A 132,546-nucleotide genomic window follows, 5' to 3' on the forward strand; every position below is an offset into this window, starting at 1 on the left:
TGCATGGTAATTAAAAACAGCAACTTTAAAGGGGGGGAGCTGCAGTCGTGCAAAGATGAGAAGTAAAGAAGCTGTAAGACATGTGTTGAGTGTGAGAACTTTTTCATTTCCTAGGGAAGAAGTGATGCAGGGTAACTGTTTTCAACTAGCTTTTAAAGCTGTGGATTTGAGGCTGCAATCCTAAACACTCATATAAGGGAGTAAGTCCCATTAATTCCCAATGGGGCTTACTTCAGAATATGCATGCTTAGCCTTGCACTGTTAATAACAAAGTACTTTACTAATAAATTGGGTCTCCAATTGATTGGCAGGTTTAATTGATTTCCTTGTGATGAGAAGAAGAGCTGGAGGCAAGGGATCGTGGATGGTGTGGCCCTTTTAGCCATATTCTTTAAAGTGCCATGGAAGGTTGCTGCTAAAACATCTCCAAATGGGAAAACACAGGGGCTTCTTTCAGCTACAGTTGTGCTGCAGGGAAGCTGACAAATCCAGAAAGCAGAAGTTGTAGATGTACAGGGATTAAAGTTGAGGAGTCTGTTTAACAGTTTTACTAACTATAGAAGTGGTGGTATCATTGGAAATGATCCCCTGGCTTTATTATTGTTTGTCCTCATGAACCTATAGGTTAAAAGGAGGGGACCCTTTGGCAATTAATCCAGACCATGCGTTTATGGAAACAACTATTGATTGCTGCCTTGCTGTTAAAATTCATCTAGTGACCTAGCATGTACTTCCTTTTTTCCCCCACCTATGTGGTCCTGGCCTTTACTGTTTCCAGTGTCCAGGTGATCTGCCTTATAAATCTGGCATGAGGAGATTCTGACAAAGACCTATGTGCTGAAAACACTGTAGTTTTGAAACAAAACCCTTACGCAAACTCATGCAAGCAGGTACTTTGGACATGCTCAGCAGAGCTGGAGCCCCAAAGAGCCTTGGTTAAGATGCTCAAGAGTTTGCATGGAGGGCAGTTGTTCTGCTTTAGCTCTTATTCCTAGGAGCAAAGCCCTGTCTGTGGTCTGGGCATGTTTTAAAAATTATAAATCCTGAGTCTCCACAGGAACTCTTAGCAGTTCAATCATAACTGCTTTGTGTTAAATTATCCTGTGTAGGCCCTCATACTTTAAAAGTCTTACTGGGTAAGACCAACGTCCCCATAAACCAGTATTTATTGCAAGAATCTCAGCAACCAGCAGATGTCAAAAATGGCCATTGTATGCTTGGATCTGCTCTGAACTGATCCCAGGCAAGCCCAGACTCATTTTGGAAGCTCAGCAGGGTTGGTCTTTGTTAGTAATTTGATGAGAGACCTCCAATGAAGACTAGAGGTACAGAGGCAGGCAATGGCAACCCATGTCTGTTAGTCTCTTTCCATGAAAACACCACCAGGGGTCACCATAAATCAGATATGACTTGACAGCACTCTCTACTACCACCATACTGTGATCTACCTTTAGTGCCCCTGTACCATAGACCCTCGCCTCACTTGCTTAAGACTTGTATATTTGTCCAGGAATTGCACATTCCTGATGCCCTCTTGGAGATATTCTTCTGTTCAAGAAAAAAGAGGCTGAATATGCATTGTGGAACAGAGGAAGTCCACCAGTGTGGGGGTGAGAGACAGTAGGGACAATACAAGCAGTAAGCAATCTCCTTGGTAGGGCAAGAGGGTGACATAGCATTGTTACTTCCAGTCAGCAGGAGGACTCAAGTTTATCTCTAATCAACTACGCTACACTGGGCAAGAGTTATTGTTAACTATCTTTCTTCAATGGCTGTTTTTCCTTCTGCAAAAGAAACAAACTGAAATAGGCATGTCTGTAGCCACCAGTAAAAGTTTACCCATGTTAATATTGCACATGCACTGCATTCTGTTTAAATGCTCTTACTGTGCGTGCTGCTCCGTTGGCAATTAAAGTTGGCATGCCAGCAATTAGTGGTTCAAGTGTGCATACTATTGGTGTGGTAATGCTACACTTGAACAGGCCAGCTTATGTGGTTAAGTGCAATTCAATGTGTGCATGGAATGTTCTCGTGGGCCAACGCAGGTGGTTGGGCCCTCTCTTTCTCAGGCCACATTTTGATACAACTGTGTAAAGATAAGCTCCTCTGATATTATTGGCAATCAAGCTATGCCCTGGTGTTGCCCTTGTATGTCTGGCTATGTAAGGAGTTTTCTCTCTGTGAGTGTTTTTAAAATAAGTTTGGGAAGGAAACTGAGGGTATTTCTGTGTCTTGTCTTATGATCCTGTTGCTGCTGCTTTCCTCCCCTCCCCCCCCTGCAGCCAGCCCCTTAAAACCGCATGCCTGAGGGATCTTCCCTTCCCTGCATGGACCATGTCAGAAATTGCAGATTATGCTCTCTGTGAGAAGTTTGAGGCCAATGTGTTTGCCAAGAGTCGTTGCCAGAACTGCTTTCGAGCAGTTGGCACTCATCAGCATGGTAACCAGGTGAGCTTATAATTTGATTCTGGGGTGAGGGGCATGAATGCTTGATCACTGGCTGTCTTGTTTGGGGCTGGGGAGTGTTCCTCCTGGAAGTGCAGAAAGTAGACATTTTAAAACTGATGATAACAAAGGGTCAGGTTTCCTAAGGCTCAGGATTTAAATGACCAATCCTAAACTCTCAACATGACGGCAGGGTGTAGCAGAAGCTGAGGAACTTAGTGATATTGCTAGGGGGTGGGGCTCAAAAGACTAGACTACGAGGAAGACTACTACGCTGTTGTAAGGTCAAGTTGAATTGGAGAACAACCAAGAAATGATTCTGCTGCCAAGGATCAACTTATATTAGTTAAAGCTGTGCACAGCTAAGACTGTGGTAATGAGAAATGCTGTCACAGTTCCTAGATTTTTAAATCTACAAAGACCATCAATAGTAACCTAGACTCCCAGTTGATCTAGTATTGCCACAGAAGTACTAAATCTGTAAAGGTGACAGCCAGTGTGGTTTCTTGGGAGAGAGTTTGACTTGGGTCTAGAATAAACCAAGATAACATTCCAATTCTGCCAGAGACTCGCAAGGTGAATTAGGCAGGCAGCTACCTTCTACCCCATAATCCCTTGTGCCGCATTGTGGCTATTTAGTGGGCTTCGTCATCCCACTGGTGGCTCCAAAACACCCCATTTCCAAAGAGTGTACTCACTAATCATCTTTCCTCTTCTGCACAAGTTATTCTGTTAGCCTCTATTCTGATTGGCTTCTACTTATTTGCACTCAACAGTAGGAGCTTAGAATTTTACTGTTTTTTACTTTTGAGAGTAGCCAGAGGTAGGGAACATTGGCAGGTGCAGTTTTCTCATGTTTGAGAACTGTCCTGTGACTTGCTGTACCTGCTAAAAGTTTCCTCCACAGCTGCCCAAAAACTTTCTGCCGCAGACCATTCTTGGAGCAACTGGTCTGGCTCCCCTAGTTCCTTTCTGTTTGGTGGCATCCTGTCAGGGAAATGTTTTTGTAATGTGAGTATTTTTGAAATTAAGCAGTGTCTTCTCATGCTGGTCTATAAAAATACATTCTTTCGAACAAGGCACTTGAGTGCTGTTTGCAACTGTGAGCTCTGAAAGAGCCACAGGGTCTGCTAGATAATGTATTAATGAGATATTAAGTGTTCTGGTGGGAAACACAAAAGACTGCAAATGAGGCCTAAATATCTGTTATGAAGGATGGTTGTCACCTTCCTAATGGGCAGAGGCTCTGTCTCTTGAATAGCTGCATGACAGGTGGCAATTCAACAAGTGGAGCTTTTTCTATGATGTAATGACATCAGTGTCAATAGTGCTCTCAAGTCCCTACCCCAGAAAACACAAAATCTAAATTTCAGCAAGTGGGGGTGGGGAGCAACTAGGGATAGTTGCTTTGTAGAAGAAAAGCGTTTTTTCCCCCTTGAAAACTTTTTCCCCAATAGAAAAATGAAAAGTTTTGGGGAGGAGTGGTTAAAAAAAAAAGCTCTGATGAAATATTCTTTCTTCTGGAATGACTGAAATACTTTTTCAGAGAAAGTGTTACTCAATATGTCGTACAAAGATTTTTATATAAGGCAATCTACAGTGATAGATAATTCATTTGTTTATAGTAGACCTATACAACATATTTTTCAAGGATATATTCATTACTTACATGTAACTCATTTTGTCCATAATTAATATATGATAACATGGATGATGAAGATGATACTGTATTGAAGAGTTTGGTGTTTTCAATGTTTATTTTGATATCCAAATATACTGCTAGTTCCAGTGAGAATGTTTCTGTCCAGATAATACTTTTTAAAAAAATTTAAAATGTTGCTTTCGGTGTTCTTCTGGATTGTTTTATCTCTCAGATGGCTAAAACTAAGGTATATGTGCTAAGATACCATAGGGTACAGAAGTATGCAATGCCCTCTGTATCATCCTCCTCTGGATAGATTATTTCCATTTGCTTGTAGAAAATGGAAACATTTATATTTCTATATTCCATAAATATGCAAACAGTACAATTTTATATGATATATTATAAATGGCACATTTTTACATTAAAGCATAAAATATTTCCCCCAACATTTCTGTTTTCCGTGGCTTCAGAATTTCTAAAAATGTTACTTCTCTAGAGAAAAAACTAATGATAATGCTAGAAGACATGAGAGAACTAAGAATGAAATATGTATTGACTGAAGAAGCCATAGAGGGGAAAGTTAGGCATGAGCATGCGCCATGTGCCCTAAGCTTCGCCCTGCCTGTGATTTACACCTGATTCCTCCTTATTTTCACAGGTCTTCCTTTCCTGCTTTTTTAATGGCTATTTTGCAGAGCATAAAGGCCTGTGGAAGTTGTAGTATCTGTACTCTGGCCAGCTCTGTTAGCGAGAGCTCACTTCCTCATAGGGTTGCAGCTCTGGGCTGGGAAATTCCTGGAGTTTGGGGGGTGGAGCCTAGGGATGGTAGAGTTTGGAGGGAGCACCTCAGCGTGGTATAGTGCCATAGAGTCCACCCTCTCCAGGTGAACTGATCTTTGTAGCCTGGAGATCAGTTGTAAGTCCAGGAGATCTCCAGCCACCACTTGGAGCTTGGCAAACCTACTTTAAAAGGGGATCATTAAACTGATGCATAGAAGATAGGGCTATCAGTGGCTAAAGAGAACTTCCACATTCAAAGGTAGTAAATACCACTGTCAGAAGGCAAATCAGTGGAAGGCCTTGCTCTCTATCCCCTATGATTGGCCCCCCAGAGTAACCGTTTGGCCACTGTGTGAGAAAGGATGTTGGCCTAGATGGGCCATTGATTTGATCCAGCACAGCTCTTGTTGCGCTCTGACTCAGGAAAGCGTATGCTAGAACATATTTTGTTAGGCTTTGAGATGCCACTAGACTTCTGTTTGATTTTGCTGCAAAGAAGCTAACATGGCTATTCCTCTGGGATTATCCGTGTACTAGATATCTATGACCCACAGAAACACATTGTCCAGTGTATTGTCATTAGCAAAGTGTTACTGTCCAGACCTGCTGCTTTAGATACAAGCAGGGCTTTTTTTCAGCAGGACTGCGGTGGAATGGAGTTCCAGCACCTCTTGAAAATGGTCGCATGGCTGGTGGCCCCTCCCCCTGATCTCCAGACAGAGGGGAGTTTAGATTGCCCTCTGCGCAGCGGCGCAGAGGGCAATCTAAATTCCCCTCTGTCTGGAGATCAGGGGGCAGGGCCACCGGCCATGTGACCATTTTCGCCAAGGGCGATTTAACTTTAAAAAACTCCCCCTTGTTCTCCTTGATGACCCCAAAGTGTCATCATTGTGCAATCCTGAGTTCCATCACTGAGTTCCACCACCTCTTTTCCCAGAAAAAAAGCCCTGGATACAAGGCTCTTGGGACTCTTACAATTTCAGTTGGAAGATATAAGACCGAAAGGATGGGGTGAGAGGCTTTGAATACATTCTCAGGGTGGGATTGAGGCTACATCCAGAAGACAATCTAGGTCTGTTTTTTAAATGGTTTTGGTTCACAAGGAACCCTGGGAATGTTGCCAAGTATGAGAGAACTAAGAATAAGTTAAAAACATCTCTCACTTTTACTGAAGAACTACAGTTCCCAGAATTCCTGTGAGTGAGGGGCAAATAGCACAGTTAAATCTATTCATTTGTACATGCTCAGTGAGTAGACATGTATGCACTGTTTTACACAGTGCTCTTAACTTCTATTACCCTGACTTTATGTGCTGTCTAAGATGCAGAAGCCCTGAGCATTGCAACACCAGCTGCATGTTTCTTTAGCATGAGAAGGCTTTAAATATAGTGGGATTAAAAGGCTAGAATGAGTCACCTGTCTGGCTTCTGGTCCACCCTTTAGTCTGGGCAGGTGTAAAACTCCATCCCTCCCTATGGGGTGCCAGCTGGTGTCCTGTTCACAAAAGGTTTCGTGTTGTTCATTGTTTGCTGGGCTTGATCAGCCCAGGATTATGAAATAGTAATGAGGTTCCCTCTTTCCCTGGTCCTGGCCCTCTAGAGTTTCCTCCTGGCTCACCTGCATTCTGCTCAGAACCGTTCCCTCTGAGTGAATTGCAGCCTGGGCAAGACAATGGAAGGGAAGTGGTGTTGACAGCCAGCCTGCTAGGGACCCTCCCTTTGGTGATCCTTGCCTGCTAAGGTAATTGGGGCGAAGGCGGGGGATGTATCTAGCATGCTAGGGCAGTGCTGGAGGGCTTAAAGTGACAGGCAGGTTTGCAAGTCAACTCTGGATCTGAACAGGAGAAAGAATCTGCTCTGTTGCCCGTGAAGTCTTGCTAACCCACCTCCATGCCTCTTTTTCTCCTGGAAAAGCAATGGTGCACAGGCAGTGAACAATGCTGTCATAGTCTGTGCTTTCGCTGGTCTGTGCTTTGATCAGATGCCCCCACAGAGCTTTCTCATGCTGCCTGTAGGGCTGAGTGGGTGGGAGGTGACCACTCAAAGCACAGGACTGGAAGGGGGTGGCCATCTAGCTCAACCTCCTTTCTGTCAGGTTGTCCCAGGCTGTTCAGATGATCAAGTGCCACAGTCAGACAGCAGAAACAAGGTACGCCATGCCAGAGGGGCTGGGAGAGAAAGGATTCTTACAGGACAAGGCCACAGTTCCATGAGCTGGGGCTTGCCATTTGGCAGAGGAGGCACGATCTCCTTCCAGTGTGTGTTGGAACTGGGCTGAGCTGGACAGTCCCCATCTCTTCCTTGCCAAAGAAGCAATGCTGCCTTCTGTTAACTCTCATCTTCTCCTTGTAGGCACCAGAGGAACAAGTAGTAAACATCTCTAGTTGTGGGAATGGTACCAACAAATCCCGCAATGGTGACCAGTGGGACCCCTTGTGCATCTTAGCGCCCCAGTGTGAACTCTATGTTTGTGTGGGCTCTGAGGAAAGGGCTGAGAGGTAAGTTCTGTGGTGGTGAGTTGGGCCGGTATTTCTGAAAGCGTCAGATCTTGCTCCACAAAGTAAAGCCGAGAGACTGAGAACAAAGCCTAGCATTGTTACGTTGGGGCATAAGATACGGGTGACATTTGGTCTGAATTGCCATGATGCACAAGCTTTAAACTCCTTAGATGGGTTTAGACAAGCCACTACCTCTTGGCCTTGGGGTGGCCACTGTCCCTATAGACTACCATACAGACCTATTGTATGATCCAACACAAATGCAAAGTCCTAGTATTTCTGGAGGCTGCTTTTAGTAAAGGGGGCTGTGCTAGAATGAAGTTTAGTTGTCTCTGGATAGATTGTAAAAGGTAGATTCTTACAAATGGCTGAGGTGGTCCTTTGCCTATTATGTAGCCTCTTGGTGTGTATGTGTGTGGGGGGGTGGTATACAGGAAGCCCTGCTTATATCTTCCTTATAGCTGTAGTCAGACATCCTGTCTTTTCCCCAATGCTGCTGTTGCTATTATTTTTTTACATTTGTATACTACCACTTCTCCCAAAAGTTCAAGGTTGTAGACATGGTTTCACCACATTATTCTCACAACAACCACAGGCTAAACTAGACATGACAGTGGCCATGGATCTGGCCCATGGATGCTGCTGGAGAAACAATGGCCACACCAGTAGGCAAAAAAAAAGAGAAGAAGAGGAACCGGGTGCAAAGTGTAAGGATTTATTGAAGGTTTTTGGATCCCTGCACAAAAAGCATAGGGATCTAAAAAACTTCAATGAATCCTTTCACCTTGCACCTGGCTCCTCTTCTCTTTTTTCTGCCATGGATGCTGCCACTATTTTAAATTAATTTTAAAATGCCACAAGACTGAGGCATTCTTGTTCACCTCGCTCTCTCTCGTGCACACACATGCACATGCTTTTTCAAGTACCAGAGACTGATCCCGCTTTGTGGGGGTTTGAACTCAGGTTTCCAAAATCCAATACTCATTCTACTAGACCACAACTAGCTCTCCTGGGAATGGATTATATTTGAGTTGCAGCAGCTGCTGGGCTTTATGAACTTCTTCACTGCCTCTGGCTGAGGCAAAAGTAATATGGCCTTCCTTGGCTCTTATTGTTGGCAACCTTTATGCAGTCTTCTGGATATGTTTGAACCTTTCTACAATCTATTGGCTTGGCCTTTGTGTCCCAAAACACTGGATTCCTCTCCCCTTTTTGCCATTTCTTATAGGTGTCAAGAAAGCTTGGAATACACCCAGCTCAGCAGCAGAGCTGAATCTGAGGAGAAATCAGAACAAATCGCTACTTATCCTGACAGTAGCTCTGGCACCAACATTAATGCAGACACCAATGCCACACTCAGCAAGGTAAGATGGACATAAGGAGGATAGGTGGGTGTGTTTCTTTCTGAGCAGTCACATTCTCCCACGCCTTTGCTTCGTCCTTCTTGTTCTAAGTTTATTTAGGACTTGCTGAATAGCAAGCATGTGACAGAAAGAAGGGACGTAGAGCTATGACCTCCGAGAGATCAAGACCAGGACAAAGAAATCAAGAAAGCAGTTGGGAACAGAAAGGACATGCTGAACCCCAGTTGGTGCAGCATAATGAGCAAACCAAGGGCTGGAACCAGGGAAGAATCCTCTCCGCTACCTGGTAACCTCCCTCACTATTCTGCTGCTCCTTTGAGTGTGCTTGCCAAAAGCGGCACTCTGTGTGCATGTACTAGCAGCACAGCTCTTTCAAAAAGTAGCACAAAAATGGCAGCTTTTATGGAGCTCATAGCTCTGTGGCCCACTTGAAGGTAGATGGCTACAGAGACACCTCTGCATTCCAGATCCCAAAATAAAAGGCAGGATGTGTATTATATATCTGCCATAAAGGATTAGGTGCCCACACTGGGGATTCAGTGTTTGGGCCTTATTTACTCTCTCTGACATGCAAGCTTCACTTCCCATCAGACAGATCCCGCTGCAAATTCCATGCACCAAGAGCTTATGGAGCAGCCTTTTTTATATTTAGTACATTGATATATTTAGTAGATTTTTATTCTGCCCGTCCTCCAGTGAGCTCAGGTCTCCTGGTTCTTCTGTCTTTCATTGTATCTTCCCAACAACAGCTCCACGATTTAAGCTAGGCTCGGAGAGAGTCACCCAATGAGCTTTCATGGCAAAGTGAGGATGTGGACTTGGATCTCCCAGATTCTAATCCAACGCTCTCACCACATTGGCTGTCGGTATTACCACTCCTCTTTGGGCTCTTTGGGTGACACAGTATACCCTTGTTCTCTTCACATAGGACTGGGAGATGACTAGGCTTCTTAATAGCATTCTGGGATCCGACAAACAAAACACGATGTACTATGCAGGCAAGAAGCAAGAGGCACGATCCGAAAATGTGCAAGCGGATAGACCTAGAAGGAGTGAGGCCACAACCTCCAGATCTTGTGGGAAAACAGAGTCTCGGAGTTGTCAGAAAGCAGGTAGACTTCAACTCCCCCGATCTTCCTGTACATAATGGTTTCTAGTTTTCTGTGGGGTGTAATATGTCATGTGCTATAATAAGGACCCAAATCCCAGACGAAATACCTGCGCATATATTTGCATAATCAATTCTTCTCCTATAGTTTTAAGTTTTCAAGGATCTAGTAGTTTTTTTGGGAGCAAGTTAAGAGAAGGCAGTAAAGGAGGGGAGCACGTGGAGAATGGAGTTAAGTGCCCCGGACTGATTTGGGCAAGGCAAAAGTGGCTGCCTGTGTGACTTTGCTCTTGCAGAGCATATAGTGTAAACAGAGATGCTACCTGTGTAAAGCAGCTAGGAACACATGCTTAGCTAGCACAGCCACAACACTCACCTGGACTACCAACCTCTGGTGTGCTTAATAAGCACAAGGAAGTTTTCTGAATTAGGGTGACAGCTCAGTTTATGCAAGATGGTGTGGGAGTGCTCTTACCTGCCAGTATCATGTTTAAATTAAACCCAGGGGATGATGAGTGAGAGAAGCCCTGAAGGAGAAAGAGATGATTGTAGTGGATGTTGAAGCCCCTTCCTCTGTCCTGGGATGGCCTCCCTGACCCCCTTCCGAGTCTTTAAAATCTGCTATATGTGTCAGTAGACATGATGGCAAGAAACATGTTCATTTTACAAGATTCCAGGGATATCAGAACTGATTCCAGCCACAGCACAGTGGCTTCATGGAGGTACAGAATAGCCACAAACCTTGGCTTAGGTAGAGGGCCTGTATCTATAGCAGGGATTCCCATTGTGTGACCTATGGGTACCACGGTGTCTATCAGTGTGTTTCACGGCACCCATTTGCTTCTTCCCCAAAGTAAACAGCCAATCCTGCCTTTCCTACACCACATTGGAGTAGAAGTTACTTCAAAGGAATCTGGGAGCACTGCAGTCTGAACTAGGTTAGGTACCTCTGATCTCAAGGTTCTGTCCTTTCACTCATGCACAAATAGTTCAAACTTGTTTCTTACCCTACCCTGCAGGTGGATTTAAGTTTGCCCATCTGAAGTGCCAAGATAATCTGCTGTATTGATTGCAAACAAGCCAGTATCCATTGGTAGTCACAAAACTGCACCAGTTTGGTGAATAGTAGGCCTGAATGGCTTTAAACAGTTATGTGGGTTTCCTTGCTAGTCTGAAGGCTCCTGTGCTTGGACTAGTGATTCTGAGCTTCTCATATGAATATGTTGGTTATTCATACATTGTTTATTTACCAAAGGTTCTAAAAATCATTTACAGCTAATCAGAGTAAATTAAAGTGATGGTTGGTTGGCATGATATAGCATTGTGGCTACAAAAGTGAGCTATGCATTGGAAAGTTTGATTCCCCCCCGCTCTGCAATGAATGCCTAAGGCCACCTAATGCGAGTCTTGAACTTAGTTCCCCTTCTGTAATATGATGATAATACTGATAATCATTTCCTAGTCTATAGTTATTGTAAGGATTACAATATGCTAGTGCATGTGAAATGTTCTGAATGCATGGGAGCATTATACAAATGCTTATCTTCATCCTTATCATCCTGAGTACTGTTCATGCTCTTCCTCCCCTTCTCCTGATTCTTGGGAAGGATTAATGGAATATTTCTTGTCCATCCAGAACCCAAGGTCATGAGTCAAGACCATGGAGACAAATGGAGAAAGCCTCAAGCAGAGAGTGGCTATTTCTCTCTGGAGCGTCGGAAATCTGAACCAAGCTGTATGTCTTCATCTCCTCGTGCTGGCCGCAGTCCTTTGCCCGTCCACGGTAATACCTCCAGGGCTGATGGGTACCCCGCTTCCTCCATCAGCTCTGCAGATTCCAACTTAAGTTGCCGCATGAGTGGCAGAAGCGAGAGCCAACATGGACTTATGAGGCAGGAGTATACAGTGCTGGCTGACCTGCCCAAGCCAAAGCGCCTCAGCCACCGGGAAGCCTTTGAAAAAGAGCGCAGCAGCTCCCGCACTCGTAGCCCTGGCCGGGCAGAGGTGGAGCGGATCTTTGGACATGAGCGCAGGTGAGGTGAGGTGAGAGATGGGATGGGGAAGGATGTATGTACAAGCTTTGTCTTGTCATGTTCTGGTATAAAACTTGTGCTAAGCAAGTTATAGCCTAGATCCCTAATGAGGCACGTGGCATATGTGAACAACTGTCTCCCTAAAACCATGGGGGGGAGTGTCTAAAGGAAAAATTGGAGATTAAAAAAACTGGTAACTCACTTTGTTGAAAAAGGAGAATTGTAATAATAACATAATAACGATCGATTTATATACCGCCCTTCAGGACAATTTAACACCCACTCAGTGGGTGTGTTATTTACAAAGTGTGTTATTATTGTCTCACAACAATGACACTGTGAGGTGGATGGGGCTGAGAGAGCTGTGACTGACCCAAGGTGACCCAGCTGGCTTCAAGTGGAGGAGTGGGGAATCAAACCCGGTACTCCAGATTAGAGTCCTGCTAATCTCTCACATATTTCCCATGCTCTGGAGATGGCTAAAAAGGTGGTCGGATAGATCATTGTGCCACTGTGTTTATTTTTATATATATATATATATATATATATATATGTATTTTAACTATGGTATTGAAATGTTTTATGGTTTTAAATCGTATAAATTGCGAAATGTAATTTAGTTGTAATCTGCCCTGAGCCTGCTGGTGTGGGGAGGGCAGAATATAAATTCAATATAAATAAATAAATACTACACCAAACTAACCTGAAACAGCCCAGTAAACACAGGAAAACGTTACGAGATCGGAAAGCACTTCCACATAGGAAATAACCTGCAATCCAGTTGCAGTTACGCCTTCACTTTTTAAAAGCTGAATGTAAATGCAAAGGAGAAATCACTACTGGCCACAGCTTCATAGCATATGAAACATGAAGAAGAAAAGGTACACGTGTGGTCCTTTCAATCTTCCTATAGGCAGTGTACACAGTACTGACTTATGCAGCTCAGTAAAGGTGTAAAACCCATAACAGGGTCACGAGAACTAGCAAGTTCTCTGTTTATGGGGGGACTCATTGACATTTAGCTGTAACAGCACTCTATAACTGTCCTTTTTGTTTGGCCACTAGGAAGTCGGAGACTCTGGGAGCATTCCAAGCTCTGGAGGAGGGACTCCTGGATCGACTGGATAGTAAGACTTTGAAACTGGCCAAGGAAGGGCGGCTAGGCAGGAGGAAATCCAGCCCCACTTTGCACAGAGAAGTGAGTAACCAGGTTAGGGTCTGGGGTTGCAACTGAACAGGTCTCTGCCCAACTGGATTTATCTCTCAATATTGTTTTTCCAGATTTGGCTCTGTGCATATCATAGTCTACCTTAAAAAGCTAAAGCTTTGTCTCTCTCTCTCATTAATTTTTGCTGCATGTTCAAAAGCACGCTTCTTGCAACTTTTCCTTGGCAACACTAAGTCCACACAATACCTATAACTGTGTCTGTTTAAATCCTGTTTAATGCAATTAAATGTATTGTTTAATTTACAAAATTAGAATTTTTCAGTATTTATGCTACAATCAATCTGTTAAGTAATTGAAGTGCTACGAATCTCCTTTTTATTTATAAGGAAGAAAAGTAACTGCAATACCCACTCAATACATTTTGCTATGTATGATCCCTTGCAATGGGTTAATTTATTTATTTTCTTTGTATGTAGTCTGCCTTTCTCACTAAGACTCAAGATTATGCAATGAAAAATGCAAATAAGGACAATATGATACAAACAGTGCAATGAAACTGGATTGCAAAGAGCAATAAACTCCACATAGCATAGAATACACAATGAACGATATAGTTTGTTTGTTTATGTATGTCATTTATAGTCCACCTTTCTCACTGAGACTCAAGGCAGATTACACAGTATGAGATTAGTACAATCGGTATCAAGTACATTTCAATACAGTATCAAGAACATTTCCATAAACAATGCCTTAGGGTAAATAGATACAAGTTTAAAAGACATAGTATTAGCAAGAATACAGAGTAGAAAAAATACTGAAGCAGCACATAATCGATTCTAGGACTAACATTAGACAACATGGAGCACTGGTGGTACATAGGAGTACATATTTAAAGCAGCAGATAATATGTAAGGCAACATAGTGGTGAAGTCTATGGTCCCTAACTCATTAGCGAAGCATCTGAGACCCCATCCCTGCAATACAGCCCTCCCATTTGAGTAAAAAGCTTTTTTGAATAGTTTGAATATAGTTAACTTGCTAAAATTTCACTGACATTACTACAGCTCTATTCCCCTTACAGAAGTGCCTTCCTGAATAATTCCATTCTACACATCCTGCAGAATTATAAAAGCCTGGGGGACTTCCTGACCTTTTCAGGCAGGCCATGTTTAATGTTAAAGAAAAAAAATATATTGCAGGAAACAAGATTTTGTGCGACAGGGATTTGTGCTGTGCTGTTTAACAACAAAATACCATGAATTACCCCTGCTCTTGGGTATTGCCAACCAGGGTATTGTAATACCAGATATTGTAGGAGTAAGGGACAGGCAGGGTTGTGAGGGAATTTGAGGGCGAAAGGCATGAGGAAAATGTAGTGCCCGTAAGGGGTCGGTGTCACAGGATCAAATAAGATAAGTGCTTTCTGAGGAAGTTTAAACTAGTCCCAAGGTAAGATACTAAATATGGCCCTTGACGCTGGCTAAACATGACCTCTTTCTCCCCCTCCACCACAGGTGAATAAGAGAGTCCCGTGGGAGCAGGAACAACCCAGCAGAAAGAGAGGAGAATCCTTGCACACGGGGAGACCGGAACAACGTCCTGCGAGAAGCAGTGGAAGCCCAATTGGATCCTCACGATCAGGGAGTCCAATTCAGCGACTGGAGAAAGAAAACAGGAGCAAAGGGGGTTCTGTGCACTCCACAGTGCCACCTCAGCACGTGAGGGGAGAGAGGAGGAAGCAGGAGGAGCCAGTTCACCCACCGAGAGCTGGTAGAGAGAGGGCACCTCTTCATACTGTGACTCATGGGAAACAGGCAGATAACAGTAGAAAGAGCTGTCTGGAGACACTACATCAACACGCTAGTTCGGGAAAGGCCACAGAGAGCAAATGGAAAAACTGCCTGGGTGCCTTACACACTTCTAGCCACACACAGAGCTTGGGCAAGGGTCAAGCAAGCCAACGGGGGCAACTGGAGAGGTACAAAGAGAGTGACCGCAGGGCCCGAGGCAAACCTTTGCTCCCCGTAGATACAGCTGAGCAACCGAGGAAGGATGTAAAGGATAGTAGAGAAGCTGTGCGTGATCTCAGCCCTGGGAGAGGAATGGCAGCTCTGGGGAAAGATGTATCCACTCTTAGCCCTAGAAGACAGGCGGGGGGTAGCTGGGGAGTGCAAGGAGAGACCAGGCACACTCTCAGTCTAGGGAGTTCCATGGGTGCCAGTTTGAAAAGCAGTGGGGAGGCTGGGAGTAGGGCTACTCTTGAAAGATGTGCGAGGGGCAACCAAAGAGAGACTGTACGCTCCCTCAGTCCGACAGGAACTGGCTTCAAAAGTCACAGGGAGGTTGGGTATAGCACAAGTCCACAGAGATACACAGGGGACAGCCAAAGAGAGACCAGGCGCTCCCTCAGTCCAGAAAGATCTACAGGAACTAGCGTCAAAAGTCACGGGGAGGTCGGGCGTAGTGCAAGTCCTCACAGATACACAGGGGACAACCAAAGAGAGACCAGGCGTTCCCTCAGTCCAGAGAGATCTACAGGAACTAGCGTCAAAAGTCACAGGGAGGTTGGGCGTAGCGTAAGTCCACAGAGATATACAGGTGGAAGCCAAAGAGAGACTAGGCGCTCCCTCAGTCCAGAGAGATCAATGGAGACTAGCTTCAAAAGTCATGGGGAGGTCGGGCGTAGTGCAAGTCCTCACAGATACACAGGGGACAACCAAAGAGAGACCAGGCGCTCCCTCAGTCCAGAGAGATCTACAGGAACTAGCGTCAAAAGTCATAGGGAGGTTGGGTGTATCTTAAGTCCTCAGAGATATACAAGTGGAAGCCAAAGAGAGACCAGCCGATCCCTCAGTCCAGAAAGATCTATAGGAACTGGATTCAAAAGTCATGGAGAAATTGGGCGTAGTGCAAGTCCTCACAGATACACAGGGGACAACCAAAGAGAGACCAGGCGCTCCCTCAGTCCAGAAAGATCTATGGGGACTAGTGTCAAAAGTCATAGGGAGCTTGAGTGTAGCATAAGTCCTCAGAGATACACAGGTGGAAGCCAAAGAGAGAGTGGGCGCTCCTTCAGCCCAGAGAGGACTATAGGAACCAGCTTGAAAAGCTATGGGGAAGTTGGGAGTATGGTTTGTCCTGGGAGATGTACAGGTGGAAATCAAAGAGAGAGTGGGCATTCCTTCAGCCCAGGGAAATACACAGAAACTAGGAACATCTCTGAGGAGGTCAGGCGGTCTCCTAGTCCTGGGAGGCCAGTAGAGAGTAATTGTTCAAGCCCAGTACAATCAAGGTGCTGTGGTATTCTTCAGCAGCACCCAGAGAACACCTGGAAAAGCCAAAAGGAGGTCCTTGCCAGGAAACCTAGGGTCAGTGCAGATACTGACTGGTCCAGCAAAGGAGAGCAGTCAGACTCTTGGACTCCTAGAAAGGAGAATGCCTGGGACAGTTGTAGAAAATCTTTATGCCCTGCAAGTCCACCTATTGCTGAGGAGATGAGGACTGACCAAGGAGAGCTTTCTCCCCCCGTGAATCCATTTTGGACGTCAGAAAATAACCAGAAGAGCCTAGAAGGGCCCTTGTGCCATGTGCATCCAATGAAACTCATGGAAAAGGAGCAGATAAGCAGCAGGGAACATCTGCATTTTGCAAAGCTCGGGCAGCAGCTGCTGGAGATGAACGGGAAAACCCAAGCAAGTTCAGCAGGATGGATGGAGAACGAATGGGTGAATCAGGAAAGGTGTCAGAGTCCCATGAGGCCAGAGAAGCAAGTGGAGCATGACGGGAGCAATGAGGAGAAGCTCTTGCACCAGGTAAATAAGCCTAAGAAGCTTATTTATTACTTGCTCCCTCTTTCTTACTGTGCATTATTCTGGTATCCTTCCCTAGTTCTACAGATGAAGATGTTTTTTCTCGGTGCCCTGTGGTTCTGAGTGGTCCCAAAATATAGCCATGATTGGGTATACCAGGTACCATTTTTCTGCCCTTAGAATAAATGTGGATATAATTGTTTCATCACACTACTTAATGTTCCATTCAGGAAGCAAAATTGCTAGGGTACTTCCATATGATCTAGAAAGCTGAAATTCTGTATATTTGTAGACAAAATTGCTGATTCTGAAAGTGGGGACCTTCTACATCTAATGGCTGCTTCGTTTTTAGCTTATGATAAAGGCCAGCAAACCACTTACAAGTTGAGATGTCGATCTGTGATTGGGCGGTACTGTGGCAGGGGCTGGCCAAAGGCCATGTCAAGAAACTGACTATGCCCAGTCTGTTTCTTGGTCTTTTCAAACATTAGTTCAGTCTTCTCTGCTTAGTTAGAAGCCTTTGCTCTGGAAAAGTGCTGTCAGGATGGCACTTGAAGTTTCCAGATAAATATGGGTGAGGTGGAGTGAGCCACAGGCGCAGATCACAGAGCTTCAAGGGTAGAACATGGAGTGTGAGTGCAAAACTCCCTTCTATTTCACTAATGCAGAGCATTCTGGGAGTGGAGTGATTTGCTGTTAATAGTGAGGACATGCCAGCTGCAGAGACATGTTGTTATGAGTTGAGCAACGCATTGATTGGTCAAGCCAGTCTGGCCATACTGCGGGTAGGTGAGCTTAAAGCTCAAGCCTTTGTTCTACATCCTTGCCAGGGATCACATCTTCCTTTGGGATGGCTGCTGTAGCCATATATGCCATTCTTTGCCCTGAGCCTGATTGGGTGGACAGGTGTCAGCTTGGAACTCTCATTCTTTGGATTTTGGACTTTGAAGTTCTGCCTGGACTATTGTGCTCTAGTTGAATAAGGTTACATCTGGTTTAGGACTGAAAGCCTGTACGGTATTATTAGGTTAGGTACTTAGTTTATTATTTTCTTCACTCATTTGCTCACTTCTATTGTATTTTCTTGTACTTCTTTTAGTAAATATTATTAATCATATTCTTGCAATGTTATTTGGCTTTCAGCGCTTCAATCTGAATCCAGCATTTTGGCCAGTTTGCCGTAGTGACCCAAGTAAATTGTTTTTTTGGAACTCAGTCTGCAAAGTGGTCTTCCTTGCAGGCCTGACTTCTTTTTGCTTAAGACCTGGTAAGACTTGAGATTTGTCTCTCGGTCTCAAGTTGAGGGTTAGCCAGAGAGACTGGTGTTGGGACGGCTACTCTGGGAGTGAGGATTCACTCTCCATTTTCGCATATTTTGACTTTTGACCCCTAGAAGAAATTTCCTTGTAGGACAGAGAGGTTTTGATAGGCCACTTCCCAGCAGGAGGCCCATTGCTGACCCCAAAGGCTTCCTGGCCCTGGTGATGCTTCTCCTTGCCATTGCTGCTTGCTCCATTTGTCCTGCTCAAGAAGTGAGTGGAAACTGGAATCCAGAGGCAGCAGGCTACCGTTCAACACTCCATATGCATCTGTTAACTGTTATAAACATGTCACATGAAAACAGATGATCCTTGTGACAGCCGTTATCTAGCCTTGAGCAGAATTGGATATGGAGACGGGTACTGAAAGCATCACCCAGAAATTTAAGCTTCTGTTTGCAGAATGCAATCCTTGAATATGCTATTAAATGTACGTACAAGTATGTAATGCAAAATCTAGTAGAACAGTGCCCTGACCAGGATGGCCCAGGGTAGCCTGATCTCATCAGATCTCGGAAGCTAAGCAGGATTGACTCTGGTTAGTACTTGGACGGGAAACCACAAAGGAAGACGAGGGTCGCTGTACAAAGGAAAACCACCTCTGAACGTCACTTGCCTTGAAACCCCTACAGGGTCTCCATGAGTCAGTTGTGACTTGATGGCACTTTCCATCAGGACCAATGGAGTAGTAGGCAAGGAAGGAAAGAATGAGCAGGCCAACACAATAATGAAGGCAGGAGCTTGGAACCATAGTAAGTGATGGGGAGTTATGAAAGGCGTGGAATGTCCAGGCTGGCAGTTGCCCCTTACTGCTATCATATACTCAAATACTGGAACTGCTTAGCATTGCTACTTAACAAACAAGAAGGTGTTGATGAAAGCAAACGGTGATATTCTCTTGCTCAGAGACATGCCGAAGATCATGAGCAGAAACTACCTGTGCACTCTGATGGGTGGGTCTACCAGGTGACTCTTAAAGAAATAAGCAATTTGAACCATGTCTTAGAAATAAGCAGTTTGAACATGGCTTTTCTTTGTGCCTCTTTCCTTGTAGCCCCAGCTGGATGAAGGACCACTTCTGAAAACTGTTTGCTCCTCACAAGGCCACGACCCTTCTTTGGACACTAATCAAAAACACCAGGTACTGTAGGACCCATGGAAAATATTATGACTGAGCAGCTGGAGATGGCTGGCGTGGAAAGGGCTGCTGTTAATAATTGTGTGGTGGGGAAAGGTTGGCAAATAGGGCTTTGTGGTTGCTTTAGTCATTACTACTAGTCTGTTCTCTGTTACACATAGCCTTTGTGCATGGATGTCTTAGCATGGTATGTCTTTGTTGATTTGCTGCGCATATTTTATATCCCACGTTTCCTGAAAGTATTATTTAAAAACAATAATATTAAATCAAACCTATTTAAGATGACAAGTAACTAAATCAATAATAGAAGGTTAACAGCAGGCCAGCTGCTAAGAACTTACCAATAAAAAAACACTCTTTGCCTGGCATTGAAGTGTTAGCAGAGGATCAGGTGGACCTAAATGTAGGAGGAGTTGCAAAGACATGGTGCTACCACTATAAAGGCCCAGCTGCCTTTCTTCAGAAGCTGAGGTGGTCCAGAAAAAGACATCCAAGAACTATTGAAGTGATTCATTGGGTTCATACAGGAGTGAAAGGTTCTTCAGATACTTTGTGCAGGGACTGTTTGGGGCGAGGTAATAGGAAACTTTACTATTTTGCATTTTTTTCTGGTATGTGTAGTTTTGAGATAGCATTGCAGTAAAAAAAAAAAAGGGAAGGTTGGGGGTCTATTTTTGTTAAAGGGAAATATTGTTTAGTGCTCAAGTTAGGAAGTGGCTGAAAGCCAGCTGACATTTTTGGTTCTTGCCTCAGTAGGTGCTGCCGCAGCACATACCTTCTGTGCTGTGCCCCCAGCCCGCCTGCACATTGTCTAAGCAAGCCTGTACTTGGAATGCAGCAGCGAGAGAACGACATCCGTCTACCTGGCTGCCTTGAGCAAAACAGAGCACCTGCCTCACTTCTCTTGCAGGAACGAGCTTTACTGCTGAGCATGCAACATGCCTTTATCATGACACCGGCAGGGTAAATAGCCTGAGGATTCAATTTCCCCCCTCTGCTATTGAATGGGGATTAGTGGCCCCAAGCCACCAAGCAAAAAATTGGACTCGTATACAAAATATTTAGTGATAATCTTAGATCTGTATGAGTATCTTGAGCCATCTTTGCAAATATCACTGCCCAGATATTTATGGGTATTCTGTGATCCCGTGTAATGAAGGCCTTCATTCGTGGTTTACTCCAGTTGGTATTACTTTGCAGGCTCCTCCTTTTTTGATTTGGCTTTTCTGTGATCCCAGTGGAAATGACCTCTATCTGGATTTTTGAAAGCAGTATGCTCGGCAGCATCCCTGCTCCTGTCATTCTGGATTGCTCAAGGCAAGGTGGTAGTTGGATTGACCTATCTGGGTATTGGGCTAAATATTCTATCCCATGAATGCATAAGGGAAGACATAGCCTTCTATATATAACAATATTTCTTCAAGGAAGTCTCTTGTGCATCCTGTATGCGCGTCACCTCATGTGCTATGATCTAACTTGAGCATAAACAAACTGCTGCATCTGTACCAAAGCAACTTCACCGCAAGAAGTTTTAAAAGTGTGAAGCACCCCTTGGTGATCACACGATCCCCCAGTACTCAATTGCATGTGTTCCCCCAGTACATCATTGCCTTTACCTAGCTGATTCTCTGTCCTCTGTAAAATAATTCTATAACAAACATTTTCAGTTTAATCAATGGTATCTTGGAATTTCCATGTGTTTATCTAAGGCAAATTAACTCGTACGCATTCTACATCAGTTCTTGTTTTGGTTATGTAACACCGCCCCCCCCCCATTGACAACAAAGCACATTGTCTGAACTTGAAATTATTTGATGTGTTTATGCACAGATCCTTCTGCTAATAGCTCCTGATTTTTAATTAGGGAAGTTTCGGCAATCTGCAAACAGACAAGAGGGGGAAACTGTCCTAGTCTGAAAGGGATCCATGTAACCTAAACTTAGCGGAGGGGAGGGGGGAGTAGCCTGCTAAAACAGAGGTACTGCTGAGCAGCAAGAGGAGCCACTGCCTCCCATCTGCCGAAGAGCTTAAATGAATATGGTGTAGATGACAGTTTGCCTATACTGACTTCTGTACATAGGGGCATTGCTGATGTAAGAGTTCTCTTCTTCCAAACAAGCTGCTAAAAGTCATTGAAATCAAGTGACCTGTTTGCTTACCAAGCAAGGCCAAGGGTCAGGTGGAATCCCTGGACACATTAATGGGAAGTTGGGAATGCTCTGGATTGAGCCCACTTGCTGATAGTTGGAAAGTGCTGCTCTTCTTAGAAAACCATTTTTAATAATTTCTTGGAACTACTGAAATATGAATTGTTTGCATATATAGGGGAAATGCTGCTGGGGAAAGCAGTTTTGCTTCTGCAAGAGATCTTTCATCCGGAAGCAGGCAAGAGATATGGGACTGGCCTGGGTCGTGCAATGAAATTTAAAAGTGGTTCAGGCTGTTTCTGTATTGTGTGTAGGGCTATTGAACTACAGAGTATGTTTGCGGAGGGATGGCTTGGTTAGAATTCTACAGAAACCACATAAAGGGGCCAAACCAGGCAAGATGCTTGGAATTCTGTGTGTGGAACTTCTAGGTTTGTATCTTTATAGTAGCTGGAACATGGGATTCCCGCTCCCCCCACCCCCCGACACACACACACACGCATGCATTTGGGTTAACTACAGCACAGGGGGACAGGGTTAAGCCTCCCACTGTTGTTTTCCTCACCTCAAAGATTCCCACTGGAATTTTCCCCATTAGACTAAATGTACGGATCCTGACACAGTTCAAACATCCCACTGTGGTTGTATTTATGCTACATTATTTTTTATGAAGTTTTAATACAGATTTATCTGTTATAGCTTTCCCACCCCCAGTTCCCGGGAACAGTAGCTTTGTGAATGCTGAGAATTTTCTGTTGAGGTTGGAGGGAGAGAGACACGAGAAATGCACACAGGCTAAACTTCTGGTAAAACCTGAAACCAGCCAGTTCATTTTTAGAGTAGCAGTTCCAATAAGGGCAGCATTTGGGGTAAAACAAAGTAAATGAAGTAAATAAAATATATGCTTATTTGTTTTACAAAATATCCTGTCTTTCTGCCCTCATAAGCACCACCAATGTGGCTAACAAATTAGCACATAGATTTTAAAACATGATTTTATCCCCCCCCCAAAAAACACAATTAAAACAATTTAAACCAGTGATAAAATACATACAAAGACATAAAAACAACTAAAACATGTTGGTGATTTGTAATAGGATTTCCCATTATATAGCTTTATAGCCTGCGTAGCCTGGAATAGCAGCCATAGGGGAGGAGGGGAAAAGTTGAATAGGAGCTCAGCCACAGGAAAGGGGTAGGCATCGACTGTTTGCCCGGAGGGGCTGAGTTTCAATCTGGGAAAGACTTGGCTGCAAACCCCTTCCTGCCACTTTTTAAAGGCTGAACTACACCTAGAATCTTGTCATGAAGAACACTGATACAAGTCTTAGGTCGGTTCTCTGTTTAGATGACCTCATCTCTGAACAAAGGCAGGAATGAGTTTCCAGGCTGGAATTCAAGCCGCTGATAAACTTACCCTAAAGGGAAGTGAAGAAGTGTGTGAACATGTGTAATTCTAGTGTGAGATAAAGAATTTTCAAACTCTTTTGAAACTGAAACTCTTTTTGCTGGGCCAAAGCTGGTGACTTGGAGCCCCCAGTGGAGACTAATTGGGTGACTTGTGGCTTTTTAACTTTAGCTCCATGTATTCTGTTAGCTTGTACTAATGTGGCTGGATGTGTTTGAATGTTCTCGCTATGTTTGTAAAGATTTAAACTTTAAATGTTTTGTTTGATCACATAATGAGAACCTTTTGGAGCAAGCTTTTTGAAAAGAAAGGTAGAAACTTATAAATATATGGATGATGATCACTGTGAAAGTACAGGGTTTAATGCCATGGGTGAAAAATCACAGTTGTATGGAAGTTCTGACTTCTGGGCTTAAGTTGCTGTTCACAGTGCAACTATTTATATGCATCTTGTGTTTATGAACCTGATCCCATTGTGAGCCCACTGTAAAGATTCTTTTCTCAAAAGATGTATACGAATAATTAATTAGGGCCTTCCCATATACTAGAGTATTTTAGGCAAGTCAGTTTCTCTCTTCTTCTACCATCTTATTTGCAGTACAATATTGGTCTACCCTACAGGGCTATTGTAAGGATTACAAGAAAATAATTCACATGACGTGCTTTGAATACTTTGTGTTGTATAAATACTAACACTTTGTTTATGTTAAAGCATGGCATGGCAATGAGGCTTTTGAAAAAGAACCTGCTTCCCATCTTGTGTGTGTGTGTGGGGGGGGGTTCTTATCTCTAACATAGTTGCCGCTGGCTTGTCGTCTTCAAGTTGCAAGAGTAAGGAAGTTCCATGTGCTGATGCATCAGTGCCGATGCTCCAGGGAAGCAGCAGCTGTTGCAAGGGTGGGGACTTTTCCAAATAGACCTCTCCCCTCAAGGATGAAACTGGTCCTAAGGTTACTGAAATGTCAACTTAATGAATATATTGAATGATGTCATGTAATGCCGTGAATAGTCAAACCACATTATGTTTGTTGATAGTTGGTTTGCGTTTTACTCTCTTGTGCAATCAGAAAAGCAGTAGGAATCATAAAGGGGATGGGATGCCTTCAGGTGTAGGACAGTGCAGCTAGGGGACTGAAATTCAACCTTCCAGTCAAACATAATTGGAGACAAGGATGCCTCGACTCATTTGGCACAGTGTGCTTCGGTATCTAGGAATGAAGAGTCCATATTATTATCCTGTGGGGTTTTTTTTATAGATACGTAAATTTGATGGCAATGCTCCCCCTCTCTCTCTCTCTGATGTGTAACTGGGCGGTGGTCAAGATTCAGGATACAGAATAATCCTCTTCTCCTAGAGCTTTGCAGCCAATAGCAGAAATACTGCATGGAGATATAAATGCAACAAATCAAAGATGCAAGCCATAGAAGAGTCTGAAGACACCTGAAGTAGTTCCATTCTCCAGAGCAAAGCCCATCTGGGGCTGGATAGCAAATTGCCTGGGATGGAAGCCCCAAAGTGACCCATATTGTGAACTGTGTTGGATAAAGGGTGGAATATAGAGTGGCGTTATACATTCTGTTGGGGGAAAAAACCTAGCAATTCTTTTCCACCCTTGTGTGATAAGAATGACAGAAATAGGAGCATCAGAAAAAGTAGTCAATACTGCTGCTTGTAGTTGGTGAATTTACAATTCCTTTCTAGTTTTATGGCACACTCAGAATTCTCCAGTGCAATGGCAGCATGATGTTTCTATAAGAAGAGAGTAAGAGTGCATGCACTGAGATTTTGTGTTTATTGGCCAGGTAGATTACTGTCATATATCTTTATGTGAAAACAGAGTAATGGGATAGACCCTGTTAAACAATGATGTGTGTCTGAATAGTCTGCTTTTATAGATTTTTTTCCTGCTTTTTAATTGCTGTTTCAGAGACTTTATGGGTTCCTGTGGGGCCATGTCCTCTGAACAAGAGACAATGGAAAAGCAGTGTTTGTTTTACCTTGAGTATGAACAACGTATGCCCTTAACTTAGGACGCTCTCTTAAGAGAGAACTGTTCTAAGGAGATTCTTCCTGCTATACCTTCATGAACTGTTGCTGCATAAAAACAGCTTTATAATTTTATGTCTTGTCCAAAGAAAGAAATGCTTATGGCTGCTTACTACTTAGCAACCACATCCACAATATGATCCTGAAATCATGTTTAGAGGATAGGTATAAATATTGAAATAAATACCTGTAAGTAAATCCCATTGATGTTGATGGCACCAAGCATACATATGAGTTATGGGACTGGGATTAAGCTACTTGCCCTACAAGCATAGACGGGATTCTTGTGATGCCCTAAAGACTGACAAGTTTTTATTGTTGTATAAGTGTCTATAAACTAGCCAGGGTTGCCAACCTCTAGATGGTCACAGCCAAGTACGTGTATAAATATGAATTTTTTCAGGACTTGTAAAATGACTTGTGCTTGTAATCCTGGAGTAAGATTACAAGCACACCTTATTTTACAAGTCCCAGAGGAACAGAACAGGGATAATAGAAGTAGCCATTGGATTTGTTTGACATTCTATGTGATATTCATATTTATTCTGTATCTATTCTGTATTTATTCATTGTACTTGAAAATTGATATATTTTGGGCATAGTGCAGTTAAGACTCACTGTCTGAGCTCTTTGCAAAGCAGTAACTGAAGATTTTCTATATTGGTTTTACTGGGTTGATTGCACCCCATGGGAGACCCACTGGCCTTTTTTGGTTGTGAGTACATACCCGTGGCAGCCTCTAGCAGTATTTTGGTAACCTCTAGGTGGTGGCTGGAGATCTCCCAGAGTTACAACTGATCTCCAAGCTAAAGAGATCAATTCTCCTGGAGAAAATGGCTGCTTTGGAAGGCGGACTTTGTGGCATTGTACCCTGCTGAGGACCCTCCCCTTACTAAACCCTCCCTTCTTCAGGCTCCACCCCCACCCCTTCTCCAGGAATGTCCCACCCCGCAGCCGGCAACTCTAAGAACTCAATTTCTCCTGAATCCGGCTGAGATCTTGCTAAATGCTCTCCCTTCCTGCAGTTCACCCCAACCCCACTGATTCCTTCTGCATTATCAGTAAGTCCCAAGGACTCCTTTCCCGCTTCTGTAAATTGCAACCAGATGTATTTCCCCCTCCACCCCCGCCATCCTCTCTGATTTAAGAGGAAAGTAGGGGAGCAAGCCGAATGAACTGGGGATGGGGAAGCGCAAGGGTAGTGTCAAGGCAGCCTGTATCCAAATCTTGCCATCTTGCGGTGTTAGATAAACTGGCTGTGAGCAGCACCTTCCTTTCTCCATGAGCGGTAGGAGCTGGCGGTGCTGCCTGGCGCGCTGGATGCTCCGGAGAGGGGCCAGCGAGCGCCTCCCGTTCCTCGTGCCCCCCTTTGGTGGGGGTCACCGTCTCCCCTTCCTCATTGGGTCTCGTCGATACCCTTTTTTTTGCATGGGGCAGCCAGACTACTCCGCCCCCCTCCTCTTCTCCTACTGCTCCATTGGTTGTTTCTAACTCGGGCCCTGCAACAGTTCTCATTCCGTGGCTTCCCATTGGCCCAGAAAGATCCTCCCAGGAAGTTTTTAAAAAAAGAAAAGAAGGGGAAAAAGTTTCTTTCTGGGCGAGCAGAAGAGGTCGGAAGTGCGAGGAGGGGAGAGGAGAGGGTGGAGAAATGGACCTGGGCGCCGTCGCTGCTGGTTTCGGTTGGGGCTCTTTTTAGACAACGCACAGGAAGACTTTTTAGCGACTCGACCCAATTTTACAGCATGACGGTGAGTTTTAAAAATACTCTTCCGCAGAGCAGCTTTGCCTTCTCCAACCGTAGTTTTGCCGAACTTTCCCTTAAGGACCGGAGGGGTGTGCCCAGGTAGAGGTTGCGGTGCCCCGGGCAGCCGCCCCTCGGTTGCAAGCTTCGGGTCACCGCCGGTGGTCTGGCGCACCGTGTGGGCGCAGGATGCGGAGCAAGCCTCTGCTTTCCCTTACGATCCCGCCTGATAAGGCTCGCGGGGCGGCTCTGGATCCGATCCTCCTAGCTGGCATGTCTCTTCTGGCCTAGTGTTTCCTCGACGTGACCGTCTGGGGCTGGCGCGTTCCGGGCGCAACTGCTTCGCTGGGTTGGTGTTGCCGTGTTTTTTTCCTCGAAGGCATCGTTTTAGACCGCGGTCTGTTGGGATAGATGGTTCCGGCTGTGGAGTCGAAACAGAATTCTAGATCAGACGTCTGGTGAAAGAGTTCTGTGTGAGCTTGAAAGTTGGCGCGTATCTGTCTCAACAAAACGTGGAAGATATCCACGTTACTTTCATTTCACGTGGGTAGCTGTGTTGGTCTGCAGAAGAAGAGCAAGATTCGTGTCCAGTGGCACCTTAGAGACCAACTAGATTTCCGGGGTATGAGCTTTCGAGAGTCATCTAAGGAAGGGAGTTTTGACTCTTGAAAGCTCATACCTTGGAACTCTAGCAGTCCTTATGGTTTTATTGAACCAGGATCTTGCTCTTCAACTGCAGACCAACACAGCTACCCACCTAAAACTAGATTTCCAGAGTATGAGCTTTCAAGAGTCATCTAAGGAAGGGAGTTTTGACGTTTAAAAGCTCATACCTTGGAAATTACTTTCCTCGATATCACTTTCCTGCCATTGGTTCTGTCACTGGGCTACAGGAATATTTGCTTGGCTCTGTCAGAGCAGTTTTCCGGCTTGGCCATGGAAGGTGCTTAAAAAGTCAGCTTTCCCGCAACTGCAGCCCTTCTAAGAGCCCCTCTTCCACCCCCTCCGGCCTCTTGGGAGTGGGTGTGCTGTAGGCATTGAGTGGATCTGCTCTCTGTCTTGTTTTTGGAGATGAATGTTACGCTGACAGTAAATCTCATTAAGACCTACATTTTCTCTCTTAATGCGATAGTTTTAATAGGTTAAAAGAATCCAAATGTTTATGGGCCTGGCTCCTGGATTTACCTCCCTAATTTCTCTTCCTGCCGATTCTTCTCCAGTTCTGTCTTTATCTCATTGCTCTTCATAGACAAGAACAAATTCCAGGAGAGGTTAGGCGTGTTTAGTCTGTCGCAACAAAACCAAAAAAAAAAGGGGGGGGGGTCTGTGTCACTAAAACCTAAAATGAACCTATGTATTGCAGCATACACGATTAGGGCTGGAGCCCATGTTTGAGAACAAGACTGAGTTTTGCCCAGCTGCAGTCCTTCCTCCAGCCCCCTTTCTCCTTCTGGCCCAGGGGAGTGGGTGTGCTGTTAGATGAGAACAGCATGGAGGCATTATGCAACGATTTCAAAATGGAATATTTGCTGTATGGTGGGACCAGTAGTGTCTGTTCAGATTATCTGTGTGAGGATGGTGGGGTGGGGAAGATAACTTCTCATGTGGCAGATAAGCAATTGTGCATGGAGGCAGTTTCTTGGGGAGGGGGACTGATGGTGGGATGCCCAGATAGCTGGGAGGGGATGCTTTGGAAATGTGAGATAGAGGGCTCCCTTTGGGCCATGTTGGAAGGTAGTTTCTTTTGACTATGGAGTGGATCTGCTTGGCTGTACAGGCCAGTAGCTCTGTAATGTGGCCTGTCGGGTACACATCAAGTCCATTCTGTTTCTGCAGTTCCAGGCAAGAAGCAAAAACAGGAGGTTTTGTTTTGCTGTGTGCAGAACGCAAGCTGCTTGCTGTAGAAGGAGAGGCAAAAATGAATGGAACTCTTTCCTGGCTTGGTGGCTGCCGGTGCCTGTAATATAGACAGGCTTAGCAGAATAAGTCTGAAGGGAGATGTCACTTCTTGCTGGGCCAGGAGCGTTGCCTGGTGTAATGTAGAGCTCGTGTTGACTGCATTAACTGTACAAGCTAGAGCAAAGTACAGAGCTCCAAGTGATGCACAGCCATATTAGGTGAATGCAGTGACCCTGAGCTCTTTCGGGAGCTCTCGTCCAGCGCTTCCTACAGCCTCACAACATCCTGCAGCCCTTCCTATCCTTCCTGGAGACACCACTCCTTTTCCTCTGGAACTCAGACCAAGTATGATTGCTAATTGAGACGGAGAGGAAGAAACTTGACATGTGAGATCTCTTGTCTCAAAGAGATGGGATTGTATTGAATCCTTTCTTTGCACATCAGTGCCATGAATTAGAACCAAGTCTGCCCCTTCCTCTTTATGTTTGTTTTGCATTTTCGTTGCTTTTGTTGGGTGGTGCTGGTGGATGACTTTGGCTGATAGCCAAATTTTGCCTGGGAGTGTAGAAAGGGAGCTGTTTAATCTCTAGGAGTGTTGGATTCCATCTCATCAGATACGCAAGACTGGAGTAGGTGATGTTTTTTTGTCAGTGCAGTCTTGCTCTGTATCTGTGGGTGCCTGTTCACAACCACTTCATGAAGACGTGGTTATACTGTTAACATTCTCCTTACTACCTCTTCCACGTTCAGAAAGCTGGAATTTCCCTCATACTCCGTACTTTTCTAGGTAGAGGAATGAAGACTATATTCCATGACACTGTTGCCTTGAACAAAGGCTATTTGGCCTTAAGTTCTTAAATTGAAACTCAGTGTGTGGCATAGTGATTAGTAGTATGTTGTTAGACTGGGCCGACCCAAGTTCAAATCCCAACTTAGCTATGAAGCTGGGCAACCTTGGGCCAGTCATTGTCGTAAACTACCTCACAGGGTTACTGTGAGGATAAAATGGAGGGACGTGCACCATCAGGAGCTGCTTGATGGGAACATAAGAGCTTGCTAGATCAGACCAGAGGCCCATCTTCTCCTGCATACTGTTTCACACGGCAGCCTACCAGTTGCCCTGGAGGGCAAAACAAACAAGGCACAGAGGCCGAGGCCCTCCCCTGATTTTTCCTCGTCGCACTGGCATTCAGAAATAGGCTGCCTCTGAAAAATGAGGTTCCTTTTAGTCATCATGGCTAGCAGCCATTGATGGATCTCCTCTATGAATCTGTCTAACTCCCTTCTAAAGCCATCTACACATCTGGCCATCACTACATCCACTGGCAGTGAATCCCACAATTTAATTACTCATTGAGTAAAGAAGCATTTCCTTTTGTCTTTCCTGAATCTATTTCCCAACAATTGCATTGGGTGCCACCAAGTTTGCAGTATTACTGAGATGGAGAAAAAGATCCTTCTATCCACTTCCTTGAATGCATAATTTTATAAACCTCTATCAAATCTCCCCTTGGCCATCTTTTTTCTAGACTAAAAAGGTTCAGTATCTCCAGCCTTTTCTCATACATAGGAAAGGCTCTCCAACCCCCTAATCATCTTGGTTGCCCTCCTTTGTACTTTTCCAGCTTTGCAATATCCTTCGTGTGAGATACGGCAAACTAGAACTGCACACAAGATTCCAAATATGGCTGCTTTATACAATGGCATTACAGTATTTGCCGCTTCCGTCTAGAAGAGCAGTCTATACGCTCTGTTGTTATTTTCAGCCCCGTTCCTAATAATTTGTAGTGTGGAATTTGCCTTTTTCACTGCTGCTGCACACCGAATCAACACTTTCATTGAGCTTTTCATTACAGCCCCATGATCTTGTTCAATCTCAGTCTCAGCCAGTTTCGACTGATCAGCATATGTTCCAATGTGCATCACTTTATCCATATTGAACATCATTTACCACTCACCCAATTTAGAGAGATCCTTCTGTAGTTCTTGATCATCTACCTCGGTTTTCACGATCCTGAACAATTTGGTATCATCTGCAACCAGCTACTACAATGTTATCCCTCAATTCCAAATATTTATGAACAAATTAAATAATACTCTTCCCAATACTGATCCACCACTTATTTCCCTTCATTGAGAGAGCTATCAATTTATTCCTGTTCTCTGCTTCCTGCCATTTAACCAACTTTTAATCCACAAGAGGACCTTTCCTCTTATCCCATGACTGCTAAGCTTAGTCAGGAGTCTTTGCTGAGGCATCTTATCTAAAAGTCTTTTGGAAGTCCAAGTATATGATGTCTACTGAATCACCCTTATCCACAATCCTTGTTAACCCACTCAAAGAACTCCAAGAGGTTGGCAAGGCAGAGCTTCCCTTTGCAGAAGCCATGCGGATTTTCTTTCAGGAGACTTTGTTCCTTGATGTGCTTATAATTCTCTCATGTCTGGCTGGGCCAGGCGAGGTGCCTGGTGTAATATAGAGCATGTGTTGCCCATGTTAGCTGTAACTGCTACAGCTAGCTATACCTGTCTGCAGAACAGAGCTGCCAAGTGATGCACAACCATCGTTACAGATGTGGCGTGATCATGAGAGCAGGCCTTCTATACTAAACATATTCTCTAATGTCTTCCCAAAAATATAAGTACTTGGCAGCTGGTAACCTATGGTGGTACAGATACTTCTGAAGTTCATATGCCTCACTGCCTCTTTTTCCTTTGCTTTATCAGATGGGAAAGCGGGTGAAGGGGTAGGATGGTACTTGAGCAAGATACATTTATAATCTGCCTCTCTCACTGAGATGCAAGATGGATTACATATACTAGCAAAGGAATGTTTTGGTTGCTCCCTCCCCCTCCCCCCCTAATTGCCTCTTCCCTCTCTTGCTCTTCTGTGTTTGACCAGTCTCTGTATCAGGCATCTGACGAAGAGAACTTGATTCTCGAAAGCTTATGCTAAAATAAAATTGGTTAGTCTTAAAGGTGCTACTGGACTCTTTTTGATTTTACAACTAAAACAATGTAGTAAGAACAGTATAAGGAGCGCTGTGGTGCAGAGTGGTAAGCTGCAGTACTGCAACCCAAGCTCTGCTCATGACCTGAGTTCGATCCCGGCAGAAGCCGGGTTCAGGTAGCCAGCTCAAGGTTGACTCAGCCTTCCATCCTTCCGAGGACAGTAAAATGAGTACCCAGTTTCCTGGGGGTAAAGTGTAGATGACTGGGGAAGGCAAGGGCAAACCACCCCGTAACAAAAAGTCTGCCAAGAAAACGTTGTGATGCGATGTCCCTGGGTCAGTAATGACTCAGTGCTTGCACAGGGGACTACCTTTACCTTTAAGAACAGTATAATATACCCAACCAACAATTACTCCAAAGCAGCAATGAATTTATGTTGTCAATAACTGCAAACCTATATGTGCTTTGGAGTGATAGCCCCAGGCTTTATTGGATCTGTCTTCGTGTAAACGTGCATAAAAGACTATGAGTATCCATAATAATTGTAGAGCGAAATTAGCTATCCTGAATACATTTTATTTCTATCAAATACTATCTCAGTAAATAATATAGCCTTGGAAATTGTAATGACTTTCTCTGACCAAAGCTACTGTTTGAAAGCTCCAAAGCTTTTTCTGAACTTTTGCTTGAGTTTCATGGACTTTAGAAAATGGAAGCTTTGTATGAAGTGAAACCAGCATTGTTAGCTTGAATGAACATACACGCACACATGTGCAGCTAACTTTTTCAGCATCACAGTCTAAGAATGGTGCTGGTTTAATAATCCAGATAAATCTGGAATTTTGCGGGCTTTTTCTTTTTCAACAGTGTAAATGGTTTGTGTAAAAATATTCCTTAAAAAATAGAAAAAAATATTTGGTTCATTCTGATGAAAGAAAAAAAATTAAACTGAAAAAAAAATCCATAAAGATTTCTAATTTTTGAATGAAAACAAATGATGGAGATGATTGAGGGTGGGAATTGTGTCCCCTGCCCTTCATGCCTCCTCCCTCTCCTGATCTTCATATATCTACTACGCAAGAGTTCAATTTTCTGAGGTAGACTGTCCCAAGTGTTCACTGCTAGAAGCTTACAAATGCCATACTTTCTGGCTTTTCCTAGTAATCAAGATGTCTTGATCTAGGAGTTCATCAAATTTCAGCTTTCTAGGTAGGTCTGAAGTAACTATTTTGTGATATGTTTCATTTCCCTACCCCCATCACCCTTGAAGGGTTTTTTTTTTTTTAGACTGTGTTAGAATTTCAGGGTTACTTATTCCTGGGGCACCAAATTTCATTTCACCCTAATCATTTTGACCCTATGAGTTATTCTCTGGATAGCTTCTTCAAAGAATTGCTAGGAGGTTTTCACCTGAAGCCAGACTCATTTCCCTCATAGTTTTATACAGCTCATTTTATTGTTTGTTTTCTGCTGTATGCCCCCCCCCCCCGACATAGTTTGGTTTTGATGCTGATTTGATTTCCTCAGGTGGCTCTTGATCACACAAAGACGATGGGTGTCTTTCTTTGCTTGAGTCATAGAGATGGCCTCGACAGATAGATGTTCACAGTGTGTGTTGACAGTGTTGGAAGACGGCAGAGTAGTTGCATAGGCTTCAGGTTTTGGGACTTCTGACTGAGAGCCCCATACCCAAAGGAAACATGGGAGCAGCCGTTCACTTTAGAGAGAGAAGCTCTCCTAGGTCTTCAAGGCAGTTGTGCTTTGATAATGCTGATCAAAACAGACCACTAGGTTAACTTAAAATTTCAGTTAGGAAACAGCATGTTATATTTGGTTTCTCTTTGTAACCAATATTGCTCCATTCTTACCTCAGCACTGTCTGCCCCATAACCTTTTAATAAAGTACGTATTTGTTTTTCCATAAACGGGATGCTAAGTACTGTTTGTTTTGGGGGTGGGGGGCGAATGTACAACTGAGAGGAGCTGGCCAGTGGTGCTGTAGAGTTCGTGAATCCTAAGCATTTTTGACTGGGATCAGCATTTTCACACCCTGATAAGTTTGATGGGGCTTCTTTTGTGCAAGTTTCTGGGCTATGGAGAGTTCAGGGCACCAAGGAACCTGTTGCAGATACCAATGAGCTTTTAAGGCCAATGTTTTGGCTGGAAGCAGTTCACTTTTGCTGAAAATGCAAAGTAGTTTGTCTCTCCTGGTGCGTGCATGCCTTTAGCCATCAGTACCTTTTAAGGGTAACTTTTTTTCTGACATCATCACTTGTCAGGTACTTGATCGTGAATGGTAGCTATATAACATTTTATTTTGCAAAGTCTTTCAGTATCCTTGGTATTCACCTTAACAACAGTCTTGTAAAATGGGTTATTATTTCCTACCTGGGGCAGCTGTATGTGTGCATGTGTGTACTGATTCTTGTGCAGGACTGGGCAATGGGGTCATAGTATGCGTGAGGGCTTGAGCATGGGTCCTCCATATCATGTCTGACTTGCAGGTGTCCAGTCTTTAACTACTTGGGTGAAAGGAAAGACTCCTATGCTTGCTTAAGCTTTTGCGTTCTGAAGCTTTGCTGATTCTATATTAAAAAAAAAAGTATTGATTTGCATTTGAAAGTTCTGTCTTCTTCAGTTTTTCCAACTTCGGGAGAGTAAGGCATTTGCTTTCTATTATTCTTGTTGAATTTGGTGCTTTAAAGTACCTGCATTTTGATCCTTACAACAGCCCTATAAAGTAGGCATTAAAAATTTGTATCCCACCTTTCCAAAGTGAGTTTCAATACATTTAAAACAATAGCAGGGTATATAATATAGAAAATACTATATAAAAATAGCAACCAGGTGAAAATCACCAAGGTAAGAGATTTTTTTTAAAAAAGAGAGCCAGCAGTAAAACCAGGTTTAATTTGCCAGTAGTGTTAGCTGTGGTTATAAAATGAAGGTGTGCTCAGAGAACCATTTGCAATACGTAGTGAAAGGCCAAAAGGTATAGGGCCAGGCTGACTTCCCTTGAGAGGGCATTCCAGGGTCACAGTACTGCTACTGAAAACTTCCTTCCTTACATAGTCACCATATTTCTCTCTGTTGCTGTGTTCCTTGACCAGTGTAGGATTGTGTGTCTTTTTCTCCACCCTTCCATTCCCAGCTTTGTCCATGTTTCGCCTGTTCTGTTTTTTAAGAAATTTTTCAGAACCAGCCACTTTATGTGCTAGAGTTGACGAGAGCCAACTGTGGTGAGCTACGCAGTCACTTTTTTGCCTACAGGAAGTATCTGTCCTCCCACCGGGACAGTACAGTGAATAAAAGGCAACTTTACACACTTACAGATAAGTTAGGTCCAGCAGTAGGCTTATATTAATAATGTTCGCTCTCTTTGTTCCTCCTCTGCCCTTTTGTGCCATCCCAAGCAATTCCTTTCCTTCTTTGGAGTTTACATTCTTCACATACTTGCAGACTATTATCCTGTCCCCCCCTGTAGTTCTGATTTTGCCAGGCTAAGCACATTTAGTTCCCATTAATGTCTTCTTGCAATGCAACCCCTCCAGTTTTCCCATTGGCATTGTGGGTTTTTTCCCCTGTATCAAGCAGTGTGGTGCCCCTATGATGAAATGTAACACTTAGTGATTAAATTGGAGTTGAGTTGTCCATCCTTCAAAACTAATGAAATATTAAGATTAAAATGGCCTTTCTTCTGACCTGTATCCGCTTGTTATTAACTCACAAGTCTTTAATGTGGTGTTCCCTCGTGATGCTTTGGAGCACCTCATCGTCCTAAGTTCATGGGCGGGGAACACAGCCTCAGTTGTGGCTTTCCCTGGATTCCCTGTGCTCTGCATTTCAGAAGGTACTGCCTAAAGTAATAGGGCATCTCCTGCTTCAGCTGAACTACAAGTTTGCATAAATTGAAGAAAGCTCAGGACTCCTGTAATTTTGTGGTGCTCTGGCTTTGTTCTTGCCAGTTGAGTAGAAAGCCACTCCTCATCGAGGTTCATGAAAATATGGTGTTTGTGCTCATTCTTTTCCTAAATTTATGTGCAGGTTGCTGGCCCAACAGATCATCTTGGTGGCCCTTTTGAATGCAGAAAGGCAGAGTATAAATTTTGTAAAATAAGTACATGACAGGCTAGGGCAACTTCAGCCCACTATGCGCCTTTAAGGTGTCTGAAGGATGGAGGCAAACTAGCAAAGAACCACTGGCAAATTGATGCTGTCCTATTATCCTATCCCCGGCATTCCAGGAGAGAACTCCCCTGTATGTAGTCCAGTAATATAATAAACCTTTATGAGTTAATGACTCTTGTGGCCTTAGTTACAAGGATCCCTTAAGTCTTCTTATGTGTTGCTTTGAAGAACACTGCTCTAGTTTGACATCTTCTCGACAGCTCTCACCTTGTTTGTGAATCTGTGAGGAAGATCTGTGGCTAGGATTGCCAACTCTGGATTGGAAAACTTCTGGAGATTTTAGAGGTGGATCTTGGAAGAGGATGTGGTTTACAGAGGGAGGGGACCACAGCAGGTATAATGCCATAGAATCTACCATCCAAAGCAGCCATTTTCTCCAGGGGAACTGATCTGTGTGGCCTAGATATCAGTTGTAATTCCAGGAGGTATCTAGCTACCACCTGAAGGTAGGCAACCCTACTCAGACCTTATGTCTGTCAAGGTCAGTATTGTGTGCTATGACTGTCAGCAGTTCTCCAGGGTCTCACACAGAGATCTTTCACATCACCGGCTGCTTGATCCTATTAACTGGAAGCAATGGGGATTGAACCTGGAACCTTCAGCATGTGAAGCAGCTGAACTATCACTGAAACATAGCTCCACCCCGTTGTTGGATTTCAGGAGGGCTGTTAATGCTGGGTTTCCCCCCTCTACATTTCCCTTGTGTTTCTATAGAAATTCTTCCTATAGTTTTTGGAACCCCTTTAAAATTATCTTCCAGCATAATGTATTTTTAGTATCCCTCCTGAACAGAGATGGAAAAATAACTCAATCCATACAATTTTAAGTCTTGAATTTCCCCCCTGCTGTGTGTGGTGTTGTATGGAAGACCAGATCTTCATTGTGTGTGTCTTGCTGTTCTTCATCATTTAGTGTTCCTTGCAGATGTGTAATTTTATGCTTCCTCTTCCCACTTAGAAAAAAGTGCACTATGCTTCTTATTAGATAATTTTCCTTCTCATCATCACTTTGAAGTTTATCATGACTTTCTTCCATGATATCTTGCTTCTAATCTGCATGGCAGCCTGGTCTATTTGGATTTAAAATGCCATGGAAACAGTACAGCATTTTGTCTGCATGATATAAATACATTACACACACCACATTCCTTTGGCCTGTTCTGAAATCTGGGTGTAACTGGCTAAAGTTATCCGTTACGCTCTCTTGCTCTTTATTGCTCATAATTCCATGGCCCTCTACGTACCTAGGGATTTTCTTGAAAACCCTTCCAGATTTTTTCTGGGAAGTGGATATTAGAAGTTTCTAGAAAATGGGGATGATGCTCAGGCACTTCTGATGTGCTTAAATATTTTTGCTTAACCATATACTGTTTGGGTCATTATGAAAGAGCTTGTGCTCAAAAGAAAGCAAGTAGTAACATAAATCTAAAAAGTTTGATTTGAAGCCATTTAGAGATGTTCTGGACTTGGTGGCTTGTTTGTGGAGTATTCTCATTGGTTTAATTTATAATCGCTTAAGAGGAGCATGGGGTTTAAATGATAATTATGGGGATACATACTTACTAGCAAGTCTCATTAGCTGTAAATTCTTGTCTGATGTCCCTGTTCTTCCATCACTATGACTGCTGATGTGTGGGAACCCACTGCTTTTATCCTGACAACTTTTCAAAAGAGCTATTCTGAAAATAGGCACCGAATCCCTAAATTAAATTCTGACTGTGTGTCTTCAAAGAGTTTACAGCAGAATGTTCAGCATTCATGCTGCAGCAAATATTCCCCAGTCTCAAATGTTCCATTCTTGAGCAAGGTGAATGAAAGGGTGGTGACTGGACAACTTCAAGCTTTCCTGGATGAGGCAAATTGTTTAGCTCCTTTCTAGTTTGGTTTTGGGCCTTGTTATAGGACTGAAATAGCCTTGGTTGCTCTCGTGGATGACCTGTGTAGGGAGATGGGTGGGGAAGTGTGGATCTGTTGATTCTCCCGGACCTCTCAGTGGCTTTCAGTATCGTTGATCACAGTATTTTCAGGACCAGCTTTCTGGGCTGGATTTGGGAGGCACCGTTATGCGGTGGTTCCAATCCTTTCTAGAGGGTAGGTTTCAGAAGATGGTGTTGGGGGGCTGCTGTACAGCCTCTTGGCCTGTGGGGCCCCACAAGGTTCTATCCTGTCCCCCATGCTTTTTAGCATCTACATGAAACCTCTGGGTGGGGATATCCGGAGATTTGGGCTGGGTTGTCACCAATGTGCAGATGACACTCGGCTCTGTCTCAAGCTTCCAGCTGATCCCAAGGAGGCTTTGGAAACCCTGAACTTGCACCTGGAGGCAGTTTTGTGGCGGATACAGGCTAATAGACTGGAGCTTAGTCCTGATAAGACAGAAATGCTACTGGTGAGTGGAAGGTCTGACCTAGGAGTTAAGGTGTCACCTGTTCTGGATGGAGTTGCACTCCTCTTAAAGGAACAGGTTCATCGTTTGAGGGTGCTTTTGGGCCCAGGCCTACTGCTGGATAAGCAGATTGCAGCTGTGGCCAGGAATGCCTTTTTAAATCAGTTTCGACTTGTTAGCCAGCTGTGGCCTTCCCTGGGTAGGAAAGTTCTGGCCACTGGTTACGTCTAGATTGAATTACAGCCATGTGCTCTATAATAATAAGTAATAATATTTAGATGGTATGTAGGTCAATTTAGCCTAATTGTTAGGATGTACTTCTTGGCTTTTGGTTATGTTGAATTCTTGTCTTGGCTTAGTGGATTGAGGCCTAATTTGGCCATTTGCCTTCTGTTTGTAAGTTTATAGCATACCATCTCTTTCTGAAGATTGAGATGAAGGTTGGGGGGTTGGTATGGTGTTCAGATTGGAACACCTGCTTAACACCAGATTGGAACACCTGCTTAACACCAGATTGGAACACCTGCTTAACACCAGATTGGAACACCTGCTTAACCTGTTTTTGAGAGGGCCCCAATACAGCAAGACCTCAAATACTAAGCCTAGTTTTAATTCCTTCTGTGTCTTGGCAGGCAGATATTTCTTTCACCACTTTGGTCTATTTAATGCACCTCAGAGCAGTGCTATCTATGAAATACCGTGCCACAAAGACAAAAATTACACCAATATACTACAGTCTTCCCCCTTCCCAATATTTCTCCCCCCCCCCCTGTGGTGGGCTTCATAGGGTTTTCACCTCAATTTTAATGGCAGCTTGTTCTGCAACTTCCCCCCACCCCTGCCTCATTCTCTGCCTGTTCTTGGGTTGTGAGATTTCATTGCCTTTGCAATAGAAGCAACAAGTGCTGGCATAGATATGTTTGCATGGACGGGGGGAGAGATGGTTTGAAGAGAGAAAGAAAATGAAGGAAAACAGACAGTAGGTATGCAGCTTGTTGCATGATCCTAATCGTTGACTTATCTTTCCATTTTCTCCCCCCTCCCTGCCTTTCTCCCAACATTTGGCAGCGCTGGAGGTGAGGAGAGAGAGGAAGCCTGGGTCACCTAGCTCTAGTTTCCATGTGGGTTTTCTTTTCCCCCCTTCCTGTTGACATCCAGTCCCTGCAATCGGACACCCCAGCCAAGTAGCTCTGCGATAGGCTAGGACTTGCAGCTGCAACAACAGGTGGCCCTTCCCTTTAACCAATCAGGTAGTACTGTTTGGGGCGGGCCAGGACTTCTGTTCTGCAGTTTGTTGTAACCTTGGGTGTAACCCAAGAACTGAGCCCTTGAACTGGAGTTGAAAGCAAGGGAAAGTTTCACATAGCTGGGCTGCGTGGGAGCTGGGTTTACGGAATTACCTGGCACCTGGTGGGTGCTTTTTCAGAAGGCCAGGGGAAGACTGAACATTCATCCAGGTGTGGAGCAGCTCCTATTCCTATCCTGTTCTTGGCTGGAGTATGTGGCACTTGACCCCGTTGGACAGATTTCTCATGAATGGACATCTTGATGCAGACAGCTCACCGGTACAGAGATTGTTTTGTTTGTTATTTTCTATTTCTCTCCACCATTGTGTTGGGGGAGAGAGACATTGGAATTGGAACAGCACTGGTCCAGTATAACTCTGACATGGAAGCCAGTCCCTCCCCTAACTGATCTCTTTAGATGTTTCAGGGTGATTGGTTCTTCTGGAAAATAAGGTTGCCTCTCTGCTACAATCCAGTAGGAGGTGAACTTCCTTCCGGACAGCCAGGAATTTTAAGACTCCATCTGCAGATCAGCCAACTGTGGCTACCTCGTGCCCAGTCCATATGAAAAGCTGATATTTTTTTTAGCAACAAGTACACCTTTCCTGTTCTGGGAATGGACTTGACCATGAAGAGTTTCTGATAATGGCTGGGAGGGAAGGTGAAGTGCAGGGGAAAGAAGGAAAATAGTTCTAGGATGGGGAATAGAAGCAGTGTTGTTAGCAGTCTGAAGTGTTGGTGAAAGAAGTATGGAGCACCCGAGAGAGAAGAGAGAGAGGAGGAGGAGGAGAAGATGGCAGAAAAGGTATTGAGAGCGAGTGTACATTTATGAAGGGAAGCATTTAGAAAATGCTTTTTCTGATCTTTTTTGTCCATTGCTTTCTCTGTATCGCTTTTAACATCTGCAACTATTTCATTGCTTTCTATTTTCTTTGATGGCTGGAGGGTGGAAGATTCAACGGTGCCTTACTTCTTGTGAAGCAATAGGGATGTCTTTCTACATCAGCTGTTCTGTGGTTTTCATTTCTGAACCGGGAGGCAAAACTGGTTGGGGTGCAGCAGTCAAGTGAATGTGTGTGGCATTACCCCTTTGGGAGATTTAGAATGGTATCCACCTGGTTCATGTTCACACACAAGTGCTTTGCCATTTTGGGTTAGAGGAAGCCAAGGTGTGTGGGACTCCTTGAGCTTTCAAGAAGATTGCTTGCAGTCCCATAGCTGTGAGCAAGTAGTTTTCTTTACTTATCTCTGTATGGGCATGAAACCTAACACCTGTTTTGCTTGTTTCCTGTAATGTGGAGTGAAAAATGGATAAATATACCTTTTAAGAAGTGTAATAGGTAGTACTGGGTTATCACCTTTCCTAAATGCTGGGAGGAAAAGGGAGATGAATCTTCAGTACTGTTTTAAGTGCTGCTCTCCCTCTCTGGATGTTTCCTGACATCTCTGATAAATATGTAACTTGTCCATAGTTTTTCTGCTTGTGTATAAGAACTGTCAGGCCCTTTCCTCCCGCCAACCAAACCAGGAAACTGTCAAAATGACCGCTACAAATACTTGATGCAAGATATGAGATCTTGAATCTAGAGAGAGGGTTAGAAGGTTGAATCTGTGCCTGTGTTTAAATCTCTTCTGGTACTGATTCACCAAGTGGCCTTGAGCAGGTCACTTATCTCTCAGCACCATCTGTGGAAAGGGGAATAGGGCTGTTGTGAAGACAGGCCTCAATACAACAAGCTGCCGAGGGGGGTGGGGTGTATTAAAATGGCACACCAAAAGGCACACATGCTGGACTAGAGTTGATTGGCTTCTAGCCTGCCCAAAACATCAAAGGAGATTCTGTTTCTTCTCCTTGCCCCCAGTAGGTTTTCTTTGTTTTTAAAGTCCTTGTTTTTCTGACTAGGTTGGTTGGGTAGAAGCACTGACTATTTTGGCCTGTTTTTAATGGCCTCATGGTTCAATAAAATCCTGGTTCTAAAAACCAATAACACCAAAAATAGCTATCAAAGCAACATTATTTAACAGTAAGCAGAAGGCATTCTGTCAACTGGGAGTTGTTGCTCCTTCCCTATCCCAGTCATAAGCAGAATCTGGAATACTGAACTGTAAATCATTCTACGACTGTGTTAAGCAAACCTAGTCAAAGCTTTCTCATAGCAGGAACAGTAAATAAGCAAACTTAGGGTCCTCGAGTCTCTAGTACTTAAAGCCAATGTAGTCTAATGGTCAAAGCGTGGAGCTAGGCTCAGTGGGACCTGGGTTCCAGTCCATACTTAATCATAAAACTCTCTGGGTGACCTTGGCACAATCTGTCTGAGCCTAACCTACCTCGTGGAACTGCTGTAAGGATAACATGGAGTGGGGAGAGCCACGTCTACCACCCTTTGCTTTTTGGAAAAAGGGCAGAATAAAAATACGATAGATAGGTTGGAGCAAAGGGAAGTTCAATGCTGAATTGTTCTCCGTGTTTGTCTCTACGATATGGTGCTCCATTTTTCAGTTGGTTAGAACTCTCATTTATTTTTGATTCCTGCTCTGTATCTTCTTCCTGGCTCTTTGATTAAACCACCGTGCACTCTTTCTTCTCTCTTTCCAGCCGGATCTTCTCAATTTCAAAAAGGGATGGATGTCCATACTGATTGAGCCAGGAGAGGTAAGGCTGAGGAGACTGGAAAGGGATCTTCCTCTAACCCCCCAGTTGTCATTGCTTATAACCGTGGGCTTTCCCTCACCACTTTTTCAGCAACCCTTGTTGAAGAAGCAGGCACAGGAGATGCTTTTGAATTCCCTTTCTGGTCGATTGCGCTGCTTCTCGCAAGCTGCTGCTCGTGCAATGTGGATGAAAATCTCTCTGGGTTTACAAATCAGAAAAGTACACAGACAAAGGAAGCTTTCTAGAGCAATCTCGGAATGCCCTTCAGAATGGAATGAGATGGATGCATAGCTGAGATCTTGGGAAGGATTCTTTCATAAGAATAGAATGCTTTTTTGCCTAGCATGCTTTTGTGTATTCCACAGTCTCTCTTGCATGCTTCCTGCCTATATCTCGCTCAGTAAATAAGGGGAGGGAGGTGCCTCTTGAGGAAAATGGGGGTAGACAGATGAGGCTAACAGTTGGGTGCAAGCATGAGATGTCAGTCAGTGCCGTGCTCTTCCTTGGTCCCTTTAATATAGCTCTTCCCTCTTGTCTTGCCCTTCCCCTTCCCCCTCCCCAATGGTCCTGTCTGCAGTGGAAGAAGCACTGGTTTGTGCTGACAGACTCAAGCCTGAAATATTACAGGGACTCCAATGCTGAGGAGGTAAGAAGGCATCCCAACCATGACCTCTCCTACATTGGGCCAGTCTGGCCAATACTCAAGAGTACATGTGAAGCACTTACAGAAAGAACTTTAAATATTACTTTTGCTTTCTTTTGAGCACAAGGGATGCCAGAGAAAGTGGAAGCTACAGCACTTGGGCATCGTCTCTGTGTTAACGAAGGGGGTTGATAGAAGGTGTCTTAATGTCAGTACTGTGCTTGGGAAAAATGACGCAAGAAATGGGGAGAAGCTGATGCTGGCTTTCAAAAAAAGGGCAGATGGGAAGGAGACAGTTTCCAAGGAGATGGGAATTGTGCTGTGATGGGTGCCTGGCTTAAGCTAATAGTCTGGGGGTCCTTTCAGGCAGATGATCTGGATGGAGAGATTGACCTTCGCACCTGCACTGATGTGACGGAATATGCAGTGCAGCGGAATTACGGTTTCCAGATACACGTGAGTACAGTTTGGATGGAATTCAACAGCCATCTGGCCTTCGATGGTTAGCGCAGTAACCCTAACTGCTCTAAAAGTGGTGTTCGAGACAAGAGGGTAACATGAATCTACACTTACCAGCCGATTTCCGAATGTAATAGTGGGATATATAAGGCTGTGCGGTTGAATATTGAATGGCATAGAACTGTAGGCTTTCCTTGGTTTTACTGGCTTGCTGACTGAATTTTTCTTTGGTGGAGGAGGGATTGTGTAGAAGGACAGATGGCATGGAAGAATGTCCACATTTCCCCAAATATATTTACCATTTGTGGGACAGTTACGGCTGCTCCCAGTGTTTACGCTTACTTTCTCTCCCATTGTTGAAACTCACTTCTGTTCAGCAGCAAGATGGGGAGGAGGAGAAAGGGTGGGTGCATATCTGTAAAATGTGGGTGCAGTTTACAGGTCAAAAGTGAAGTGCAATGAGGAACTTACTTTGGACCTGAGAAATCTTGGGTCAAATTTCTCAAGTTCCCCCCATTGAAGAATGAAAATAATGAAGAACTTTCTTGTAAAGATAACACTTGCTGGTAAAAATGCTGTAAAAATTACACCACTAAGGATGTTTGGTCTGTTGTCATTAAAACAATTTTGTTAAGAAAAGAATGTATAATAAGATAGAGAATGCTGCTTGTTTTCCATTCCCTAGCCACATGGACTCCTAAATACAGAGGCAGGCAGTATATGGTTTTAGTAAAACAATAATTGTCTGGGTTTTGGTTTTTGGTTGAAGTGGACGAGTGGAGCAACATGGCGACTTTTTTGCCATGTTGACTCATTACTAAAAAGCAGTGAGCAAAACACATTTTCAGGATTATTTTCATTTCTGCTCCACGTTTATTAATGTGAACAACTTCCTGTTCAATCATAATGTAGATGTTCTTTGAGTTGCAAGAATAGCTTAATGTTGGATGTTTAAACTAATCGGGCTTGAACTGTCATTTAATACAAGGTAATGCTTCTTATCCATGGTTTTTAGTGAGACACTAGCCATGTTAAATGGGATTTTAATTCAAAATGTTGCCCTGTATAGTCAAAGACTAAACTTTTTACTGACTGTATCAAAGGCAAATGTTTGCCCAGTATGCTTGTGTGGTTCTGTGAAATATGCTGATTTATATTCCTTGTCAAACTCTTTTCAAGTGTTGGCTGTAGTACACATATCTGAATGAAATAAGGTGATGATTAAGCCATGTTTGATGTTTTGCTTTCAGACTAAAGATGGTGTTTTCACATTGTCTGCAATGACCTCAGGAATCCGGCGGAACTGGATAGAAGCATTGAGGAAGAGTGTGCGTCCTGCCAGTGTTCCAGATGTCACCAAGTATGTGCCTTAGAAATAGTCTCCAGTTCCTCTAAACCTGCATTAGCTTTTCTTTCAGTCTTCTTGACAGGCCCTTGAACTGTTCTTAAAGAGTCTGTATGGTACCATTCTCACATTTCTCCTTCACTTCTGTAGCAAGACATCTGTTCTCCCATCTACTATGTGCAGCTCTGCCACTAATATCTATAGCAGTTCATGCTCAGAAACATGTGCTGTGTTGGTTATCAAACTAGTAAACTATTAGTCACTTCTGAAGGGCACACTTTCAGCAGTTACCTCATGATACCACACATTAAAATGAAAATTTAGGGATTTATTTTGGAGTATTTATTGTATAACACACACAAAGGCCTTTCAGTCCTCCCAGGTTCCCAGGGCAGCTAACAAAAATTCAATGGTCCCAGAAATTTAAACTCAAAGAGCATTTCAGAATGGCAAATACGAAAATAGAACAATATTGCAAAATAAAACAGGTGCTTGCTGTGTGTCATAAGGGAGATGCCAGTGTCTCCTCCAGACAGAAGAAATTCCAGAGTTATTGGGGGGGGGGAGACAAAAGTCCCCCTGATAAACATGCTTCATTTCCCATAGGAAGGGAATGATCCTCCCTAGTGATGCAATTGGGATCTTTTGGCAGCCCACAGTATGTGCTTTCTGTAAGCTGAGAGACCAAACATCTCTTGCTGTGACTCTGGAACATCTGTTTTCTCCATCCTAGCTGTCCAGATCAAAATACATGAGAGATCTGTATACCACAACTGGAGAGAAGGTACAAAGCAAATGGTTTCAGATGAGTAACTCAAGATGCATCTGCCAGTCACATTCTCACTCAAAGCACCAAAATCTGACTTGAGGACAGCTTCCTGTCTGATCCCAGATTGAGTGATTTGTTTGCCCCGGTATGTGGGCAAAAGCTCTCACCAAACCATCTTAAAGGAAACTTAAATTGGGTGCCATCAACCCAATACTAAATACCTTTCTTGGTTCTGTCAGTTCTTGATGGCAGAAATTGGAGATAAGGAATGCCCAGACTGTATGCTCCTGGTCACTCTCCCCCCAACACACACCAGAAAAAAGAAGGCAGAATAACCAAGAACATCTTGTTATGGCCTTTTTCATTCCAAATGTCCCTGTGAGCTGTTTTCCCATTGACTTACACTGTGTAATCCACCTTGAGTCTCAGTGAGAAAGGCAGACTGTAAATAACATAAATACAGAGTAGAACTTGAGTTCTGGACCACAGTTTCAATGCCTGAGTTTTTCTACCCTCTTGAAATCTTTTTTTATGTTGCATTGCTCTTGTGTGGTGTGACAGGGCTGGGTTGTACTTGGGTGTTTCCCAGGACACTGAATAGTATGGGGTGTGACTACACCTTGGGCTTGGTAGGATGTGTGTGTAGGCAGCTTTCACAATACCCGCCTGTGCTATTCCTGCTTGTAAGCTCTGTTTGGCCTCACTCTGATTCCAGGCTATCGGACTGCAATAAAGAAAACTCCTTCCGCAGCTACGGATCCCAGAAGAGCCCCTTCAGGCCAGAAGAGCAGCGGCCAAGCACAGGATCTGAGGTTATACCCAGGGGCACCAGCAGGAAAGCAGATGGACAGCGCCATACTTTTGACTATGTTGAGCTGTCGCCCTTGCAACACGGCCCATTAAATCAGGGGTCCCCCCAGCGGACAAGAGGGAGCACAAGAGTCTCCGAAACCAAGCGCGAGGAGCTGGAGCGGGACCTGGCCCTCCGTTCGGAGGAAAGGCGGAAGTGGTTTGAGGCTCCATCCAGTGGGGCTGTGCAGACAGATGGACCAGCAGGGGGTGCCCCTCATCAGGCGGGTGACCAGGAGCCTCCAGGCCCTCCCCTTTCAGAAGCTCAGAGGAGTCGACTGAGTGCAGAGATTGAGAAGAAATGGCAGGAGCTGGAGCGTCTGCCCCTCAAGGAGTCCAAGCGAATCCCGCTGATGGCTCTGCTGAACCAGAACAAAGGAAGCCACGAAGATGCCAGCGAGGCACTGGAGAAAGAGGTAGACTTAGCAGGGAGGGTCTGTTTCTTTTCTCGCTGGCCACCTTCAGGAAGAGGTGCCAATATTGCCCCTCTGTATCATGAAAAATGTCTGTTTGAATTCTGGCTGTATTTCATGTGTTTCCTTGTTGCAGAGAGGCCTAAGCTATGGTGCAAGGAGAGAACGGTTTCTATGTTCTTTTTCTATGGGTGTGGGTGTTGTGTTTTTAGCTATACAAAACTATGGCAAGGTAGCCAGTAAACTCCAAAGCTGAGGCAGGAAAGAGCTGGCCCTTCCCTGATTGTTTCATGTTCACAGGAGCAAACAGTGCAAGAGATAATGGTGTTTATCCTCTGAAGGCGAGTCCCATACTCTTTGTTTGTTCCTCACTTCAACATCTTTTTTGCTCACTACGTGGAAACTAATGGAAATGGCAGAACTTCCACAGGGGGGCTTGAGAACTGTCGGTTCTTGAAAGCAGTACTGCATTCTGTACACTATTCCAACCATGCTGAGATGTATTTGAGCTGATTTCTGTAGCTGAGTGGCTATAAAAACGTTTCTTCTCCCCTTCCCCTCAGGAAGCTTCACTACCACATGGAGTATTTTTGTTAGCGATGTATGACTCCAAGTCTTGAATGAGTCTGCAGTGTAAATAGTATGTAAATTGTAGAACTAAGAACGACTTTAAATAATTGTGCTTTGAGCTGCCATCCACTCACAGTTCTATTTGGCAGCATGGCCTGAGAGGCCCATAATCCCCTTCAAAAAAAATCCCAATTTTGTCCTATCAAGTTTTGATGGCTTCATGTCAGTTTTAAAATCGATGCCTTCATGGTGACTACATCTCTCTTTTTCTCTCCTTGGCTCAGGTCCAGGCCCTGAAATCGCAGCTGGAGTCCTTGCGTGCCCAGAATGAGGCCAAATCTCACACAGTTGGACACATGCCTCGAGGCTATATCTCTCAGGTAAGGGCACAGCCAAGAGTGGCCTTTGACCTTTATTTCTCTCTCTCCCATCCCCGCTCCTCTGCTCTATCTATCAATAATGGAAGAGGAACGGCAACCAGGGATCACCCCCTCCCCTTTGCTTGCACTTCATAGATTACTGCTGTTATGGCAACTGCAATTGGGTCCTGCTGTAATCAATATTAATTATAGAGCAGCTACATACAAGGGTCTCCCCAAACTATAATGAACACTGTCAGCTTTGAAAAGAATCACAAGAAAAACTCAGCCATGTTTATGCCTCACTTTTATCTGATCGTAGCCTGTTCATGCACAGTGTAATGCTAGAACACGTTTGGCACAATAAGAAATAGAAATTTATATGTACAGAGCAACCATGGCTGTGTAAATCTTTCTTGAAATTAAGGGTCATGCAAGCTGGTGGAACGGCCCTTCTAATACGTGATGCTTGGGAGTAGGTGATGTGGCCAGGTTCAGAGTGCTGCTTCCTTGTATACTTCATCTGCAGTTTGCTGCTTCTTTGTTTTGCCTGAAATAGCAACGCTGTATAGAAAATAGAATATGTAGGAGTGAGGCTCTTGCGTTTTCAGTCCTCTAAGGTTTACTGATTGCATGTCTTGGCAGATTGAAATCGCCGTTCACACTGAGCTTTGGATTATCAGCCAGCTCTTACACCTTTGTAAGGTTAAGCTTTCCCCTTTCAGGAATTGTATGAGCAGATAGGCGAGCAGTGACCAGGTTGCCAGAAAGGCAACTTTACCTGCCTGTGAGACACAATTTCACCCCTGTGACTAAACTGAAACTGATGATGGTGGAAAGAACGGAAGGAACATCAGGACGAACACGTTGAACATAAGCCAGTGCTGTGGCCATGGACAGAAGCCAACATGTTGTAGTGGCTAGAGGGTCAGGCTTCCATCTAGGAGGTCCAGGTTCAAATCTCTGCTTTGCCATGGAAGCTCCTGGATGGCCTTGGGACACTCTTTTTCAGTCTAGCTTACCTATTAAGCTTTTTGCGAGGATAAAATGAAAAAGGGAGAACCATGTAGCTTTGTGGAGAAAGAGGAGAACGAACTAGATAGAAATGCATCTCTTAGCAATGGAAGGCAGGAAATTGGACACTGAATCCGCTCACCAGTGTTTCCTAAAAGGGGGAGGCTCAGCATGTAGAGAACTTGTGTTCTTTAATAGCTGAACAGGCTTTGCTTGAGTTGAGTGTCCAGTTTTTTTACAGCCACTCTGCTTTGCAATCTGTGATTCCCTCCCCGCTTCTTCTGAAAGTAGTTGGGTGGCTAGTTCCTGGGAGGATGAATTGATACTAGGATACAACTTTGAAGCAGCAGGTCCAAAGTATGGGTTGCTGGAAGGAAGAGTGAGCCAGATTCCTTCTGTCTTTTCTGGGGTAACTCGGTGCAGAGTATTGCACAACCATTGAGTCTACCTACTTACTAGTTTACCTGTGAATATTATTATTTCAAAAAAAAAAAATCACTCCCCCCAAGAATTTTACCTTCCCACCCCTTTTCATATCAGAGTGGCCAGAGCAATGATGTCAGTTGTAAATGGCTGTGAGATCTTTTTTTTCTTTTTATGGGGAAATGGTCTGGCAGCTGACCATGCTAGAAGGTTATAGGTAAAGAGGCCCTAATGCATGCTAGAAGGAAAGCTAAACAAATGGCCAAGACATGTTGATAGCTATCATATACTGGTTTCGCAGGGCCATAGATGGCTTTGGATTGGCAGTTGCCATTCATACATTGAAAGTTGTCTTCCTCTGAGCTAAGAATTGCAGTATGTCTGGATTGAATATCCCAGAATGCAGTGCTGCGCTCTTTAGCTAGCACTGTAAAATTACATGGGTTTAAGAAGAGGTGGGGTTTGCTAATGGTGACAATCTTCCCAGTAGCCAAGGGCTCGTGACCAAGCAAATGCAGAGTGTCTCTTATGCTCGGCCATGAAGCAAGTAGTCATGTGCCTGCAGCCCCACAGTTAACAGTGAAAACTTTTCTTTATCCTTTATCCAAGATGGCCTGAGTTGGAAATGTATATATTAGCTATCTAATTGCCCAGACAAGGACCTGTTGATAAGCTTGATAAATATACATAAAGTTAGAGCATAACTAAGCCAGAAACAACAGCTGCTCAGAGAGACACCGTCGGCCTCACAGCACAAAAGAAAATACAGTCAGCATTGCCCAGTGTGCTAGCTTTCATTTTTGTAAAGGCACTCTAATGCAATAAACCTCTCCGTTTCATTTTATGGAGTTGGTGGTCTCCATTCCCCACCCTCCAAGATTTCAAATTTAAAGCTGCATTCAGATAAACATGAACATGGTTTGTTTGGAGGGCTTGTATCCTCCAACTCTCCTGCCCTTTGCACATGGTTTAGGAAGCCTTGTCATTCCCACTTCCTTGCAACTTCTGATTGTGGGCTCTGAAACAAGATGGAAGGTTCTTTGTTCTACATTAACAAGGATTCCAAGCTGCAGTTTAATCCTGGATTAGAATTCCGGTTACTGGGAAATAAACAATCCCTCCATTTAATAATAGCAAGATTTGAGTCCAGTAGCACCTTAAAGACCAACAAGATTTTCTGGGTATAAGCTTTTCAGATTCAAAGCTGCCTTCATCAGGAGTTTGACTCTTGAAAGCTTATATCCAGGAAGTCTTGTTGGTTTTTCAGGTGCTCTTGGTCTCAAATCATGCTCTTTAACTGCAGACCTATATGGCTACCCAGCTGAAGCACTTCAATATAAGGTGTTCAAATTCTGATAGTGCATCAAATTGGGGTTGGAGGGTTCTCATCCCAGGAAGTCTTCACCTGTTCCTCTTATCTGTGCAAAGAGAGGAGCATATAAATCCTGAAAATTTCCAAAGCCTTGTAAGACAATTCACTGTATACTATTTTGCATACCAAATAGATGAAACTTTAGACCAAAATTGCAAATATATGTACAGGTATAGCAAAAGTTCATAGCAGAAACCTTGTTGATAATGAGTTTACATCCTCACATTGCACCAGATGCCTTTAGTGCTCAAGTTCACACCTCTTTCAGTTTTAATTCACTGATAAGATGTAGTTAGAACTATAGAGTCTTAATTAATTAATTTATTTTTATTTATTTTTATTCGATTTATATTCCACCCTCCCCACATCAGCAGGCTCAGGGCAGATAATGTGATGATAAACCAGTTTTTTAATGTCATTTTTAATAATGGTATCATTAATGTAGTATTTTGAAATACTGTATAAACAGACAAAAGGGAAGAGAACTAACAATCAAAATATGCTGATACTCAGTGCAAAGCATAATTCAAACCTATTATAAATGTTGGTTTTTGTTGTCTCCTCTTTTTGCTGCACCCTCTCTCTTAACCTAGGTAGTTTAGTTATTTGCCCTGCTTTAGTTTTTTGTCTTTGAATATTCAGATCTGAGCGGATTTCTAGTTCCTTTGTATCAATATTTTGCTGCTACAATAAGGTCTAAAACTGAACTTATATATTCCGTTACTACAACATCCTGAATAATACTGAACAAAAAATAATAATTGGGCTTCTATGGAGTGCTACTTACACCGGTGTAAGATCACTTGTTTTTAATATGCCCCCATGTGGTGAACAGGGATACATCTATGGAAGTGCAGTCCCTGCTTGTGATTATTTTACCATATGTGTTAATAAAGACCTGTAGCTAACTTTAGGGGAGAGTACCAGGGTTTCAGGTTTCATGTTGATGTTTGCTTGTAATGAGGCTGACTTTTATACAGTCACTTGGTCAGCAGGTGGTCATGAAGGAAGAAAGGCCCAGCTACTCTTGGCCTTGCTAGCAGGTATTCAGTTGTCTGCCAGAGCAGCACATGAAGGGGCTTCGTGGCTTGGATTACCATGTTCACCTTGGTGAATATGGTTCCCTGGATCGTTGTTCTTCCTGCACCTAACACACAGTGTGCCAATTGCTTTTTCTGTTCTCCGCCCCTTCCTACCTCTCTCCTCATCCCCACCTGTCTGGCAGGACGCCTGTGAGCGCAGTTTGGCAGAGATGGAGGCTTCCCACCGACAGGTCATGACTGAACTGCAACGGCACCACCAGCGGGAGATGGAGCGGCTGCATCATGAGAAGGAGCGACTTCTGGCAGAGGAGGCGGCGGCCACAGCTTCAGGTAGCTACTGGCTGGCTGTGTGCTTCAGCCAAAATACTGCTCTTTATGCTTTGGCTGAAGAATTTTGGCAGCATTGCAACAGACAGAGTGAGGAATAGAAGAACAGAACAGGATGGAATAGGAGGGTTGACTGAATTTCTTAGCCTTTGATTCTTGTGTTAATAGAAGTCATTTTAAAAAACTGGTTATTTCACCACCGCATTTCCCAGATATAGTTTCTCTTCTTTTTTCCCCCCTCCTCCCTCCCATTTCACTTTGCTGTAGCAATTGAAGCGCTGAAGAAGGCACACAGAGAGGAGCTGAACAGAGAACTGGGTAGAACCCGCAGCTTCCAGAAAGGTGGCTTAGACTCAGATGCTCTCCAGCGACAACATCAGTAAGGAACTCTTCTACAGCAACAATTTGTCTCCCCTCCAAGCGTTTGAGTATTAAGAGGGTGGTGGGGGTCACCGCAGAATTGCTAGAAAGCAAGGGTGGGATTGAGAAAGACTGATAAACGTGGGCAGGAATCTTAAGGTGACAAGTGCTATGGAAGAATGTCAGTTTTATTAGAAGTGCTTTGGACGCAGAGATGCTCTCCTTTCCTTTGCATTTATTCGTGCTGTGGGTTTCCTGGCACGCATTTTCTTCTTTCCCAAAACATCTCTTCCCAAAGAAAATAACTAGTTCCTGGCTTTCTTCCATCTAATTGGCACAAGTGTGTCTTTGGAATGAGGTCACCCATTCCAAACCATCTACCGTAGGAGGATACTTGGCTTATAACCTCCCAGCATTATGCAATTGACACCAGTACTCTACGGCAGCCGTTTTTGCTGTGGTACCCACTCTCAGAATTCCAAGTGCCTGCAGGCTGGAGACTCCTGACTAGGGGTAACTGGGTGTGCAGTAATCAAAGGTGGTGCAATCTGATCCCACCTGTCTAGCAAGCCCAGTGACAGTGTAAGCTGCCCACCAGAATATCCAAACCCACCCCATCTTGATTACAGCAGGATTTCTCAATTCTCAAAAGCTTGGAGTGGAAGAAAATTGTTAACCTTGAACCATTGTACAAAGACCTGGCCAATCCCATTCCTTTCTCTGCCATCCAGGAATACTGTCTTAGTTTTCTGGAGAAGGGGATAGCATATGAGGAGGATCCTGAGACACCATCAATGCGAGGCATTTGGCCATAGAGCCTAAGGGTGGGGGAATGATGGACACAGGCTGTGTTTGGACAAGGTCTCCACAATGGAACTTCTTGGTGGCAGCATTCTGACCTCTGCTGCAGGTCTGATGTGGAGTCTCTAAAGCGGGAGCTGCAGGTGCTCTCAGAGCAGTATTCCCAGAAGTGCCTGGAGATTGGGGACCTCATGACAAAGGCAGAAGAGCAGGAGCAAATACTGCAGCACTGCCAACAGGAGGGCAAGGAGCTGCTGCGACACAACCAGGCAAGTAGCTTGCTGCATCCCTGGACCGAATTAAGGAAGAGAAGGGGCTGGAGCAGGGAATAATGAGGAATGGATAGTATTGGAGGGAAGGGATGCTATTGGAGGACTTCACACTGCTCGTATTTAAACCCTCCAAAGGGTTTTTAGTTCATTCCTAATATTTCTGTGTACCAGCTTCCGGCCATGATACTAGATTCTCTGGGCAACCCTTTTGTGATGATGGCCAAATGTCTGTTTACTTAAATTGTCATAGATTCAAAAGTTGGAGCAGGGAATAGTCTGGGCTGTGTTAAAGCTAGATTTGATTGCTTATGTTAAGAAGCCCCTGTCAAGCAGACTTTAGAAGATGCACAATGCTGCTGCTTGTAAGTTTAAATGAAATCTCGTCCTCCCTGCCTCTTGTACCCAGGAGCTACAGAGGCGCTTGTCAGAGGAGATTGGGCAATTACGGACATTCATTGCAGCCCAGAACTCGCGTGATGGTGCTTCACACAACAACGAGAGGAACTCTTGTGAGCTAGAGGTGAGCAAGAATGTAGCTGCTTCCCTTTGTTTGTTGAGCATGCTGGGTGTTATGCGCTGTATATACTTCAAAGGTGTAGCTGCTTTGGAAGTACCAGAAGGGTAAGTTTTTGAGAAGGGTTGGATGGGATTGGAGGTGGGAGATGGTGAAATTTGTGCTGTTGCCAGTGGAAGCTGCAATAGGAATCATGTCTGCAGCTTGGCAAGGTTCAAATACAGCAGCTGGATTGGAGTCCATTGGATAGAATGGTTGACTTGGGCCTTAGTGCAAGCCAGCTGTTAGCTATGGGCTCCTTGGCAAGTGTCGAGATGGTGATTCTCAGCTCATTTCCCCACTCTGTAAAATGAGTCTTTTAGTGGCCTGCTTCACAGGGTGGCTGTGCCTATTCTTCATAGCGTTGTGTATGTTAAAAGAGTTAAGAGAAACTAATCAAGGGTGTTGAGCAAGAAGGAGCTGTACCCAAGGGTTATATTTACTTGGTGCTTAAAATACATAAAAATAAAACATCTCTTACACAAAATAATGCTGTTCCAAGAAAAAGTGTCTCTGTATTCTGCGGGTTGGGTATAGATTTTTTAAATTGCTAATTGCAGTAAAGGAGAACAGGGAGCTACACAGGGCACTGGTACTTGTTCTCCCGACTGATGGAAGTTCAACTCAGCCAGCAGCATTCCTAAGCTTATCTTCATAGGCATGAGTGCAGAGTCTGAGCGTAGTGTTGCTGGCCCCGGTACAAACATCCGCCTCCACCCTCAGACCTGCACATGCAATCTCATGAGTCATGAAGGGAAAACATGTTGAAATGGTACAGATGGATCAACTTGTAGCAATGGACTTGCTTCCCAGGCTGGACCCAGCAAAGTGTTCCTATTTCTCTCGCCTTCTTTTGTTGGGGGCAATATTTTGTGTGCTCTGTGTGAGTGATGAGATCTGAAATTCTCAAGATGTTGTTACCCATTTTTATACTGTTTGTTTCTACTGGCTTGTGTGGCTATGCAGAGCCCTGGTTGTACTAGATTCCACCATACGTGCCCATGGCATTGTCACTGAGCTTCTTTCTTTTTATGATCAGTTACCATTTTTCCCCTTGTGTATTTTTTTTATCACTGACATCCTTCTATTCATGGAATTTTCAAGAAATGGCTAGTGTATTGAGAATGAGTGATTCAAAGAGATATCTAGCCAGGTCCCCCCAAATTGCCTTTAGCATTTTGATCTTCCTTGTTTTTACAGTAATACAATGTATAATTAACAAATCTTTTGAGTGTGTAATTGAGTACCTGGAAAAAGAGTCTTGCATAAGCCATTTAGGAGCTTTAAGGGAAAGATTTGAGTGTGATGCAAAGCCTTAACTTGATTTGCCATGAGGATGCTGAAAAACATTTGTGTCAAGAAATTACTCTTAGCAAACAAGTATTCTACAAATAAGTTTATGTTCACTCCAAACTTAAGGTATTTCCTCATGACTGCCACAGGCTAAAATGGATATGGGCCTAAATTTTAATTCTGGATTAAGCTAAAGAGCTTTTGTTTGGGGAATTTCTGTGCGTTATACAAATATTTCTGAATACCAGCCTCTAACTGTGTAATCCTACAGCCTACATCGGCTGGGTTGATACAGAATCCAGATTTCATTGACTGTTGGTGTACTGCTACATATAATAATAACTGTGCTTATATACTGCTTTTCTAGACATATTAGTGCTCCACTCAGAGTTGTGAATAAGGTCAGCATTATTATTATCTCCACAATGCAGCTGGGGAGCTGGGCTGAGAGCGGTGGCTTACCCAGGGCCACCTACTGAACTCATGGCAGTAGTGGGATTCAAACCAGCAGAGTGCTGATTTGCAGCCCAACTACTTAACACTGTAATTCTGCAGTGGCAACATAATTCATGTTGAGTTCAGAAAGTGGCAGCAGATGTGGTCAAGTGCCTCATCATAAGCTGGACTTCAAATGGAGCTACTTTTCTCCCCTGCACAGTTGTAAGGTTGTTGTGTCGCGAGGTGTATAGTGTTGTACTCAAGACAAAATATTTGAGTTTGGTTGCATTCCATCCAGGCCTGCAACCACTTGACCCATTCATGAAAACTTGCATATAACAGCCTTCTATGTCATACTGGTAAAGAATTTCACAAATGTATAATGCAAGATTCTTCAGTTTAGTGCCAGGTAAAATTCTAAGATAGAACATCTTTTACCCTACTAAAAACCTGTCTCCTTGGCAAACACTCAGCCTCTTTCCTTCCCTTTCTGTTCTTCTCTGCAGGTTCTGCTCCGAGTGAAGGAGAATGAACTCCAGTACCTGAAAAAAGAGGTCCAGTGTCTTAAGGATGAGCTTCAGATGATGCAAAAGGTAGAATCCTAGAACTAAATGAGCCTTGCTCTTCCCTGTGGCCCTTCTTGCTCAAAAGAAGCTATTGCATTGTGTTGCCTTTGCTTACTTGCGTTCAGTTTTTTCCAGCTCATCACAGTCCAAGAGGTTCTAAAGGCACTGATTACAGAAAAAGTGTTGGCGGCTATCCATTGTCTAGGAATTATCGGGGTTATTGCCTCTGATGATCAATTAGCATTCTGGCTAGACTATTGCAGAACTGCTAGGGAACAATAGAGAAGATCTCTCTCACATATACACACCTGTGTGTCTGCCCTGTTTCGCCATCCACCTTCCACAATCCCATATCTGTACAGTGCGAGAGTTTGGACAGATGGTAGAAAATTCTGCAAAACGAGATTCAAACCAACTCTGCATTTTATTTTAAAATGCTTTTACCCCACCTTTCTCCTGTTGAGTGGGACCCATGGTACCTTTTAGTAAGTCAGTGGGCATGACACTACAGGAAAAACTGTAGTAGCAATTTCTCATACACAGAAAATGTCAGTCCTTTCCTTCTAGGCTGGAATATACTCCCCACCACCACCAAAGCAGCAGCGGAGTCCTGGGTCAGAGAGGGGGGGAAGGGCTGAGCAGCTTGTCTTCATCACTCTTGACTAGAAACAGGTACTCCCCTGTTGTGGGCCAAATACCACTCACTCTGTGTGGTGCTTTCTTCCCCCGCAGGATAAGAGGTTTGCCTCTGGAAAATACCAGGACGTCTACGTGGAACTAAACTACATCAAGCGGCGGTCAGAGAGAGAGATTGAGCAGCTGAAGGAGCATCTGCACCTGGCCATGGCAGCCCTACAAGAGAAGGAGACGCTGCACAACAGCATCGGTAAGTAGAAGAGGGAGGCTGCTGCGTATTGGATACGGCTGGGCCAGCCAGCAGGCAGGCGCAGGAGAGGATTCGAGAGGCTATCTGAGCTGATTAGAAGGGAGAGAGCGGCTGCCTATCGGGCATCTCTGCCTGCTGCTTGCCAGGCATCAAGAGCTGACCTTTTCTATAAATCAGTAGGAAGCCTTTGCTACAGGCAGGCGGTTCTAAGAGGATGTACTTTGCCTGCTGCTCATTTCTGGCCACACTGTATTTTTATTTAAGGCGGTGGGGGCGGGGGGGTGGAATCAAAGAAAACTGAATTCTGGTCCAGGGCTTCCCTAGAATAATAGACATGCACATGATTTTTTTTTTAATCCATTGGCTAGAACTGGGTTGAAAAAGATTTCTATACTGCCTGCTCATTAAATCTTGAAGTATTTTTCCAAGCTCAAAATCCCACCTGTATTCCTTCAATATACGGATCTGGTTCTAAAATAGGTTAATACACCCTCTCGTTAGAAGATTTTGTGCGTCATCTGCTAATCTCCCAAACTTCACATATCTCTGCTTATCAGGTGGAAGTTTATTCTTCCTAAACTTGGTCATCTGTTTGCTCCTTAGGTTAGCTGGCTGTGTATCCCTTACCTTGGAGGCTCTATGCTGTTCACCGACATTCCCCTTCCAGGAAGCTGGACCAAGATTCCCATCAGTGAATATCCATCACATGCACCTGCATAACTGAGCATGTTTGGGCTGGATCCTACTACTTGCACCTTCTGTTGGGATTTTATATGTGAAAATATATATTTTATATAGTTTTGGGGAGGGTGTTGCATTTTAAAATCTTTACCATGTTTTTAACTAGCAGTTGACCAGAGAAGTGAGCCAGATCCTTGCCGCAAGCAATTGATCCCTCTTGCAGTTTGCCCCAGGCACACACACACACACACCCAATGGATAGTGTTGATCTAGGGTGAATCATACTGAGAAGCAGCACTGTGCTGGGGGAACATTGTACTGATGGCTTTATCTGAAGCACCAGTTTTGCCTGGAGACCAGAGACTGTACAGAGTTTTGTGTTGGTTCTTTTTGTTGTTGTTGTTGTTAAAAGTTTTGGGGACTGGCCATTTATATTAATGTACTAGAGAAACAGGCAGATTTTCTATGCATCCCACTACAAAGTCGGCCCCTGCAGCATTCCAGAAGTGCATCTTCCACCTGTGTATTCCTTGGGGAGGGAGGGACTTTGCTGCTAATGTCGCCAGAGCCAAACAATGAAGGCGGCTGCTTCTCTCTGCACAGTTACTATTGTATAACTTAATAAAAATCTTCAGATAATCAAAAGTGATGTTGCGTGTTCATTTTTTAGGTTGACCATAGGAGTAGTCATGAACTCTTGACAATAAATCTAATAAATATTGAACTTCACTGCTCTGGAGTCACTGCTATTGCATAACATAATAATGTCCTATATTACTGAGCAACTTTCTGTCCCCATTTTAGAGGATGGAGTCTGCAGCTTACCTAAAGCTCCAGATGAGTTGATCACTGTGACAAAATTTGAACAGGGGCATCTTCGCCTTTGCATTACGCAAGTCCTCATTAGACACTAGCTGTTCAGTTGCTAATGGTGACTATCATAAGCTTGGATAGTGGTGGTAGGGCAAAACTGTTGGTGCTCAATTAACTGCCCTGAGTAAATGATATTCCCTGTTAGGGGTTGGTTGGTATTGAAAAGCCTCTCCCAATCTAATCCAAATCAAAAGATGTGACCGAGAAATAAAACTTCTACCATTTTCATTAGAATTCGTGCATAGTTATATGAGGAGGAAAGATTTTAGCCTAAATTTTGATTGCTTAGATATAAAAATGTATGATCTACTTTTTCTAGTGAACTGAGGTAACTTGGGCCTAGATATATACAGAATTACAGCTAGTGTAAAAAATGGTGGGGGTGGGGGAACAAATGCATGGTGGGGTGGAATGGCTGGGTTGAGACTAGTAACACAGGTTCAAGCCCTCACTTAGCCAGTGAGTTAATAGCGGGTCATGCTCAGCCATTCACACTCTGACTAGCCCACCTCACAGGCTGGTTGTTAGAGACAATGTAACATTTTTATTTTAAAAGATTCCTCTTTGGAGGAAATGTAAACATTCCCTTTTTGGACTGTAATAGTACGTGCATTTGTTTGCATAAGGACTTATGTTAGGCAGTACAAAACCCTGTGGAACCTGCATCAGATTTGTGAACCTGTCTTGAAAGCCTGACAACTTGGCTTTGTCTTAAAAGAACGCCAGGAGTACCCGCATGCTTAATTCTGGATCCTGTGCTTTTTCTGAGTAAGGGTGTGGCCAGAATAACCAAACCTGTTCCCAGTGGCTAGCAGGATGAGCTTTCTGGAGCACATTTGCACAAGTTACTAGCCCTATATCTTCAAACACATGGAATGGGCCAATGTAGGTGGAAGGGAAACATGTTGGCCTCACTTTCCTTGAACACTTTCCCCATGTGAGCACAGTTCTTCTGAAAAGTTAACTTCATTTATACCTTGCCATTCTCCCCTATGGGGACCCAAAGCAGCTTTCATGGCAGAACAGGGATTTGAACCTACATCTCCCAGATTGTTGTCCAAAAATCTAATCTTTATGCCACACAGGCTCTCTCTCCGGAAAAAAAAAATTCTGTGAGGGAAATCCCGCCCCAGCCTCTTGGATTAGCAAGTATGTGGATATGGGCAATCCTGTAGACCTCATATACTGAGCCAAGCTACAAGTGATGCCTGACACAGGTTGGACACTCATCAGCTTCCCTCAAGTTTTGATGGGAAATGTAGGCATCTTGGTCTTGCAGCTGTAATGGAGAGCCAAGCTGTAAAACCAGGATGCCTACATTTCCCATCAAAACTTGAGGGAAGCTGATGAGTGTCCAACCTGTGTCAGGCATCACTTGTAGCTTGGCTCTTAGGCTTGCAAAGTATTGCATGTGTGCAGGCTTTCTGCATGATCCAAGCCTATGTATGGATGTGACGGAATGCACTTTAAAGGTGTCCTAAGTGCAGCACTCAGCTGGAAGGGAAGGAGTTAACAATTGCCTGGAATGAGCTAGATGGACAGGCTGCTCCCTCTCATTTGCCAGTCAGAACCAGCCTTCAGGATGACGGTTGCCGACAGGATTTTGAAAAGCAGATTTGAGTGAGTCTGACGGAACATAAGAACATAAGAGAAGCCATGTTGGATCAGGCCAGTGGCCCATCCAGTCCAACACTGTGTCACACAGTGGCCAGAAACCAGGTGTCCTCAGGAGGTCTGCCAGTGGGGAAGGGACACTAGAAGCCCTCCCACTGATTGCCCCCCCCACAAACACCAAGAATACAGAGCATCACTGCCCTAAACAGTTCCATCTATACCTTGTGGCTAATAACCACTGATGGACCTCTGCTCCCTATGTTTATCCAATCCCCTCTTGAAGCTGTCTATGCTTCAAGCTGCCACCACCTCCTGAGGCAGTGAATTCCATGTGTTAATCACCCTTTGGGTAAAGAACTTCCTTTTATCCATTCTAACCTGACTGCTCAGCAATTACATTGAGTGCCCACGAGTTCTTGTATTGTGAGAAAGGGAGAAAAAAACTTCTCTCTGTACCTTCTCTATCCCATGCATAATCTTGTAAACCTCTATCATGTCACCCCTCAGTCGTTTCTCCAAGCTAAAGAGCCCCAAGCGCTTTAACCTTTCTTCATGGGGGAAGTGTTCCATCCCTTTTAATCATTCTAGTTGCCCTTGTCTACACTTTTTCCAATGCTATAAGGTCAGACAAGTTCCCCACGAGTGAGGAAAAAGAATTTTTTTGCCCTAACTGTAACATTGTTTTGAGGGAGAATTCTAGTTAAGAATTCAAAGTATAAAAGCCAGAACAAGCTGAAACCCATTTACACAGCCATGATAAAACTGAGGGGGGGGGTTGGCAAGAGAGGGTAGTAGGTGGAGACTCTTATTCAAGCCAAGTGAAGAACGGTTAATTCTTATTAGGAGAAGATTAATTACTGCCCAGTGTCTAAAGGGGGTTTATCTCTGAGGAGGACCCAGGGTCTGTTGTAAAGGGAAAACAGTTTTGAACTAAAGTCAGGAAACCTGAGCTGTAAAAGGGAACTCTGTGAAGAAACATTCATCTCTCACTGTTAAGGATTAAGAACATAGAAGCCAAGCCTGTGACTTAAAGAGTATTCTGTTCTACCCAACAAATTTTACCTCAGCACTTTTATTCCCTGACTGCCCTTATTCCTATACAGTCTCTAGTGCCATTTCAAACACAGAGGAAGAGGGCTCCTGTTTTTCCCATCAAATTTCTGGGCTGAGCTAAAAAGCCAAAATTATAACTGCTTATCAGGGGCACAGAATGAACTTTAAAACCACAAATAGAGACACACTACTGGGGCTGCTCAGCCAAAGAAGGCAAACCTGGATTTTGGTGGGAAAATATGCCTCAAAGTGGGAGAGTGAAGGGGGGGGGGGTCCATCATAGTGGACATCTTGCAGGTTCAGCAAAACATACATGGATGGGACCAGTATACTCAGTTATAGGTGGAGGGTGGCACCAGCTCCCATGCATGGTATCTATTGGCACGGGCCCTATCCAAGCATGCATACGTACAATCAAGCCCCTCCTCATCTTACAGTGGAGCAATAGGGGTACTAGATTAAAAAAATGTGAAGCACTTTAAAGACTAAGCTCTAGATAAATGTTGACAATTTCATTAATCCATGTGGAAGATGGAATAGTCCTTAACCTAATTTATTCCATTCTGGATGCTATGGGGGGGATGAGGGATGGGAGAGTATGTGCTGGGCTTTGTTTCTCTCATTTTTCTTTAATTGTGACTATTACAAGTGTTTATTTGCTCTACTGTATGTATGCCAGGTGGCTTAAAGTCCTGAGTATGCAAATGGGTAAGATGTGATTATGTGGTGATATGAACTATAAAGAAGCTTTTAATTCAGTATTAGAAAGTGTATGCTTCAAATATCTCATCTATCATTTCAATTATTGCACCGAATAGTAAAGCGGGTGGCTGTATTAAAGCCACAGTACTGTACCGATCCCCAGAACCAAAGCATGGGTTTCTACTAGCTTGGGATATTAAGCTTTGCAAAAATAAAGATTTTGCAAATTAACAAAAATAGAGGAGAGATGGAGGGAAAACTGTATGGAGACTGAGTATGCAGCAGGAAGTATTCTGAGAGCAGGCAAGAGTTCTTGAGAAAAACAGACAAAGGGAAATTGGCTTGCTTGGAGGTTGAGAATTTATAGAGATTTTGCAAGGCTTTTCCAGTAGCGGCACCTCCTTGGTGGAATATCCTTCCCTTTAAAGCTTGTTTGTGCCTATGTTGCTTTTAGGTGTCAGATGAAAATATATTTGCTTACCTAGATTTTTTAATTAAGGGGCTGATCTTTTAAACTCATTTTACGGTGTGCTTTTTTGTCTGAAATTATTACATTCATTTTAAGTTGCTTGACATGTTTTTAAAATTCTCTCTGGCCGTGGTTTTCTAAGGCTGGGTTTAATGTATAACTTTTAATGCTTGTTTTTATTATATTTTGTAAACTTTCTTGGACTGGTTCCACAGGAGAGGTGGTATAAAAGTTCCCTTAATAAACAGAATCCTTAGAGACCCTCAGCTATACATAAAGTGGAACAAGCAATATGCACCTATGTATTTACATAAAGCTTATTTAATATTTACCATTACAAGTCTGAGATTAAAGAAAACCAGCTGGAGTAACCTAGAAAGGACATCAAGATCCACAGGGATCTCAATTGCTTTGCTGTATCAGACCACAACTGTAGCTGGTACAGCCCTGTGTCACCCATGGCCCCATACCTGTAGGATGTTAACAAGTTGGATATAATACATAGTCAGCTATCCTGTCAGGTATCTTCATAGTGGGTAAGGGCAGAGATGCTGTCTCGCAGTATGGAAATTCCATTTTTTTACCTTTCTAAAAGGTTGCTTTAAGTGACCTTTGCCACATTTCCTGCCATTACAGTAACTTTTAACAACTTAACTGGTCAAGTGGTGGGGGGGGGGGGGCTAGGCATTAAAACAAGTTGTTGTTTTAAAATACCAGCAGCCTTAAACATTCTGCTAAGTAAGATTTGGCTAAGCTTTTATGTCTTTGTTTTTTTTGTTTGTTTTTCTCCTCAGTTTCTTTTTACAGTCAGCTTGCCCCATAAAATGAAAAATAGCTTTGAAATCATGGGCGGGCATTCGTAAACCGCTAGCTGATGGTTATCATTGGTAAATCCGATGTAAAAATCATGAGTTTTGCGGCAAACCACGAACAGGAAGCGTCTACCCTGCATTGAGGAATCCTGAAAGAGGACCCCATAGCGGCTTCGATGAGTACAACAAAAGAAGTGAAATCCTGCCTAAGAGCTCTGAAGACTTTGTGTTCTGTGCATGGGCGGGGTAGGTGTGGGGTGGTGACACTGGAAAGGTAATCCTTGTACAATGCATAGAAGCGAGCGCCTAGATAGATGTCCTGCATTTATCAAATCAGTGGCAGTTAGCGTCGACCATCAAATACCGATGCCTAGTTTAGCAGTTGTCAACGGGAAGAAACGCATCAGAGCACTAACTACATTTCCCACAAGACATTGCCCGTGCATCCTACGGTGGCTGTCAGTGATGAAAACTAGTTTGTCTCGATCGGTTTAAGAATTAATTAGCTGACTGATGAGAGCCTCTTCAAAGCAGCTATGACTACTGTCAACACCAAAGACTCAATGAAGTCTATGCACCGGCTGCTCTGTCAATGGCGCTTAGGGTGGATAATTCTCACCTCTTCTTTCAGTGCTTGTATAACCTTTCCTATTTGCATTTCATCATTGCTGTTTTCTCAGCCCACGATACGAGGACAACACAAGCCCACCGTGTATTTGAATTAGTCTGCCCCCAAAGACTCCATCATTCTTATGGTTCTTCAGGGTGCGCGGCGCTGCACACGCTTGCATTTTCCCACTAACTTGCCATCCCCACTAAATGCCGGTTCCTTCATTCAAACGTTGAGGTACAAACTCAAATGAAAAGGGAAAAAAATCTGCTAGCATGCCCATTCGTCCTATTAGAAAGTTTCTGGTACTTTTTTGGCAGTACAAATCAAGGGACAAAACAGGTATTTATTTATTTATTTATACGCACGCGCAATACCAAGTTATCTCCCACTATTACTCCTTCTGCTATCGAAGGTATTTTTTTTAATCACCCACCCACCCCGCGAATAGCATAAACAAGCCAAACTGCTGTAATTCATCTCAGGATCCTGTGCGATCCTGATATCGAAGAAAGCAATGGATCCCGAAACCTTATTTTTTTCTATTGGCAATAAACAAACAATGTTTCTTGGCGCTTTGCAGTCAAAAGAGCTGAATGGGGTGGAGACACCTTCCCCCCGTCTCACTTTGAAACTCACTGAATAACTTTGGTGTAAGACTGTGTCGCGCTGAGGCTGCAGCTGTCTGCCTCCGAGTACAACCCTATCCTGTCACTTGCCCCCCCCCTCATATTTAAATTACGGTTTTCACTTTTGAGTAGTCAAACACCTGTCCGTTTTTAAAGAAAAACGAAAGGCTCTATTATATAAAAAAGACATATGAGATGTTGGCAATTCAAAGACATGGGCACACATTTAATTATTGGCATTCTTCACCTAGAGTCCAGCTCCCAATAGATTTTTTTTTTAAAAAACCTATATACATTTTAGGTGAAAGTGCAATGCGGGGGGGCAGGGGGCAGAGGTGTTAAAATGTATGGATTTTTACTGCGAGTGTTCTCTATGTTGCTAGGATGCCAGGCTGATTTTATAATTCCTTTTTAAAAAGTGATCAAGAGGCGTTTTTACTTTCCGTCCCCTTGAATCGATACCACCAGCCCTCAGATTGTAGACTCGCATCTTCAATGTTGCATCTACGACGCTTTTAATTAATATCTTCATTAAGAACAAAATCAGGAGAGAGGAGAGAGGGGGAGAAAAAAACAACCTCAGTTCTTCCAGCAAGATGGCGATGGCACGTACATTTAATCTCCCAACAACAGTTAAGCACTCCCCCAGGACTGGGAAACTAGGGTCAACACCTTCAGGGGAATGGCCCTTCAACGCCCCCCATTACACCCCCCTCCCCTCCGCTGCAACTTTTCACGAGAAAGTGTTTTTAAGCAATAGGATCGACTCCACCTTGAAAAATGCAAGGAACAAAACAGCCAGCGTCAATCTCTATAGTATACTTTGGCGGGGTGCAAAATCACCGGGGGGGGGGCAGGGGCACAGGTGTATCCCGGCTGAGCGGGGGTGTCCGAAGCAGTGCCTGCACCAGCAGGGAATAGGGTTTGGGGGTGCCAGTGTTCCCCCTCTCCTTACCCCTTATCCTTATTACTGAGAAGCCACAGCAGCCGGCGCCTTGGGTTTTAAGGGGTTCGGGGGGTGACTGAAACGAGCTCCCCCCCTTCCCCTTCCTGCCCCTCAGCCCAAGCAGGGCAGGGCCCTCTCCCACACCCAGATGCCCTCCAGCTCCAAGCAGGGGGCTACCAGGTGCTCCTGGGGGGAGGGGATGGCTGCAAAGTTCCCATCGAACAAAAGCAAAGTTTTGGTGGGGCTGGGGCTCGGGGGAGGGGGCGGCGGGGGAGGGGGGTCCGCAGGATGGGGAGCGGGGATCCCCGAGGGGACCCCCCAGCCTTGGGGGCGCCACTCCTCCCCCCTCCCCGGCCAGGTCTGGGCTGAGCCTCGCCTGGCTCGGGGCTCCCTGTGTTAGTTGGGGTCTGCTCCCAGGGCCCCTGCGCGGCTCACGGGGCGCCCAGAGGGCCGGGAGGAGGGTCCCCGGGCAGCCCAGGGGTGCCCCTTGCTCCCCGCTTCGGCCCCGGCACAAGCGCCTCCCGGCCGTCGCGCTAGGGGGGCGCAAAGGGGAAATGTTGCTGCGCCCCACTCGCACCCAGCGCCGTTTGGGGCGCCCTGAGGCGGCGGGGGACGGCGGCAGGGGCAGCCGGCCGCGGGGTCCGAGAGCTCAAGGACTGGAGCAGCCGGCGGCGGCGGAGCGGGGCCCTGGGGGCACCGGGAGGGGCGGGAAAAGGCCGCTTTAGGCGGCCGAAGAAACACAGATGTCGGCGGCGAGGCGCCATTCGGGGCCTGAGCAGGCAGCCAGCAGCCCTGTCCTCACCGCGGTCCGCGCCTGAGCGCTAAATACCCGGATGCGCCGGCTGCTGCCTAGAGAGCCGGGCGCGGAGCGGGAGGCAGAGGCAGGAGCTGAGGCGAGAGGTGGGGATTCGGCCCGGAGAGAGGCGAGGAGCGGGCAGGCGCCAGGGTCCGGGACGAGGAGCCTGAACGGCGGGGCGCTTGGCCAGAGAAGAGGCTTGACAAGCTGACAGGCCCCAGCCAAGAGCTCCTTCAGTCTCAGGGGGGCATTCCTGGGAAGGCTGCCCTGGCCACACCCTGCCACCAACTGCCAGGAAGGGGGGGCGACACCCCAGTGTTGTGCATCTGGGAGTGGGGCTGATTCCGCTTTCCTCAGTTTTTTCTTAAAACGTGCTTGCAAAGAGGATTTTGGAGAAAGTGTCATTCATTTCGTCAGCTGGATCCTTTGCAACGAGACTGCTGGGAAGGAAGGTGCCCCACGTGCCTAGAGAAAGTTCAGGAGCAGCCCCAGAGCCCGGTGGCTCAGACAACCAGCTTCTCTCCCCAAAGGGAAATCGCCAGACAGGATGACTGAGAACTCTGCTGCAGCACCTGCCGCTAAGCCCAAGCGGGCCAAGGCGGCCAAGAAGTCGACAGACCATCCCAAGTACTCTGACATGATAGTGGCCGCCATTCAGGCCGAAAAGAGCCGGGTTGGCTCCTCCCGTCAGTCCATCCAGAAATACATCAAGAGCCATTACAAAGTGGGTGAGAATGCGGACTCCCAAATCAAGTTGTCCATCAAGAGGTTGGTGACAACAGGTGTTCTGAAGCAGACCAAAGGGGTTGGTGCCTCGGGCTCCTTCCGCCTGGCCAAGGGTGATGAGCCTAAGAAAGCCCCAGTGAAGAAGGCCAAGAAGGAAGTCAAGAAGGCTACAACGCCTAAGAAGGCAGCTAAGCCCAAAAAGGCTGCTGCCAAGTCACCAGCCAAGAAGCCCAAACCTGCAGCCAAGAAAGCCAAAAAGAAGCCAGTGGCTGCTCCAAAGAAAGCCAAGAAGCCAAAGACTGTCAAGGCCAAGCCAGTGAAGGCATCAAAGCCTAAAAAGGCAAAAGCATCAAAACCCAAAGCAAAGTCCAGTGCAAAGAAGACAGCCAAGAAAAAGTGAAGTACGAGCTTGGGACCTTTTCTTGGACATTCTTCTTGACCTGTACTCTGTAAATAGATTTCTCCTTTATTCTCTACTCCTTTCTATTGCAGCTTTATAAAGACTGGACTATTCTTCCCTTATAATAGTTTAAATAATCCATTATTTTTTTCATTATGGAAAGCTCCATTTTTTGGTTTGTATTTTGTTTTCATTTGTAATCTTAAAGGTCTTCATCTTGCTTCCCCTTTCCCCCTTCTCTCCAGGTATGCAATATACTTGTGGTTTTGAGCATGAGAGAAGAACAGGTTGGATAAGGGGGGACGGATATCCTACGTGCTCCTATTGCTTAGAAGAAATTTTAGAAATACTGGGCTAAGAAAGGTGCTTCCTTGGCCAACAAGGGGATGGATTGAGGTTTAATAAGCTTTCCATTGATTGCTGTTTCAGAAGAAGAGAAGTAGGTGCTGTGATTTTTGGAAAATTAAAAAGTAGGATCAGTGAAAAAAATTACAAATATTTGGATTTCCCCTATTAAAAAATCATGTGTTGTGAAACATACTGAAGCAGGGATAGAGTGAATATTTGATTTCCCTTCTCCCAAAGGAAATGGAAATAGGTGTCTCTTTCTGGACTCTGACCACCAGCTCAGTCTTTGCAAGTCTTAGGGAAGGTGCTTTGAAAAACGGCCTTTCTCTGCAGTCCATGAAGTCATGTAACGGGATTCTCTGAGTGCTTCCCAGTCCTGCAGTGCCTGCTTCCTAAACCACAGCTGATATGTTTAGAATCTTGTGTCTACAGTACAACCTCCTCCTTGGCAATTTTTACTTTTAAATGTTGGGTCTCTATTGACCTGGCTGAGGGTGGGAAGAATGAATGTAGAAGATGATGGAAATGTAGCCAATATTGAATCTGCTGAAGTAGCTTTATGAAGCTGTGCACAAATACTGCTTAGGTTCGGGATGGGTCATTTTCCAAGGTAGGGAAGTGGAAAAGATAATTTTCAGTACTCCTGGTTTTTTAAAAGTATGCTTGTTTAAACAAAGGAAAATTCTCATAGGACTGACACCCGGCTGTCCATTTTATTTTGTATGTGTAATTTTGTGCAAGAAGGATTTAGCTGTCTTTGTAATTTTAGGGTTTGAAATAAAATGTAAAACAACAATGACTTGGATTTCCCTCCTTTTATTGTCTTTGAATTTATTTAAATTATAAATTTGAAAATGATAAGATCATCTGCACATACCCCAGATTGGATGGGAGCCCAGTACAGTAGAACAGAAGTATGGTAAACAAGTAGAGGAGCAATGAAAGAAAACAAAAGTTTTGTGCCTAAACTATAAAAACACTCTTCTGTTAGAAAACTATGAAGGTTATAGACATTTGACAGGTTAGGGAAGTGTAGCTTTCTCCAAGAAATGTTGACATGAATAGCCACCAGGGGGCAACCTAGTAAGGCATTATCTCTTTTTACAACGAAAAAATAAAAGGCCACATCAAACTGTTGTAATGTATCAGCTGAAAGGCCAATTTGTTACTTGGTTCCTTGCTTAAGATCATAATCCTATGTAAACTACGGCTCGTGTTTGCAGTGATACTTTAATGCATAAAATGTGTCCTTGTAAACATGCTATGGACATGCACTAGGAAGCCCCCTTGTCTGTTACTCCCTGGGGTGTGTCCATTGTGCGTTTACAAACATAGATGTCTGCTTCATTCCAGAGTGTACGTGACAAGCACATGGCAGCCCCTGGGGAAGGGAGATAACTTGCTTGTGGTTTGTCACTTCAGTGCTAAGTCAGTTGGGTGAAAGTAGCTACTCTTTTCTTGCATGGCAATATCAGATGCACCGAGATGACTGCAACGTTTTTTGCTGGTGCTACAATCACCATTTCAGCAGTGTATAAGAAGGGCACCCTATGCAGAATGCCTGACACCTGTGGAATGCAGGGAACCGCTTGCACAGACTTAAGTGCATTTGATCCCCTGAAAACCTGTGCAAATGGGCCTATTTTAATAGAAATCAGAGTGATGTTTACATGTGAAACCAGATTTCTGTGTGCAGATTGCCTAACTGTGCTAAGAGTTGCACACATAGGTTCCCTGACTGGGTGCAGGGACTGAGGTGACACAGTTTCCAATATGAGATGAGCAAGTGGCACAGGTTTGGAGGCTGTTGTGCACATATATTGCAATGTGTATCTAATGTAAGCAATCCCTAGCCGCTCTGCATAGTGTGACTGGAAATATGCCTTCCCCTGTGTCTTCTCATGCAAACAAAAATGTACATACTCCTGAAATCAATGCTCTTGGGTGTTACTTAACACATTGCTAGTCACTCAGGTACTTTGTGTGAGACTATCTCTGGCATCAGAGCCTCTAAAGTCTCAAATCTGGATTGACAACACAGAACACGGGAAGGATGGTTTTAGATACTGTAGTCTAGCCTAGAGGATCAATTAATTAAATGTTTTTAGGGCTGTAGTGTTTAAGTTAAGTGACAATTTAAAAGGTGCCCTGAGTTAATTGCACAGCAGATTTTAAAAATAATGTTAAATATAAGAATTCCAAAACCTGTAACCAGCAGGTGCTATCTTCAAAGAGAGCTTTCTTCCTCTCTCACTTGCAGGGAACGCCTCTTCTAAGACTGTGTCTGTTATCATGTGAATATATTATCTAAAAAGAAAGAAAATGGGCGTGTTATGACTGTACTATTGTTTTTTACGTTTAGGCAGATAAAGGTTGGGTTTTCTAAAACTAGGTGCACAATCTTTACACATAAGTAAATCTGTCTATAAATCTTATGATAGGAGATGGGCAAATAGTTTTTCTTACAGCACTGTACATTTGGCCGAAAGAATATGGATAGGACAGGCACTGGCGTGGAAGGCAAAAAAACCATGGATGAGTTAAGTCGGTGGTGCGTATCACTGGATGTCTTGGTGAGCTGAGGGCTGGTAGGGGAAGGATGAGAGAGGCCAGCAATTACAAAAAGTGCTGCTGGAGTGCACTTTTGATGGGACAGGGAGAATGTGACTTTAGACCAGTCATTAATCTCAGCCCAACCTACTGCTCAGGGTTGTTGAGAGGATAAAATGGGGCAAATTACACCACCCTGAGTTCCTTGGCAAAAACGGGCATGAATGGAATGGGGGAGAATCAGGTGATGGATGGCAAAGTCCTGAGCTGGTGGAGTAGGTGGTGCTGCTGGTAACAGATTCCAGATTTTAATGTTTGCATAAAAAACTAGAATAAGAAATAGAAAACCAGCACTGCAGAGAGAGAGAAAGGTTTCACCCCATCTTTTTGCCTGCTGTGCTGCTGCCTCCCTGCTGGGATTTTTTTCACATAGGGAAGCATTCCCAAATGTGATCCTCCATTGGCAGTCTGAACTTGGCTTAGTCCATTCAACCACCTTGGGCTTCTGCCTCCTTATTCTCCTGCACATGTGTGACCTCTGCTTCAAATAAAGCCTTGTTCCATCCGGTTGCAGTAGAAAGCAGGTGGTTATGGGATCAGTTCTTTACCTCTGATAAAGAGTACATTCCTTCAGTAAAGCCCCTGTTGTTTGAATCAATTTTTGGGACTCTCAGTGTTTCCAATATTTGTGCCTCCGTCACACGCAAGAAGGGAGTTCAATGCAAATTTGTTGAGAGGCCAGTCCTGCACTGAAGACAATGGAAGGATGCATCCACATGTTAGGATGCATCCACATGTTAGAGGGGTTGTCATACCAAATGGTTTTTGTGCTAGTAATTTTAATCTGATGGCAATTTGGTGTTTCCTGTTATCAAATGTGTACTCTTGATACACCTGTTGTTAGCCTACAACAAAACATTCTATGTATGCATGGTTTCCCAGAGTCTGAAGATACATGGTACACATGGTACAGATCCATGGTACACATGGTACAGTGACTGTGCTAAAGATAGGCAGATCTAGGAGACCTGTTAGGATTCCATGAATACTGCTGTGAGTTCTTTGAGGGCACACAAGTAAGATATAAACAAGTTGTTTATTTTTCTCACAGTGGTTAAAGAAACCACTGTGTACTGGCCTGAAATAATTTTGTGAATTGCGAAACATTATCTAAATCAGGTTAAATTCACATATTCCCATTCTGAGATTGCAGTTTGAATGGTCAGCTACTAATACTGAGCTTTCTTGCTCTCATGGCTAGAAAAGAAAGCTGAAAAATGTAACCATGCATTTAGGAATCATTCAGATAGTATGCAATCCAATAAGAAACAGTGTACACTATAAAACATTTCTCTGCAACCCATTGCATCAGCTGGTTCACAACCATCCCAGTTGTTTAAGGTATCTCAACATCTTCTGACTCCTAAATCTGAAAGAACAGGACAATTAGCTGTGAAACCTTTGCAATGTTTTTTTGCTGATAAAATAGCGCTAATATATTCTTTCTTGGATGCCTCTTGAACTGTAGGTGCGACAGAAGAAATGCTTCATATACCATCTGGTCCACTTATGGACCATTTTGACTCAGTTACAGTGATGGATATTGACAGGATCCTGGAATCTGTGAAGGCCACCTCTTGTGCACTGGATCCTTGCCCATCTTGGCTGCTAAAATATTGTAAAGACCACCCAAACGAATCCTTGATGTTCATCATACACCAGTCACTAACTCAAGGTGCTTTCTCTCAGCCACCTGAGGCAGTTATCCATCCACTAGACAAAAATCCACCATCCCTAGACAAAAATGACAAAAAACCCTCATGAGATTAGCTCAGTCTCTAATCTGCCTTTTCTAGGCAAAAGGAGCAGTAGCAGACCAACTCCAGGTCTTCTTGGCTATCTCTGGTACTTTGGATGCTTTTAAGTCTGGTTTCAGGCTGGGTTATAGGATGGAGACAGCTCTGGTAGCTTTAGTTGAGACTTCCATTTGAGTGTACACAAAGGCCTCCTGGATCTATCTGCAGCCGTTGATGCAGTAGATGATGCCATCCTATTAAGGTGTTTGGAGGCAGAAGTAGGATCAGAGGATGTGGCTTGAACTGGTTTAAATCATTCCTCATGGAATAGACTCCGAGAGTTGCTGTGAGAGACGAGCAATCTTCAGCGTGGGAACTATCTTGTGGGGTTCCCCAGGGCACAACAACAACAACAACAGTGCTTATACACCATCCTTCTTGACAGATTAGTGCCCACTCAGAGCAGTGAACGAAGTCAGTGTTATTATCTCCATACAGCTGAGAAGCTGGGCTCCATACAGCTGAGAAGCTAGGCTGAGAGGAGTGACTTACCCAAGACCACCTACTGAGCTCCTGGTATAGTGGGATTTGAACCAGCAGAGTGCTGATTCACAGTCCAACCACTTAACCACTATGCTACAGCATGTTATTCTACCTCTGTGTAAAGCTTTTAGGAGACATCATTCATTGCTTTGGAACTGGATGTCATCAGTATGCCACCCAGCTCTATATCCAGCTCTGTATCTCGCTATTCAAACCCCCTGTGATACAATAAAAGTCTTAAGCTGCTTCTTGACAATATAAGCAAACAAACTGAAACTGAACCCAGACAAGATGGAAGTGATGCTGGTTGGGAAGGCAGAGATCTTGAAGGACATTGCACTCCCCACTTTTTGATAGGGTTCAGCTGACAGTTGCAGATTCGTTAAAGGGCCTTGGGGTTATACTAATCTGGCATTGCCACTAGAGAAACAAGTTAATGGAGCTGCAAAAGAATGTCTTCTTCCAATTCTGTTTAGCCTGGAAGATGGCCTCCTACTTTGATCTGGCTGATCTCGCCACCCGGATCCATGCCTTGGTGACTTCAAGGCTAGATTACTTCCCTCAAAGTCAATTGCTTCCTTCCTATTGTTGTTTTCAGGTATACTTGTGATTTTGGAGGCTCTTGCAGGTATTTAAGCAGGAGCTCTGCTTGTGAGGAGGGTTTTTTTTTGAGCTGCTCAGTCTGGAAGGAGCTCAGCTGGATGGAAAAACCACACAAACTCCCATGCTCCTGGCTTTCCACAAACTGTGCGATTATTCAGGAGGGCTTCCATACACAGGTAATAGGGCTGTACCATAAGGAAATGGTTAGAAGAGATGCTCGGATAAAGCCTGTTACCATCTATTATTATGCCATGTCAAATTGCTAATTTCTGCAATCTATTGTATTGTTTATTGAATGTCTCAGCTGTTGATTGTACTGAATTACATTGCATAATCCGACTTGTGTCTCAGTAAAAAAGGTGGACTATAAGTAATGTAAATAAATAACCTCTAGGCAAACCATGCCCATCACTCCCATTTTGCAGTCATTTCATTGGCTTCTCATCAGTTCCTAGGCTTAATTCAAGGTTTTGGCTATCACATACAAAGCCCTTCATGGCCTTGGTCCCTCATATCTAGGGAATTGCCTCTCTCCCTAGGTGTCCCACCATGGCAGCTTTACGTATCTGAACAGGGCCTTCTGTAGACACTACCCTGCAAATGAGCAAAATCAGCAGCTGCCTGTACACCTGCCATTCTCTGTGTCGGCCCCCACCGTAAGAGGTCAGGAAAGCTCCCACTCTCCTAGCTTTCTGCAAACTATGCAGAACTAAAGTATTCAGAATGGGCTTTTTACACAGGTAATAGGACTGTGCTGTAAGGAAAAGGTTCAGAAAGACGTGTTGGTAAAAGGATAGTGACTGTTGAGTATACTACTGTGTACTGTCTTTTGCTGTAATTATGCTCCTACTGGATAGTTTTTCCATGTCATTTATTATGTCATGTCAATTTGCTTGGGTTTTGTTTCAGCTCTTTGTTGGATTTCTACTTGTTTTCAAATTTCTATTATATTGTTTATTGAATGTCCCGTCCATTGATCATAATGACTAACACTGTGTAATCTGTCTCAAATCACAGAAAAGTGGATCATAACTAATGTAAATACAATTAGTTGTATTTATATATTTATTTATATATTTGTATTTATATATTTATTTATATAAATAAGTCCTGTGAAATCTTAAAGACTAACCAATTTATTGCGGCTTGAGTGTTTGTGGAGTAGACATGGGCATGAATGGGGAAAAAACCAACACGCTGTTCGTTGCTGTTGACGAACACGAACAATAACAAACATGTCTCGTTAACGAACATGTTCATTGTTCGTTGTTCATGCCCATGTCTACTCAGACGTAGAGAGCCCATTTTCACAGGGAGCGTTCAGCAGGCTCTCCTCCAGCCACCACCCAAGTTTGGTCAAGATTGCAATATGGATCTTGGAGTTATACATTCCCAAATCCGACGCCCCCAGGAAACTCCCATTCAATACAATTGGAGCCACCAGTTGACTTTGGCACCGTGTACAAGTGGTGGAGTTGAAGGCAGGCCACCTCCCCTCTAGGGGGCGGGGGGTTTGGCTGCTCACCAGTGGCACCCCCCATGTACCTGCCCGCCCAGGCCTCCAAGAGGCTACTTTCCGCCAAGGCATTAATGTGAGTCATGTCGGTGGCTGGTGGGCTCAGGGAGGTGGTGGCAGGCTGCCTCCCTTCTAGGGGGGCAGGGGGGTTGGCCACTCACCAACGGCAGCCCCCATGTGCCCGCCCGCCAGGACTCCCAGAGGCTACTTTCCGCCAAGGCATTAAGGTGTGTTATGTCAGTGGCCACCGGGCCAGGAGGGGTTGGGGAGGTGGTGGTGGGCCGCCTCCCCTCTAGGGGGCACAGGGGTTGACCACTCGCTGGTGGCACCCCCCCATGTGCCCGCCCGCCAGGCCTCCCATGTTGTTTAAGACCATTTTTTTGCATACACACAGTTTATCTTCAGTCAGTCTTGGAGGCCCTTGTGCTGTGGAGGCAACTGCTGCCAAAGCAACTTTTAAAAATCTGCACAGCCAATCAGATCTCCAATCAGAATTCCCGCTGGGCAAAAGACCCACCTGGCCCCAACCCACTTTCTAAAACACTCATTGGGCACCAGGAAAGGTTTGGTGAGTGTTATGGTGCCTAGGCAGTAAGCACCACACCGGGGACCCCTGATATTCCCCATTCTTGCCCATGTATCTCAGATTCAATTCCTGGTGTCTCCAGTTTAAAAAATCACTTACAAGACTTCTGTTTGAAAACTGTTCCCTATCAGAGTGGACAATACTGAGCCAAATGGTCCAATTGACTGGCTGTTCATGCAGCAACTTGGTGTGTTCATCTCATTCCCTTTTGTCCCACTGTTTACAATTTTTCTCTATAATTTTGCATATTTGTCTTTTCAGCCACATGCATTTGCCTACTGAGAATTCATTTAATGTATCTGATGATATGCACTTTTACACATTTACCAATTGTGAATTCACTTTATGTATCTAAGGAAGCGGACTCTAGCCCATGAAAGCTGCTGCCATAATGAATCTACTAGTTCTTAAAATGTCACCAGAACTCTTTTTCTGTTTTGCTGTAACAGACTAACACAGCTGTCACACTGGAATTTGATGTCTCTGGGGGATATTCTCCAATCACTGGGTGGCCTGCAGCCACTCCTACCTTCTCCTGCCAGTATTTTTATCAGTAAAGGGGGAGGGGGGAAAGGTTGAGATGAAGGCACAAAAGAGAGTTGGCTGAAGAGTTAGATAACAAAATAAAAATAGAGAATGCCCCTTTCCCCTGGCAAACTACTATTCATACAGGAAAATGATAGCTGTTGCCTGAACATACTGCTGCTCCCTGTTCTGAAGGCCAATTTATGTGTGTAGATACTTTATTTATGTGTGTAGATACTTTAAAATTTATGTGTGTAGATACTTTAAAAGTACAGTCTTCCAAGTTACACAGAACTCTGTGTCAAAGAGCAAAATCTATTACACTGGCAATGTTAGTGTTCTGTTTCCTAAGGTTTTAAAATGTTTCAAAAACATTTTGGAATTATGTAAATGTTCTGAGATTCAGACCTAGACAGGAGTTCTGCAACTTTCCCTGAGAGGAAGTCCAGCTCTTTAATGTGGGGACAATCTGTAATTCTGCTTGTCTATGTGGAGAGAAAGGAACTCTGTATATGCTCACATCCTTTTACGATATATTACCTACTTCATATGTGACATTGTGCTTAATGGACATAGTTAAAGGAAGTGGGGTACAGCTAAAAAACCTAAGACCTACATGATTCCCCTTCCGCTTACCTCCCTGATGAGTATATTAAGAAGTTTCAGAATCTTATACAAACCCCAAAATATAATCTTAAAAGACTGCAGATTTATTGGCTAGTCCTTGAAAGCTTATTGCACACAGCCTCTTAATTTTTCTTTCCAATTTAGCTACTATGACTGTGTGCATGGCCTGATACTTAAAGTGGATAAGGGGCAAGAAGAAGTTCTTTATTTCAGGAAGGTGATCATTGTATGCAGGCAACTTCTGCATTTAAAAATAACTGTCGACTTAATCCACAAGAATTCATGTATTATTTTCCTCCCATCTTCTGGTGGGATATAAAGGCTCAGGAATCCGTTCCTACTAGTCTCTCTCCAAAGCTCATACCCTCGAGATCTTGTTAGTCTTTAAGGTGCCACTGGACTCGAGTCCTGCTGTTATACTGCACAACAATAAGGCTATCTACCTGAAACCGATTCACACTATATAATCTGCCTTGAGTCTCAGTGAGACAGGAGGACTATAAATAACGTAAATGAAACAAATTGAAGATTTTCGGAGTATAAGCTTTCCAGAGATATCTGATGGCAACTCTGATTGTCGAAAGCTCATATCCTGAAAATCTTGTTGGTCTCCAAGATGCCACTGGACCCTAATCCTACTTTAATACAAGTTTGAGGAAAGGTTGATAGACTCCTGCGTATATGACGTGGAAATCCCACTTTCTGCATTCATCTACGTATTCATTATTCAGCTAGAAACATGGCAGAAGGCAGGTATGCTCATTTTTCGGGGCTTACATCTTTTAATCGTGAGATCCCATGACTCACGGCCTGCTTTGTCAATGTGCCTGAGCCTCTCCGCTTGTGTTAAAGAAATTAAATAAAGTTTACTCCAAGAAAAAGTAGTTTGCGGATTGCAGCCCGAACACCTGGTGAGATTAAGCCCCATTAAATAAAACGGGACTCACGTCTGTGCAAACATCGCTAGGATTTGCACAGGTAGGTTGAAATCCTAGGCATCTTTGCCCGGGTGGAATAAACCTAATCCCAGCCCAGGAGACATGTATAGCCTTGCGCAGACAGCTCTCCGATCTGCTCAAGCTTCCCTGTATACTTTCGCTGGGGAAGTCTCGGCCTCTTTAAATCTACTTTCTGCTGAACGCTCCTTTGCGAAGCCTCCGTCGGCTTCCCGATTGGCTCTTTTCGCCTACACGCCTTCCGCACGCCTGCGCGCGCCCTCGCTTCCCTTTCCCCCTCTTGCTTGAGCGGCGATTCTTTCTTGGCAGAGGGATGTGGTGCAGGTGGCTTCTGCGACCCCCGCTTTCTCCGGGGCCCCGCAGCCCTTTCAGGGCGCAGTCGGCTTTGGCCCAGCTCAAGCACGTGTTGGAGGGAGAGCTGGAAGGCATCCGAGGGGCCGGGACGTGGAAGAGCGAGCGGGTGATCACGTCGAAGCAAGGGCCGCATATCCACGTAGAAGGCAGCCGAGGAGGTGAGTGCGACATTTGGGAGGAAGCTGGCCGCATGGAGGAGAGGTGGGCGTTGCATCCAAAGGGACAGGTATTATTTCAGTTGCACCTGTACAGTGTTCTGAGTGGATCTGCATATCACGCTTGCCATGCCATTGATCTGTTTTATGTTCATCCTGTTTTGCCTACCCATCAATAGTTGAGGGTGGACCCCGCCCACTCCGAAAATATCGGTTAATCTTTTGATTGGGTATTGTTTTAAAGTGACCTCTGTAATATCTTCCTACTGATTGATTTTTGAAATCTCTGGAATAAGATTTTTGCAGAAATAAAAAGCTGTACCTCTGCTGGATTTGAGTCCAGTGGCACCTTAGAGACCAACAAGATTTTTAAGGGTATCACTGAGAGATCTCTGTCTTTTGGTGCTACACCTCTGAAGATGCCAGCCACAGCTGCTGGCGAAACGTCAGGAACTACAATGCCAAGACCACGGCAATACAGCCCGGAAAACCCACAACAACCATGGTATGAGCTTTCTTTATATTCCAGTAAGGAGATGGAAGGGTGAAGCAAAGAAGGGAGTCAGGATGTAAAGGTACAATGAAGGTTGATCAGAGCAGAAATTAACATCTGTAGCAAGATAAGAGTCTCTATTCAGCCCCAGGGGTTCCATTGTTTTGAACTTGTAAATGAACTCAAATTCAGCAATCTCACATTGTAATCTGCCCTTGAAGCTTCTTTGGTTGAGGACAGCCACATGTAGGTCAGCAGTGGAATGTCCTGAAAGACTAAAATGTTCTTCCACTGGTTTTTGAGTGTTGTGATTTTTAATGTCAGATTTATGTCTTTATTTATTTTTGCTTAGGCACTGATCTTTGTCGTGTCATGTAGCGGTGAAAAGCACAGGAAATCTGGTAGAGAAAAAATGGTGCCGGCCCTAGAGAAGCTAAAGAAAGTGTTATAAAAGTGTCAGTGACTTGCTAAACAAGATCACTTCCTATAGCCCTACTGAATGGAAAAATATATCTTCAAAGGATGTCTTTATATTTGCAATCTTATTGTTGAGCATACAACAGGTGCAGCACCACTTTAATGGTTAGGCAAACATTCCTGAGCACATACAACCCAGTCTGTGGCCAGCTCTCTTGGCATGCTGAAGGTGTTTAAAAGCTGCCCTATAGATGCAGGCTGCCCCTCTGAGCAAGCTGTGAAATATCTATGCATGCAGAAGCTCCTTGTATATCTTAAGAAGTGGTGGGGTGATCCTGACTCACAAATTTTCTGAAACTTTACTGACATGCCTCTTTGCCCATGGCCTCTGTGACTTCTTCTTTTTCCCCACAGGAGTCATTAGGGCAGAGGTCATCTGGGGGTCTTTTTATTTCTGCCACTCCAGGTTTTCTCCTTCAGCCCACACTCATGCTGTCATTCTTTCACACACTCAGCTCTTGACCAGGTCTGTTGCTTATGAATTACACAGCTTAAATGAGGTTAATTCCTAAGCAGCTAGCTGCTCTTTGTTAGTTGCAAAATCTCCTGTTCTGTTCCATATATTAAAAACAGCATGAAACAACATTTATCAGCCTAAGTTAATAACGATAAAAAAGTTCTCAGGCTAGACGCAGACCATAAAAACGTTCTTGGACCCATTGTCTAAAGGACAGTAAAATAAGTGCTACATGGACTGGGGAGGATTCCAAAGGCAAGGAGCCACCAATGACAAAGCCATGTGCCTGTTGCCACACATTTCATCTCTGCAAGCGACGACAGAGAGAGCAGGATTTGGAAGAGGGTCTGCTGGAGGCTAGTACAAGAGTAGAAGCCTTCACAGTTTTTATGTGTGGAGAAGGTACTACAGAGGACAATTTGTTCTCTTCATTCCATCACTGACATACTATAGCAATGGCTTTTGCTTATGTTCAGACATGGATCTCTGGTGACCAGTGTCTACACTCTCAGAACTACCCCTCTTGCAGTCCCTCCAATGGAATGTTTTCTCCAGTATTAGCATGTCAGCATGTTGCTTTCCCTTTTTTACTACGTTTCACTTGACTCCCTCCATGTTTAGTGCTAAAGCTTAAACTGTCCTTTTCTGCACCTGTAATCCTGAACTATCTCTGTCAGCAAACAGTGGGTCAACAAACAATGGGCCAGACTTCCTGACCATTTCAGGAGCCCAAATGCAGCCATATTTGATGAGCAGTTTGATTACGGTACACAGTGGTGTCTTTATCATTGAGAAGTAGCAAGAGAGCCTGCCTTGTCTTTTTGCTATCCTTGAGACTTTGGCTTATGGATAAATCATGTGCCTTTGTGGGGGGTCAATCATGCTGGGACAACTTGGGTTTAAGTCTATTTCAAATCGAAAGGAACCAAGTGGTCTGCTGAAGCCAATGGCTGTATCCGCTGCTCCCTTCTTTCTACCAATTCCCTTCCTTTTGTTGCAGATATCCTGAATTTCTGTGCCAATAATTACCTTGGACTCTCCAGTCACCCTGAGGTGATTCGTGCTGGTCTGGATGCCCTGGAGAAATATGGAGCTGGACTTAGTTCTGTCCGTTTCATCTGTGGAACACAAGTAAGATGGAGCAGGAACATGCAGCCAGCAGGGGCTTCCGTTCCCTTTCCCCACCTCTTCCCTTTGCATTGTTAACCGTATCTATGAGGCAAACATGTTAGCATGCCACTTACTTTCTTCAGTAACGTGGAAGTCTTTTTGACTAGATCTACTATTATTTTAGTAAATAAGGAAGTGAAAGCCGGTTGTAATTCCAAAGTGATGGTCTCTTCACTCAAAGGAAAGGAAAGTTTGGTGCTGAGCTTCCATGTCTTCTCCTGCTCTCAGTGCACCAAGTGTGCTGAGTCTGCAGTTTCTCTTACATGGTAAAGCTGCGTTGGGGATCAGCTTGGGCTGAACACGGGTACAGTGTGACTTGTGTGGATCAAATACACACACAATAAGTGCATCTGGGCCATCCCAATGTCCCGGAAGCATCAGTAAACACAGAGTTGAATCCAAATGGAAATGCTTTTCTTTGTTGATCTCATGTTGTTCCTGAGTTGTACCCACAGGAGGATCGTTTTTGATTGCAGGGGACGGCGTGGAGGTTCTGCTTTAGTGATAGATTTTGCCCAAGTTTCAGCCCAGGGAGTCTTGAACCCTCCAAGCCCTGAGGTTGCTTTTGCATTTTTTAAAAATTATTATTTATGTTATTTATAGTCCATCTTTCTCACTGAGACTCAAGGCAGATTTATCAGTGTAAATGAGTGCAAACAATAAGATGGTACTCTAATAAATTAATGTAATAGGGCCAAGAATTATAGAAATTGGAAATGGAGCTGTCATCTGAACAAAGCGTAAGTATTAAGCTTGACATGCAGAACACTGTATTACATCAGTAGAAACTGACTGTCAGTTTTATCTTCTGCCTGCATTTTGTGTTTACTTTTTCTGTCTGCTCTCCGACTCTGTAGAATATACATAAGGACCTGGAGGAGAAGATTGCTCGTTTCCATCAAAGAGAAGAGGCCATCCTCTATGCCAGCTGCTTTGATGCCAATGCTGGAATCTTTGAAGTTCGTAATATTTTTGTGTATAGGGGACTGAGGGTGGCCACTGGGAATTCCAGAATTCTAAAGTATCTTTGGGGGGTTGTTAGTTTGAGGGAAGAAGGAAGTCCAATTGCTATCAAAAAGGCTACCTTCCTATTCATTAGCAAAACAGCGGCCTTGGGGAATGAAATTGATCCATAGTAGGGAAAGGATAGGAGCTGATGAATTAGGAACAGGTCTCTAATAGAAGTTAGGAATAGATGCCTGATCCTGCAGATCTAACTTAATCTGACATTTGTCCCTTATTTTGAGGAAGAATCTGTTTCACATGATCTTAAGCCAAAGGTAGAGGCAAGATCTTCCACTGTGAATGGCAGAAAGGGAAATAACTAACTCCATTCAGTCTCTCCATTCAGACCCTCTCAAATGCAGTATGAACAGAAATGTGCAGCAGCTCCCATCTTTTGGCAGGTCAGTCATAAAACTGGGCTGTTTTTGAACCACAACATGGATTCAATGCCACCAATGCACCCCAGGTTCATGCAAATAGCTTGTGGGCTTTCAATAGATGGTGGCTGTTTTAAACAGAGAGTTAGAATCATAGAGCTTGAAGGGGAACCAAAAGGTCTTCTAGTCCAACCCCATGCACAATGCAGCAGTTTCACAGCTCCCTCCTCCTCCTCCATAGTGATGGCTATTCCAGATCCAGAGGAAGTCAAAAAAACTTCAGCATCCCTGACCAATCTGACCTAGAGGAAAATTCCTTCCTGACCCCAGAGTGGAGATCAGCATTACCCTGGACACGTAAGAAAGGGCCATGAGAGCAGAACACTGGCTCATCATTGCTTCCTGCCCTCTCTTTCATGATCTGCCTAAGTTAATAGTGAGTCATAGAATCAACAGTGCTGACAGATGGCCATCTTGCCTCTGCTAAAAATCCTCCCAAGGAGGAGAGCCCACCACATCTCAGTGGCACACTCTGACTCCTTCATTCCCTGTACTCCCAGTTTTATTATTCCAGCGATAGGGAAAGTACAACACTTCTCACACTGAAAAAGTGAGCATGTCTTAGGGAAGAGCGATCTAGAACGTAAATGCATAGGGTGCAGTAGGAGAAGAAGAAGCCTGACAGTGCAAACCTTGGTGCTGGGTCCCCTGGATAGAACAGGAGACCTAGGTATGCACCTAAAGCACTTTCCAATTGATTAAATCCCTTGTACATTTCTTACGTGCATCATCCTAGTCTCATTATCATACAGGGTCAACAGAAAGTAGATGCATTTGTACTGGAAGCTGCTGTGGTTGCAAGCCAATGGTGCAAGCTAGGGTTTTCTGTGGACTTAACTTGTACAGTGTGTCCTATATAAAGCTGTCATACTCAGTCAAAACTGCTGTCCAGGATTGACACACAGGGCCGGCGTGCCCGTTGAGGCCAGGTAGGTGGTTGCCTCAGGGCGTGGGGTGCTGGAGGGGGCGCCGGAGGAGGCGCTGGGGGTGGGAGCGCGCACCACAGAGCTGCAGCCTCCCAGCCCTCCCACCCCACGCCGCCGCCAACACACGCCCCTGGCCAGGCACAGCAGCCGCGGGCAGGCGTCTGGGGTGGTGCAGGGCAACCGAGTGGGAGAGCTGGGAGGCCATCCGCGCGCCGTCCCAGCCGCCCGCGCACATGCGCCCGTGATGACGTCACACATGACATCATCATGCAGGCTGGTGCGTGTGCGCATGTGCGCCCAGCGCGCCGGCCAGCCACAGGCGCCGAAAACCCTGGCGCCGTTCCTGTTGACACCACTGGGCTGCTGCTGAGGCCTGAGATCCCCAGTGGGCCCACACTGCTAGCCTGACAATGGTTGTAGCACCGCAGCGAACACTGCCCAGCGGCCTTGTTTCCTTGAGGCAACAACAAAATATCTCTCCCATCGGGATGATCAGGTCCCCCCTCTCTGTTCATGACGCTGTGCTGTGCTCCATTGTGGTCTGCTGAGGTGGCAGTTTGCCTCCCCCTACTCAGGTGCATCGAGGGGAAAGGGAACGAATAGCCTGTTTCTCTCTGGCTGCTACTTGTGGTTCACACACAAAATGCGCAACATGAGAGAAAAAATACACCCAACCACCAATATACAAAAAATAGCTATTCTATTAGAAAATATTCCAAACAATACAATTATACAGTGACTACTCAGATATATCAAATTACTGGCCCTCAAATATGTGGAATGCATTTCAGTATTTCTTTGTGTTTTGAGCCACCTGAAACAATTAAAACACCAATAAAAATGAGTTTTCATACCACCAAAAAGTTTAATAACATAGAATTCAAATAACATTAACAAGTTGCAAGTAATTCAATACATCCAAAGCTACATTTCCTTAGAAAAACCACAAAATTATTGAGGTTCAAAGCTGAGAATAACCCGTTTTTCCAGCGAACTCAGTAGAAGGTCACAGCTGTGAAGCAGTCACTGACTCATGCCTATTTCAACATCAGTGCTCCTTGTATCTTACGGGGCCAAAGAGAATTCATGTATGTATAAGAAGATAAACCCAGCTAGTCATTCAGACCACTAAGCTATATTCTTCCCAAAGTATATATAATAATCCAAAGGCTTCCCTTTGGGGCAGAATACGATCAATATCAACATGAGGATGGAAGCTGTGCAATTTTTCATTTACAAAAAAAGGATAGGATTCATTTCCACAAAATGAGATGCCTGTGGCACTTCCAAGGACATATTGTTTAACTTGCTACGATGCTCAGTGATTCTAGTTATCAGAGAATGTTTAGTCTTGCCCACATGCAAGAAATTACAAGTGCAAATCAATACATAAATAACATGGGGAGCTGCAGTCGGAAAAATGTCTCCATTCAAATATTCTGCTTTAAATGGATGCCTGTTTCAGTTGCTGCCTGCGGTTGCCGCTACTCTGTGGGAGGATCTCATCTGTCCCCTCCCTGCATTGTGGCTGGTGTGTTGGCAAGCCATTGGGGAATGGCAAACTGCGTCTTTCTCCACTTGCCCTCTGCTTGTTCCTGCCTGAATGAGGAGGGAGCAAGCCAGCTGCTCCCTTGCAATTTGTGTATGGGGGAGAGCATTGAAATGCACATTGCCTATGACACCCCTACACCAGAAGTTGACCATTGAGGGAGGAGAGGGGTTTTGACTCAGTGGCAGAGCATCTGCTTTGCTTGCGAAAGGTCCCAGGTTCAATCGCCAGCATCTTCAGTTGAAGGATCAAGTCGTGGGTGATTCCTTGGAGATGCACTGTGAGTCTGGCTCAGTAGAAGGCAGCTTCATGGGTCCATTTGTTTTCCTGCATGGCAGTGCTCTCCAGAGTCTGAGGCAGAGGACTTTCCCACTTCTGCCGCTTGACATCTTTTTAACTGTGGATGCCGGGAATTGAACTGGTGACCTTCTGTGTGTAGAGCTGCCTAGCTTGATGTAATTTTGTTTTTGGTACCACAAGGCCCTGCTGACCCCAGAGGATGCAGTGCTTTCTGATGAACTGAATCATGCTTCCATCATTGATGGGATCCGACTGTGTAAGGCCAATAAATATCGTTACAAGCACATGGACATGCAAGATTTGGAAAGCAAGCTGCAGGATGCACAAGTAAGTTGGAACTGATTCTCCTAGGATGATCTGTTAGCATGTTGCTTCACATTATTAAGGGACTGGGCTGCTAGATTACATGGGATCGGTAATGTTGGAGAAGCTTAGGCAACACTGACCATCGCTATCCATCCAGGAGATTTCTACATGGAACTAGTATTCTCGCTTCATGTTGGTCAGTACAAGAGGGCTAGACACTGTTCTTTGTGAGCAGGCTGTGCAGTGTAGAACATGCCCCAGTTTCATCTGCGATGTGCTGAGGTCCTGTGGTAGATGCACAGGAGTCCCTCTGTAGGCTGGTTAATGTGGAAAGGGTTCCTAGAGGACAGAAAACTTAAAACCACTGGCTAGATTATCCATCAGGTGCTGTCCAGTGCTGTGGTTCTATGATGGTATATAGATCAAGATGGGTAGCCCATGTTAGCCTGTCTGTAGCAATGGAAAAAATACCTTCTTCAGGTTTCTGAAGAAGTGAGCCGTGACTCACGAAAGCTCATACCCCACCACAAATTTTGTTAGTCTTATAGATGCTACTGGACTCTTGCTCTCTATGATGGTATGTGATGTTCTGGTTCTTTATATCGGTGTCTACCTCCCATTCTCTGCCACAAGCAATTTTCTCAAGTTCTGTGCATTATAGTCTTTTGCTCATAGCGTGCACGGTCATCTTCCCAGAAATACCGTCTGCGGTTGGTGGCCACTGATGGTGCTTTCTCCATGGATGGTGACATCGCCCCCTTGAAGGAAATCTGTAACCTGTCCCAGAAGTACAAAGCTATTGTTTTCATTGATGAATGTCATGCCACAGGATTCCTTGGGCCTAATGGACGGTATGAGATTTGATTATTGTACTTTGACTTCATCTCTGGTGATGAGTCCTTTGTGAGCTGGTGGCATTATCCTTTCTGTACTGCCTCTACGTTTATGAAGAATAGTATGTAAGAATAGAATTCCAAGCCTTTGATGTGTTTAGTATCATTTGGAGGGTAGTTAAGTGGCTTTCAAACTGTGCTTCTAGGAACTCTGAAGTTCCTTGCTGGAAGGGCTTGTCTGCCATTACATACTTTCTTGAATAACTGCTTGCATCTCTGATTGTGCTCCAAAATGCGTAGTTGCAAGTTACCTCTATTTTATGCTGGCTTAGCAAAGCTTTCTTTCTTTCTTTCTTTCTTTCTTTCTTTCTTTCTTTCTTTCTTTCTTTCTTTCTTTCTTTCTTTCTTTCTTTCTTTCTTTCTTTCTTTCTTTCTTTCTTTCTTTCTTTCTTTCTTGCGACTCAACAACAGTGTGTGTAGGACTCCCAGGAGGTACCCCATCCAGTCCTGCTGAGCTTCAGTGAGGTTGCTGTGTCACGCACATTCAGGCCATACCATGGGAGCCTCGTGATTGAATACATCTTCAAACATGACCCAGAATCCTTTCCAACACACAGGAGTGCTGTGACAGTCACAGGGGTATTGCTCAATTGCAAGCTTGATGAGTATAGATGTAATTCACTATTTGTGTTTAGAGAAGCACTAGGCAGCAGTTACGGATATTGCATTGGTGAGGCCTTTCCATTGGCAATGGCAAAAAATGAAAGTCCAAACTGTGGTGATTTTAAAAGGTTCTGCTGATGCCTGGGCTTCCACAGCTGACACACAAATGCCTTTTGGAAAGAGCAAGGCCAAAATTCCTTCAGAGGCAGGAAGCCAAGGTGACTGAAAAGATCACTGTTCTGGCAAAATAGCAGTGTTTAGACATATTTCTTTTCCACAAACCTGCACTTTGAAATGTCCCTAAAGGGGCATCCATCAGGAAAACCTCAGCACAGTTCTTATTTTTCTTGCTGCAGATACAAAAAACTGGCTGGCTCACAGACTCCAGTATAGCAACTCTGGCAGTACTGTAAGCCACTAAGGAAGGAAAACCCTAATTATGCTCCTATCAGTAGAAAAGAGCAAAAGTCCAGTAGCACTTATAAGACTAACAAAATTCATGGTAGGGTATAAGCTTTCGTGAATCACAGCTCACTTCTTCAGATACAGCTAGAATGTGAGTCCATTTGTCCTTATATCTTGCAAAGTGGAGTACTATTGTAATTTGGCATCTGAAATCACTCCATTCTTCCTGCAGGTGAGCAGACTGCACCTGAGCCACATAAAAGATGAGTTGTCGCCAATACGGCTCACCTTTTATGTTTAAAGATTATAGATAATGCCATATCACCTTTAACTAAGGTCCAAAAGTCTGGCTTTAATAAAATGGATCTCATAAGCTTAAATAAACATTCATGTAAGATTTTTTTTCTACTTAACACTGGAATAAAACACAAGTCCAGTGGTTATCTTGACAAGTAACAAAACTTAAGGTGCTAGTAGCTTTCTGTTTTATTTTGCTATTACAGGCTAGCAAAGCTACCCATCTGGAAAGAGGAATCTTGGCAAAACTCCATTTTAACAATTGATATCTTCTATTCCTATTTTTTTTTTCTTTTGGGCCTTACTCTTGTAAGTAAGTGGGTCACAGCTGCCTGTACCTATTTAAAATGAATGGTCTTTTGAAACTTTTTCCTGCTGTGCAGACATCTGGGAAAGAACAAGGCTGCCAAGGCTAATAACAGTAATTCTGTCCTTGCAGAGGCACCGATGAGCTCTTGGGTGTGATGGACCAAGTCGCTGTAATCAACTCAACTCTGGGGAAGGCACTTGGGGGAGCAGCAGGTGCAGTTTCTAACTAGTTGTGTCCTGTCTGTCTGTTTGCAAAGCCTTGAATTTTTAAAAAATACCCAGCTATGTCGCTCAACTCTGCCTAACAGCACCAACCATGATCTCTCATGTCTTTCAAATTAAAACAGACTTATATCTCAAGTCTTTTGGCCAGTCCTAAGGAGATTAGATCCAATGAATGTCATTGCAGCAGGAGCAGTTACTGAAACTATGCATTTGAGATATACCAGTAGATATGGGCACGAACCGAAAAAAACCCGAACCACCTGATTTGTGGTTCATTGGTATTCCACAAACCAGGAACTTCCATGAAATTTTATCAGTTCACGAATTGGTTCGTGGTTCGTAGTTCATGGAATTCAAACACCCGGTGCCGGCTTCTGAAGCCAGTGTAGGGTGTTTGAAACTGACAGCCCCCTTCTCCTGTTGCCTCGAAGCAGCAGGAGAAGGCTGTCAGTTTCAAAACACCCCTCGCACCACCGGTCGGGTGAAGCCTGCGAGGGGCATGTGAAACTGACAGCCCTGTTCTTTTGTCCCCCGAGTGGCAGGAGAATGGGAGCTGTCAGTTTGACAGACCCCACGCCAGCCTCAGCCCATGGGCTGAACCCGGCGCAGGGTCTGTCAAACTGACAGCTGTCGTTCTTCTCCCGCTCAGGCAGCAGAACAGGGCTGTCAGTTTCACTCACCCCATAGGCTGAACCACGTGTGGGGTGAGTGAAACTGACAGCCCTGTTCTGCCGCTGAAGCGAGAGGAGAATGACAGCTGTCAGTTTGACAGGCCCCGTGCTGGGAACCCATGGGCTGAGGCTGGCGCAGCGGCTGTCAAACTGACAGCTCCCATTCTCCTGCCACTCGGGGACAAGAGAACAGGGCTGTCAGTTTCACTCACTCCGCATGGGGTGAGTGAAACTGACAGCCCTATTCTGCCACCCGAGTGGGAGGAGAACGACAGCTGTCAGTTTGACAGACCCCACGCCTGGAACCCATGGGCTGAGGCCAGCGCGGGGTCTGTCAAACTGACAGCTCCCGTTCTCCTGCCACTCAGGGGACAGGAGAACAGAGCTGTCAGCTTCACTCACCCCATGCCAGGATCAGCCAATCGGCTGAACCCAGCATGTGGTGAGTGAAACTGACAGCCTGTTCTCCTGTCCCGAGTTGCAGGAGAACGGGGGGAGGTATCAGTTTCACTCACCCCGTGCCAGCCTCAGCCCATGGGCTGAACCCAGCTCAGGGTCTGTCAAACTGACAGCTGTTGTTCTCCTCCCGCTTGGGTGGCAGAACAGGGCTGTCAGTTTCACTCATCCCGCACCGGGTTCAGCCGATGGCTCGCTGGCAGCAGGGGAATGGGGCTGTCAGTTTCACACACCACTCAGCGGCACCAGACTGTCTGGGGTCACGAACTGCTCATGAATCGCACGAACCCGGCCAAAAAAGTCGGGGTTCGTTAACATGCGGTCGCATGAAACCTCGAATCGGCCAGGTCCGTGAGTTTTTTTGGGTTCATATTGCAGTTCTTGCCCATCTCTATATACCAGTTGTCTTTGAACCTAACCCAGTGCCCAAACATGATGCCATGAAAATTTTCCTGGGTTTTGCTGTTTGCCTAGGATTGTAAACTTTGAGTGTAGGGGTGGTATCAAGTGCTTGGTAGGCCACCATATATATGGGCTATATGTGGCTTGCTGGGTTCCAAGTTTTGCAAGCCAGCTCTCACGTAGTAACGTCTTCTCTTTGCAGGTGGCTACACAACTGGCCCCAAAGCACTAATTGACCTTCTGCGCCAGCGTTCTCGTCCTTACCTCTTCTCCAATAGCTTGCCTCCTGCTGTTGTGGGCTGTGCTTCCAGAGCACTGGATCTGCTCATGGAGAGCAATGCCATTGCACAGTCAATGGCTGCCAAGACTACACGGTGAGAGGGAGAGGGAGAGAGAATGTGAACTATTATACTGTGCAAAGCAAAGGATTCAAGAAGCCTTATATGCCCAGTTGTTTCCTCGACTCTTTGTCACTTTTGAGAATTCTTTCTTTTTCACACAGCAGTGAATCCATCTTTTTCTCCAATGATCTCATGGTTCTTTTATTTTGTGTCTTTATTTATCTATAGCTAACTAGATAGATACTAGCCATAGATACTCCTAGTTTATAAAATCCCATTTGGTTTCTGTAGAGCTGTCTAACATTCTAGTTGGGTCTTTCAGCATTGTACAACACATGAGCACAGGCCCACCCCCAGGGTCTCATTGGATGTCCATGGCTTGGTTTATGAAATGTCCCTCCTTTCCCTTTCTCACAGCCCACTATTTCAAATGCCTCTTGTACTTTACCTGGCTCCATCTCAGTACTTGCCAATTTGAAGAGAAAATAGTGAAATATCCAGAGCCAGAATTAAGCAGATTTTGCTAGGTTGCCTAATTTGCAATACTGGTAAAATCGTTTTACAGATGTTTCATAATTTGGAATGGAAGTAACACAAAAGAATACAATTCTATCACTGCACAACATTGGAGAGGGATAGTTGGTACCGTTGTAGTGGTTTGTGTGTCCAGCCTGTGAGCTTAGGGTCAAAGAGATTCCAAAACAAGGGATGAAAGCTTTCCTTTTCCTTCCAGGTTCCGAAGCAAGATGGCAGCAGCTGGGTTCACCATTTCAGGAAATAATCACCCAATTTGTCCTGTGATGTTGGGAGATGCCCGGCTAGCCTCACTGATGGCTGATGACATGCTGAAGAAAGGTAACTGTAGACTTTGATGGCCTTGCCCACAAGCAGGCCGTGTCCCAGCAAGCCCAAGGCTGCTCTAAAACTTGAGTCAGGAAGGGGAATATCCTACCTGGTTCCTCCTTTGCTCAGCCGTTGCTCCATCAGAATGCCAGCCTTCCTGTGCATCATAAAACCTGACCTGAACCAAGAGATAAGATGGGTAAGCAAGCATGAAGATGGGTAAACCTTCCGCTCTTTGAATAATTGTTGTTGTGCAGTCGTTAATTTCAGAAGGAGCCCTGCCAGGCTGTGACTTCAGTGCTGGTTGACTGGGGCAACATAGATGCCTTTCTAATCCCATTTTAGGTCAGTACAAGTTCATTTCATCTGAAGTGAAGCAAAGCTAACTTGTGTTTTCTGTGACAGCTCTGTAGAGGGCAGCATTGTCCCTAGAAAGCCAGCATCAGCCAAGCATTCCCTTTCTTAACCAGATTCAGAAACTATTTTGCTGCCCTATGTTCAGCCAAGTTTCCTCTGTGACCTTGTAAGGATCCCCAGAGTGTGTCTATCAACATTTTATTGGCAGCACTGAGCAACACCAAAAGCCTGCTGCCTGATAATTGTCATGTATTGATTTAAACTAGCCATTTGCCTTCTCCCTTCAAATATATTTTGGCTCTTGTTCTCCCCACCCCACCCCCTGCCTCAAAATGGCATTGCTGGGTTACACTGCTACATTGATGGTTGAATCCATAACTGTCACTGAAGATTGACTATACACCTATCAACAACTTCCTTCTTAAGCACTCTGATCTAGAGTCAGATTTCAGTCACTTCTGTCACCACTGCTTTCTGTAGCAAACATCTCCTCATATTAAGTGCTGTAAAATTTCTTTAGAGCCCCCTCTTTTGAGGCAAGAGGTACCCACCCATTCTTTGTCTCCTCTGCTTCTTTCTTCAAACCCACCTACATTTCCTTCAGGTTCCTCTTCCCATCATATATTCCCTGCTCTCCTTCCTTTTAGTCTCTTTGTGACTCAGTTTCTTTACAATCTCAGACCTCTTCCCAGTTCTCAGTCTACCTCTTTGTAAAGGTCAGATCCCTGTCAAACTGACAACTTTCCCCTCCCTCACAGAAAGAATAGACTGCAAATCTCTCAGTTCCTTGAGCAGTTGAATACTCTGCCATCAGATGGGTTCAGCCGATCAGTATCTAATGCTTTACCATGAGAGATGCTATATCACCACATGTTTGATACAGCACAGATTACTGCCACCAGCCATTGCTTGGGATACTAGGGTCCTCGTGCCAACTCTAATAGACTCATCTTTCCTTCTGTTTTTTTCATCTAATAGGCATCTATGTCATCGGCTTTAGCTACCCTGTGGTGCCTAAGGGGAAGGCGCGCATCCGTGTACAGATCTCAGCTGTTCATAGTGAAGAAGATATCGATCGATGTGTGGAGACCTTTATTGAAGTGGGCCGTAAACATGGGGCCTTGCCCTGAATGGCTGGAGAATTCCAGTCATGCTATGGAATGGTGTCTTTTCTTTCAAAACCTAAGGCTGGAGACACTTTTCTTTTTCCCTAGAGGAAAGGCAGTTTGAAATGGAGATCATTGCTTATGGCAGGTTCACTTACTTCATTTTCACCTCACTTTTTTCCAAAACCTCATTGAGCCAAATGTGCCTGGGGAGCAAAAGAAATATACATGCAGGAAGGGAAGTAAAGATCAGGCCACTCTCTGCTCTAGTGTAGGGCATTCTATCTCTACTCAAGAAAGATCATGTGAGAACCAATGCCTGGAAGACAGAATAATAATAAAGGCAATTTTGAGGCTGGCTTCAGGGCAGCTCTTACTACCTCGCAGCATCCACAAAAGGAAATGTGCTGACAGAGTGGCTGCATACTTGTGGCTGTGTTCATGCTTTATGGGTCTCTTAAATATTGGCTTGTGTTCTTATCTCCTGCTTATGTTCTATATAGTCCACATTTTCTCTTTCTTCCAGCTGTGGCTGGAAGAAGAGGAGGAGAGTTTCTGGGCCTGTAATTATGTTTCAGCGCCTTAGTAGGGGTTGCTCAGGCTTATTGATCCTTTTAGTGGCCCACCAAATCTCTACCTGTTTCCCTTGCCAGCTGCCTCTGTTCCTCCCAATGGTTGCCATAGTTGATCCCATAATACATTCCAGAATGTGTGGATTTAACAACTGCATTGTGCGAGTATGGTATTTTACATTGGATCGAGAATCCACTATCCTTAAAACTTCAGTTGACTTTCCATAAAGGAAAAAAAAAGCAAACTACTACTAAATTTTTTTAAAGATCTTGAGAAGCAGAAAGGAATCATAGAAGATCATAACCAGCACCTTGAATTGAGTTCCGAAACAGTCTGGCAACCAATTGAGAGTGGAACTACAAGTGACAGAAGGCACAGATTGGACACTTGTCAGCTTCCCTCAAGTTTTGATGGGAAATGTAGGCAGCTTGGCGGAATGTTGGACAAGTGACAGTTGAAAAGTCCATTGGACAGCAGTCAGAGAGCCAAGCTGCAAGACTAGGATGCCTACATTTCCCATCAAAACTTGAGGGAAGCTGACAAGTGTCCAATCTGTGCCTTTTGTCACTTGTAGTTCCGCTCGTAGTTGTTTCAAAATGGGCAACATATGTTCCCAGCAGCTAGCCCCTGACAATCACTGGGCTGCTGCATTCTGGACCAGTTGTAGTTTCTAGGTTGTTTTCAAGGGCAGCCCCACATAAAGTAATCCAACTTTGAGGTTATAAAAGCTTGGCTCAGGGCCAAGCTACAAGCGACAAATGACACAGGTTGGACACTTGTCAGCTTCCCCCAAGTTTTGATGAGAAACGTAGGCATCCTGATCTTGCAGCTTGGCTCTCCAACTGCTGTCCAATGGACTTTTCAAATGTCACTTGTCCAACATTCCGCCAAGCTGCCTACGTTTCCCATCAAAACTTGAGGGAAGCTGACAAGTGTCCAACCTGTGTCATTCGTCACTTGTAGTTTGGCCCTGAGTGTGGCTAGACTGGCTGTGTCTTGATAATGAGAGAGTTGGCAAATCAGATGCAGCTGATACAAAGTGCTGCTGGCCCTTATGCCTGCCTGCTTTTCAAAAGGCAAGACAGGGCTCGTGAGCAGCACCCTCAAGCTCTTGATCTGTTCTGAAAAAGACAACTTCCCTCCATCTAAGACAAGTGGATTCAATCCCTCTAGGACATCAGCCTTTCCAACCTACATTACTTCTGTTATATGTGCAAATGAACTTGCCTTAAGACTAAAACAGGTGCTGCTGTAATAAGGTTGCCAACAGGCTGGGGGGAAAACATTTTGTCCCTTTTAATAGAGGTTTAATATGCAGATATGGTCATTTGAAGCTTTTCACAGCATAGAGGTAAATTAACATCACCTGCTAATTTTCTGAATATCAAATTGATGAGAGATAGCTAGAGGGACCTATTTAAAAGCTGGCAGCCCTCTTCTGGCATGTACTCTGCTTTTCTACTGTATCTGGTTTCTCAGCATACAAGTTTTACAAGCAAAGACCAGGGCCTTCTCTGCTTCATCTCATGACACAGATCTTTGCCTTCCACTACTATGGCCTGGAGACCAGTACTTTCCCTTCCAGTCAAAATGGGATCTCAATGACGAGGAGAGGGGATGGATACCAAAAGTCTCCTGTGGTTGCTACCGTAGAAGGCCATGGTGTCATGGATATTTATGAACTGATTTACATGATTTATAGTTTGCCTTCCTCACTGGGACTCAAGGTGGATTACATAGTAAGTCAGGATGATCAACAGGATGGGGCATCCAATAAACAATACAATAGTATTTGGATTCTAGAAATCTGGAACCTTCAGAAATCTGAAACAGAACTGAAGCAAGGCATGAATATTAACATGATGCATTACAAGATGCAAAAATTACTAAGCGAGATCCTACTTGCTGTAACGGGCAGTATGAACAGTACACGGTAGAAGAGACCTTATTGTCCCTAACACTTTACCCAAATGTTTTTCTGAACTATTTTGTCACAGCACAGCCCTGTCATCTGTGTAGAAAAGCCCCCCACCCCTCCCGAATAACACTCTTGCATAACTTGCAGAAAGCCAGGAGAGTGGGAGCCTTCCTGGCCTCTTCAGGCAGGCCATTCCATAAGGTGGGGGCCGCCACAGAGAATATGTGTATACTAGCAGTTGTTGATTGTGCCCATTTGAAGGGTAGCACCACAGAAGGCCCTGCTCAGATGAGCGAAGCTGTCATGGTGGCCAGCCATTTAACAGTGTCTCCTAGCCACATTCCACCAAGTTGCTGCAGAGCTTGAGAGAATGGGAGGAGGTTGTCTCCCTGCCTTCCTACTTTCTGCTTACCAGATCATCCTCCACCTGCTAGAGAGCATATTTGTAACAAGCATATTGTGTTGCTGTTGCTTAAGGGAAGCAGGCGAAGAACATGCAATCCCTGTGCTGTCTCAGGGGGTTGATTATAAAATCCTATCTGTTGGTGATGTTCTGTGTGGCAGTACACAAGAGAATGCTGAACGAATGGCAAATTATTCTTCTGTATTTAGTACCCTGTAGAAAAAGCACCTCCTCGGTTTCACACATGCTGCAGAAGCCAGCCAGACCCAATATATTTTGCTGCTCTTACATACACCCTCTCCCCTTTTTTTATTGGAGGCAGAGACACAGCAGGAAGTATTAAATATTTCAATTACAAAGATCTCATTGAAGTCTGCACAAAAGAGGATGGGGAACACTGTAGGTATATGCAAATCTGAACAAATTTAGAGATTACAAGAATTTTACAGCTTTTCCTGTTAAAGATCTTTTGTTAATTTGTTGCAGAATATTGTTTTTAATTTTTTCTCTAAAAAGCAGACTCTGCCTCTTGATGTTTTTTCCAGGGCTATTTTGTTACCTAGGCAAAAGAAAATAATTTTCCCTCCCCTGCATCTTAACATACCCCTCCTGAATGATTTTCACAACTACAATCTTAGCCTCTAAACGGAGTGTGGAGAAGATGCTGTACCTGGGAAAGCTTGGCAGGTATTGTAGTTTCAAGGACCTGGGGCAAGGGCAGATATATTCGTTCTAAGTGTGTTCCCAGTTCAGAGAGCTGCCTGCACTATTTGTTGCAGTGGGCTTCAAACCATGTTTCAAGGGACCCTCGGGTGAGTTACAGACAGCCCTACCTGCCAGGTCATATTCAATCTACAGAGGTGCCTTTGAGGAGGACCTGTTAGTAGGGGACATATGTGGAGGACACCATGCCTAGCGTTGTCTTTGCATACAGGCTGAGGAACAACAGGACAGCAAGGTAGCTCAGCGGTGGAAAGGATTCTTTTTAGTACAGGCAGATTTGGCAGTGACCACACACGCCCAGAGATAAACTTTTCCTTTTAGTCCTTATTGTCTTGTCCTGTCTTGGCCATTCTACTCCAATGTTCTATACATACTTGCCATGCTGAGTTTAAGTGTAAAACTCTTCACTGCCGAGCACATCAGCTCAGGGCCAAGCTACAAGTGACGAATGACACTTGAACGGCAAGTGAACAGACTCATGGGTATTCCTCCCTGTTCACTTGCACTCCACTATGTGATCAAGTGGAACGCAAGTGAACAGGGAGGAATACCCATGAGTCTATTCGCTTGCCGTTCAAGTGTCATTTATCACTTGTAGCTTGGCTCTCAGATTTAAAGTAGATCATTCGAGGAGAGCACCCTGATGCCTGGGTTTTCCTTCTGCCGTGATTCCTGGAGCCAGGATGTCCTGACCTCTGATAGAAGGAATCCTAGTAAAAGCAACATTCCTTTGCTAGTCTCCTTGTGCTCTTTGTTTCCCCCTCCCCCACCTTTCATTTGCAAAGTGTTTTGTGTGGTCCCCACCTGGTTTTGTTTTACAGCCAAGCACTGTAGATTTTGTCAACTGCAAGAGACATGCTGGGAAATTAAAGGGGCTACCGTATTAAAGATGTGGGGAACAAATAATATAGTTTGTGGGCATTTCGGTGGTCCTTAATCTGCTCTGTTCACATAGCAGCAATTCCTGCCGTCTGCTAGAACACAGAGATCTAGGCCCTCCCTTCACCTTTTACCCAATCCCTTTTCTAACATCCACCCATGGCTTGAGCCTCTTTATTATGCATATTATCCCTTCACTATATTATATTGCTTTCAGCTCTACCAAGTCTGCTGCTTTCTTAATGACTAAATTCCCTGTTCGATGCTTTCTAAGGGTGTTGGACTTCATGCTTACCCTTAGTGCCTAAGATCTCTCAACCTCTGTCTTGCTGAGCAGTGTTCAAGCAAGATAGGCAACCTGTGCACCTAATTCCATGTTAGTTGCTCTGGCCCCAGATCAATAGAAGACTAAACCACTTATTTTAAAACAATTTGTTGCATTTGCTTCTGAGATACCAGAACTTAAGCATTCAGTTTCTATTGTCTATTTATTTATATTCCATCTTTCTCACTGAGACTCAAGGCAGATTACACAGTAACTCAAATACCATCAACAGAACAGGACATCCAAAAAACAATGCAATAGGGTTTGAATGGCAGAAATCCAAAACCAAATCTGAACAGAGCTGAAACAAAGCATAAGCATTGAAATATGACACGTTAAATGATGCAGAAATTAAATAGTAGGAGCGTCCTTAAAGCAACAGACAGTACACAGTAATATAGTCCACAGTCCCTATATCTTTACCAAAGCATTTTTCTGAACCATTTCATTACCTTATTACCTGTGTAAAAAAGCCTTTCTGAATAATCTAGTTTTGCATTGTTTGTAGAAAGCCAGGAGAGTGGGAGCCTTCCTGACCTCATCAGGCAGGCCATTCCACAAGGTGGGGGCCACAACAGAGAATGCACGTGTGTTGATTTTGCCCATTTGCAGGATGGCACCAGCAGAAGGCCCTGCTCAGATAAGCAAAGCTTTTGTGGCAGAACATACAGGGACAGGCGGCCCCACAAATATGAGGGACCGTGAAGGGTTTTGTATGTGATAGCCAGTACCTTGGATTATGATGTATGTAAACCCAACAGATGAAGGCAACGTTTCCCCCTACGTAGATTATTCTTGGTATTCTCCCTCTCAGTATGTCAGTGATACCAAAGGCTGGTTTCCTCCCCTTGCTGTAAAGAAAGATATCTCCATGGCACCCTTTCCCATGTCTTCAGGGAGCAGCACTTTGATCTTCTCTTGGTGTTCCTTCACACTATACATCAGCTACGTAGCCGAAGATTTCCACTGGTGGCCAGCAGAAAGTTCAGAATTGGCAACGTAAGAATCCTGCACCATCTTCTCACTGGCAGGAACACTTGCATGCAGCCACCACAGGATAAGGGATCTGCCTCCAGGTACACTGCTGCAGGGGCTTTCTAGGACCTATAGCTTCCTCCTTGCTTGCCCAACAGTGCCATGCTAGGAGCTTGATGTGGGTGACCTGTGCATGTTGGCAAGTCATACCAGGAGGCCAAGAGCAGCCTGCCTGGGTAGGTTCACAGTCTGTGTGGCGTATCCAGCGTGGCCAGAAGACGGGTCCCACATCCACCCAGGAAGAGGTCAAGTGGCAGGTAGCAGTATCCACAAGCCATTGTTGGAGGCGATGTTTGACAGCTTGGCTCAGATTGTGCGGAACACCATCTTCAGAAGTCAGCAGCTCTGGAAGAGCCAGTCCTTGAGCTTCCTGCAGGAGTTTTTTCTTAAATCGAGCTGTACGTTCTGCCAGATCCTCACTCAGGGTGCCCAGTTCTTCTAGGCTTGTGTTCCGTCTGCGGGGGTCCTCAAGAGACATCCAGAAGGGGTCAAAGGATGAGCCCAGCATTTTCATCAGCCGAGGAGTGCGTAGATGCTTGGGTTTGGGGGAGTAGTGATAGTCATCAGGAGAGAGAGACAGGCTGTAGGGTCTTGCTTGGTTGCTTGGTTTACTCCGGATGAGGTGAACGTCAGGATTGTATTGAGGCATTTCAGGGCTCTTTTCCTGAGGCAGAGGTGCCTCACTTAGAAACAAATCTCTTTCCTGAGAGAGGGAAACAGCTTCTATATGATCAGATCTATGGGCCCACAGCCCCAGAAGCAGCATGCAGACTAGCCATGCTCTGGCGTCCATGACTGCCACCACAACTCTTTCAAGAATTGTGTGCTGCTTAACTACAGCAAGCTGACCCTGTGGACTGCTTCTCCCTGCCCCTTTTCTTATCAGAAGATCCTTTTACAGAGAGCTTGCTTGTTCCCCTTTTCCCTAGTTACAGGCTTTGTGTCAGACAGCACCACTATTCTCAGGGCCTATGCAATTCTACAGTCTCTTTGCCAAATTGATATTTCTGGTGACCATAAGCCATGGAGGGTAACACTGAATCTAGTTGGTCTTTAAGGAGCTACTGGACCCAAATCTTGTTATTCATTGAATATAGTGTGTATCTGGTCCCTGTGCTTTTATTAGTATGCCATGGTCTACCCTGGTGTAATAGGTATGAGAAGTCTTAGGGTTTCAGAGACAGCAGGCACTATCCCAGGACTACAGTTTCTGCAAATTGAACAGCCACAGCCAATTGGCATTCTGGGATCTGGTTGGGATCTTTATAAACAAACCTCTACCCCTGCTGCAACGTCAAGCACAGATGGGAAGGCAAACAACTACCTGGAAATTGAATTGCCAGATCACTGTGGACAGTTCTGCCCATACTATATGTTTAGTGGATGGTGCAAAAGCTCTGTCCAGTTGTAAAGGTGAAACTATGAAGGATGCGTTTGGGTTCTTGCAAAACTGGATATTACAAGGTTGTAGGTGCCACTGGATACACAAGCCCACATTTCAGAACAACTGTTGCCGTGGAGGGTCTGGTAGGTGGGCTGTGGATCCTGTAGCAGCCATTCAGAAAGTGGATACAATTGCTGGGTAGAAAAGTCAAGAGCTGGGAATCATTCTGGCTTCTCCAGCTTGCTCCTAGGGCACTTTCCAGTAAGATCAGAGCCAGGCTACATGTGATGCTGTATTCAGATCCTCAACAAGAGTCCATCAACCTTAGGACCGGGATCTGAGAGACCTAGCTTAAAATTCCACTCTGCTATGGAAGCACACTGAGTGGTTCTGGGGGCCAGTCACTCAGCATAACGTACCTCACAGGGCTGTTGTTAGGACAGAGTTGAGGGCCAGAAGGATGATGTAAATTGCTTTGCATCCTCCATATTTAAAATAATTATCAATAAACCCAAGCTGCTATAAACTCATGGAGGAAACAATAGACTGGTACAATAGGTTGCCTCTGTATTCTCCACAAGCCATTTCCCTAAGTGAAAAGTCCCTCACTCACACTCAGACATTGAGTGAGCGAGTGAGCGAGTGAGAGAGCTTTAAGCCCTTGGAGGAGAAAGAGTTAAACCCAGCTTTCTCTAGCATAACAGACCTCATGGGCAATTTGGGCCTAACATCCATTTGCCGAGTACAATGGACTGCAATGCTTCAAGTCTCTCACAAAAACCATTCCACGTAAACTGGCAATGTATCTATTTAATCAGCCCTCGTTGCAACTCTTAAGAGGGCAATAAAGGCTTTTAGTTTAGTGTACTTTTTCCTTGTCCTGTACTTACACTGTTCAGCAAGGCAATGTTTCTGGTTTTCAGGGAGAAGAAAAGATTTCCCAAAGCACTGGTCTCTGAAACACATATTGGGTACTGAAAAATAGGCAGGAACTCTTCACTTGAACTGTACACTGACAAGGCCACATACCTCCAGATGCACTTGTTTCCATAGCAACAAAGTCCTGTGCTCAGCAAGCTTGTGGGTCCTTTTGTTTCTTTCTGTGGAATTAGTGTTTAACTCTGTGTGTAATGAGAGAATAAATACCTCATACATGACAGGTCAGGAACATTAATCTCTTGTGGTGCTCAAGCAAGCAACCATAGGTGTTTTGATCAGAAGCGACATGTTTGGAATAGCCACTGCTTAGCTGATCATGGTAGCCTCAACAGTCTGATGCATTTCAAGCAACTTTTTTGTTGTCCTTTCCTTCTGTCCGAGCCTCCAAGGGAGCCCTTTTGTAACAGGGCCAGAGCCAATGATGCAGTGGTATGTCTTCAGATATTAGCACAGGTTACAAAAGATCCTTGCTGCCCTCCCAATTATTCCAGATGTTATGTTTGATTTATATAACAAGCTGTAACAGTAACACGCGCATTTGCAGGTGCTGTTTATCCAGCCTTCTTGTTCTCCTCCCCCACCTCAAATCTACTTACATGATATATCTGTAAATCAGCTTATTTACTTATTTAAATGTATATACTCTGCTTTTCTCCCCAATGTAGACTGTTAAGTGGCTTACAACATTGTTCTTCCTTCCTCCGATTTATCCTCACAACAAGCCTAAGAGGTAGATTAGGTTGTGGGAGAATAACTAGCTCAAGGTCACGCAGTAAGCTTCCATGGCAGAGTTGGGGTTTGAATCTGGGTCTGATGCTGTAGCCACTAAGTTATTTATACTTCGCCTTTCTCATGCTGGCTGTATCATGCCTCAAAGAGCAGAACCACAAGTGACAAAAGGCACAGATTGGACACTTGTCTGCTTCCCTCAAGTTTTGATGGGAAATGTAGGCATCCTGGTCTTGCAGCTTCGCTCTCTGACTGCTGTCCAATGGACTTTTCAACTGTCACTTGTCCAACATTCCACCAAGCTGCCTACATTTCCCATCAAAACTTGAGGGAAGCTGACAAGTGTCCAATCTGTGCCTTTTGTCACTTGTGGTTCTGCTCTATGTCAGCTCCCCACAGGGCTGCACCTCAAGATGAAATCACCAAAAAAGTTATAAAAGAACAAGGTTCTTTCCGTAGCTAGCCTGTCAGGCTATCATGTGGACCTTTCCCAGCCAGCCACTCTGCAGAAGAGGGACAAAGAGTCAGCAAGCCCCCTTCCATTGAGTTCACCACTTTGCATTTGTTAGCCACCCTGATTTCTACACCTCTGCATCAACAGACTATACCTAGTAGCACAGTCTACAGTCCTTGTTCCTCTGCCAAGACATCTTTCTCAGCCATTTCTTACAGCATAGCTCTAGTACCTGAGTAAAAAAGCCCTCACAAATAATTCAGTTTTGCATAGTTTGCAGAAAGCCAGGAGAGTGGGAGCTTTCCTGACCTCTTCAGGCAGGCCATTCCATAAGCTGGGAGCTACCACAGAGGAAGTGTGTATACAGGCAGCAGTTGATTTTGCCCAACTGTGGGGTGCTGAAGGTCCTGTTCAGATGAGCAAAGCTGCCATGGCAGAAAAAGAAGAGTGGGATAAACATATGACTAATTAATTGGTTTTGCTTTTTGGTGGCTACACCTGTTTATTCTCCCTTCTCTTTCACTCTCTCTCATACACCCACACACCCCTTCCAGTTCAAATAACCATGGAGAATGAAGTCTGTTCAAGGTCCATGCATCTCATTGTTGGAGAAAGACTGCTAGCAAACTTTTCAGTCTCCAGGAACATATAAATGATGCATTGGGCTGAATGCCTATTCCGACTGCTGTTACGTTGCGAGTGATTATGTTGTTAGAGCTCATTGTATGCACGTATGCTATCCCCAATTCATTCTCTCCAGTTAAAAGAGGAGCTGAATAGCATGCTTAGAAACCTCTACATAAGATCTAGAAGAATGGGCTGTTAGTAAAATTTGGTGGTTAAGGGCTAGCGGTTCTGTTAGGCTGATGTAGTTTGGCAGGTCCTTGTATTCTTACATTTTGATGTGATAAGGGAAAAACTGTCTCTAAGCCTCCTTCGGGAGCAATTTGTCATATTATTTTTCTTACCAATAACAAGAACAAGATGAGAATGCTTATACATGGAAACAGCTGTGCATAGCCTGTTCAACCCTGTAAATTCATAAGGTATAAAATACTGCAGGGCTACAGTTCTTAATTTCTAAAAAGAAAGATGTCAGGATTAAGTTTAGAATATAGGACTATATGCACAACCAACACTGAAGCCCTTCTGCCTGATCCCACAAGGTTAGTCATCTAAAGATGCACATGTGATTAGGCAAAAGTACAGTGCACATGCTTGGTAGCACTTTTGTCTTTAATATTGCCCTGTTAGAAGAGCCCTAGCATTGAAAGCAAGTTCTAGGGATTAGCTCTGAACAAATGCCAACCTTTTTCCAAGGCAACATATGTGGTTCTCCACCGTTTCCATTTTATCGCCACAACTCTGTGGTTAGGTTGAAGGAGAAGGATCTCCTTTTTAAAAAAATATTTTTTTATTTTTATTGTAGACAAGTTAAAAGATAGAACAAGAGAAAGAAAGTGGAACAAAACAAAAAGACAACTACAAAGGGCCAAGAATGGCCTACAAATCAAAAGGGAGAAGGTTTCCTAAGGAGTTATATGGCAGAATAAAAGTTTGAAAACTTCTAATGAAGTTTTCTAACTTCATTCTAACTCTAACCACTATACAATGCTTTCAAAGTACAAAGTAGAAGATTATGATATGGAGGCCACACCCTTTTAACTTTAGTTTCATCAAAACCTGTCAGAGTAACTCTCTTAATTTATTTTGTCTGCCACACTGCAACCTTCATAAATTGTTTGGCATTCTACTGAGCATCACATTATTGGACATGCACACCAAATACTGGAACGCAACCCAGAGATCTGTGTTTAAATATGATTTCCATCATAGACTTACTAAATGTTTTTAACCTGTTTCTTGCCTTTAGTTCCCTGTCTTTAAAATGGGAATACTCTATTAATGCAAAGGCGCTGCTGTGAAAATGGATGAATAATAAGGAAATGTCACTAACTTGTCCCAAACTCTGGATAAATCTTGGCTTAGAAATCTATTTCACAAAGTGTTTAATTTGCAAAATGATGTGTTTGTGTTATTCACCAGGAAATCTCATGCCTAATCCTAAATGCTGCATCTGTAGTTATTGGGATAAGAGAAAGGAATTTTGTTCTTTAGCCAGCATGAATATGCACATAAAACATGAGTAAATAAAGGTATGAGCAAATAAAGGGCCTCTCTTAACATATGGCATGATGATTCAGCCAAATTAAGCTTCTTAAATTCCATTAATCATTATGGGAGAGTTAAGCATATGCTCAAATCTCTCCTACTGCAATCACTGGGACTTCAAATTAGTTAATTCTGGCTAGCTCATGTTCATAATGGTTTTTTTCCAGTATAAGCAGTGCATAATTATTATTTATTTGTTACAGAAGAATCCTGGTATCTTCTCCCAATGTAATGGGTCTGATGTCAATATATCACATTTTCACTGCTCTCATACTGCAGTTTTGTGACATTGGGAAAACACTATTCTTTCCACCAGGTAATAAATCCATTGTCCTTCCACTTGATTTGCAGAATGTGATCGTGTGGGTGTCATGGACAGTGCCTATGACATAATGTGATGAGTAACAAAATCCTCCCCTTCCCATCCCTGCCTCACTATGGCCGTCATCACACGGGCATCTCTTCCGTTAAATTTACAGCATATAGCGTCCTACCTGTTATCGGCACAGTAACGTTTCTTTGGGTCACCTAACGGCTCTTCGCGCCACCAGCTGTCCACACCGAAGCACTCTGTTCTGTTCTCTCTAACCGCGCAGAAGCAGCTCCCCCCCCCCTTTTTTTATTATTCTGGTGTTTAATTCCACTATAACGGAATAACAGCATAGAAACATTCCGTTAGAGCAAAACATTACGACCCTTTTGTTTTTCCAACTTTGAAATTATATAAATAGCCCTTTGCCCGCAGAAAACTCCCTGTCTGACGTGATCCCCATCGCTGAAGACTCTGCCATGGCGATTGAGTCATTTTTACTTCAGCAGAAAGTTTGCATTGTGTTATGGCGTTATGGCGTTATAAAGACATAATAAAATTTTAAAAAGGGGGAGTCGCAGGAAGAAATGGATTCTGGGATTGAAGGGAGGGCATAGGACGTTGCGAGGCGAAATACATCGATGTGAGGCATTCACACTGAGGCACAAAATAGCGCGACTATCAAGCACAAAGCAGAAGAGAGAAAATTGCTACAGTGTTGGAATAAGGTGGGTGTTTGCTGGGAAATAGCGCCATTTTAGCGCTAAATAAAAGCCCGTGTGATGACGGCCAACTTTGTTTAAAAGTATTATTAGAGCCTCAACATAATTAATCAATTAAATGAGTCAGTTAAAATCCTTTCGACAGACAAAAAAGATATCCCCAACTAATCAAGCAACAGGTTTGTTAAAAGTTATTATTTTTAATACAAGAATTTCTAAACACTATTTGACAAGCGCATCTTAGAATATGCATTCCCTTTTCTATTTTACCTAGGAAGGAATGCCTCTCCCAAGGTGAAGTTTGTTATGTCTATGTATGCATCATGTAAAAACAAAGTATGTTTTAATTGTGATAATTGTTTCTGCTAATATGCAAATGTATACCCATTAACTAAAATTTGGATAATTAATCAACTAACAATACTTTATTTGGCTAACAGTCCTATTTAGAATTATGATTGTGACTGGCTCTATAATGAAGTGAGGTGAGGTAGGGGTGACATGTCTCATATCATCCAGTAGCTATAGCACCTCATGCTCTTTCCCTCTACATTCTCTAGGAATCTTTAAACACTGTACAGCAAGCCATATATGCATAACATTTATTTATTTGTGCATTATCCTGTTTTTCTCTCTTATCTGAGAACTTAAAGCAACGTACCGAATAAATGCAAAAATGCATTTCAAACTAACACATATATACTACAATACTCCAAAGCCCTGGGCTGGAGCTGATTTCAACTTTCCAGCTTGCTCAGGGCTGCAGGCAACAAGCGACAGGCCAAGGTCCCTTTGACTCATGCTCCTGGCCAGGCAAAATTCCTGTAGCACAGGAAAAGCAGAAGCTCATCCTAAATCACACTGCTGGCAAAGATGTTCCTCAACTCCCTCCCCTGCAGGATGCAAGAGTCCTATTAGGCACACGCAGCTTGCCATGCTGCATTTAAAGGTTCCCGAGGGAAGAAGGAGCATTGTTATTGGCTCCAGCTGCAGTGTGGTGTGAGTATGATGGCGAAGTGGTGGCAAGTGGCAGTGCTTAGGGGCAACACCTTAGTAGGCTCAACACCAGTGATGATGATTATGGATTTCTTTAGAGGCTGAGCACAGTCTTCAGTTGTCCTGTTTGAATAATCCTCAGGTGTAAAAAAGAGCGACAGCGAAGTGGCGTGCCCCAGAAAGATCCCCCCTCCCTCTTCTGCAACAAGGCCCACCACTGACTAAATGAATGGTTTTATTCTGTTCTTTACTATATTATTTCATGGAATATGCTGGAGAATTCATCCCTCATTTTGTTACTTTCCCACCAAGCTATTCTCTCTCCCCCCTGCTACTTCATGTGGACTGGATTATGTACTGCTGCATCTTGAGTTGTGTTAGCATTACAGTACCAAGGGAGAGATATATGGTGTTATTTTAAATTGCCTGACTAAGACCTCAGATATCAGGGCATGTTACCAGATTCTGAAATTGGTTCCCATACCTGGCTCCAGTAGAAATGCGTCACTGGAACTAGGGATCGATTCACACCACTGGCAGACACATCCTGGCACATGGAAAGCTTGTGTACGGAGGTGACGCCAAGTCCATGCTGAGCTGATTATTTGCTCTTGCTGCCACATGCCGAAACTGTCTTTCAGCACACATCAGGAAGTGTGAAGGAGCCCACACATCTCCAAAGTGTGCTGGAAGCCAAATCCTCTGCGTGGCGGCAGGTACACAAGACTGTCTTGTCACAGTGAGGGAAGCGCCACATGTTGGTTGTGCGGTTGTATGAATACTTTCCTCTGTGATAGCTGTGAATAAGATCCTGCAGATTAAATCCTGCTGTAAAATATGCTGTGCTCTCACCAGTGGGGGCCAGCCCTTGGGATATGTATATTCTGTTCTACATTCCTGCAGAATGTAAGAGCAGTATCTGTGATAGATAGATAGATAGATAGATAGATAGATAGATAGATAGATAGATAGATAGATAGATAGATAGATAGATAGATAGATAGATAGATAGATAGATAGATAGATAGATAGATAGATAGATAGATAGATAGATAGATAGATAGATAGATAGATAGATAGATAGATAGATAGATAGATAGATAGATAGATAGATAGAGCATACTTAGAAAGCAGATCTGGCCATAGAAGAGTTAACCCCTCAACCAAATCTCATGGGGAAAAAAGGATCAATGGGCTTGGCAGAGCGAGAGCAAGAGAGGGGGAGCAGTAACTGAGAGAGAGAGCGATAGATCAAGGGAGGAGGGAGCGAGAGAAAAAGCCGAGGCAGCCAGAGGGAGGAAAGATGCATTGAGAAGTAGCCAGTGAGACAGAGGCACAAAGAAGAAACCCCTTGTGCATCTCAACTTGCAGACTTCTCTGGTCCTGGCACAGGAGCAAAGAGGGGACAGGGCTTCTCTGTGATGCCCAGTTCTTGCTGTTGAGTGGCAAAAATCTGAAGGAAGCCTCTGAGGAACCCACCTCCAAACTAACAAGTGAGTACTGCCTTTTGGAGAGGGAGGAAGCAATAGGACAGAAAAGGCGGAACAGGTTTGTTTCAACCTGGCCCAGGAGGGACTAGAAAGGAACAAAAAAAGAAAGCAGTTCTTCCTTGAGTTGCCAGAGTCAGCAGACCGGACATTATTTTCTTATTTGTATAGAAGGGAGAATTCTAGCTGGTGCAGCTTCTCACAGCATCATTTACAGGAGGCAGTGATGAAACTGCTTGCATAGAGTGACCACCTCTCCTTGACTGGAGAGGCACACAGAACGGCTTGCATGGGAGAAGCACAGAACCATTCTCTTTTATGGTGCAATATAGATGAATTGGAGATCGATAAAATTATGTTTTACCATGGAGCAAGTAATGTCCAACAGAGACTAAGCATCTTCCAAAGGCAATACTATGCAAGCCCTTTCTGTTTCAACATGGATTTAGTAGTCAGGAATATGTAAGGGTTTGTTTTAGTCATATATTGTAGTAAGGTGAGTTTTATAGGTAAAATTTAGTGCCTATTTTTAAAAGCTCTGTTATGTAATTTTTTTTTTAAGTAGTATTGTTTTTTACAATAATACTGTGATTATAAAAGTTGCTACCTGCTCAAAGCCCTTGCAGATGGGATATGATAAGAATAATGTAGTGCAGCAAATGTTTCTTCATTTTTTTTGCCATCTTCTGGGCATGGAGCAGGGGTCAGTGGGGGTGTGGTGGGGAGGTAGTTGTGAATTTCCTGCATTGTGCAGGGGGTTGGACTAGATGACCCTGGAGGTACCTTCCAACTCTATGATTCTAAGAACATCAAAAGCTCGTCCCTAGGGTAAGTCTGAGAGACACTCCAGAGGCAAGCAGAATAGAGAGCATCTCAAAAGGATTTGGGGAAGGTGGGGTGACTGCTCTCTCTACCACAGAGATAATGTGGGAAAAGCTGACCAGTTCACACCTGAGAAAATATCAACATGACTTTCCTCTGTGGCACTGATCATTCCTTCTTGCTAAGTAGCTCTTATTTTATAGAGGCTGCTAATATCATTTTACACTTTGTATCTGAATCATTTGTATAACTGACATGATGAAACTACAGCAATACTAATTAAAATCTATAAACAATGTTAATCTTAAAGACGCTCATGAAACCACTGTGGTCCCCCTCCTTCCCTCTCTAGAATTTTTTCTTCATCTTGCAAATTGTGAAAATGGCAGCTTAATACTACAAAATACATTTAATTCTGAATCAGATCCTGATTTTGGTCAGCTGCTGTGTCTCACCAAACTTCACACCCTATATTCTGACATTGTGTGTATTTCACTGGGAAGCCAGCCAGCCTCAACCCGGTTAGGGACCTGTGCAGATGATTACCCTGCTTTGTGTCTGTATCCACTTCTTGCTCAAGATGAATCAGCTGTTTGACTCATTGGCCACAAGCAGAACCTGGAATTGTGCATGTTGTCACAGACCCCCAAAACGTACACATGTGCAAAATTTCAGGTTCTGCTTATGAGTCACATGTTCCATTTGACTTGAGAACAGATAATCTATACTGAGGATTTTAAAAAAAAAAATAAATTGGCACAAGCAAGGCAGTTGTGAGCAAAAGAGCTTAGTAGACAGCAGTATGATTGGGCCTGGGTGGCTCCAGGTGGCTCCAGGGTTGGGCAAGTTGCTGTCACTTAAACACATTACCCCTGGATGTGCACATGTCCCCCGTTCCTTCTCATTTAAGCCCATCAGTGCTTGCAAGACTAAAAGAAACACACAGTCTGCTCCTTCTTGGTACCGCATGAAATGGAAGATTGTCCAGATGGTCCCTGATCTCCCATTTTGAGTGAGAACGGATGGGCCAACCTGTCCTGGTCAGAGCAGTCCCTCTGACTCTGCAGATGCCCAGCCATAATGTCCCTGCCTGAACTGGGTCTAATGGATTTGCTGTTGTAAGAAATTTCACCTGGAGACAGCTTGTTTCAGAAAACTGAAAGAAATTTGAAAGAGGGATTACTTTTTTTATGCCTCCCACTTTCATCTCTGATTATTATTATTATTTCAAAGACTTACTTGACTGGAGTATTCTATGGGATGAAAGATGTGTATATGTACACTACATAAAATGATAACTGTTCAAAAAACATTCTCAACTCTCTTGTAAGTTATTGTCCACCTTTAGCCTTTAACATTACTAAGGTGGCCAGGACGCACAGGAAAATAGGGCACCTCTATCTTTAAGAGAGGCGGGGAGAGGGACAGACTTTTTTCCACCACTGTGCGATAAGCGGCAGTTTCCCAGCCTTTATACACTATAATGAAAAGTAGATCAGTAACTCTTTGGCATCTGACTGAAATTGGCGCAGCCAATTTGGAGTCCAAAGAGATGGATGGTTGCCACACACTGTCTTGTATGATTAAAGATTGGAACCACACTGTCCTTTCCAGTGAGTTCATGCAGAAGTAATCACGGAGCTGTCACCTTTTGTCCCAAATATACATTACATCCTATTATTTGGAAAGGGTTCAAGAGGGGCTTGTTTTTATGTTTGATTTGTGAATGGTAAATTTTGGCCTATAATGGCTCTTAAGCTGGGGTACAACACAGTGGGAAAAGGGGGAAATCATTTTAAAAAATCAAGTAATTCCTGTCAGATGCCCTAAAACCACAACAGCTGCACAGTCCTTAGAATTTTTCATTCAATGTCCCAAGAGCCTTCAAAACAAAGAAGTTTCTTTGTCAGTTTCTTTTTTAAAAAAGTAAAAGTAAAAGGGCTGGCAGGCTTCTCTCAGGGAAATAGTGTATGCTTTAAAATAATGTATGCTCAGATTCTCAGATTAATGGTTTCTGAAGCAGCGTGCAAAGTAAAATCTACAATTAAAACAAATCAATAACATAGCCATTAAAAGGCAATTCATTAAATAGAATCACCAAACATTTGTGTGTGTGTGTGCTATGTACCATCAAGTCGCTTCCAACTTATTGCAACCCTATGAATTAATAACCTCCAATATTATCAATAGCCTTGCTAAGATATTGCAACAAACATTAATTGCAATTAAAATCAGATTGTTAAAATTAGCACCCCAAAAATATTTGATATTTAAAAAAAACGTATCCTGATACCTCAAAAATGTTAGCTTAATATCTAACACTTAGAAGGCTGTTGAGAGGGAATCAAACTGGTGAGATGCCACCACTGAAAAGGTCCTATTTTTATGACTTTACCCCTTCCCTGGAAAATATTAATTCTCAGGCAAGTCCATATTGGGGTAAATGGTGCTCTAAGGGCAGGTATCATGATTGAAAAATCATAATTGTAATAATCTGCTTTTGAATAAGACAAACCCTTAGTACCAGGAGGGAATTATAAGAGGTGCATGTTGTCCCTGGGTCCAGACTATACAGTTCTACAGATCAAGACTAGTACCTTAAATTGTTCCTGGAAATTCACTAGAAGTGAAGCTCTTGGGTCTATATTTGCCCCTATCAGAAAATGTGCTGATGCATTCTGGATGAGATAATGTTTCCAAATGTAGTCCAGTTTAGCTTGCCAACTGGCCTAGAGAAAAACATCCTATTCAGTTAATAGAGGCTAACTGTGTGAAAATCTATAGTTGATGCTTTACATGGCATGGAGATACATAACAGCATTCAGGAAATAATATGCCACAGAAAATGTTTCTCTAGGCCAGTTGGCAACTTTGCTTCCAGTGTAGTTCAAGCAAGAGTTGCTAACTTGTCTTTCTCCACAGAGCACCAGTTTCTAACATCTGCTTAGTTTATTCTGCTTTTGTTTATTTATACCCTGCTTTTCTCCCTGATGAGAATTCAAAGTAGCTTAAAGTATTGTTCTCCTCTTATCTACTTTATCCTCAAAACAACAACCCTGTGAGGTATGTTAGGCTGAGAGAGTGAGTGGGCCAAGTGAGCTTCTATGGCAGAGTGGAGATTTCCATCTGGCAGTTTCTCTACACAGTACTTTTGACATGTGTTCTTCATGTGTCAAGAGATGCAATGTTAGCCAGAAAGCGTAGTTTTAAATGACAGAGCCGGCACAGATTGCTCTGGAGGGGACGGATTCTCTCAGCCTTCCGCCACCACTGGTATTTCCCCTTCTGGAGCCTTTGCCCTGCTGAGGCTTGGTTAATTCAAAGTTTTAAGCAGTGAGGGCATCAGGGTAAAAGCTCCAGAAGGGGAAACAGTCTGGCACACCAGGGGTGGCAGAGGGCTGTGAGAGAATCCGTCCCCTCCAGAGCCCAACTCATACTCCATTATCTCGTTTGTAAAAAAAGTAATCAACAAAACAATTAATGCATCACAAGGCTGCCCTCTCATTCCATTAACATCCACTTAATTCTCTCCTCCCATTCTGCTGCCAGGAGGCCTGCACTGAGCCCTGTTGAACAAAGGCAGACATTTTAATTCTCCAAAACAAGAAAGAGGTTTAACAGCTTTGGGAACGTAATGAAGTAAAGAGAGCCAAGTGGTGCCTGGCACAGGTTTCCTCTACGAAGGACTGCAGCCAGGTTTTTCATCTGCGAAGGAGGTTGGGATTTTGATCCTAAATACCTCAGGTGACCTAGAACCAATCCAGAACTATCAGCAGCACCAATTGCATCACAGAGGAGGAATGAGCAATACCTCTCCAGCGCACAATGCAAAATCAGCTTAAAGGCTGATAACATCATAAAAAGGCTTTTCCACATGGGTTTTTTCATTGGTTCTGGTCCCATACAACTTTGATTTATTTCCTGGTTTCCTTGTGCATTTTTTTATAATGTTAGGTCATTATAATGTTATGACATCATTGCAATAATAGATGCTGCAGAGTCTCTGCATCCTTTTGTGTAGAAATAAGGAAAAAGCCATATCTCTTGCAATGGAAGAGGCTAGAGACTTTTTTTTTTAATGAAAGCTGGGGATTCAGAGAACCTGCTGCATCTGTTATTGCAATGTTAGATCATTATAATGTTATGAAATTGATGATTTAAAAAAAAATCACAACAGTCCCATGGGGTGCTTCAATAAGCACAAAAAATAAAAAAGGGGGAGGCAAGCTGTGATGCCACTGATGATTCCAGTGATGACACAGCACCCTCGCTTGAAAATCCTGATTATTTAGAGAACGTGAGGAAGAAATAAACCACCCCACAACCATTAAAATGCAGAGGGACAGCAGACACGAGGAAAAAAATGTATCCAGACTGATTCCAGCGCTTGTGGATCAACTGCTAAGAAAATCAAGGATAAGTTGATTGTGTGGAAAACCCCAGAAGTCAGTAGCGCTGGGAAAGGGACTACAGGGTCATCAATCAAAATATCCCAATTCAAACCCATATAGTTGAGTACCAGGTATCACTGCACTTTGCCATCTACTGGGCATAGCGGAGGTGTCAGATTCTGAAGCCCCTACTACCAGGGCTTTTTTTCTGGGAAAAGAGGTGGTGGAACTCAGTGGGTTGCCCTCAGAGAAAATGGTCACATGGCTGGTGGCCCCGCCCCCTGATCTCCAGACAGAGGGGAGTTTAGATTGCCCTCCGTGCCACTGGAGCAGCGTGGAGGGCAATCTAAGCTCCCCTCTGTCTGGAGATCAGGGGGCGGGGCCACCAGCCATGTGACCATTTTCAAGAGGTTCTGGAACTCTGTTCCACCGCGTTCCCACTGAAAAAAAGCCCTGCTTACTACCATCCAGACGAAAGATGCACTTTATCTTTCAAAGGTAGACCTGCCCCATTTTACCTCTCTGCTCATACCTGCAGCAGCCCACCAGATAGAAACCATTGAGTTTAACAAAGCCTTCCCTACCACTTATAAACATGCAAGCAAACATTTGCTTAACTACAATTTCTGGCTCCCATTAAAAACACAGGGCTGATGAAAAAAAAAATGGCAGCTCTATTTGTGGGATTTGGGTATGAATCAATCAAAGCCTCAGCAGCACCCCCAAATATGACACATACACAGTGTCATCTGTATGCATGGTGTCCAATTGTGTATTGCAGAGGCATGTACAGCGCAAAACAAATACTGGTATTCCATTGGCAGCTCTTTTCTGCCCCCCTTCCCACTCAGTGAAATAGCCCCAAGCCATGTTTTCAACCCTCATGAGTTTTACAATCAGTTTGGAAGGTTAGTACTGTGAGCTGGTGATAGGGAACCTGGTGTACACTCTTCTTTTTATTAAATTGGTTTTTCTTTCAGCAGCAGTTGCTTTGAATCCCAGAAAATCCCTATGCAGCACACATGCTGATGCTCGCAATACAACCAATGCTGGCTAGAGTCACAGGTTGCGTATGCAAGGGAACAGGATTCTGACTAGAATCATAGGTTCTAGGGGGGAGGAAACACAGGGAACATTGGTTCTGTTTGCTAAACTGGAACAATCAGTCATTTTTCTGCCTTTTGGGATCATGGCCATTGCATATGGATGTAGGTTGAAAACACTACATCACTTTCATCTCTGTGGCTGCTATTTTGATATCTTTCTCTCTATCTTGCCAGGCCCTTTCTCAGATGGGGAGATGCCAGACAGCTGGAATGCATCAGCAGACAGCGTGGAAGCACGAACTGCAGGCATTATTGTGCCAGTGGTCTTCTCCCTCATCTTCCTCCTGGGTACAATAGGGAATGGCTTGGTATTGGTCGTGTTGCTACGTAATGGGCAAGTGAAATACAACACTACCAACCTGTTCATCCTCAACCTGGCTGTGGCAGACCTATGCTTCATCATCTTCTGTGTGCCCTTCCAGGCCACTATCTACACCCTGGATGGATGGCTCTTTGGTGCCTTTGCTTGCAAGGCAGTGCACTTCCTCATCTACCTCACCATGTATGCCAGCAGTTTCACCCTGGCAGCTGTCTCTGTGGACAGGTAAATGTGAGCATCTCTCTGGGAAGACCAATTCTTTGCCCCACAAATCAATAGACATGATCTATGTAGGACTGCTACTTCCTTCTTGGAAGGATGCAGGAAGAGAAGCTCTTCCGGGTATCCAGATTATTTAAGTGATTGTATCTGTGCATGTATGGATTGGGATAAGAACATTGTATATTGTTAGTTAGTATATGTTTATTCCGTCCTTCTTCCAAGGACCTCAAGGTAGTGTACATCATTCTCCCCTCCTTTGTTTCATCCTCACAACAGCCTTATGAGATAGATGAGGCACAGAAAGAGTGACTGGCCCAAGGTCACCCAATAAGCTTAGTCCAGCACTCTAACCACTACACGTACTGTTTCCACCAATACTATCAAACTAATACTCTTAGAACTGATCCACAGTAATTCATTGCCCTCTACTTTTAACCCATCCTCTCTGCCCATTTCATGTACCATACAGAGTATTTCTTACTTTCTCCTCTAATACTTACTCTGTTTTTATGTCTTTATCTTTTTCATATTTCCTCCTCCCTGGCAGGCCTCAACACTTCACTTAGCAACCTCATCCTACTTAGTGCTTTTTGTTCCCTCACACAGAAAAAGTTCCTGTCAGAAATACGCATTGTTTTTAGCATCCCTTAGGCCTATAGGTTTCAGAGCTCAATCTACGTTCTCTCTATATCGAAAGAAAAACCTAGCAAATTGCACACCAAATTCTGTGGGAATTATGCAGCTAGAACATATTCAGTTGGATCCAGACTAAATTGGCAATTGCTGCTGATTTGCCTCTAAGGGTGTAAACCCTCTTCATGATATTCATCAGGGTCCCCTGTCCCCCAAGAGCAGCATTTCTTGGAGATCAGTGGGCTGAAGTGGGAAGGGAGAGGCAGGAAAATTCCATTCTGCCACTGGAAAATGTAATCTGGATCCAGCACATCATGTCTGCATTCCATACATTGTTGCAGGTCCAACTATTGGGTTACACTGGAGATATTCATGACACTTTAAGTGGAGTCAGTGAAGAACCTGGATAAGTGGGGTGGTGGTATTAATGGTGTGAGGCAATGAAGGAAGAAAAGAACAATGTGGAGTCAACAGCAATAATTCATTATCTCCTCCTTTAGGTATCTGGCTATTCGATACCCACTGAAATCCAGGGACCTCCGTACGTCTCGCAACGCAGCTCTTGCCATTGTACTCATTTGGACACTATCGCTGCTTTTTGCAGGACCCTATCTCAGCTACTACCAAATAGTCCACTATCAGGAGATGCCAATCTGCATCCCTATTTGGGAGGACCAACGCCGGAAGATCTTGGATATCCTCACCTTTGTATTTGGCTATGTCCTCCCTGTATTTGTTGTCAGCCTGGCTTATGCTAGGACCATTAAGTTCTTGTGGACCTCTGTAGACCCCATTGAGAGAATCTCAGAGTCCCGGAAAGCCAAGCGCAGGGTCACCAAGATGATTGTTGCTGTGGCTGTTCTCTTCTGCCTGTGCTGGCTGCCTCACCACTTGGTCATCTTGTGCTTTTGGTTTGGCTCTTTTCCTTTCAACCGAGCCACCTATGTTTGTCGCCTGGCTTCCCACTGCCTGTCCTATGCTAATTCTTGCCTCAACCCGATTGTCTATGCGCTTATCTCCAAGCATTTCCGTAAGCGATTCAAGCAGGTCTTCACATGTCTTCTCATCCAAGACAGGAACAGAAAGAAGCAAGATGGTAACAAGGTTCATGTGGCCAATGTGGCCAATGGTTTAGTCAACCATATGGGGGGGTTCTATGGAGGGAACACTGAGGTAACCCAACTCCATGAGGAAAATATCAGGTGTTACCAGGGCCTGGTGCTGAAAGAAGCCGAAGGAGTTGTTCCTGAGGCATGGCCTCTTAAGTTAGAAGACACTGCCTTCTCTGATCAATCCGGGGTGGTAGACGAAGAAGATTTTGGAAAAACTAAAAACAACCCAGTGTCTGACACATCACAGAACTCCTCATCATATGGGAGAACTTTAACTTAACTGTCCATGGCAGCTATTAAAAATGGAAGATACATTCCTCTCAGTATGACAGTCATGATCCCATCCTCATGAGATGAATGTTTGTGGAGAACAGGCAGTCTCCAGTGAGCTTTCATCAGTACAGTCAAACTACCCATAACTTGTCAGTAAAAATGTCAACTGTCAAATGATGCTTCAGTTTAATAGTACCAGTTACACCCTGTTCGTACAGCAATGGCTGCAGAAAATCTTAAATCAAATTTCCAAAAGGCTGACGCATGCTGCTGTAGAAATCAAGGGTCTTTCTAAAAATTAGGCATAAAGGAAATAGAACTAAATTTCCTATATGTTAAAAATTCTTATTATGCAGAAGGAAGCAGTTAAGGACACATTTTTTCTTCTTCATTACAGCCATTCTCCACTCAGCCATGGAATGTGGCTGGGTGACCTTGGAGGAGATACACACTCTCAGCCTAACCCTCCTTGCAGGGTTGTTGTGAAGATAAAATGGAGGTGAGGAGAACAATATAAACCACTTTGGATCCCCATTGGGGAGAAAGGCAGGATATAAAGCAAATATATAAATAAATAAAAACAAAATTTAATGAACATAATGTGCTAGGTTCTATGAGGACAGAGAAGTGCCATGGCTTTGCACAGAAGAATAGTGATTAGATGGACAGGACAAGACAGAAAAAAGGTCAAATGGAAATAAAGAAAGTTAGGAACATATGAACTGCCTTATCCTAAGTCAGAGAACTTGGCCATCTAGTTCAGTATCGGCTGCTCTGACTGCTGGTAGCTTTATAGACAGGAAAGCTTTTCCCCAACTCCTTCTACCTCAGACCTGTTTAAGTAGAAACATCAAGATTTACTTACTGTACTTACAGTTTGCTTTTCTTGCTGAGTGTAAACCCGCAGGCCTTCTGCATATAAAGCGTGTATGCTACTACTGAGCCATGGATCCTGTTCTGGGCATTTCAGAAGAAAATCTATTTATTGAAATATTTGTTGGTGGAAAGTGCTATTAAGTCATAGCTGACTTATGGCAACACCTGCTGGGGTTTTCAAGACAAGAGACTAACAGAGGTGGTTTGCCATTGCCTGCCTCTGCAACCCAGCTCCTCTTTGGAGGTCTCCCATCCAATTACTAACTAAGGCTGACCTTGTTTAGTTTTTGAAATCTGGCTTGTCTGGACTATCCAAGTCAGGGCACTGAGATATTTATACCTTGCTTTTCCCCATTGGGCACCAAAAGCAGCTTATAGCATCATTCTCCCTTCCTTTGTTTTATCCTCACAACAACAATCCTGTGAGATGGGATAGATTATGAGATACCGATGGGCCACTCCGCCAGCTTCTATGGGAGAGTGGGGATTCACACTTGGATTTCCCAGATGGGAACCATTATACTACACCAGCTTTGCTAAAGAAGTAGATAAGGGCCTTTTCCTGATGAAAGAAATGGGTGAATAAATAGATGGAGGGCAGCTAGAAACATGGAGGAGGAAAAAGATCATGGATGTCTTTGTATTGATCGTAGCTGAATTTGTGTGAGGAGATGATGAAGGAGAGCTACAATGAAGAGCAATCACCCAGAGGAGTTTACATGTAATGATGAGCACAATAGAGGTTTCTTACAAAGGGGGAAAAGATCTATAGATAGGATAATTGGGGCAGAAACACATCCACTGCCTCCCATAGGTGTCCTAGTAGCTACAGATAAGGTTGCAGACTGGCCTGGAGTAAAACTTGCTTTTCCTTTAATAAAGGCTTAAATGTGTGGCAATTGGCAGTTGAAGCTTTCCATGGCATGAAGGTAACTAACATCACCTAGTAAATAACATCTCATTAAGTTTCTATTAAACAACAGGACATTTTTCTCCAGGCCAGTTGTTAAGCCTAGCAACAGATATTTTCTCTCCTTTGCACAGAGATATACTCGATGTGAGCTTTACTCCCGAATCCTCTCTACTGTCTCTTTCAGCCACACCAAGGAGGAAGAGCAGAAAGGTCATGCTTGGTCCTGTAGTAGTAATTTAACATTCTAAAATATTGCTGATCTCTTGGAAATTTCACACTCATTGGATCATGTCCAGCAATATTTCTGGCAGTAAATTGACTGACATTTATTAGAATTAAACATCGCTGATCTTGATGAAATGGACTTTTGAAAGGGTATCGAAGAAGACACAAAGCTGCAATCTCATATTCACTAACTTGGACATAAACCACATCGATCTAAGAGAAAGTTACCTGGGAATAACGGTTTCAGGAATAGGCTTTAAGCATTTCAAATCTGTACCTAGCAAACAAAGTGCCCGCTGAACTCTGTGTTGTTTTGCTGATGATGCTTCAGCCTTTAATGTGAGAGACTGTGATCAGATGTCTGGAGTTTACAGGCAGAAAAGCAGTGATTGTGCTTAGGAAAAAGTTGTTTACTAAAAATACAGGTAATGACACTGTAATTATATGCAGTATAATTCAGTTGCCATTTCCTCTGTCTCCCTCCTTTCTGAAAATTGCTGTTTCATCAAGCAGTGTTTGTGGGTAAATCTCACACTTTGTAGCAGAGAGGGCCTCCTTTTCAATCCTATTTCTAAACCTCCTGTTGGAAAGAAAGTTCATATAAATGGCTTATTAGTCCCACTGCATCCTGGGTGTTATTACTCAAAAGAATTATTGCAAAGCTTATTTTTATTACATTGCATTTCTCACTCTTCCAGTTCTCCATGGAATGATAGAATCATAGAAGCTTAAGTTGCAAAAGGTCTGAGAATTCGTCTGGCTGACCTTTCAGTCAGCCTCATTAGAAAGGGATTAGTTCCTAAGACCATTCTGCAGAACTTGGCTCAGGCTCAAGACAGGCAATAGTTTTCAAACTAAACGTGGTATGAGAGAGGCATATTTTCCTATGGTGGTCACAAACATTTTTTTTGTCCCAGGGTCCCCTTTAGTCAAACAGGTTTTGCAGGGTTTTGAAACATTTGGCAAAAAAACTCCTGTGAAACCTAACAGAGCCTAAATTGGGATAAGCAGCAGTGGCTCTCAAGCTACTCTGAATTTGTTAAAAACTCAGTTGTCAAATAGACATGTGGTTTTCTGGGAAGATTTGTACATGGGAGGCTAGAATCTTGCCGTCCATCTCTGATCACACACCTTTCCCCCTCCTAACATTATGTTCTTCATGTCTAGTATGCCAGGGCTATTTTCTGGGAACACCACAAGTTGCTGGTCCTTATACCAGCTGGCTTCACTGGAAATGTTTTTATTCCTTTTTTCAGTTTTTATACCTTTAAGATACGTGTGACAGCTTTTGCAACGATAAGCTTAAAACAATCTTAACGGTGCTTTTTAAAAGACTATACAGTACTGTGGCATTCTGTTTTCAAATCGTGTTTCCATAAATCTTGTCTGTGCTTCCTTGTATTTAAAAAAAAGAATAGAGATGAATTGTTCCTTTCGCTCAGGGCTGTCCCTGAGGCTGATGCCTCCTCTGGCAGGTGTGGAGGCAGCAAATGATTTAATTTATGTGTTATTCCCATGGAGCAACATGTGGATTTTCTCCCTTTCTTGCCAAAATGTCTTGAGTTTGCCTTGCTTGTGCTACAAGGGATGTTTGGTGGCTGTTTTATCTCCTGAGTCCCTATTGCTTGCAGTTATCCAGACCTTGTTTTTATTGAGTAAAATGTGTTCTTGTGTACAATGGGTTGCTGTTTTTACTTTTTAATCTCACCCCTCGTTGTTGTTGTTTCAGATGTGCTTCCTTGTTTGAAAGAGAGAGAGAGGTGCAGTGAGCTACAGAAACCTCTTCTCTCATTGGGTTCCAGGAATGTGTTTTAAGCATGTCAAATATGTAAATATCTAACAAACAAGGTGACAGCTGGCCTCTGTGTTGCTTTGCTGATGATGCTTCAAATCTTAAATCTGAACTTCTGGTCAGTTTTGGTACTTCTGCACCACAAAATGGGAAGGATGCTAATGTTTTAAAACTGCACTGGAAGAGAGAAGGAAGGGTAAGAAAGGCATACACCTATAATTAAATTCTAGTGCCAGTCTAGTTAGTAGCCTCACGTGAAGGAGGACTCTAGTTTTGCTTGTTTTTCACATGTACATGTTGAAGCACTCTAACAATCTAGAAAATCCAATATGCTTTTCACCAGGGGTCATTTTGTAGAAAAAGAGCTGGGGGACTCATTAGCATAACTCATTAGCATATGCTGCACCCCTTGCCATTACCGGAAGTGTGTCATTAGCAAAACTGATTTGCATATGCCACACCCCCTGACATCACCTATCCTGGCTCTTTTGGACCCAATCTTGGCCATTAAGGGCCAAAATTGGGCTCAAAATGGCAAAAGGAGGCTGAAAATGGCCGAAAAGGGGCCCAAAATGGTTAGGATCGGGCCACTGTTGAGTGGGAGAGTAATCCACCACCTGTCAGAGGCCCGATCCAGGCTGTTTTGGCCCCAACCCAGGCTGAAATGGGCCCAAAATGGCCAAGAGTCAGGTGGGCAGGGCCACCTGACATGTGACCTCTTTGGGAAACCGCTGGAACTGCGTTCCTGCATATTCCCCCTTGAAATGAGCCCTGCTTTTCACAATGGCAAAATAGAAAGTGAGAACTATCTGATAGATCCCAGTGACCAGAATAGATGACTCAAAAAATATGATCTATCTGGAAATATCTATATCAGCTGTGGTCATCAGGAAAGCTACAGGCCATACGCAGCTGGCTGAACATTATTTTGCGGACTTTGAATACTTATTAGAAATGAACGAATTCTTCCATTCTAAAAGCTGAGGGTAGAATCTAGGCCAAGGGAGGCATCATTTACTGCATCGAGAGACTCAAATGTAGGCTTAACCCCTTCAGTTAAATCAACAGGGCTTAAAAGGAGCTCAAGTTTGACTGTATCATGTGCTAAGATTCTAGAATTCATTGTTTCAAAGAAAATGGCAACATATCCTAAAATGTATTTATCTGCCTTCTTTCTCCTTCCTTCATTCTGTATGTACTTCCTTTGTGTGTGCTTGTCAATCCTCTTTTGTTCTATAAAATTTTTATTTCATTCATATCATTAGGACTTTATCATGTGTGTTATGACCTTTCTGGGGTTTTATATTACATTGAGTTGGTTGGGTCTCCAAAGGATTATTGTACAGCCTTTCTCTTAATATCTGAACTATTTACAATTGAATTACTTTAATCTTATCCCATAATGAATAATTCCCTCTATTCCTCCTCTGAAGGAAACCCAGTTTCTCTATATCCTTCTGGCAATACAATTTATACAGCCCAAGAATATGTATATTTACTCAGCATTAAGCCCCATTGAGTTTAATATGATTTATTCCCAAGTAAGACTGAAAATGATTAGCTCCGAATGTAACATTTCAGGAGGTGCTGTTTCATCATACAAAAGAGGTTTTTCTTCCTTGCTCTGTGATGTCTGCTGTGGTTTTATTTATTTAATTTAAAATATTTATATCCTGCAATCTTGACTCGCTGCCTTCCTGCAGCAGCTGAGGACAGGCTGCCTCTCAGCAAACAACACTCTTTGCGAATGTTCATTTACAAAAGTTAATTCATTGAAATGTGTTTTGGGTAGGTAGCCATAGCAAGATGAGTCCAGTAACACATTTGTCAGATAAGTATCTGACAAAGGGAGCTTTAATTCTCGAAGGCTTATACCCTGAAAATCTTGTTGGCCTTTAAGGCGCTATTGGACTTGAATCTCACTGAAATGTGTAGACTTTTAAAACTGTTACCGTAGTCTAAGATTTTTCATTGAGCTGAAACCATTTCAGGAACCAGGGTTGGCTCAGATCCTTAGGGTTAACCTCCAGGTAGGACCTGGAATTCTTCTGGAATTGTGATTGATCTGCAGATAACAATTTTCACTGAAGAAAATGACAGTTTCAGAATGCAGAGTCTATGGCATCCCATCTAGGCTGAGCTCCCTCCCCCAAACTCTGACCTCCCTAGTCACCCCCCCCCCCAATCTCCAGGAATTTCCCAAACCAGAACAACCTTAATCCTGCCAGTGTTATTTCCTCAAGTTTTTTCTACATGGAGATAGGCTTGTGTGGTTCCCCCACTGCTGTTGCAATTGCCAATAGAGTATAGTGGCAAGGGTGCTTCCAAATGGCAGGTTTTCCTATAGTTTCCCTGACCCAGTCACAGCCACCACCATCACCACCACCCTGCAACAGGGGCTTTTTCAGGGTTTTTTAAAAAAATCTGCAGTTGTGTATCATATACTGGGTTCTCTGAATTAACAGCTTTCATTCTTTAAAAAAGTACTTCTCTAGCCCTTTTCATTAAGGATATATGCCTTTCCCTTTACATCTCTGCAACAAAAAAGACTGTAGATTTCCTGGAATTAAAACTGATTTCCAAACAACAGAGGTCAGTTCCCCTGGAGCAAATGGAAGTTTCAGAGAGCAGAATGTATGGTATTCTATATGGTATATCATATAAGAGAAACAGAAGTCCTACAGAGATATCACATCCCTGCTGAATTCCCTCCCCTCCCCATACTCTGCCCTCTCTAGGCAGTGTCCCCAGATCTCCAAAAATTTCACAAACCAGAGTTGGCAACCTTGGTAGAGACTGATTTTTTAAAACAAAATTCAGAGTACCTGATTCACATTTTTAAATTGTGATGATAACAATATTCACTGCCACATGGATGGTACTGAAAAAATCTAAACTTTACCAACTCCAGGGAGGAATCCAGGCTTTGTTGTTGTCTTTCTCAAAACTTGAGTGTACAGTAAGTTTGGGAAGGATCACAAAAAGGCCAGGGAAACACAGGGAGGTGTACTAATACACCATTATGTTGTGAGGGAAAAAAAACACACCTTCCCAACAGCATCAGCCCTGACTCAACCCTTGTAGAAATAGCCTTGTTCACCCTTCACTTGCTGATTGTAGAAGCTAGTAAAGGGAGAATGGCAGAACCAGATGTAAAGCTTCCATAGTGCTGCCCTAAATAAAAAAGACAGCACCATAGCAGTTGTTCATGCAACTATCAGAGACCATTATGGCAGCAAAGGAGAGACCTGATCATTTGTAGTAATTGTAGGGTTGCCTACTCTGTGGCCGTTTTCACACTGTCTATAAATCGCACAAGACTCACGGAAGGCTGCTGGCTTTCTCACGTGATTTTTGACTCCATCTGTTTAGAAAATGACACAGACAGTGATTTACTGGCCGGCGTTTTGTAATCGGATGGTGTTAAAAATCGTGCAAGGAAGCTGGCAGCCTTCCATGAGTCTCGCGTGATTTATAGACAGTGTGAAAATGGCCTATGTTAGGAAATTTATTTATTTTATTTACTTTAGATTTTTATTCCGCCCTCCCCTCAAGGCAGGCTCAGAGTGAATTACATCAGGTAAAAACATTAATATAATTTACATCAAAAACAATTTAAAATGACAATAGTAAAACAGTATAGTATAAAATATAAATATAAAACTGTTTACATCCCAAATAGAGATTTGGAGGTGGAGCCTGAGGTGGGCAGAGTTTGAGGAGGCTCAGCAGGGATGTATAGCAAGGATGTGATGCTATACAGTCCGTCGTCATCCAAAGCTGTCATCCATTTTATCAGGGGAAATGATCTCTCTAGTCTGGGATCAGTTGTAAATTCTGGGAGAATTTTATGCCCCACTTGGGACGTCATTACTTATGAAAGATAACAAACCAAGTTAATGCTGATGTATTAAAATAGGAGTCAGTACTTTGGAAGGAATATCCCCGAGAAGAATTGTTTTAGAACATGCTTATAATGAATATCCTTGATTGATTCCAGAACTGTACCAATTATTAGATAGTATGGTGCCTTAAGTCATTTCTGTGTGATCATTCTGAAATCTTCAGCATCACTTGAAGTTGTCCTGTTAAGTTACAAGTTGGACTCTGTTCCTCTTTGTTGTTTGCATGTTTGCATTGCCTACCTTTATTTCCATCTAACCTTGTGGTCTGCCTCACTTGTTTATTGAGAATTACACAGAAAGACCTGAGGGATTAGATAGCATTGCTCACAAGAATGAGTTGGAATTTTCAGTCACTCTGATGTAAATAAAAAGGCCAGAGAATTGCTTTGTGTGAATCCTGTACATGTCTGCTTATGTGGTACTAATCTCTGTGTGAAGAGGGCTCGGAGCTTTATACAGAGCTCAGCTGGTGGTGGGATAGCGAGAAAGCATGCACTATTCATAAGTTTTCCTAACCTCTCATTCTGAGGAGACTGAAACATTGTAGGGTGAAAAAACAGCTTAAGCATGTAGCACACAGTTATATGGAGGAAGAAAGTCAAGACCTCTCAGCTGAAAGCATCATTGGAACTGAATGAAGAATGAAAATATGTGCTAGAGGTGAGACCTGAGGAAAACAGAGAAGAGGATAGAAAGGAAGCCTGACAATAGAAGGAGAAAAGAAAGAAGAAAAAGAACCATCTACCATTTTCTACAGATGACATATTTGAGACATCTGTAAGACTACTCTGATACCTCAAGCACTGTTTTGTGATTTATTATTACCTGAGCTTTCCTAGGCAACACCCTATTTCACAGGGTGACAAAACACAAACATATATTCAGGCTATAATCATGGGCAAAAGATTGTGGTGGTGGTATTTCTTATGTTGATGACTGAGAACCAACTCTTTTTTCTCACAAGTGCTTAAATACTTTGTATAAATCCCACAATATTGCCATATAAGGAGGATTATAATATTCCTGAGGGTACTTCAAGATACTCTTCTCTGAAAATAAGTCTTTGATGAACAAAGATACTTTGTGAAGAGATATAAAGGTCTCTACTTTGGTAACAAGGAAACAGTTTCCTTACATGTTCCTTTTTGAGCTGTCAGGCCATTTTGATATTGAGAAAGGAGCTGAAGTGAGGAAGGAACAGCAAGATAGGTTCCTCTTTAAAGGCGAGGAATAGCCTAGCCCCTGAACCATGGAGCTCATGTGAACAATGTAAGAGTAGAGCCTATAGAGAGCCAATGTAGTGGTTAGGATAGTGATACTCATTTAGTGGCTCTTTGATATGCTGCCTTTGTCCTTTCCCCAGTGTGGTACCCTTCCCATGTTCCAAAAAAAGTGAGCCTGGTAGGTTTTGTGGCAGGTCCCCCCCCCCACTTTGAAACAGCTGCCACTGGAGGATGGGTAAGCTTTGAGTCATCCTGAGCTGTGGGCCTCATTCCAGAGGTGGAAATAAAAGGCCTGTCCAGTCCAACACACTCTCTCTCTCTCTTGTGTACAACTTCAGCACTCTCACCTCACCAGGAGAACTGCCAGGAAGAGACCAAGCTGACTGCAGAGAAGAGAGAGTAGAAGAGACAGTAAAATGACACCCATGGAAAAAGCAAATTGAGCATAATGGAATGGTGGTGGTTTTACCCCCCAGTCTCCACAGCCCTCTTCTGGGCACCATGGCAATTGTACTCTCATCTGAGCTTCTGTTATTAATGCTGAGGAGTGAGCAAGAAGGCAGAGAGAGAAAGCTTTCCCCTCATACCAGATATGCCAGGGCTAGCTAAGGTTCAACAGTGGTAGGGAGAGACATGTGTAGAGATACTTCAGTAATTTAAAACGTTATCGTTACATACAATATTAATATATCTTATATTATTGCATGTGCATGTTCTACAGTAGTCATGTGACTTTTAGTTACTCGTAATTGTGAATGTGGCTCTCTGTGGGCCACGGAGTCAGTACTGCTGGGTTAGGATGTCAGACTAAGGACTGTGGAGACTTCTGCATTCATATTCCCTCTTTGCCATGGTAGCTTGCTGTGTGACCATAGGTCAGTCACATTCTGCAAGCTTAACTTGCATCACAGAGCTGCAATGGAGGTAAAGCTGGGAAGGGGAGAACTGTATGCACTTTTTAAAACAACTGAGGCAATAAATGTATAGTACTTTTTCTCTTCTCAGGGTAAGTAGAGGCTGGATTATGGCTCTGTGTGTATGTACCCACACCATCAAGTTGCAGCTGACTTATGGTGACCCCATAGGATTTTCAAGCCACGAGATGTTCAGAGGTGGTTTGCCATTGCCTGCCTCTCTGTCAAAGCCCTGGCCTCCCTTGGTGGTATCCTGCCAAATACTGACCAGGGCCAACCCTGCTTAGCTTCCAAGATGTGATAAGATTGGGATCCCAGGACCACCCAGGTCAGGGCTGGATATGGCTGCTTGGTCTGTAGAAAACAGTGAAAAAGGTCCCTGGGATAATCCCACATGGCTTCACTGAATGGGATCTTCTATGATTTTTAAAATAGGTTTTAAATAGGCTGGTTTAAAAATCGGGGTGAACAATAAACTCTATTTGTTTATAAAGAAGGAGTAGTAGCTATGGTACATTATGAGTACATAACACTGAAATGATTGAACATGGCCTTTGAGGGAGCAACAAGGACTCAAGAGTCAGAACTGGAAATATGAGGACAAAGAAGTTGGGGTGGGGATGAAATAGCTTTGATACAGGGTATTTTGGCATTTCTCCTGTTGGATTTGCTTTAGCTATTTACTGCTTACTCTCGGTACCATTATAATACACAGTGAAAGCTAACACTTTTGAGTGCTGATTGAGGCAAAGTGGTCGGGGCCCGGGGGAGCATTCTCTGATATTTTAAGCTCAGGTTCATCACTGTAGGCATTTAAAATAAGTACCTGGACTCTAGCAGGTGCATACACAAGTAGGCTGTAGAATTCACCCTAGAATTATATTGCCTACCATATAGCTGTGTAGAAAGACTTCTATTCATGCAAACAGACGGATGTGAAGATAAATGAAACAGATGGGAGGTGGTGTTCATAAAGTTATGATATCTGTATTAAAGGTAGGACCTTCCATTTTGCTTTCTGACTAATCTGCCTGCAAAACAGAAAACTGCTATAATCATTTATAATATAGGAAGCTGTGTGAAGGAAGAGTAAAGGTAGATAAATATTAAATGTCAGTTGAGTTGAGTAACTGTACCATTGCTTCAGCCTATATTGAACTCTGCAACTCAGGACCAATTCAGATAAGCCAATTGAAAGAAACACAGCTGGCAATATGACAAAGTAGTCCTCCAATTACCCTGTCTCAAAGACAGGTCTATTTTTAGCACATGATGTGGGGAGTAGGAAATAATTGCACTGAAGTCTGATCTAGTCACATAGGATATGCACTATGGCATGCTCATGTTTTATTTTGTTTGTATGTAGCAGCCTTTATCTGATCTTGAAGCATTCATAAGCATGTCTTAAACAAAAACTTAGATTTGAGAAATCAACTCCGCAGAAAGGGATGGCTTCTATGGAATTAGCTGCCGAACTGCATAGTATGGTGTGTTAGGTTCATAATCCATAATTATATTTTTATCCTATCCTTCCCCCAAAGAAGCTGGGGCAGCTTTTATAGTTCTCCTTTCCTCCATATCATGCTTACAACAACCTTGTGAAGTAAGTTAGGCTGAGTGACTGGCCCAAGGTCATCCAATAAGAATGGGGATTTAAACCCCCATCTGTGTGGTCCTTGTCCAGCCCACTAATCACTATATGGTAGAGATGACCCACCATGGAACTGGAATTTAGGATTACAAGAAAAATTCTGATTTCCTCCTGCCCCTTTAAGATCAATTGGGTGAAACGAAAGGCAAGCTATCAATGCCAAGTGTTTTAGTTAATCAATGTAATATTGCTGGAAACAAAGAGGGAGAAAGGCAAGCATATGAATAATGTCGAAAGAAACCAGCATGAAAAAAGGGAGGGGGAAACCAAATGAGGAATGCTGGTTAATAATTCATTGATACCAGAGGCTCTGGTTTATAATTCTAGCTCATATATTGGAAGGCACAACCAGTTGCTGTAATTGGAAAGAAAAGAAAATGAAGACTTCACAGGGGAGTCAGAGCGAGGGAAATTCCCAACTAGCTTGGGCGGATGCAGGGTGGGGGAGCTGCTTACATAAAAAGGGGAAGGGAAATGTCACGATGACTTGTGTATGACAGCCTGCCAACCCACACAGCTCCTGCCTTTGGGTTTATTTACTCATATACAGTACCTCAAAATATTGGTTGCTGATAGTGTTGCTTGTAACTTTAATGCTGTTTTCCTTTTGAGAGGGGAAAAGCAGTTTAAAGAGTCTGACCCAAATGTATAAGCTTTGGCTGCAGCATGGTGATAGGAAGATGGCTGTCAGCACTTGGTGCCCACCAGTAGCCATGCAAAGTGGCTTGGTGGCTCATGGAGGGAGGAAGAAAGATTAGGAAAGGGGTTTCCTCTGGTGCTTTTTGTACCTGCAATTATTTATCACTCAGAGAAAACCGCCTTGGTCTGATCACCGAACTACTAACAGGAAAAACAGCACATGGGCTGCCTGAAGAGCCATAGTCTGAATTTACCTGGAGAACCAGGAAAGTGGTGCCAGCCAGAATCTTGCCTCAGGGCAGGTTCGCAAAGCATTCCTTATGACAGCCTGATCTCAAGAAACAGATGCTGCTCTAGGCTGTGGATCTCTGAATGCAAGGACCATAGAGACATATTGCCTACAGCAACCTCTATCCAGAAGCACTGTTGCTGCCATTACATGAAGGAAATGAGAAGCAATAGTAGTGTCACTTCTAAGGGCCAAGCTAGAAGTGACAAATTACACTTGAATGGCAAGTGAACAGACTCACATGTATTCTTCCCTGTTCACTTGCACTCCACTTGCACTCCACAATCGAGTGGCGTACAAGTGGAGCACAAGTGAACAGCGAGGAATACATGTGAGTCTGTTCACTTGCCATTCAAGTGTAATTCGTCACGTCTAGCTTGGCCCTAAGAGATAGTCTTGTTTCACATATGGCATCTCTTTCTCCACACAGCACTGTTGACAGGGAAACTCTAATCTTGGCAGTGCAACTTGCTAGGTGAGCTGGAGAGGTGATATAGTCTTGCCGACATCCAGGGGGAGCCTGGACTTGTCCTGGAATTACAACTGATCTCCAAAGATCAGTTGCCCTGGAGGGAATGGCAGCTTCGGAGATCAGACTCTGTAGCACATCCCTGCTGAGATGGCTCCCCTCCCCAAACTCCAATTTCCCAGGCGATGCCCTCAAATCTCTGAGAATTCCCCAGATGTTCACAATATTATAGGTGACTGTCCTTCTCTGCCCTGTTTGCTCAGTATTGACAACAGCGGTGCCATTGGCAATGGTGCTCCCAACATTGCAAAGTTCATGCCCTTGAGTCTCAGCAATCTCTCTTGAAATTGTCAAGGCCCAGATATGTCTCCGTACTTTTCAAATAATCTCTCTTTAGCATTCTCTATGCTGTCTTCTTCAGGCAATATAAGATGTATTCGCTTATTGTTCCTATGAAGGAAAGGCCCAGGCAAAGTATGTAGGGCTGTGTTTGTGTGGTGATGGTGTGTTGCTGGGGGAGGGAGGCAAGAGCTGAATCATAAGGAAAAAGGAAAACAGAAGCAGCTGGAGCATATGCTGGATAGAAGAGGGAGGGGGCAGGAGTTGTGCCATGAGGAGAAGGAGATAAAGCGCTCTTTCCCCCAAATGTGAATTTCATTGAAATGACAGGCTTTTAGCCAGTAATCCACCCAGGTTCCTGAGCTGCTGAAGATGTCCTTAAAACAAGGCTAAAATTCCTCAAGTCTCTTTGTTCTTTTTGCTGCCATAAATAAGTACGTTACAAAATGTCCACCAGATTTCCAATATTCTCTTTATCTTCTGTAAGGTTACATTACTTCCTCTGAAATTATTAATTAACAGTCTTCACTTTCAGCTGTTCACTTTAATTAAAATTATTATCTGTTCTCATTTCTGCATTCAAAGTACATACAGAGAAATAATCCAATGAGTTATTGTTTAAACATCTTTGGTCAATTGAATAACAGGGAGGAAGCAAACCTAGCTCTGCTGGGTGGTGAGGAGAAATGGGGGGACAATAAGAGCTATCAGTGTTTTCTGATGCCATCACCTCCCTTCTGGTATGTTATTATAACTTGGGCAATGCTCTAGCATTCACCCCAAACACTATGGTTAAATCATAGTATTCTGGGCAGATGCTAGAGCATTGCAGGTGACATGATCACATCACTTCTGTGTTGTGTCATCATCAGCTATCCCCCCCCCCCCTCCTGAACATGAGTCTCTTGCCAGTTGCTAGCCTCAAACTGGCAACCCTAGATCAACCCTGGAGAATATGGCAGCTCAGCGGGTGGACTAATCAACACGATATCCCTGCTGAGCTCCCCCCACCAAGCTCCATGGCCCCACTGCCACTCAGCTGGCCAGTGGGAGAAGAAACAGGGACTTATCAGCTTGCAGCAGGCTCTTCTGGGTGACACTGTGATGTCACCGGCAACATGATGATGTCACTTCCTGTATGCCTGGAAGTGATGCCATCATGTCTCCCAGTGAACCAGTGATGACATCATTACCAGAAATGATGTCATGTCGCTGGGTGAAACTCTGGTATTTGGGCAAAGACCATAGTTTTTGTCCAAATGCCAAATGGTTCCAGCTTGGTGACATCATTACCAGAAATGACATCATCATGTCACCAGACCATAAAGATAAGAATCCCCACCACCACCAGTTGCCAAGGGCAACCTGGCAACCCTGAGCAGAGCAGCAGCACAAAGGGCTGGGGGGTGGGTAGGAGTTCTCCCACTTTGGTAAAATGAAATTGGCAAGCTGAAACTGATCTCTTTCATCTGGAGATCAATTGTAATTCCAGGCCCCATTTGAAGGAAAGCAACTCGTAAGCTTTGAGAATATGCATTTGTCAAGCTAATTATAAGCTGACTACAGCCAACAAGCTTTCTTCAGGCCACCCAGTGATCTTCATAGCTGACCAAGGATTTGGTCCCACATTCAGACTCCTAACTGGACTCATGATGTAGATTGTGGCTGCGGGTCTCTCTAGATGTGCATGATTTTAAAGAGTTGGGTCTGGGTTCCCCAAGTTTCTGCAGCCATATACATAGCAGTTAAAAAATAAAGGAGAGCCCATACAGCCTCAGAATGCCTCCACGAGGGAAGGAGAGGCTCATCCCTCCCACCTCAAGCCATTTCCACATGTCACAATAGCATGGAGGGAGTTTTCCCCTGTTTTTACTGCTCCTACATGCACAGAATATGCCACGTGGAGCAGAAAAAATGGGGAAAAACTCCCTCCCCTGCTATTTTGACATGGGGAAACAACTTGAGGGGTGAGGGAGGAGCCCCTCTTCACCCTGCAGAGGCATTCTGAGGCCATTTAGGCGCTCCTTTATTTTTAACAGCTATCCCCCCAAGCTGCTGTGTAGCTGCAGGGAACCAGACTCAACTCTTTAAAAATCTACATGGCTAGCTTAGCCCTTAAATCCTACAATCATATATTTCCCATTTACCCCACCTGTGAGAAGTTTCAGAGGAAACATTTCTTGACTTAGTTACCTAAGAGGAGAGGAGTGCAGTAGAGACTTAAGGTAAGGGTGTGCACTGGAAAAATTGTTTTAATTCCATATCATAATTTAAGAAGGGGAAGTTTTATCAATTTTAAGAATTCTTGGAAATGTTGATTTATTGTGGACTTGCCTGTCTCTTGCTTTTTTCCATTGTCATTGAGATTCGATTGGATATCTGTCCATTGTTTCCCATGCAGGAAAAATGAGCAGACTTTTAAAAACCAAATTGTATGAAAATATCAGGGAACCTAATCCACCTTATCATCTAAGGACTCCCCAAGTTTCAAGTTACTGGACAAAGCATCAGATTTCACAGCCCCTTGAATAAGTTGCCCCCAGCCATCTTTTCTGTATATTGGAAAAAGAAGCAAAAATGGCTGCTTGTTTTCTAGACATCTCAGTATAAGCATGAATTTCAGTATTCCAGATGGGGCAGCCTTCCCCCTTTCCCTGCCCACCATACACAAAGGAAGAAAAGGGAAGATAAGGGTGGAGGTGTGGGTTGGTGAAACTTGAACTCCCCAGCTGGTGGGGGGGGGATCCCCCACCACCAGTGGGGGGCTGGCAAACCTGAACAGTGATCCATGCAACGGTCATTTCCAGATTGAACTACTGTAACTTGCTCTACACTGGGCTACTCCTGGGCCTGCTCCTAAAGTTACAGCTGGTCCAGAATGCGGCAGTGCTTATTTTGACCAGGAATACATTCTGGTCACATACAACACCAATATTGCGCCAGCCGCACTGGCTCCCAGTGGAATTCCGGATCAGGTTCAAGGTGTTGGTCTTAACTAGACATGGGCATGAACCAAAAAAAAACCCTGAACCACTTAATTCGGTTCGTTGCTATTCCATGAACCAGGAACCACGAACTTCCACGACCTTTTACCAGTTCACGAATCGGTTCGTGGTTCATAGTTTGTGGAATTCAAACACCCAGCGCCGGCTTCTGAAGCCAGTGTGGGGTGTTTGAAACTGACATCCCCCTTCTCCTGTCACCCCAAAGCGGCAGGAGAAGTCTATCAGTTTCAAAATACAACGCGCAGGCTTCATCCAATCGGGTGAAGTTGGTGCAGGGCATGTGAAACTGACAGCCCGGTTCTCCTGTCCCCCGAGTAGCAGGAGAACGGGGCTGTCAGCATCACTTACCCCACAGTGGATTCAGCCCATCGGCTGAAGCCGGTGCAGTGTGAATGAAACTGACAGACCCGTTCTTCTGCAACCTAAGCAGGAGGAGAATGAGAGCTGTCAGTTTGACAGACTCCATACCGGGTTCAGCCCATGTGCCAGTGGGAGAAGAATGAGAGCTGTCAGTTTGACAGACCCTGCGCCGGGTTTAGCCCATGGGCTGAACCCAGTGCAGGGTGAGTGAAACTGACAGCCCTGTTCTCCTGCCACTCAGGGGACAGGAGAACAGGGCTGTCAGTTTGATAGACCCCGTGCCGGCTTCAGCAGGGGCTGACAACTTCACTCACCCCACATGGGCCCATGGGCTGAAGCCAGAGTGGGGTGTGT

At 44.0% G+C, this 132,546-nt stretch overlaps 5 protein-coding genes across 6 annotated transcripts; 4 read left to right on the plus strand and 1 right to left on the minus strand.

Moving 5' to 3' along the window:
• Positions 1–2,334: 2,334 nt before the first annotated feature.
• Positions 2,335–56,775, plus strand: TRIOBP (TRIO and F-actin binding protein). The gene is made up of 23 exons (XM_054989157.1): positions 2,335–2,448; positions 7,222–7,367; positions 8,596–8,731; positions 9,660–9,843; positions 11,476–11,872; positions 12,938–13,074; positions 14,417–14,421; positions 14,555–15,254; positions 15,579–15,715; positions 16,268–16,852; positions 19,223–19,309; positions 41,956–42,012; positions 42,590–42,658; positions 43,022–43,111; positions 44,365–44,474; positions 45,944–46,493; positions 47,345–47,440; positions 51,454–51,601; positions 51,866–51,977; positions 52,869–53,028; positions 53,438–53,551; positions 55,822–55,908; positions 56,614–56,775. Exons 1-23 carry the CDS (start codon positions 2,335–2,337, stop codon positions 56,773–56,775), a joined length of 4,383 nt encoding a protein of 1,460 aa, XP_054845132.1.
• Positions 56,776–66,013: 9,238 nt separating this feature from the next.
• On the plus strand, positions 66,014–68,225 carry LOC129336227 (histone H1.0). The gene has a single exon (XM_054989308.1). The coding sequence runs from the start codon at positions 66,500–66,502 to the stop codon at positions 67,076–67,078; it is 579 nt and encodes a 192-aa protein (XP_054845283.1). The 5' UTR covers positions 66,014–66,499; the 3' UTR covers positions 67,079–68,225.
• Positions 68,226–77,376: 9,151 nt separating this feature from the next.
• On the plus strand, positions 77,377–92,392 carry GCAT (glycine C-acetyltransferase). 2 transcript variants are annotated; one of them, XM_054989096.1, is made up of 9 exons: positions 77,377–77,640; positions 80,065–80,195; positions 81,092–81,193; positions 84,632–84,778; positions 85,433–85,608; positions 87,395–87,477; positions 89,221–89,392; positions 90,093–90,214; positions 91,538–92,392. In XM_054989096.1, the coding sequence occupies exons 1-9, from the start codon at positions 77,442–77,444 to the stop codon at positions 91,687–91,689; spliced, it is 1,284 nt and encodes a 427-aa protein (XP_054845071.1). In that variant the 5' UTR covers positions 77,377–77,441; the 3' UTR covers positions 91,690–92,392. The 2 variants fall into 2 exon arrangements, with proteins under 2 accessions (XP_054845071.1, XP_054845072.1); XM_054989097.1 differs by having other exon boundaries at positions 85,454–85,608.
• A 5,115-nt stretch (positions 92,393–97,507) lies between these two features.
• LOC129335301 (noggin-like) lies at positions 97,508–98,170 on the minus strand. The gene has a single exon (XM_054987737.1). The coding sequence runs from the start codon at positions 98,168–98,170 to the stop codon at positions 97,508–97,510; it is 663 nt and encodes a 220-aa protein (XP_054843712.1).
• Positions 98,171–113,227: 15,057 nt separating this feature from the next.
• On the plus strand, positions 113,228–115,594 carry GALR3 (galanin receptor 3). Its single transcript, XM_054989197.1, is given in 3 exon segments — positions 113,228–113,577; positions 114,708–115,559; positions 115,561–115,594. Coding segments are annotated over 3 exon segments (1,236 nt in total).
• Positions 115,595–132,546: the final 16,952 nt, after the last annotated feature.

Source organism: Eublepharis macularius, chromosome 9 (genome assembly GCF_028583425.1).
Source record: "Eublepharis macularius isolate TG4126 chromosome 9, MPM_Emac_v1.0, whole genome shotgun sequence".
Lineage (NCBI taxonomy): Eukaryota > Metazoa > Chordata > Lepidosauria > Squamata > Eublepharidae > Eublepharis > Eublepharis macularius.

Excerpts from the sequence above, each read along its gene's own strand:
- TRIOBP (XM_054989157.1), top strand. The coding sequence starts at position 2,335 with ATGTCAGAAATTGCAGATTATGCTCTCTGTGAGAAGTTTGAGGCCAAT. Across the intron at positions 9,844-11,475 it reads TCGGAGTTGTCAGAAAGCAG|AACCCAAGGTCATGAGTCAA; the intron begins GTAGACTTCAAC and ends TTGTCCATCCAG. Across the intron at positions 11,873-12,937 it reads ATCTTTGGACATGAGCGCAG|GAAGTCGGAGACTCTGGGAG; the intron begins GTGAGGTGAGGT and ends TTTGGCCACTAG.
- LOC129336227 (XM_054989308.1), top strand. The coding sequence starts at position 66,500 with ATGACTGAGAACTCTGCTGCAGCACCTGCCGCTAAGCCCAAGCGGGCC.
- GCAT (XM_054989096.1), top strand. The coding sequence starts at position 77,442 with ATGTGGTGCAGGTGGCTTCTGCGACCCCCGCTTTCTCCGGGGCCCCGC. Across the intron at positions 89,393-90,092 it reads ATGGCTGCCAAGACTACACG|GTTCCGAAGCAAGATGGCAG; the intron begins GTGAGAGGGAGA and ends TTTTCCTTCCAG. Across the intron at positions 90,215-91,537 it reads TGATGACATGCTGAAGAAAG|GCATCTATGTCATCGGCTTT; the intron begins GTAACTGTAGAC and ends TTCATCTAATAG.
- LOC129335301 (XM_054987737.1), bottom strand. The coding sequence starts at position 98,170 with ATGCCTCAATACAATCCTGACGTTCACCTCATCCGGAGTAAACCAAGC.